This window comes from Molossus molossus, unplaced genomic scaffold, assembly GCF_014108415.1.
Source record: "Molossus molossus isolate mMolMol1 unplaced genomic scaffold, mMolMol1.p scaffold_m16_p_2, whole genome shotgun sequence".
Lineage (NCBI taxonomy): Eukaryota > Metazoa > Chordata > Mammalia > Chiroptera > Molossidae > Molossus > Molossus molossus.
Window position 1 is genome coordinate 138,701,637 of NW_023425355.1, and position 144,179 is coordinate 138,845,815.

General features: G+C 38.8%; 3 protein-coding genes and 1 pseudogene across 9 annotated transcripts; 1 reads left to right on the forward strand and 3 right to left on the reverse strand.

Annotated features, from left to right (window-relative positions):
• Window positions 1-4,503: 4,503 nt before the first annotated feature.
• AP1S2 (adaptor related protein complex 1 subunit sigma 2) lies at window positions 4,504-33,430 on the forward strand. 6 transcript variants are annotated; one of them, XM_036270236.1, is made up of 6 exons: window positions 4,506-4,613; window positions 6,757-6,935; window positions 14,219-14,327; window positions 14,901-15,038; window positions 31,078-31,086; window positions 31,913-33,430. In XM_036270236.1, exons 2-6 carry the CDS (start codon window positions 6,757-6,759, stop codon window positions 31,958-31,960), a joined length of 483 nt encoding a protein of 160 aa, XP_036126129.1. In that variant the 5' UTR covers window positions 4,506-4,613; the 3' UTR covers window positions 31,961-33,430. The 6 variants fall into 6 exon arrangements, with proteins under 6 accessions (XP_036126131.1, XP_036126129.1, XP_036126128.1 ...); XM_036270238.1 differs by lacking the exon at window positions 31,078-31,086 and having other exon boundaries at window positions 4,504-4,613; XM_036270235.1 differs by lacking the exons at window positions 31,078-31,086; window positions 31,913-33,430 and adding an exon at window positions 24,808-26,418 and having other exon boundaries at window positions 4,557-4,613.
• A 2,224-nt stretch (window positions 33,431-35,654) lies between these two features.
• On the reverse strand, window positions 35,655-61,094 carry ZRSR2 (zinc finger CCCH-type, RNA binding motif and serine/arginine rich 2). Its single transcript, XM_036270228.1, has 11 exons — window positions 61,027-61,094; window positions 60,558-60,637; window positions 55,520-55,601; window positions 50,419-50,527; window positions 50,125-50,211; window positions 47,259-47,297; window positions 46,550-46,668; window positions 41,871-42,084; window positions 39,065-39,120; window positions 38,210-38,319; window positions 35,655-36,199 (listed from the first exon to the last, which is right to left on the reverse strand). Exons 1-11 carry the CDS (start codon window positions 61,065-61,067, stop codon window positions 35,673-35,675), a joined length of 1,464 nt encoding a protein of 487 aa, XP_036126121.1. The 5' UTR covers window positions 61,068-61,094; the 3' UTR covers window positions 35,655-35,672.
• On the reverse strand, window positions 53,897-55,232 carry LOC118636025 (annotated as a pseudogene).
• Window positions 61,095-66,452: 5,358 nt separating the features above from the next.
• CA5B (carbonic anhydrase 5B) lies at window positions 66,453-97,242 on the reverse strand. Of its 2 annotated transcripts, XM_036270765.1 has the most exons (9): window positions 97,036-97,242; window positions 89,312-89,401; window positions 87,498-87,683; window positions 79,474-79,671; window positions 73,493-73,611; window positions 72,352-72,447; window positions 71,766-71,828; window positions 70,331-70,486; window positions 66,453-67,502 (listed from the first exon to the last, which is right to left on the reverse strand). In XM_036270765.1, the coding sequence occupies exons 3-9, from the start codon at window positions 87,628-87,630 to the stop codon at window positions 67,323-67,325; spliced, it is 945 nt and encodes a 314-aa protein (XP_036126658.1). In that variant the 5' UTR covers window positions 87,631-87,683; window positions 89,312-89,401; window positions 97,036-97,242; the 3' UTR covers window positions 66,453-67,322. The 2 variants fall into 2 exon arrangements, with proteins under 2 accessions (XP_036126658.1, XP_036126657.1); XM_036270764.1 differs by lacking the exon at window positions 89,312-89,401.
• Between the last annotated feature and the right edge of the window lie 46,937 nt (window positions 97,243-144,179).

Sequence of the window (144,179 nt, forward strand, 5' to 3'; positions counted from 1 at the left end):
ATCCATATGTTTGACTGGGGACTGCCTATGACCATCCAGGGTTTATCTCCAAAAGCCTTGGGATTCTGTGTCAGGAGAAATGATTTTGGAGCTTTAGGACAGAGTCAACATCTTACTTATATTTGTATCCCCATTACCTTCTAGAGTGCCCAAAATAGACACTTCTAGTAGATACAAAATAAACACTTGTGAAATGAATACATGAAGTAGTCATCTCATGAATTCAGGTTCTAAAGTAACTTCTACTAATATCTTGGGGTCACTTTGAAAAAAAATCCCATTTGAATAGTTTATTCTAGTTATTATTAAACAATACTGACTGCCTTATCTATGTGGCCAGTCTTTTCAGCAGTTGATTTTACTTATCAAATATTAAGAATAATGCCTCCAACTCCTCTAAGAGAGAAAAAAACTTATATGAAGATAGTGTGTTTCATTTCTTGAAATGTCCACAAAAGACTTCAGTTATTGCATGTTAACCTTTTCAGTGACTAACTCAGCATTTTGACATTTTGGACTAGATAACTCTGTGGCAGGAGCTGTCCTGTACATTTCAGCAGCATCACCAAGCTCCCCACTGTGACAACCAAAATGTCTCTAGATACTGCCAAGTGTTCCCTGGGGGTCGGGGTAAGGCAAAATCGCCCAGGTTGAGAATCACTGCTCTTGCCCAATATTAAAAGGGAAGAGTCATGTTCCTGCATTTTATTCAAAGCTATAGAAGCAGGCTTCAAGAAAGAGCATATGTTCCATATTTCTCTTTAGCTCATTGGTGAGAACTTTGGCAGTGACAGCTCTATCTCTTTGAAATGCTTTGGTTAACAAATCATTTTAGGCCACTTCTCTTAGAAACAACTTTATCTTTGGAGATCTTTTTTACACTTTATTGTGATCTTCTACACTGATTCAGCACTGAATTCCATTACAAGGCACTTTAATTTAATAATTTATAGACGATATAGCATAGACTAGCTGAAGGAACTCTGTATGAGTTCATAATACAGTATTAACACTAACAGAAGAGTTTTTAAATCTACCTTATTACAATGTTTAAGAAAATTAAGTAAAACCTGCAGTAAAATTAAATGCAATAATAATCCTTATTACATCCTACCTCAAGTTTCAGTCCCTGGAAAAAGAGTCATTATTGCTCCTGGAATTTACTGAAAACTCCATTTCTTGATTTATGTTAGATGTTATCTGTTTCCTTACTGTTACTGCATAAGGATTTAGCAATATTTCAACATCCCCTCACTTCTGCTTCTCCATTTCTTAATATACACATATTATAATTTTTACTTAAATTGCAGTGTTTAATGATGAGTGACAGTGTATCCTGACATCTTGTTGACATCCTCATGCTAATATCCCCTCTGTTATTGTCCTTGTTGATGCATAGTTTAAACATCTCTCTCTCTCTCTTTCATTTAATGGCATTTTGAGAGGGAGATGAGATAAAAGCATATGGCCATCACACATTTAACAGGAAACTAAAACTATTTTGAAAACTTAAAAAAGATTACATAAAAAGTCTTAACATTTTACTGTTAGAAGGTAGATTCCCTATTTCACCCTTAGCTCTTATATTTAGCATAAATGAAAGCTAGGCACTTTTAAAATTTAAGAAACAAATGATGATAGCTAAACTTATTGTGGTGATCATTTTGCTATACACACACACATACACATATCAAATCATTATGTTGTACGTCTGAAAGTAATATGCTACATGTCAATTATATCTCAATAAAAAATAAATAAATGAAAGGCAAGTTACCAGATATACTTCAATTCTTCTCCTTCTGTACATGTGGGACAAGGTTATCTTTCCTACTTAAGGATAAATCTTTTCCTCTCGCTTCTGACCTTGTTGAATTTTTTAAACCAGGGCTATCAGGTAGCCTTGCATCAAGAAATTACATGTTCTTGTTCCATGAAAAAAAAAATTGGTTTTGTAATAAATTTCTCTTGTACAAAAGAAAGGAACAAGCATAAAACCCAATTTTTAATTTTTCATAAAAAATAATTTTTGTACCATCATTAATAATCCAGAAATCAGGACCACCCAGATAAAAAGCAGAGGATTAAAAAAGATACCCTATTAACATGACAGATGACGAAGATATTAGGTGAGAAGAAACATGTATATAACAAAGCCCACAATGTAAAAATTGTGGGAATCAAAGTCAAGCGATTAATTACTAACAATGGCAGTAACAGAGCTTCTTTTCTTTCACAGTGAACAGACAATTAGCACTTAATACTAAGATTGAGGAAAAAACCATCTATAATCTACTGAAAAAGACCATCTGCTTCTATAAATTTTGTTCTTATACACTTGCCAAAAGAAGAGAACATTTTAACAAAATAATGGGCCCTGCACTGTTAATTGCTAGGTTGTTTGCATTTGTGCTGTTGCTATTAGAATTTAATAAGCCATTCCTTCTGCTAAATTAATAAGCAGCCAAGATTATGTAATAGGTGCTTTCAGCTGCTAATTATTTTTCCCATAATTCCTTTCCCCCCTACCTCCAACCCCCACCTTTCCTTGGCTAGGAGCACCAGAGACTGCCAATATGTCATAAGCAAGTCTCCCCTCCTCGTTTTCAGAACAACAGGCCAACATTAGGAGCATAACCAATGAGTTTAAACTTGGAGGTGGTTATCTGAGGAAACTTGAGGATATATGTGTTTTGTACTGAAAAAGAAAAAAAACAGTTTGGATTCAGAGGGCGAGTTTTCATGGCATCTGTTTGTGTAGTAAGGGATAAATGGGTCATTAACATGTGTCTTTGGGGCGTGATTAGTCAGGGAACAGAGAGAAATTTGCACAGGAGACCTAAAGACCTACAGAAAGCCAGCTCTGTGCTTTGGTGGACCATGTCTTTAATATTCCAGTGTAAATTAATCATTCATGTTAATAGAAAAATTTCCAAGCAACGTGTTTAAAAGAGGAGGAATTGTACACTTATATTTTGCCAAACAAGAGCATTTCAAAATACCCCCCAAATCCCTATTATATATAGTACCTTAAATACATAGAAATACAATCCTTAATAAAGAATTTCTTTAAATTGATTAAATTTATCTTCATGAAAAAATTAGCGTTTCTTTTCACTTTGGGCCATTAAAAAATTCTGGTGACTATGTTTGGGAACCTCCGCAAAAAGGGCATAGCTCAACAAAAGCAATTTTCCAGCTTCCTTTGTAAGAACCCAGGTGACGGGTAATGAATAGCATTCGACATGAGAATTTTGACATGAGAAATCCGTGTCTGCTCAAACAAGGTCACTTAATCCCCTGGGGCTCCTCTTCCCTCATCTGTAAAAGATGAGTCGGACTAGATGATTCATCCATTCTTTCACTCAAAAAAAAAAAAAAAAAATTATGGACATCCATTACGTGCAGGCACGATGCTCAGCACCACGGCTCTTAACAAATCTATCATTTTATAGTCTTTATTAGTCAGCTCACATTTATTAGTTGTGTTATATACCAGGCAGTGAACTAGGTTGGGATGAAAAATAGATTAAATTCAACCTGAGCTAAACAGAGGCTTAATGGGCATGTAATGTGGGTGAAGGAGGGATTCGTTGTTATACGGTTTGAGGGTGAGGCTTCCTAGGAGATGTGACATTTGAGAGGAAGGGCATGGCTGGCAGAGCATGTCGCCGGCAAAGCTAAACTGGAACCCAGGAGGCTGGGGGGAGAGGGGCGTCTCCGCATGAAGAAGGGGGATTTCAAAGATAAGGTGCTGTCTGGGCTGTTCAGCAGAGGACGGATAGTAAGTCATCAGGTCCACAGCACTGAGGATCAGCGAGGCAAGCCCAGAGCAGACACTTGTACAGCTTGGGGTGAAAGGCGTCTAGGGCTGTAGCAGTGCGATGGGAAGGAAGGGCCAGATTCCGCAGATTAGAGCCAGAAGAACTGCAAAAGGCCTTCTGAACGCGTGTATGAGCTCCGCCACAGTGCTGACTTGTTTTCCCGAGTTGCAGCATTGCCTCTCTCCCCACGTCATCATCACCGGCTGTCACGCCTCCCTGTCCCACCCTCTTGGGGCACGGGGAGTTATCCGGAGCTCCAACTATGCTCTTCGCGGTCCAGATCTTCCCTACCCCACACAGTGGGGTCCACAAAACACACCACGGAACCCTGTCTTCCCACCACCGAATAGCCGGGGCAGCCACCCGCGCGCGCGTCCCTAAGGCACACGCAGGAATGCGCAAGCGCAACAGTTTCAGCTGTGGCCGCTTCCGGGTCACGTGGCCTGGTTTCCGGTCCAGACCACCCCTCTCGGTAGAGACCTGGCCAATCGGCTTCCTGGGACTGTGCGGTCCGCTGGGCTGTCTCCGGTACTGTTGGCATCTGCCAAGCCGCTTCCGCGCGTGTCCCAGCCCGCCCCTCCGCTCGCCGCAGCCCCGGCTCCTCCCCCGTCCGGCCCCCGGGGCGGGGTCTGTCGGCTCGCCCTCCCCTAGCCGCCTAAGCCTTCCCTCCACTAACCGGGTCCCCTCCCCACAAGCAACACGGCTTCTCCTCAGCTCAGCGACAGGGGCTTCCCCTCGACCTCAGCCGCAGCCGGCCGAGCACCGCCGCGCCCGCGGCCCGCGGCCGCCGTAAGTCCCGGGGGACGAGCTGGGGCGCCGGGGACGAGGAGTGGGGTGGGAGGGTTGGGCGCGCCCCCAGCCGCCCCGCACGCGTCCCGACGACCCCACCCGGCGCCCGCCGGGTCTGCCACTGGGGCGCGACGCCCGGCAACTCACTTCTCTGCGTCCACGTCCCGGATTCTGGGGTCACAGCCCCGGAAACCACGGTGCCCCCGCGGCACCTGTGGTTCGGGAATCCCCTCAAGTTTTGTGGGGCATTCTCGGGAGGGGCCCGGGCCGGGGGCAGCGGCGGCCGAGGACCCTTGGCGCCTCCTGCGCCGTGGCGGATGCCATTGTCTGCCCCGCTCCTTGCCTGTCACCTCGCGGGGCTGGATCAGTGATGGAGTGCGGCTCCGTGGGGAGGCATCGGACACGGCTGGACGGAGGACCGCTGGCCCCGAGCCTGCTCCGCACTCGAGCCCGTTGTTTTTAATACCAGACTCGAGGAATTGAGGTGCCCCGTGATTGGCGGCAAAATCAAAGCATTGTTTTTTAACAAGAGGGAGAGAACACTCGTGCCTTGCTCTTCGTCCCGTATTAGCACATCATTTATTTTAAAGAGTGAATTATTTTTTCGTCCTAGAAAGTGGTAGGGAGAGAGATAGAGAACCCTGCTACAGACAGCCGTGTAGCCCACACTCCTTTAGAAAGCAAACCCCCACCCCACCTGGTCCCCAAGCTCCTGGGATACGGGTTTATTCTTTTCCAAGTTCTGGTGATGGGCTTGCATTAAACGTTGTCCAGTTGATGCTTTACTTGCTGTCCTCTTCGAATGCCGCTCTCTTAACAGGACTTGTGTGGGAGGCACTTCGATACCACAGATACTGTTCGTTAATTTTGTGCCAGTGAAGTGCTTTAAGTAAGGTGTAATAAGCCACTTCTAACTTTCATAAAGTTAAATTGCCGCATCGTAAATTTCTAAGTATCTTGCTGATGCCTGCGATTAGTAAAAAAAAAGCGACAATAATGTCTTAGCAAAATTTAGGGCCCATTTTATTCTAAATTGTTGTGCAAATTCTATACCCCATGTTCAAATTCAAGATGGTGTGCAGAATATTAAGAATCGGGCTGGGATCTTACTTGCAGTAACACTATTAAAGGAACTTTCAATAGTTAAAAGAAAAAATAATACCTGTCTGAATTCTACCTTTAAATTACCTCCGTAGAAACAATGCTCATTATCTCTTTGCACATATGGTCACTTGAATTACAAGAAGCTTTTCTTGAAAATTAAAATGTAGACTAATCAACAGATTTACAAATTCCAAATAAATAAATACAAAATAGTATAAGTGTAAAATACACTGGAATTCAGCCTCGACTCCTGCTGTAAGTGCTATTTTTTAAAGTTTTAAATGAAGTATTTTGTGTAATGTGTCTGAATGTGTGTAGCTCTTATTTTGGCTTTTTAAAGGTTTATTTTGTCTTTCATAATACATTACCACTTAATATTGTACATATTTATTTTGGAATTTTTAAAGAAAACTGTGCATTTATGGGATATTTTTGTTACTATTTTAGATCTTTTGCTTTATGTATATAAGCATAAAATAATGTTGAATATAAACTGTAATTGAAAAAATGTAAAATAAAATAAAATATGTAAGTATAAACTGAAGAAAGCATTCTAAGTGATTGCAGTCTGCCTACAAGTAATTCATCCCGGAACAAGAACAGCCTCAGGGTGAAAAATGGTAGGTCTCTGTTTCTTTCAAATGTACCTAAACCAGTTGATGTTAACAATTCTCTTTTGATGCATGTAGAGAGTGTGGAATGTATAGCACAGATAGACAATAGTTTCTTAAATTGCAAGAGTTGTCTTCTACGTCAAAATTTTCACTTCAACTTAATGCCAGATTTTCTTTTTGTTCTGCAGACTCCCAACTTATGTGGAACAGGATAGGGTGGGGAAATTTGCATCTGGTGGGAAGATCTTTCTACAAAAATGTCCTGCTATTTTAACTGGCATAGAAATATTGAAATGTTGATGGCTACTAATCATTTGTCAGTTAAATGCCCTTCCCCACAAAGCTTCTCTGTGAAACAAGTCAGCTTAATCTTAACTTTATTGAATCAGTATTGCATGTAATTTTGATTCTGTTTATCTTAACAGATGCAGTTTATGTTGCTTTTTAGTCGTCAGGGAAAGCTTCGACTGCAGAAATGGTATGTCCCACTATCAGACAAAGAGAAGAAAAAGATCACAAGAGAACTTGTTCAAACCGTTTTAGCACGGAAACCTAAAATGTGCAGCTTTCTTGAGTGGCGAGATCTGAAGATTGTTTACAAGAGGTATAATTTTTATTTTTTCAGAAAGGTGAACGAGAATAAAATGTTTGGTCATTTGTAATGTGGAAATTGCAGAGTTTTGAGAGATAGCATTTATGATTAACAAAGATTTAGATGAAAAAGATTTTAAGTTACAGCTTTGTATTTTTAAAATAACTGGTTTTGATTACCCAGGCTAACATGATAAAATCAGGGAAGTTGTTTTAAAACTGATTATGTTATTAAAGTCTTAATCATCTTTTTTAGAAAAATTTAATGAATTCATCTCTTTACAGGGGGAAATAAGATCAGTATTTTAAATTGTGTGAGTAATTCTATGAATTTATTTTTTATTTTATTTTTAAAATCTTCACCCAAGGATATTCTTCCATTGATTTTTTTAGATAGAGTGGGAAGGAGGGAGGAAGGGAGGGAGAGAGAGAGAGCTAGCAGCATCAGAAACATCAATGCACATCGATTGGTTGCCTCCCTAAGGACCTGACCTGGGCCAGGGATGGAACCTGCAACCCAGGTTTATGCCCTTGCCCAGGAATCTAACCCTAACCCTTTGGTCCTCGGGCTCATACTCTAACTACTGGGCCACACCAGCCAGGACTAATTTTCTGAATTTAGATAAGCATTTCCCCCTTCCCTCTTCTCCCTGAAAATCTATAAAGTAATGGCTGATAATTGACATGCCTTTCATCTGACTTTTAGAATCTTACTCACTTATAAACACCTTGAATACATAGACCACTCGAGTCAAATAAATGTTTAAAATTTTTGTGTAAATAAAGAATCTGTTAGCAGTGTTTATTAATTTGACATGCACTTGTTGCTGTGGTGGGGGTGTGATTAGATCTGATAGATAATTTTGCCAAGAATAGATTTTAAAAATTTTAACACTAAACTTTTAGAAAATGCATATATCTTTATATTAGTATCTGAAACTCTTTAATGCCTTAAAACTCTCAAGATTGTTTTAATCATGTTAAATATAATTACTTTGTTTTTTGCCCATTTCTCTACCCATAGGAATAATTTACTGTTTTTAAGATACGAGAGTTTCTACATGTGAAAAAAATTCTTCTGTGGGGGTTGTGTAGGGAACTAACTTATAGGCTACAAGGAGGGTTGAAGAGAAATCTGGGTTTTATCTCAGTTTTCCTGAAATAAATGGCAGAGGAAATAATGGAGATTATAGGACATAGAGAATTTTAAAAATACGGTAAACTCCTCTTTCCAATAAAATGAATTTAGTCATCTTTGTGTGATTTTGTATCCAGTATTTGGTTTAGCGCTTGTTGAGAAAAAGTATAGCATTTTAGAGCAGGGAGATACCTTAGAATATCTAGTTAAGTGACATTTTAAAATTGAGGTAAATTGGTATGTAACATTATATTAGTTTTTAAGTGGTTAAAAAAAAAGCCTTTGACCCCAAGGATAGAACCTTAAATGAAACAAGTGGAAGTGGAAGTGCTCTTGTGAAATAAAGACTAGGATCCTGTACCCCTGCTCCCTTGGCCTCTACCCTCTGCATAGGAGATGGGTCCTGAATTTGGAAACCACTGCTGTTGATCAAACTTCAATTTTATTTGTTTTTTAAATGAGAATTTGGGAGAAGTAACTGGTCCAAGGTCATATGCTAGTTAGTAGCTGACTTAGGGGCTACAGCTCAGATCTTAAGCATGCATGAAGGCAAAGAATTTGAACAGGGATGAAAAAAAGAGCAGATTTGCCTTTCTTAACAGATCCTTGTAATTCGAGAATGGGTGAGGAAAGAACTGAGACTGGAACCAGAGGGGGTTGGATCTGTTAGGAGACTGAATTATATTGAGTCTCTGAAGGAAGACCTCTTGCTGTGTACTCAGCAGGTGGAAAGCCCTAACCCTAACCCAGGTACATTTTTAAGACTTGGTTACTGCTAGAAGCGGGAGGGCAGCGAAAGAAGGGGGGGAATGGTGGGATTTCACATTTTTAGTTCTGGTGACTGACTGAATGGTGATGTGGTAGACAAGTTGACTTTGAGATGCCTGTGTGACTTCCATTTGGAGATGTGTCGTTTTCTTGCGGTGGGCATAGACATGGAAGTCTAGGGGGTAATTAGGCATAATGTGTTAGATCACCAACATATAAGCAGGAGGAAAGTGTATAGGGTCAGTAATGTGGGGAAGAGGAGAGAGTCACAAGTGCCAAATGTTGCATAAAGTTCAGTTAAAGTGAAGACTATTACAGTGAGCATTTGATAAAATAGCTTTTGTGGGAACATTTTCAGTGGATAGTAGAGACAGAGCTCTTGAAGAAATGGGGTGAAGAGCTGGAGACATTTAAACAGCAAATGTAGATTATTTGGGGAGCTTTGCTCTGAAGGACAGAAGAGTGGTAATCACCCATAGACATCGGAGTATAGCAGTGGGGGACAGGGTTAAAAATGGTGTGAGAAACTTAAGCTTATTTCTAGATAGGGGAAGGAGTCCCCCGTGTGGAGGAGGAAAATACCAGCAAGGCAATGAATCCCAGGAATGGAAATTCCTGCAGCGGAAGGAAATGGCCTGTTCAACGGAAGGATTGAAAGCGCTAGTTGGTGTTCCTAATACAGCATTCAGCCCACCCATGATGGGCCTCTGCTTTTTCTTTTAAAGACTATAAAGGGAAATGTAACCTGACTCTGATACTTGCATCAAGCTCCTATAAATAAAAGGTGCCCTTAAAAAAATGGCTTTATTGAGATAAAATGCACATACAAAAGTGATCTTTCTGTGCCTTCCTCAAGTTGTCTCATCCACTTACTCCCTCCTGAGCATTTTGCATAACAATTCCCCCTTCCCCTAGGGAGCCTTGGGAAGGGAATGAAAATAAAACTAGTATAGCTGAAAAATAGACTGAAAGTCTGGGGACTTGAGTTCTATTCCATTAGCTGGTTTTGTGACTTTGAACAAGTCATTTGGCCTTTGTTTTCTCATCTCTAAAATAAATGCTTTTGAGATCCTTTGAAGATAGAACACTGTATGCTTTTAATATTTTAATTCTATTTGGTGCAGCATGTTATGAAAGAGGCACTGGATTAAAGTCTTAAAATTAAAAAATACATGTATCTCCAAATACTAACTTGAGAATTTGTCCAAGAGTACTCTATTGATTTTCTTTACTAACAAAAGAATTTTTAATGACACCGTGGGTATTGAGACCAGTTTAGTTACATTCACCCACTGACAGCTGATATTTAGCTGACTGCGGAGAAGTCATGTGTTTTGAATATAAGAATAGGCACTTTCAGATGTTCTCTGAGTGCCAGGAATTAGAGTGAGCCTTAATCCACTCGCTAAAAATAACCAAACATACCTTTCTTCTTACTAGTCTATTATTAATTTTACTTCAGATTTAGACTTACAAATATGCACTAAGAGAACAAAATGAGCTCGTTATTCAATTTTTAAAAACCATTTATAAAAATAGGGTGTGCACTTCAGGTTCTCTTGGTAATCTTTTACCAAATCAGTATAACAATTTTTATCTCTCTTCAAAGCTGTTAAAATATTGCTTTGAATATGTTTTAATTTTTGTCAGGTGCAGGATTACTTTACTTAATACAGTTCCTGGCTGTAGTTTTTAATTATAAAACTTGGGCTCTGAAGTCAAATCACTGTTCCTGGAGAAGTTGCTCAATTAATCCTAGGTCTCCAAAATGCAAGTAGTAATGATATCTCTCCGGAAGGATTGTTGTGAGGATTAAAATGGTAAAATATTAGGACTCAATGAATGTTACGTGTTGTTATTATTATGCTTCTATTTCTCCCCTAAGCTTTCTGGAAAGAGGTACCTTCTTATAATCCTGATAACTAGATATTCACCTACAATGAGGAATTCATTTAATTTGGTGGCTCTTTTTACATTCTGAGTGAGAGCAAACATTTACATATGTTTAAATATTACTGGTTGGTGCTTAGACACAACAGTCTGGTGATATTTAAATTAATATTTTTGAATTACTCATAAAATTAAGGACCTTTGGCTAGTGTTAAAGTGCTGTTTATTTATAAATAAATAGAGGCAGTGCCATGGATAAGGAGCAAGGGCGGTACAAGCATTAGATTACTTAACAGTAACATTGAAAATATCTTTTCATTGAGTCCAATTGATGCAATGGATATATTGAAGCAAACAAGACAAAAGGAAGAAACAAAAATAACAAATGTGTATTCTTGAGACTTTCAACACCTTTTCAAACTACAGAATGTTTCAAAGATTGTACCTGTAAGTGGCTATATGATGACTTCATGGAAGACAGTCACATAGGGAGCTGGAGCTGTTTATTTTATTTGGAAATCATGACATGAAAAAGAACTAAGTTTGAAAAGCTCACATCCTTTCAACAGAAGGTAACTTCTTGTTTTGCGTGGACGAGGCAGATTATTTATTCTTAAATTGATACCATTAGTGCATTGTATACAACAGTGTCTGCTATTTTATTTACAACTGAATAAACTGAAAACTTCAGTTAATTATGGATTTGATCTGGATTTGTTTTGTTTTAAATTCCTCTCTGTTGTCAACATATTGGTGACTCTAGGGTATTACCAGATGAAATTTAATTTTAACAGTCCTTTTGGCCAAATACTTACATTTAATTTTTTTTTTTTATCCTCACTTGAGGACATTTTTTGTTGTTGTTGTTGTTCAGATAGAGAGGGAGGGAGAGAGAGAGAGAAACATCGAAGTGAAAGGGTCACATCGAAGTGGTCGCCACCCACATGACCCAACCAGGGCCAGGGACAAACTGCAACCGTGGCACGTGCCCTTAGTGGAACCGAACCCTGGTCTCCTCAGACCGCAGCCGACGCTCTAACCACTGAGCCAAACCGGCCAGGGCCAAATACTTACATTTTAAATTTAAATTTAATTATCCCACTTTCACTGTTGATTTTGCATCATCCTGATGGGGAGCAAAGAATGTATATATTTTTAAGCTTAGAAAGTAAATTAAACTGAATTAAGTGAAAAGAAAAAAGAAAAATCTTAAAATTAAAAAGTATTTTACTCGACTATTAGTAAATTCTTTCTAATGGAATCATTTTGCATTCTGTTCATGTTAGCTAGTTATGTTTTTTTATTTTAATTTTTTTCTTTATTGATTTTAGAGAGGAAGGGAGAGGGAGAGAGATTAAAAAAACATCAGTGAGAGAGAACATCAGTTGGCTGCCTCCTGCATGCCCCCCACTGGGGATCTGGCCCACAACCTGGGCATGTGCCCTGACCCAGGAATTGAACAGGCAACTTCCTGGTGCATGGGTCAATGTTCAACCACTGAGCCACACCAGCAGAGCTCATGTCTGGTTTTTAATCTGCCATTTTTAGTGTCAGTCCCTTTAATCTTTAGTTTTTCTAATTCAGGGCCTCTTAATGTGTCATTGTATCAATTTCCTTAAATTCAAAACTATTTGGTGAGCATGGATTTGGGAGGATGGAAAGTTGTAATATCCCATTGCCTTTTATTGTTTTTAATTTTTTTAAAATATGTTTTTATAGATTTTTATTTTTTTAGAGAGAGATAGAAACATCGATGTGAGATACATCGATTGACTGCCTCTTGCACACCCTCTACTGGGTATTAAGCCGGCAACCTGGGCATGTGCCCTGACTAGGAATCAAACCAGGACCTCTCAGTCCACTGGACAATGCTCAGTCCACTGAGCCACACTGGTGGGGCCCCATTGCCTTTTAAACAGATGAATAAAAACAGGTTAGTACTGGGAAAAAGAGGAAACTTCATTAAAGTTGGCCCTGTTACGTCCTTCATGATAATGCCTCCTCTCTAAGACTGCAGGAGACCCATCATTTTAAATAACTTACTAAATGTAGGTCAGGTAGAGTAAACATGGCAAAAAGTCATATTGTGTATGACAAGGGATGTTGGCGTGGTAGATGGAAGAGGGCCTGGGGTTAAGGTCTGGAGATCAGATTTCTTGTCCCAGTACAACAACAACTTAGTAGGCCCTGTACTCTTGAGGCTCTTTTTTTTTTTCCTTCTGTAATCAAGGATGGTGGTGCTTCTGTTGGAAAGATCAAATAAGATCATTTTTTTTATAATATTGAAATTAGTAGATTGTTATGTAAGTAGTAGCTATTCTCATACTGAAGAGCAGGAATTCATTGAATTGAGATTGTGCTCATTTATATATTATTTTACATTATGCTATGAGCAGTAATTGCCCATTGTTTTCTAAAAATCACTTAAATGCTCCTCAGTGAAAATTACAATCTCAACTGAAATTTGTTTAGACTGTCCTAGGTTTTTATGTATTTTATCAAAATCCTTAAATACACTTAAACCATTTGAAAATGCTCTTTTAATCCTCCTCAAAGGACTTTGTTATCATTTGCTATGCCTTGAAGGGTTGTATGTTAATGTTGGCTTTCTTGGGTTAAGTATAACCATGTGCTAAAATGCTAATTTGGAGTAGAGTATGAGTTTTCCAACCTTATCCCTTCTTTAAGGGTAAACAACCTAAACTTCGGTTCAACAGGGTAGAACTTGGAAAATTTGAGGAGAGGTCTCAGAGGTCTCAGTTTCCTCTGTTCTGTTTATCTAACTTCTGTAATAACTTGGAACTGTTATTCTTTTCTTGGTGTTTATTATGTAATCCTAGAAACTTCCTTTAAAAAATTTTATGCTGTTAGAAGTCAAGATAGTAATTACCCAGATGGGAAGTTGTGACCTAGAGAGGCTAGGAGAGGGGTTTCAGAGGTTCAGTAATCTGTTTCTTGATCGGGTTGCTGGTACACAGGCAGGTTTACTTTGGAAACTCATTGAGCTATACATTTATGACTTGTGTTCTTCTCTGTGTGTGTATTATACTTTAATAAAACACTGCAGAACATTGACTTCACGTTGACAATACCCTTCAATATCAATAAGTCCCTCAGTTGGAGAGTTTATTTACTTGTAGTTTGAATTAGTCATGCAGTGCATTTTGTGTTAATTAAGTAAACTTCAGAACAACCTGGGTCAGTTATGTTTTAGAATCTCTATAAAAAATAGCCTGAAAGGAAGAAGAGCAAAATTGTTACTCTTTGTAGATTGGGTGATTGAATGATTATTATTATTTTTTTTATTTGCTTGCTTATACTTTTCAAAATTTCTCTTAGATGTTTATTGCATTTGTAATCTAGGAGAAAAATAATCTGTACTGTTGTAAAAGAGGAAATAAGCTGTATAAACATAGGATCTTTCACAATAGGATATGAAAATACATTTAGGAACCATGATTATAGGGTAAAATTTTTTTCACATTTGTTTTTTGTTACAGATATGCTAGTCTGTATTTTTGCTGTGCTATTGAGGATCAGGACAATGAACTAATTACCCTGGAAATAATTCATCGTTACGTGGAATTACTTGACAAGTATTTTGGCAGTGTGAGTAGTATTTTGTTTTAGGAAATTGAATGGCGTAGTTTTGTAGTTTTGTTTTTTAAGACTTCTATAACAAATGTATTATTTGATTATCTTGGGGATTCTGACTATTTTGAAGTAACTGTGGGAGAGGGAAAGAATGACCATTTTTTGTCAGTGTGCCTAGTCAATCGGTTAACTGCCAAAATTGCTTGACTCCACAGACCTACTCATTTAATTATGGTGGTGACAATGAGGTTTAAAATAGTGAAATAGAAAGGAGTCCAACTGTATAGAATAATATATAGAAGTGCTTAGTGAAGAATTTAGATTTTGTTGGCAATTAGAATCACATTACCCAGGAAATTGGTACTTTAAATAAAAGATCAGTTTTAATGAGTAGAAAAGTTGCCCCTGTTGGGAGCTTGCAAAGTTGGATCTAACTTACTAAATCAGTGATGCTTAATTAGCAAGAGTGCCAGTCTTAGAAAGAATTTAGATGAATTCACCCTGGTCAGATTCTATTCACTACCTGATAGTGGATAAGTTTCTTGTGCTTTTTATTATTATTATTATTATTGCTTGTTTGTTTTTCAGGTGTGTGAACTTGATATCATCTTTAATTTTGAGAAGGCTTATTTTATTTTGGATGAGTTTCTTTTGGGAGGGGAAGTTCAGGAAACATCCAAGAAAAATGTCCTTAAAGCAATTGAGCAGGCTGATCTGCTGCAGGAGGTAAGCTTGCAGTTCTCTAGACACTAGCATGTTTTGCTCTTGTTAAGAAGTATCCGTTATCTTCCCTCATTCTTAGTTTCAGAAATTACTCTGAAGCATGCTTGGCATGTAGTGTCCATGTGCAGTTTGTTGACTGGAATATGTGTCAGTCACGTCAACTCCGTTATCTATGGGTCACTTACTTTGAAGATCATCTGTCCTATTGATGGCCCAGTTTGGACCCAAAAACAGTAATTTGAGAACCCTCCATCCATTGCTCTGAATTATTTTAGATAGCCCCTTTTCTCATTAATGTAGATAATTAGGAGTTGACTGAGATTATGGCATTTTCATTCCAAATTTCATATTTTCACCTCATGTCCATTAAGTACAAATGTATCCAAGCAGATGATGGTGTTAAAATTACACTTTTTGTAGAACTCTCTAGTTTTGTGTTAGGAAAACTAACTATAAAAAGTATTTGTACTTTTCTTTGCTCTTAGATAAGAAACCATGTTCTGTCAGGTGACTACATTCTTATCTTGCCTTGATAGCACCGGAGCCATTAATAAACCCCCTTCCCTTTCTAATTTCTACATTTATTCTGGGTTAATTGTATAGTTGATGCTTCTGTACTTTTGATTTCTGAAGTTTAAAATTTCATAGATAAGGCTACCTTTTTAAAAAGCTTATTGATACCTTAATTCAGGTGCTAAGTTGAATTATTCGTTAGTGATCATTGTGGTTTTAATCAAACAAAGTTTATAGCACAAGAAGAAAGGACTACTCAATATAACAAATGTAGTATATGTTTTCATTAAGGTAATTGCTTTTTCTTAATTAAAGGAAGCTTTAAATCCTTTTTAAAAATTTATTTTATTAAAAACTTTTTTTATTTTATTTCACCCATCCTTGCACTCTCCTCCCCTTTTGGCAACCATCAACTTGTTCTACATATGTGTGGGTCTTTTTGTTTTGTTTATTCGTATGTTTTGTTTAAATCCAATTTTTTAGTACTTCTGTTATAACAGAGATGTGATATACATTTAGTGATCTTGAGTTACCAAGACAATGGTTAAGGTATCTGCAAAAGTGAAGCATTTTGTTGGGTGCCCTGATGCCATTCGATACTCAGTAGTGAAATAAGCATAGCCCCTCTTTCACGTGTGTACAGTTTTTACTGCGGTGGCTTATTAATTGATTGCAAACATGTTATTGGGGAGAATTTTTTTAGCATCAGGTGTGCTGACTACAAGCTCATAGTCTGCTCTTGTAAAGTTGGTTTGAAAATTAGCTGCTCCTTATTTTGCTGTTCACTAATCAGACTTTTCTAAAAATTAGGTCGAAACTAGAATCAGAAATTGGGGGTTTTCCATATTTGTCCCTTCCCTTGATCACTTTTATATTTCATTATTATGGAACTAGAGCCTGTTCTTTCAGATCTTGGTATTTGCTCCAAGTTCATTTCCTAATTAATTTTATTTGCCTTAAACATTTCTGAAGTTATTGAAGTTCAACTTTTAATTTTAATGTTTTTTCTGGAGAGTTATGTTTAGGCTAGTGATACCTCCTTGTGTCTGGATTGTTTTTTTAAGCTCTACTGGGAAGGAAATTGCTAGACTTTACAGTATGAAAAATATGCTAAGTTTACTTTATAGCACATATTGTGAGTATTTAATGTACTAACAGATTAAAAAGTTATTACAGGTCCATATTTATTTGTGAGAGAGAGTGTGTGAGTGTGTGTCTCTCCCCTATTGAAGTATTATAATAGTAAGTAATGTCTCTCATTTTCTGCAGTAGTATTTTTATATCTTTAATTGGGGAAAGTAGGAATGGAGAGACATCATAGGATGTCTATGGTCCCATGTAAAATTCATCTTATTAATCTCACCCTACTTTAAAGAAATTAACTATTAATTATGATTCCTTGTCTTTAGAAGAGAGTTTTGGCCCTATTTCTCATCTGTGACTACCTTTACATTGTTTTATATATAAATAAAAGTGATAGTACATTAAGACATTTTCTATTCAGTGGTCTGAGTGAACCATTTTTCTTAATTTAGCCATTCAGTTCTTGGGAAGGCTGGTTCATTATGAATTTAGAGTGAGTTATAATACATTGCAGGTTAAGGCCATTATGAAACCAAGTTACAGTCTGTATGGGCAATAAGGTTTCAGGTTAACAGGTTAACCTGTTATTCAGGTTATTCATCAACATGCTATCACATGAAACCTGAGGTGACAAGACACTTGTTTCCTAAAATGGATTCATTATATGTTGATACATAATATATGTTTACATCTCTGGAAGAATATTTGAAAATATTTGATGGTGGAATAAGATGAGAAAAAGCATTCCACAAACTACTAAAAAAGTTTTATAAGAACACCATAACAACAAAAGAGAAGTATGATGATCTCTAATGCTTATTGAGCACTTAGATATCAGGCATCCTATGCAATTTCTCAGGGTGCCCTGAGTAAGTGTCATGAGAGCCTTTGTGACAAATGAACAGTGTCTGCTCCTAGGTAGCAGTTGGCAAAATGAGGATTCCAAACTCAGGTCTACTAGACTCCAGAGCTGTGTGAAATCTTAACCATTGTGTTCTTGTCATCCCACCCCCCATTTGTGTATTGTCATGGTATGTATATTTTAAACACTCTGTTTTAGATACCAATGTCTGGGTTTCTCTGTATTGAACAGTGTAGATTTCTGATGTCTTTTAATTTTTGGAATGGAAATTTTCATTTTCTAAATTTTTAGTAGTAGTTGGAAATTTTTCATTGGATATGTAGACATAAATAATATTTCAGATAATTTCTTGTTGCATTTCTCAAAACACTTAGATCTATGGTAGCTTTTTTGGTTTTATAATTTGGGGTATAGTATTCACTTAGTCTATAGCTATAAAGACACTTAACTAAATGCAGCCTTAAATTTGTAAAAGTCTTAGTTAATTGATTTTTTTTTCTTAACTGTGCAGGGTGACCTATATGCAGGTTTTTTGTTTTTTCTTCAGTAAATTTCTGTATTTTCAACTCTCCATTGGGAGTCCACGGATGTGGGGGGCTGACTCTATGTATTGATTTCTATCATTTTATATAGGGGACTTGACCATCCTCAGATTTTGGTATCCACAAGGGATCTTGGATACTGAGGGATAACTTAAGTTTTGGGGGAGTCAAAAGTTATACTTGGATTTTTGACTGCATGGTTTTAGTGACCCTAATACCACTCCCCCTATACACACACACATTGTGTTGTTCAGGGATCAACTGGATTGTGATTTTTCTATTTGGTGTCAAGTTTTTTACTTGAATTAATTATTTCTAAACACCAAAGATGGAATTTATAATGAAAATAAATGAAGATATATGCAAATCAGGAAAGGATTTTTATTTTAGTCCTTTTTAATTTGTGAAATATACATTTCTATCCTTAGAAATGTTTCTTTTCATTTTTTTTGGTATGTGCCCCTAGTGGGAACCGAACCCAGGACTCTCTGGTCCGCAGGCTGACGCTCCAACCGCTGAGCCAAACCGGACAGGGCAAAAATTGTTTATTTTCTTTCTTTCTTTCTTTTTTTTATCCTCATCCGAGGACATTTTTCCACTTTTTGTTCAGATAGAGTGGGAGGGGGAGAGAGAAAGAGAGAACCATCAAGGTGAAAGGAACACATGAAGTGGCTGCCACCTGCACGACCAACCAGGACCCAACCAGGACCGGGGACAAACTGCAACTGAGGTACATGCCTTAGCAGGAACCAATCCCAGGTTTCTCTGGACCGCAGGCCAACGCTCTAACCCCTGAGCCAAACTGGCCAGGGCAAAAAATGTTTATTTTCTTTTTTTTTTTTTTTTTTTTCTTTTTTTTATCCTCACCTGAGGACATTTTTCTATTTTTTGTTCAGGTAGAGTGGGAGGGGGAGAGAGGAAGAGAGAGAGAAACATCGATGTGAAAGGGACACATCGAGTGGCTGCCACCCGCACGACCAACCAGGGCCGGGGACAAACTGCAACCGAGGTACATGCCCTTAGCGGGAACCGAACCCGGGTCTCTCGGGACCGCAGGCCGACGCTCTAACTGCTGAGCCAAACCGGCCAGGGCTGTTTATTTTCTTTAGAACAATTTCTTTAGAGTTTTCCTTTTACCCAATTTGTATAAATGTCATGTAGTTTATTTAGGTAGTCCTTTGTTTTCTTAGGTAGTCCTTCATTTTATAGGCAAACAGGGCAGACAGTAGTGGATAAGGTAATTTTCTATTAACATGTTATAGTTAGTAATGGGAACTTAACATAAATGTGTACTCAATAATTGCTAAAATATGAGACGTGATTAAGTAATAAAGATACCTTTTTTATTTTACTTAATCACTAAGTAAACAAGGGTTTTAGTTTTAACATGTCTGGATTGAACTGTTTAATCCTTTTGGTATTCAGTTGAATGAATGCATAGATTTGAGAGTAGGGTAAAGCCCGAAAATTTTGTTCATTATCCCGTTTTTAATGTTTGACTGTTGGAATTTAAAACATGTTTTCTTAACATGCCAGTGATACTTAATTTGATTTTTAAAAAATTAAAGTGCAACATGCTGAGATTACTAAATTGACATTCTTTGCTGTACTTGAAACATTTCCCCCCTCACACACACCAATTAAATATCTATTTTAAGCTAGACTTTTTTTTTGGGGGGGTGAGGGGGGTGGTAGTATTGGATTTATTTGATAAATATACATATAACAAAGGAAATATAGAGTGCATTTCTTTGTAAAGTAAGGCACTTAACAGTTTTTCTTTACTCCTTAATTTTATAGAGCCAGAATGAAGAATGGGGAGGTTTGTCTGAGGATATCTTATGATAAAGAGCAGTCTAAGACTTTAGTCCTTTTGACCCCCAACTTATTTATTGGTAACTACTAAATTTACCATTTTTTGTGGCATGGATAAAATGGAGTGTTATGCAAAGACTGTTGCACGTGAGATGATATAAAATCCTTGCTTGATCGGTGAAGATCAAATAGTTAACTCCTGGGCATTGGGCTTTAACCCCCAGCCTTACATGCATGATGGTGTTGATCAGTGCTTTTTGAGATGTGTCAACCTTTCTTTTTTATACTAACAGCATCATTTTGAAATTTGTGGGGGTTTTCCTTTTGAGCTTTGTTTGCTGTTGGTATTGTTTCTCACTGAAGCAGTCTGAGAAATGAAAATGTGAGGTACCAAAAGCAAGCATTACACTCATGAATTTGCTTCTACTTTGAGATGAACCATTTTATGAATAGATATACTGGATTTGCAGTTGTTAATCTGCCTTGCCTAGAAAATAGTGTTCTATGGAAAATTAGTGCTGCTAAAATTGATTTCTTTTAGTGCTGGGGCCGCATGATATATCTTAGCACTATGCAATAACTTTGTGGAAGTAGTAATCAGTTGGACTGCATAAAAAAATGGAAAGGTAAGAGTCTTAGGAGAAAGAAATGATTTCTTTTTAAAAAAATCTTTTGTAATTTAAAATTATTTAAATAAGCACTTCATGAAGAACTTAATAACATTGTCTTTTAATACAAAGTTTTGAGATTTTTTAATTAAAATCTTATTAATTAAGAATATTTGGGCATGCTAGTAAAACTCAAGAATCTTACATTGTTTTAAAACAGATGCTTTCAAATATATACAATATTTAATAGGAAAAGCATTTTGATGTAAATTCTCTTAGACAAACTCCTATAATTCCTTTGTAGTTACCACTGTTTATGTTAAAATTTTTAAGCCTAAACCTTTTTCTCTTAAATTGGGTTAAAGGTTAGCCACACTGTAGTCTTATATGCCAGCATATTTTAATTTTCTTTTTTTTTTTTTATCCTCACCTGAGGACATTTTGTTTTGATATTTTGTTCAGATAGAGTGGGAGAGAGAGAGAGAGAGAGAGAGAGAGAGAGACATCGACGTGAAAGGGACACACTGAGCTGTTGCCACCCACATGACCTAACCAGGGCTAGGGACAAACTGCAACCGAGGCACGCGCCCCCAGAGGAAACCGAACCTGGGTCTCTCTGGACCTCTGGCCGACACTCCAACTGCTGAGCCAAACCAGCCAGGGCTAATTTTCTTTTTTAATCTTCACCCAAGGATATGTCTTTTATTGATTTCAGAGAGAAAGGGAGAGAAGGAGAGATAGAGAGAGAGAGGGAAACATTGATTAGTTGCTTCCTGCATGCACCTCGACCAGGAATTGAACCTGCAACCTTTTTTTATTTTTATATCCTCACCCTAGGACTTCTTTGTTTTTATCTTCAGATAGAGCAGGAGGGGGAGAGGAAGGAAGAAAGAGAGAAACATCTGTGTGAGAGAGACACATCGAGTGGTCGTCCCCCACACAACCCCAACGGGGGCCGGGGACAAACTGCAACCAAGGCACATGCCCTTAGCGGGAACCGAACCCGGGACTCTCCAGTCTGTGGGCCGACGCTCTAACCACAAAGCCAAACTGGCCAGGGTGAACCTGCAACCTTTTTGATGTATGGGATAACACTTCAGCAACCACACATATTTTAATTTTTTTATAGGTGAAATTCACTGGTTTTCAGGTTGTAACTATTTTGCTGTATGTTTATGTGTTTTTAAGTTCCTTTATTTTTCTGCTTTTCAGAATTTTGAGGCCCCCCTCTCCCTCACTGTTTGATTTTAACTTATTTCGAGCCAACTCTTGCTACTTTGGGCTATTTGTAATAATGAAAAGTTGTAATAATTTAAAATAGTAACTGTAAATCTGATTTTCAAAAAACTCACAGTAATAAGTACATTTTATATCACAATACATACAAATAAACCAAAAAAAGTATGTTAAATAATATAGTCTTATTTCTTGTTTTGCAATCTCACATTTTCTATTCTGTTATATTCTTCCTTTTTCCAGTGCTGATCCTGATTTGCTAAATTGATTGCATGAGCCCTAGGATTGGGGCCTGCAAAAGAACATATTACTGGCTGTTGATGATAACATTTTTCTTTAAAAAGTACTTTCTTAAATACTATAGGATTTGAGTTATTTTTTACTCCTACTAACACATTCTTTTTTATTTTCTTATATTGTTTCCTCTGTTGCTGTTTTTAAAAAATCCTTTTATAGGAAAATTAACAAATATAGGCAAGTGCAATAGAGCATAATCTTACCCACCAACCAGAGACAATGAAATTAAGTCGGGTGGCAGGGGCAATTGTGCCTACTTAGAGAACATTGGGCAACATCTGGACACATTTTTGATTATCACAACTGGCGGTGGGGTGCTACTGGCATCTAGTAGGTTAAGACCAAAGATGCTGCTAAGCATCCAACAGTGACAAGGACTGCACTTCTAGAACAAGGAATTATCCGGCCTTAAGTGTCAATAGTGCTGAGGTTGAGAAATCCTGGTTAATTTAACGCCATGGAATCTATAAAGATCCATTTATAGATTGCATTTACATTAAAGACTGCTACATCTTTTCAGTTGTACATATGGAAAATAATACAATGATTAATAATAACAATACAGGAATAAACTCTATTTTGTGTGCTCACAACTGTAAACCTACTTTTGCCCCACCCTGTATATAGTCCAGAGTATAAATGACTAGATGGAAATGAATCAAAGGATAGGAGGGGAAGAAAAGGAAAAAAAACCTTATATATTATGAAAGGAGGACAGATATCCTTAACACGAAAATTCCTGGAAAAATCACCTCTGTGATGCACCAACATTACTTTAACTCGATAAACAGTGCCTAGGGAGATAATCTATGGTTGACTCCAGCACATAACCCACAGGAAAGCTTGTGGGATATCACTGTATAATTTAATTTCCTCACCCACCACCAAATCTGTTAACATCTATTAAGGTAATTGAGTTTTTACCTAGAAACAGAATTGAATATACCCTCCAGGCAGTTAGAACACTTTTGAATTTTCTGCTCTATTTGTTAATTTCTTAAAGGAGGAATAGTTTAAATGATCAGAATTTGCGTATATGGACTTTTATTGTGTATAGACTTTGTTGGTTTTTTTTGGGGGGGGGCACCCAGTTAACCTTAAAGAATTTACTCTGTAAAGATATTTAGAGTTTGCATATTTGAAATTCAGTGATTTCAGGGAATCTTTTGTTTGGAAAATCCTGGTTAAATTTAGGGCATTTCAAGTTATGATCCAAATGAAAGATCAAGGCAAATATATAATTACCCTAAAATATGCATAAAACTTTGTAGTCTGTTATATTTGCTAAGTTAGTTATTTCTAAGTTAGTTATTTTATATTTTAAAAGTACAATTAACTGCCAGAGAAAGTAATTTATTACTAACAGGTTTTAGAACAGGGTTTATAGAGATGTAGTTAAGTTATCCCCATCATTTTTATGACAAAAATGAAGACAAATGTAATAGAAATAGATCAGAACAATGGAAAAAGACAGCAGTAGATATATGAATAAGTCATTCACAGATGAAAGAAGAAACAAATGGTCCTTTTACTAAGAGTATATAAATTAAAATATCAGTTAGACCTACACCAACATTACTTTATTTTTGTTCTGTTTCTTTTTGGATTGGCAGAGATGAAAGAGACCCTCTTGTTTGTTGCTTGTGAGCACTTAGACTTGTATTCCATTTTGTGGGCGTTACTTTAGTGATATCTGTAAATGGTTAAATGTGTACACTTTTTGACCCTTCAGTTACAGTTCAAGGAATTTTACCCAACAGATATATACAAATTCGCCAATCTATAAATGTACAAATGCATCAAGACACATGGTCAATATAATATTAAGCCATTGGAGTGTACACAAACACCCATCAATGGGGAATAGGTTAAGAAAGTTACAGTGTGGCCATACATTTGCCTTTCTGTAAAAGAAATGAGATCAGTTTCTATGTAATGTTATGAAAAAGATAATCAAGGTATATCAAGTTGGAAAAGATTTAGGAGCAGGACATTAACTTAATGGTATTAACTCTGAAAATGTTTGAGTCTCCCTTCTTTCCTAGAAGTATAAAATAGGCATGTATTATAAGTACTTTTAAATGACAAAATGCTGTGTGAATGGAAGAGTATACACAGTGTTGATCTATTAGGTCAAACGTAGAATAGACTTTGCTAAAAAAGAAGTTTCAGCATGTAAAGCGAAGCATTTGTGTATTCTTTTTACCATTTTAGACACCGTCTGGAACAATTATTGCTCTTGCCACTCATTACTAAATGTAAAAAAAAAAAAAAATCGCTTGACTTTCCTAATGCCTTACAGTTGGTTGTGAAATAACACTGATACCATGAGCCCTATAAGTCCTGTCTTCTAAAAGGTACTTAAAATGTGCTTTCAAGTCTTTTTTTTTATTCATTGCTGAACATAGATCTTAGTGAGTTTGGATATTCTCCGTCCCTTTGGCCCTTTGATCTTCAGCACAGGGAATAGGGTTCCAGAGTTGAGAGTAAGGACTTTGCCACATAATTTAATGAGAGGTAATCAAAAGGACCATTGTATTCTGAACATGAAGGACAAAGGATACTACTTTATAATGCAAGGAATAAATGAAGCCCCTTTGCACGAAAAAGTAGAGTAGAGCTGTAACTTCAAATTGCACTTACTTGTTTTACATTAAATGTAAATCATTTTCTCTGACTACATTGTGTACTAGAAAGAGAAAATCGGAGACTAGGTTTTCAATTTTGGATGTAATACCACTAGTTTACTTAAGCAGTTCTAATTTCAACAAGATTTAAGCTGTCAGATAATTGCTAGTTTACCGTTTTCATTGTAGTTTTCCCAGATTACTTTGCATCATCAGCCTTGTGAATGCCTGGGGAATCTTAAGGTAATGGCTTTGTCTTTTTTAAGGAACATGGGTGGTTTTGAGAACAGGTGTAACTTAATTCCTCTCAATGTTTGTGATCCTACACTTCCCATTCCACCTGGTCCTTTTTGTAGGGGGGTGAGAAAAAGATCATTCTGAGTATGGAGGAAAGTTGAACATATGTATATTAAGGAGAAGGATCGAATGTAAAGAGTGATGAAAAACAGTTATAGAATAAAGGGGAAAGTATATTGGAAGGGTGAATGGGAATGGAATCAGGCATTGGTCTTGGGAAAGTAGAGTTTTTCCTTCTTTCTTGAGGAAGGAGATAATGTGGGAAAGTTGGAGATTGTTTTTTTTTCTCATGAGTTGAGCGAGTGAAATTAAGAGTGTTGTCATTTTCTTGGCTTTGGGAAGAAACGTCAGCTAATGGAGAGCTGCTGGGGACTGAGAAGAAAGCAAAGGTAGAAAGCTTCAGGAAAATGTTGAGGGTTTGGAATAGACTTAATGGAGAGCAAATCAGTGATGAGCACAGGATTGAAGGCCCATTTCAGATTGAAAACGATGAATGCCTAGTCTTTATTCAAAAAATAGGTCCTCAGTAGTCTGTACTAAGGGCAACTTTGATTTGTATTTGTATAACAACAACTGGATTAAGTGTTTTCCTATAGAATTATTTCTATTTTCATTCTGGCCTATGTTCCTACCCAGTCTACATCACTGACATTTTAGTGTATTAAGAAACTCCATTTGCTGGGTAGTAGAGAAGACAGTTCTGCACAGGGCCCCTTATATGTTATGACAGTTTACTCTCACCCTCCAAGTATTCCATGACTCCTAAGAGGTACTGGTGGTACAAGGGCCCAGAATATTGGAGTTATGTTCAATCCTTGGTTAATTATGGGCGTATCTATCATTAAGTTAAAAATCAACCTTAAATGTTAAGTGGTTATTAATGCATTTGTTTATAGCGCAACATTTTCAGACCCTAGCCGTCTGAAATGGGAGGTTATTTAAAATATGTTCCAGCAACTTAAAAGTAAAGTCAAATAATACATTTCTTTTTAGGGTTTTTTCCTCCAAGGATGTTTTTCCAATAAACAGGGTTTTCTCTATGAAGACTATTCTTCACAGTTGATGAATGCTAATTTCTTATTCAAGTACAACATTCTGGATCATTGGCTGTAAAAAAACATTTTGGTTTATCACCAACCCTTTCCTAAAGGTAGTGAAAGATCTGTCACCTTTGAGAAATGTTCCTATAGAATTATTTGTTCTCTTTTATAGTAAGTCTCCTCTGGGGAGGAATGGTTGTGTGCTCAGCCCTATTTGGGAAACTTTTAATGGGCATAAGCTGTCCATGGTATAAAATTAAGAGAGACAACAAAAAGATTAAAAGCTATAATATATATGCTCAAAGAATTGGTATTATTTAGGTGAAAGGTTATTTGACAGACTTAAACTTTTCTTATTCTCTCTCCAGAAAACAGCATGAATGTGTATCACAGCGAGAGTTGCATGGGGTGTAAGAAAGCATACTAGAATACGTGCTGGAGTACTGACATGCATCAAAATGTAGTAGGATATATAATTCAGTTTGTAATAATAAGTTTTTAAAATTTGTTATTTATATTTTAGCATTATCTGAAAAGTCTAATTACATCAAACCCCAAGGGATAGTCCCAATTATTTTATTTAACTGATATTAGGGAATTTTGCTCTCGTAATTATCCATCATTTATTTATTTATTTATTTATGTTACACAGAGAATACTGAAAGAGGTTCATTGACAAAAAGTATTATTAAATACTATGACTCACCAATGCCATTGATACAAATATAGAATTACCCTTGCAAAATGAAACCTTCTAGAAGAAAATGAAGCAATTGGAGGTTTAATTTATTATTAATATTTTAACTTGCCACTTCATTCCACTATAATCTATTCTGAGTGGGGGGAAAGGGCAATTATCTCTTTAAACTGTTTAGGAATTATCTGAGGATTAAAATTTAACTGGCTTTTCTCTTCAGATACTTTTGTATTTAATGGTTATTTTATAAGGGATCTATTACATATTTTATTGGAGCACTTTACATGACTTTGTAACCTAACATTTCAAAGTGCCAAGTTGAATAAATATAAAAATGAGGATATTTTTTAAAGCACTCAAATAAGCAGTTTTAAACTTTTTTTTGAGTCACAAGTCTTTTGGTGTGGGTATAATCCCAAGGAGTCTGAAGGGCCATGGGTCCTCGTCTCAGGAAAATCTGCACATAATTTTGCCTCTAGTTCCAGGAGGTTCTTGGAGTCCCTAGAAATTCATCTCCGGACGCTCTAAGGTCAGTTTAAAACCACATCTCAGGTTACCTGTGAGAAACATCTTTTTACATACATTTGTAGGCATAGATATTTAAACAAATCTGTTTAAAGAGTTCATTAAAGAATTATTTCAAAAGTAATGTATTCTTAGCCTCAAAGGCCTAGTCTTTGGGTGTTTTTGTGTGTGTGTGTGTGTTTTAAGCTAAGTGAACCTCTATCGCTACTTAAAATACCAGATTGGGTGACGACTTTTCCACTTTTTCTTGGGAAAATTTTTCTTTAGGATCTGTAAAAGAGTTTATGGTCACCTTAGGATGTAATGATTTTCATTAAAGGATTAAATTCTTTGACTTAGTGTAATAAAATCCTGATGAATTTGAATGTACTGGTGGGAAAGAGTATTCTACTTGCATTTTCACTTAACTCAGCATTGACCAGGTGATTACACTGAAAATATTTTAGGATTCTTTAGGATGTAGGTCATTTTGATTATCATTATAGATATAGTAAAGTTAATAAAAGATGAATGTGAACTCTTGGACATTGTTTAGAAGTTAAATATTCAGTCATAAATCAAAGAACAAAATCAAAAATTTAAGTTTCAATTAAGTTTTCTTTACTGTGCACTAAACCTTCTAGAAATCTAATTGTGTCTGTCAGTTTATATACTGTGTGTAAGAACATATGCATTTCTTTTGTAGCCACGTCATGAATATTTTAATGTCCCAGTGTACTAATTGACTACTACGACGTATGCAGACTCTCACAGAGGAAATAGAGAGCTGATATACTTATGAAAGAAAATATCCTCAGCTTGGTCACCATCATATAATAATAGAACGTTTCAGAATCAATACCTTTACAATTGTAATTTTGTTCCTGTTCTTATTCCTTTTTTCTGTTTTATTTTCATTCTATATGTGATCTTAATATAGCTTATTCCTGCTTGCTGCTGGTTTAATTTCTTCTTGGAAAAATATGACCTATGAATGTTTTAGTGATATCTCAAACACATACATGTCATTTGTGAACCATTTGTGATTAATCTTGTAAGGGGAAAACCTAGCAATCATTACAATGTTTACCAAAGAAAATGCAACTGAAATGCTAGGTCTAAATAAGCAGTGCCATAATATAGAGTGTGGTTTGGTCTTCAAATGCTGGGGGAAAATATTGCAGCCTATATGAGCTAATGTGTTTTACTGTATCACATAAAAGTGTTTTTGGAAATACAAGAAAATAAAATCTGTACTATGCCATCATTTAAGGTAAAACACAGTTTTTAATAAATTTGTAATGCCACATTTACTGTCACATTTATGCAATATAATAATATCAAAGAGTCCCTTTAAGAACTACCAGCAAACTATGTCAGAAAATCTCATCTGCAATATGTATTTAATAGTAACCCTTTCAAGGTATTAATACTGAGTTTATATAGTCATATTTTACTGGTTATGGTTTTATATAGTCTCTATTTAAAATACTTAATAACTTTTAACTGATATTTCTGAATGTTAAAATCTTAAATATTGATCATTATTGTGTATACTTTTAATAAAACATGCAACATAGTTTTTTGTGAAAGGAAAGTACCAAATAATTCATTGTTTATACCTAGAGAGTTTAAAGCTTGAGTTAAGTAAGCTATCATTAAACAATAAATTCAAAAGATGCTCAAACTGGTCTACCACTGAAAGACCTTTGAAAATGTATCAGACAGGCAGTATCAGGCAGGCAAGCAGATCAGTTCTTACCATTCTTACTATGGCACCTGGATGGGCTATGAAATGAGAAATTAGCATCGTACATTGAAAGCATTAGGAAACATTGGTCTTTCATTTCCATTTCCCCCTCCATCCCCTCCCTCTGCCCTGCAATATATTATTTATCTGGTTTTAATGCTGCATAAATATGCATTGCCTCATGCCTGTTTGCTCTGGATGCTGTGTGCTGAGCTGTAACAAGATGCTGCTTCTTTTGTTATTTGTATACAGCTGCTTGCTTTAAATTAGTATATTCTGAAATAGCTTTCCTTGCATGTCTAAAATAAAAATATTGCATGTACTCTGTCTCATGTGAATGACTTTTTTCTTCTCCAGCTATTTATTTTTAATCGTGGTAAAAGAACACATAACAGAATTTACCATCTTAACCATAGTTAAGTGTACAAACATTCAGTAGTGTTAAGCATGTTCACATTGTTGTGAGAGCTCTCCAGAACTTTTTCATATTTCAGCACTGAAACTCTGTACCCATTAGACAACATCTCCCCATTTCCCTCTTCCTTCAGCCCTTGGTAACCACCATTCTATTTTTTATGTCTTTATGAATTTGACTCTTTGATAATAGTTTTCCTAGGTAATTTTGAGCCACAATTTCAGTGTGAACATGTGAAAATTACATTTTATATTCTAGACAATTTGAAAAAACTCTAATGTACTATCTGTACAAATATGAAAGGAATAAAATGTGTAAATAATTCTTTGAAACCAGGCCTTTTAAAAAGGACAGATATTTTAATAATGAATATTTGATAAGCAACATGGTGCTCATCGAGAAATGCTATATAAGATTGCAGGCAATGAGCACATAGGGGAAATCTGACCAGCTCCAGGGAGTAGGATGCGGGACAATTTTACATGGATAACTATAGAATTCAATGTAGGCACCCTTTTAATGAATACTTTAAAGGTTGAATGACATTTAAAAATATTTAATGTTAAATGAAAATGATTATTTTTAAATTGTTTTATTTTACTATTGTTCAGTGTATTCAATGTTTAAGGTTAGACATTAAAAATGAAAGAGATTGACTTGCATTGCTCTTGGGAGTGTTACATCATTTTCATTGGACTTTCTTTAAAAGTATATCAGGAAAACTGAGACATGCAAAGAGAATGGTACTAGGAACCCTCGTGTACACATTGCTCAGCTTCAGTAACCATCAGCTCAATACTCTAATTACTATACTTAATTTCATCAGCCACCACCACCCCATTTTGCCTTAGTATTTTAGAGCAAGCCCTAGACATCCTATCATTTCATCTTTGAAACTAAAATATGTATCCCTAAAAGATAAGTACCACACCTCATAAGATTAACAGTAATTCCTAATATCTTACTTATTCCTGGTTCAATTTTTCCTAATTGTCTGAAAAACAAACTGACTCCTTAACACAGCAGGTACTGTATCAGTCTCATTATCTGAAAAATTAATTTTTATAATTGGTTTGTTAGAACCAGATTCCAAACAAGGCTCGAATTGTTATCTAGCTGATGTCTCTTAAGTCTCTCTTAATTTTTAATAACTCCGCTTTCTTCCTCCTTGCCTTTTTCTTTCTTTTTTTTTGTTAACTGAGTCACCTGTGCTGTAAAGTTCCCTCCATTCTGTATTTGGCCAATTGTAATCTTGTGGTGATGTTTGACTTGTTTTCATCCATATCTAGCTCTGTAGTCTGGTTAGGTTGAGGTTCACTTTTGGGACCCAAGAATACTTCATAAAAAATCACCTTTTTCAGCAAAGCTGATTTTTACCCATTTTTTCATTAATATACAAACATACTAAAAGGTCATCATATGAACTTTAAATAGAGTTGGTATATAGTACTTCATTTGCTACTAAATGCTAAGTACCTTTATTTAGATTTCAACTGTGTAATGCTATCAGCTAACAGATTTTGAGCACTTTCTGTATGTCAGGCACTAAGCCATATCTCCCTTAATCTCTACACATGAAGGTAAGTTTTGTGATCCTTGTTTTCCCAATGAGGAAACACCATGGAGTTTTAAGTGTAATTTATTTAAATTATTCCATGTAATTATATGGAATATATATGCTTTACATGCAATCTAAAAATGGATTTATGGTTTAATATATATTTTTTTCTTTGTTTTTGTGCTGTACCACAATTAGGATGCAAAAGTAAGTTAATTTATTGGGTACTAAATATTACATTGTTTTCCTTCATTAAAATATACTATGCTTTTTAATTACAAAATTGTTGCTAATAATACCTGAAATTTGATCTACCTGGTCCCTTTTTATTTTGTGAAGTGCAAAATCAGCCACTTTGGGAAATTTGAAAATATTTTTTTCTAGATATGCCTGCTTTGTCTTCCTTTGATGTTTAAAAATGAGTATTATTTGTTACATAGGACAAAAATGTCTTTTATCCCAGAGCATTCTTTCTGTATGTTGCCTCCACCAAAGCCATTGATTGCCCTGGGGAGGTGAGTTTCTGAAGCTTTGTGGCTGGGGACAGTTAAGTAAAAAACTGGGTAAAAACTCAGAGAGGAAGACATTTCTATAAATACTTGTGACCCCCTTCCCCCACATACACACACTCAAAAGCATGGAAACCAAAATTATGTGAGGAATTGGCAGAACTTTTTCCCTGCTTTTTTTTTAGGGGAGGTTTTGAATTTTAACACTAGGATAACTTGCCTTTCCTGTAGATAGATACAGTAATTCAGTAGCAATGATTTCTTGAATTGCCAGTGGGTTTGACTGCTTTTTATGTTATAGCAAGTGTTTGGCACATTTGTCGGTAATCAAGATATTTAATGCATGCAGAAAATATCCTGTGGCTTCCAATGTATGGAGTACAGAACCACTGGCTCTCCGTAGTATGCCCATACTACTGAACTGCTTGCATTCTTCTCTGAAACTTGCAAGTCCTTCTGTGTCAGTTTCACATTCTCAAGCCACCCTGATCTGCTTACCAGAGTCTCACATTTTCCCTCCACAGGAAGCTGAAACCCCACGTAGTGTTCTTGAAGAGATTGGACTGACATAACTCTCCTCCCTTGTTGATGACTTCTTGTGGCATTTCACACACTGTAGATGGTCACTGCCTTCATGTCCATGTTAGCTAATGGTGTAAGATGATGTCTTGTCAGTATTACTGTTTTGCTAAGCTGCTTCATTCAGGCCTACACAATTTTTTTTAAAGGGAACTTTGGTTAATCAATTGATAACTTAAGGGACTTAAATATGAATTGGAGTGATAGAGAAAAAGAAAGTACCTAGGTATTTAAAGGTTTATAGGTCTGTTTCTCTTAATCTGATTATAGCTATGAAAATGACAATCAGGCATTATACACTTATTAATTACTGTCTTTGGCAAAGGAAACTTATGAAACCAAAGACCAGTGTACTTCAGTATACATGAGAATAAAGGGAATTGACCTGTCACGTATCAGGTGAATGAAAATTTAACTCTATGTTGAATCTTTATAAAAAAAAAACCAACCAAATTTATACCAAAGGCCCTTATTGGAAGCTACATACCTGAAAAAAAGGGAATATACATATGACTAAATTGGAATTATGCTGTTTTACAATAAAAAGTATTTCTTTGGCATTCCAAACCTGGGATGAAGAACAGAGATTGACTGTTTCATAATAGCAAGCATGTTATTTTTAAGGCCAAGGAATATTGGACTTCCGAAATAAATTTTTTGTGTGGTCATAATCATTTAGTCACTTAGTTGGATTGTTTTTGAAACCCCAAAATAAAGTGGAAATGTTGACTTACCAGGAATTCTTCATGACAGATTCTTACAGAAAATATGTTACTCTCTTCACAAAGTGTTGACTAAATCATTTAAAGCACTAATGTTCCTTCTGGGGTGCTTGTTGCAGCCAAATTCATTTTGCTCACCTCTATTGCTTCCCTCCACGTAGAAGTGCTGCAAATTTCAGGGCAGCTTTCTGCCCTTCCATGGCATTGTCTAGTTATGAGAAATCTTATAAAAATAAAAACACCACCTTTAATATAAAAATGAGAGCTGAATGAGGTAAAATGGCATTAGTGGGTCCTATATTTTTAAAAGCTGTTTCAATGTCACTTTTGTACATACGCCATATGTAAACATGTCTTAACAGTTTACACTTTCATGTGTATTTGCTGGGCTGGATTAAGCTTTATTGTGATTATGACCAGTATTCAGGCCACATGTGTATATTGTCACATCACACCGCCAATTAGTTGTAATAAATGTTCAATGTACACTCCTGTAGTGTGTTTTTATCTCTTTCCAAAACCTTGTCAAACTAGAGAGAGCTGCTGAAGAAAAAATTTTAAGGTTTTTTTTTTTTCAGTAACATGTTGAAAATTCACCTCCATTTGAATGTGGTGGTTGTTAAAAGCACACACAAGATAAATGGCAGATATAAGGAGTTTTCATATACCTAAGTTCATTAAAAAATAAAGTGGATTCCATGCTACTGAGAGCTAATCTGCACATTTATTTTCAATCAATAAATGCCGCTTTTAAAACCTGATGTACTTGACTTTTCTAGTCTTTCTGAATGAGCAACTCCGATTACTCCAGGTAATCAAAGGTATTCCAAAGCAACAAGACCCCCTCACCCCATGAACTGGAGATGATAGCACATTCACAGAACGGACTGATTTTGTCAACTACTGTCTCATAAACAGCAGATCAAAGCTTAGTTAAGGGACCTCCTATTAACTACAGACGAGAAGTGTTATGTATGAGAAAACTACCATCAAATCAACTTGTTAGTCTGCTAAAAAAAAAAGTTGTAGACTTAAAGAGCCTCCAGTACACTATTCACTGAAAATAGGCCTATGGGCTGCAGGCAATGTTGAACTTTTTGAATCATAGTAGTAATCAAGTTGTAAGTTTAAAAAACATTGATAAATTTAAGTTCAAGATGGACACTTATCAGGATAATGAACTAGTCTGTGGTTTAAAAACTGCTTCCTTCCTCTCCATGCCACACTGCCCATGAACACCTGGACGTCACCAATATCTCATAACCTTGATTGAGCACAAGCTGGTGTTTATCCTCCACAACATTTTCCCCTCCATGACCTGCTAAAGACTTCAGTTTGAATACCACCTTTAATTGTATGTGACTTGGCTGTATTTAGGAAAGTATTGAAAAATTGAATTCAGTGATAATTATTTGGTGTTAGTGAATCCTGTAAATAATTACAGAAAATTTACAATCATTTTTACAGTAAAGTGGGCATTTAAATCCTGGAACAAATCAATTTTTAAAGTAAAATGTATTCTGGACCATATACTTCCTTTTATAGACTACAGATTCAAGGACTCATTTTCAACAAATACCACTCAGAAATCCCATTCTTGAAATTTCTATTCCTCATTCTGCTAACTTCACTATTTTGTGTATCCTTAAGTCCTTATTTCCAAATTTCAAGGTGCCAAATGGCATATACTCTGAAATTCAAGATCCCCAGTGTGTCAGTGGAAAAGAGGTTACTAAGAAATTAAAAATTTATGAGGGAGTGTGAGCAATTTTTTTATGATCTGAAATCCAGAGAGCAGTATTTTACCTTAAGCTTTTAAAATAGAATGTTCTCTAATTACTCCCCGTTTTTTGAACCAGAATTGTGTGACACTAGGCATATTTAGTAGCAATGACCCCGATTTTCTTGAAAATGACTAAAAGTATCTGTATATAGAGAACTCTCCAATACACTATAAAAAAGAACACCCAGCCCAGCCGGTGTGGCTCAGTGGTTGAGCATCGACCCATGCCCGGGTTGTGGGCCCAATCCCCAGTGGGGGGCATGCAGGGGGCGGCCAACTGATGTTCTTTCTCATCGGTGTTTCTATCTCTCTTTCCCTCTCTAAATCAATAAAGAAAAAAAAAATTTTAAAGAACACCCTAAAGGGAAACCTGTAGCTGAGGAGGGACTGCAAATATGGGATATGTAAAAAATCCAACAGATTTTTAATAAAGGGCAAACAATCAAATTTAATGGCCCCTAAATACAGAAAAAAAAGTTTTTTACTTAGCCAATGCGTACAGAAACAAACAGTTAAACACATAAAGTTTACCAAATTGGCGAAAAGTAACATGGGGTGTGGGAAGAACAAAATTTATTACTGATAATTTGTGTAGTTTTTCTGGAGGGCAATTTGGAAATACTTCAGTATTCAAATCTCTTGATATAATTTATCCTAAGGAAATGATCAAAAATATATGAAAGTAAGGAAATCCACCACAGGATTATTTGTTTATAGCTGTTGATTCTTTAATAGTGTAAAAGTTAAAATAATTTAAAATTTAACAAGGGGGATATGGTTGAATAAATTGAGAGATCCACACTATGCAGTGAGTAGAAATACCATTAAGAATGGGGCTTGAGAAAATACGACAATATTTTGTGTGAGAAAAAGCACATTCAACTGCAGCCATCTATGATCTTTGAGTAAAAAAATGTGCACGTACCCATAAGCAGAGAAAGAAGACTGAAGTAATGCTCCAGTGTTAACTGGTTATCTTTAAGGGGTAGGATTACAACTAAAATTCATGTTATTAATACATTTAGGTTCTCTAAAGGAAGCACATAAATTATCAGAGAAAAAAGATGTATTTTTAAATAGAGTTCCATATGACATAGGGTTCTGCCAGACTTGCTAACGCATTTAAGCTCAGAGCCCTCTATTCAGGTATGGAGCAGCCATAATAAATAACATATGCAATCATTTAAAAACAAAATCGGTTTATTTGGATTTGGGACTATGAATAGTTCTGTCTCTACTATCTGACCTCCTCCCACCACGACTCCTGGACCTGGAGGGGCTGGGGCTCCTGGGGCTCCGACTCCGGCTTCGGCTCCGGCTTCGGCTCCAGCTCCGGCTTCGGCGGCTTCTGCTACGGCTGCCCCGGCCCCGGCTACGGTCCCTTTTTCTTTCTCTACTTCGTGAACGGTGCCTTTCACGACTTCTTGCCGAATGTCTGTGAGATTTCTTACTCTTGTAGCTACTTCTCCTTTTCCTCTCAGCTTCTCCATTCCTTTTGTAGGAACGGGTCAGACTGGGGCTTCTTCTCCTCCTGGGCCTGCCATAGTACTCATCATGGTGGCCCATCCTCTCTCTCCTCTCTGAGTTCTTACCAAAGGAAGAGCCAGACCGATCTGGAGACAGGTAGATGTCCCTATTAGCTTCCCAAAATTCATTGTTGGGATTTCTGAACACGTGAAGAAAGTTGCAGTGTTTTCCTCTTGGGCATTGCTGTATTTCATATAAACCTGCAATGGCACATTGAGGAAACAACATTTATTGCTGGTACTTTATCCTTCTTAGAAACTACATTTCTCATGTTGGATGTGACAGAATTGTTTTCTTCTTTGTATTATTTAAAAGGGGCTTACATAAATTGATGTTACGGTTTTGGTTCCCAGGACTTCAATATATTCAAGTGCTCTAACAAATGGCACTGTGAAAAGTAACAAATCAGAAGTCTTAATTAGCCAGGATACCCTGTCTTTCTACTGGATTATATGTGGAGTGCAACTGACAATGCAGATCCCTAATTAACACTTTAAGAAGATGGTAAATATTGGCCTAATGCTTTCAAATTTACCAAGTGCCTTTAATATGGAAGATTATTGTCAAAGGTGAAATCTATCTGAACAACTCAGAGATCTTTTTGGGGTTTTCAAAATTTTTTGAAAGCCGTAAATTTCCCAAATATATAAAACAGTTAAAAGTATAATACCTCCATACCACATACTATATACAAAAAGAAAGTCAAAATGGATCACGGTCCTGAATGAAAGACACAAAACTATGAAACTCTAAAGCAAACATACAAGTAAAATCTTCATGACATGGGGCAAAGCAACGGATTATTAGATATGACAGCAAAAGTAAAGCAAAAAAGAAAAAAAAAACAATAGATAAATGGGATTTCATCAAAATTAAAAACTTTTTTGCTTCAAAAAACACCATCAAAGTGAAAAGACAACCCACATAATGGGAAAAAATATTTGCAAATCATATGTGTGATATGGGACTTGTCTATAGAATAAATCATGACCTCTTACAACTCAGTAATAAAAAGACATATAACCTAATTAAAAATGGGCAAGGATCTGAACAGACATCTCTCCAAAGAAGATACACAAATGGCTAATAACAAGGACATAAAAAAAAATGCTCAAAAATAACCAAGCAGTTATTTTTTAAAAAAAGTGAAATTGTGTCCTGCTTTGGGGGAGTCAAAGTCACATTCAGAAGCAACTCACTGAAATCATACTGGATTGCCAGGAACTGACAAAAGTAACTGCCTTTACGGAGAACACAGTTCCATTTTTTTCAGCCTCCAATCCTTTAAACTTAAGGTATAATGGTTCTTCTGTTTTTCCAAAGCAAGGGAATTCCAAAATATTTTTTCTCTTCAATAAATGGTTTTTAAGTGACAGCATCCATTAAGATAAGGTTGCCAAAGATTCAAACTTCATAAATTATAGATTTTTAAATAAGAGGTGTTAAGCAGGCGAGTGTAAAGCAAAGAAAAGGGTCAGGGATGTGCTCTCCTAAGGCATGAATAGCTTCATCTCTTTGCTTCTGGGTACCTTAGCTATACAGTTTCACTAAGCCTATCCAAAAGAAATAAAAAAAGAACGAGGCCATCAAAACTGCTGGGTACTCATAGGACTGAATCATATCCTGATTCAGGGCCACTATCGATGAGTCAGTCTGACTGAATGTGCCCTCAACACATCCTACAGCTAGAATCAGTCTATTGCACAAAAGCATGTATTTCAAGTAAGGCAAGGGATGTTATAGGTAATGTTTTAGGTGGCAAAGATGACCAAGGATTCATTAGGGATAAAGATGGGGAAAACAACATAGCTCAAGTGAGGGGAGCCAATGAATAGCAAACACCTCTGAAACCGTGATAAGGAAGGGTGGCTTCCCATGGACACAACTTCTCAGGCTTTCTAAAGTGTCAGACACAGAGCTCCAGGACTGAGGACAAGAAGACCCAATTCTAGCCCAACTCTGTCACCAATACATTGTGACCTCAATCATGTCATGCACAGAGACCCAACAAGGTGTGTTACATATAGATCTAAAATGTGATGTCCTTTATCTAATCATCTCGGCTCATGTACTGCATGAGGTAAAAGCTATTTTTTATCCCTTTAAAAGATTATTATTATTAATAATATTAATATTATTATTAATTAGTAAGGATATCCCTTTATATAACAGTGGAACAACTGGGGAAAAATCATCACGTTATATTTTACCACAAATTGCCATTTTCCACCGGGTCACTGGGCAGAATTCACACTGAAGCTGTCGTCCTGCATACCATCGTCCATTAAACAGAGAAAGGGCCGCTTGGCATTCTTCTTCCCTTTAAACCACAAATTAAAAGACACTTTATAGTAATAATCTAATATATAGATTAACTCTGTTGTTAATTAACCCTTTTATTAGTTGACTGTAGGACCACTCAGCTTACTGCTTTTGAACTACTGAGAGAGTACACATTAGAACATTCCAGCTCCTGAAGCTCACAATTTATTCAGGAACTAATCCTCTGAGAGGTTCTGATGCATGGAAATTGGCTTGAGTCAAAGCTTCTTAAACCAAAAGATGGGACCATTAAAAATGCAGAAGTGTTTTCCTTTGTCAGAGATCATTGTTTCTTAGCTAAGATTGCTGTTCTTATTACAATGGTTAATGTAACCCATTAGCCACGGCGCGGCCCAGGCAAACAGCAAAATGAGCAGAAATGATACACTAACTGCACAATGAGATTACTTGGGGCTTCATTTCCTGGCTCTTTTGATTTATACTTTTCTATTCCCTATTCTAGTTATCCCTTTAGGTTTGTATTTTAATTATTAAAATTATGTAAGTAAAAATAATTATATTACAGAACATTCAAAACTATGTACTTATACAAAGAATGAAATTCAAATGTATTATTTTCAAATCCCTTCTATATTTCTATATCAGCTCTTACTATTTACATATTTTAAAATACCATGCATATAAAAGCTGTATTATTCAGTGGAAAGAATCCCAGACATCAACATAATCACAACACTGTACTGTGACAAAATGTGAAGACATTTTATGTTCAGAATACTTACGATTGGTACTGAACATACACATTTCCCCTCAGATGAGGTTCCAAGTTGCAGCTAACCTAAGGAGCAATGAAGAATTCTATCATTAAAATTTTTTTAAAAAACTAAGGAAAAGAATCCCTTTAGTCATCAACTGCACTTTGTTCAGGTCAATACTGCCAAAAGTAGTTATCAATTGAAGATTCCAAAATCAAGGTACTACCCCACTCTCAAGTCTATTTAAGGTATACTTCTACACATAGAAGGCTTGCAGGCCCCAATTATCTGACCCTGTTCATCCAGATCCTTTTTTTCCATAGATATGAAATGTTTCACATATGCACAGAAATACAGAGAACAGAAATCAGCCCATTGATACACCACCCAGATTTAACACTAACATTTTCTTTTTTGACTGAGAATTTTAAATATGTAAAACATTAAAGGCCCAGTTGAAGCTCTTCCATCCTATTCTCCCTCCTCCATCACATACATGAACACTATCCTTCACATTCCAAACATAAACACACACACACACACAGATATCATAGCCACACATACACAGGCACATACACATCAAATATATACATACATTATGTATAGACATCCACAGAAATGTATGTCTATTATGTATATATGGGTATACACATTTATGTATATGTATGCAAAGAAACATGTATATGTATTGACAATTTATAGCACTGCTTTGTACATATTAAAATTTTACATAAATAGTATTTATTCTACATTTTTTCAAGATGTAATCCCATAACCTTAATGACTAATTTTAACTACTGTATACTGGGTATATCAAATTATCAAATTAATTTGTCCACTTCTCTAACGACAGATATCTGAGGTGCTTATAATTTTTCAACAAACAGTGCAACAGTCAGAATCTGGAACGTGTGTCTGAGTGTAGGGATTTCTGCAGTGTGCATGACCACAAGTAGTGTGCAGATTTGTAGGTTTACAACTTCACTAGGTACTGAAAAACTACTCCCCTCTGAAGTGGTTTTACTAATTCACACATCCTTGCCCACTCTTGGTATTGAGATAATTTGTATTTTTTTACCTGATAGGTGTGAATAATCTCTCATTTTAATATGCACTGTTCCTATAATTAGTTAGGTTGAACATTTGATCATTTGCCTTTGAAAATGACATATCTCATTTGGTTATACTATTTTTTTATTTGGTTTTATATAATGGTATAAAAAGATCCTAAAATATTCATAGCCATATTTAGCTTTTATTTTTAAAATAAATGTTTAATTTTATAAATTTGTTCCAGAGTATTTTTATTAGTGCATAAAAAAAAAGGGCAGGATTCTTTTGGTAGGCCACGTCAGCTACTCCAGGGACCTTAGAGATCACTTAAGCCAGTGGTTCCCAAAGACCCATCATTAATTTTCCATTATAAATTTGATGTTTTGGAAATTTTCCTACTAAAATTTTACTAAACACACACATTTCCATTTATAACTTCCAATGTGATTAGCATGAGCTTGGCTGATAGAATTCTAAAGAAAAGAAAAAAAATACACCTGGTTAGTAGGTGGCCCATTGCAGGTAACGGTGTAATTTCCAATAACTGGTTCTGAAGTTCTGAAAGCAGCTCAACCACTAATTTAATGGAGCAGTACAATGTAGGGACCTCAGGAGGAAAACTGCTAATACTGTCCAAACCCCTCACTCTCGGGATGAGGAAAAGGCACGGAGAGGTAAGGTGACATGTTCCAGACTGCAGGACTAGTCCAACGGCACCATGTTGTGTGTGGCCATGCACTTCTACTTTAGTGTTTACTGGTAATGCTGAGAAGTAGTACGAAGATGGAAAGGCATACACGACAGAAATAAAAGACAAAGGGGAAATAATTTTTTTTTATTTTTAAAAATCTTGAAATTGGTAGGAAGAAGTACAGCTTCAAATTTCATGAGTGCTCCTGGTTAATAGTTGCTCTATTCTTGGCTGTTCTAACTGTCATTTCCAATAAACAGAAAAAAAAACACCAGCTTTACTCCTATCTTTATCTAAATTATGGGACATTTTCCTTACCTTAACAACAGAATCATTCAGAATTGCATCTAATTCATCACAAAGTTGGAGGCTTCACCATGGTAGGATTCAACTACTGGGTCCCGCAAGTGGTGGCTATTACATCTGACTTTACTCTTGCCTTAAGGAACGTGTTAGAATAATTCTGTGCAATCTGAATGCCTCTTTTTCATACCATATGCTGTACCACAAACCATGACTTTGGGAATGTTATGTTCAGTATTGAAATTATCCAATTGATAAAAACAATGTAAAAAAAGGAATCAAGATCTATATTCTAGGGTAGTTCCAGAAGAAAGAACATGTACCTGGGGTGGGACTGTCAATACAATGCAACAATGTGACAACAAACTCAATAAGTGGAGTGGTGTTACTTTGTGTATACTGAGGCTCTAGGCAAGACCCACTACCCATGGAGGGAGGGAGGGAGAGAAGATGATCTCCGTCATAGGTGGCCTCTAACTGAATGCTGGGATGGCTGTCTGTAAGGGCCTTCTGCCCAGGGTTCACTAGCTAGAAAAGTTAGATCACAGAGGTACTGAAGAGATGAAAGAGCCTTCCCCGGCTCCCAGGAACATTCATGCTAGTACATGAGTTCATGTAGTATCTCTACCGAGAGAAGGAAGTAACATTCACTGAGTGCCTGGGCGGTCGACACTGGGCCAGGCATTATGCCATCGCACATGCCCCTACCCTAGCTCTCTCGTCTCATCAGGTACTTCAGTGGGAAGTGAACCAATCCCCTCCTTCATGTGCACTGTACATGCTCACCTTAAACTGGATCACCTTCCCCACATTCTTGAACTCAGGGAGCACGTCCTCGTAGAAGTCCAGGAACTGCTGGTAGGTCTCCTCTTCGCTGTACTCCAGGCTGGCGTCGGGGTCATAGTCATCCCTTCTGCACTGCTCCATTCCAAACGTTGTAAACATGCTTCTAATAAGAAGGGTGGGACTCGATGTCGGGAAATTGTGTTTACGTGAACACCTGCATATGAAAGAAAAGTTTAAATTCAGTAATTCAATAGTTAGAAATTATACATAAAGAACTTGCTTTAAATTTGGAGATCAAGACTCAAGTAACTCGGCTATTTTGACTTAATTGTAAAATAATAAAACCCATTCAGACATCAAGTGTCAACACTTAAGAAAACTGTTCTAAGACTGACCAATATATTGACTCTCATCAAAATGTAAAGTTGGAAACTATTTCCAAGTTCATTTCCCATTCAGATGCCTTATGTGGGACTTAGGAGGAACATGAGAACAATACAATCCTGGTTCTATACAATCTTCATTAACCTGATGCTTAGAGAATAGGGTAATCTAAGAATTTCCAGCTAATGGAGTACTGCAATCTTATACATCTATTACATTTCAGTTTTCATGGCATTTTTACATTTTTCCCTCTGATCCTTGCAACCTATTAGCACAGCTGGGGCTATTATTTCTCCCTACTTTGTAAAGAAGGAAATTGAGGCCTAGAGAAGCAAAGTTACCCAAGTCAAATGACTAGTAGGTAAGAGAAGATCCAAGAGAGCTGAGTTAACCTACAGTCTACTATGGTGTGTTCATTATATAGCATGGTAAATGTAATTAAATTTTATTTAATTGAAGGAAGCACAATGTTCTTTTCATAGTATAAACTGAACCAGGCCACATCTGAGTAATTTTTAAAAAATCTTTTATATGAGTTTATTTTCTTTCTTACTTCCTTCTCCTAAAATAAAAGGGGGAGGGATGTGGTTCAGGATTCCAAATCATCAAAATTTTCCTGGTTAGATTTCTAGTTAAAAAGTTGATTAGGAAAAAAAATCCCCGCCCTGGCCAGTTTGGCTCAGCGGTTAGAGTGTCGGCCTGCGGTCCGGAGAGACCCGGGTTCGGTTCCCGCTAAGGGCACGTACTTCGGTTGCAGTTTGTCCCCGGCCCTGGTTGGTCGTGTGGGTGGCAGCCACTCGATGTGTCCCTTCACGTCGATGTTTCTTTCTCTCTCTCCCTTCCTCTCTCTCCCTCCCACTCTATCTGTACAAAAAATGGAAAAATATCCTCGGGTGAGGATAAAAAAAATAAATAAATAAATAAATCCCCAGAACTTAGGAAGAAAAAAAGTTAAAGAACTAGGCATGTGTTGGAAAAAATAATGTCCTAGAAATGACTAAATGTTTAATTCATACTCACTTTCCATGTCTGTAATATGTATCTGTACACCTAGTGAGATACTGCACACAGAATGCCCCACACACACTTTGCCCAGCTCGGAAATGTGCAATCAGTGGTCATCAATGTGAAATTGTCTATTTTCCAAAAGACCTTCCTAGATTATTCAGTTAGGGACCTTGTGATGTGATTCATCTTCTCAAGTACAGCTATGGACAGAATAAAGAGCAAGGAGGATTCAACCTGGCTGGTAGTGTTAACAGTGAATCAGAATTTTACAAGTATGAAACACATGCAGAATTAAATAAGAAACCAATTTAACAAGGTTAACATTCTGCTTGAGGACTTATTACATCTGAATAAACTTGGCTCTAGTTCCCAGGGTGTCAAATGAGCGTTTGTGAGTTCTGGAACAGAGCCAAAGTCCCCATCTAGGGAAAATGCCCCCTTGGCCTGTACAGCTCCTACTGAAAAGTCAGCTAAGACAAGAGAGATTTGGGGAGGCAGTCTAGTGCTATGGTGCCAAGCCTGTGTGATTCTAAGAATCACATGGGGAAAACAGATCCCTTAGGTCTAGCCAGACCATCTGTTCAGACCTCAAAGAGTGGGGGACTCATATTTTCAAATTAACTCCCCACCTGGTCCTGAAGGTCAGCCATGTTTGAGAACCCCTTGTTTAGAATGTTATTTACCCATTACTCAGATACTTGAATCAAGTAAGACTGGCATAAAATCACATACTTAAACATTACCTTACACCAAGGACAGCCAATAAATGGTGTGGGTCTCCAAATGACCCCTCTGGTAAAGCTAACTGACTGTGCCTCTTTTTCTTTTTTTAAGGGAACACTCCAGGTACCCACCACCATTGTCCATATATATATTGTAGTTAGGCTGCAATCATTTATCGAAGGTCTCTGTAAGAAACATTCTCATGAAAATTATGTATGTAACTGTTAACAAAACATCTATCAAAGTTATTGTTCACCTTCCTACTCAATGCCTTTATATAGCATTTCATGGGAGAAACATTTAGAATCTGATACCAGGAAAATTTCTGTCTTTCCAGAAATACCGCTCATTCTTCCTTTTTGGTAACAACTAGATAGCTTGTCTCTGCATGGGATGTATTCAAATCCAGGGCCAAATGCACAGCACTTTCACAACCCACTTTCTCCTCCTTTCTTTGATTTTGATTTATTTTATTTTATTAAACTTAGTGCAGGATACTGTGAACTTTCTTTAAATTGTTTCTGGAAAAGGGTGAGGTATAAATAACTATTCCGGTTAAGTTTTACTTTTCGTCAATAATTATGTTCTTTTAGGAGGAAAAAAATAAACCCCCTCAAAGCTCTGACTCCAAAAAATACCAAGTCTAGAAAGGTTCTAGAATTGAATTGTACTAATTATAAAAACAAAATCAAAGAAATGCTTAGGCTATGGAAGTGTTGTCTGATGCCATGACAAACCTCAACAGAAAAGAACAGTGTGTGATCCAGAGCAAGTCCCTATGACTTCCCGTAAAAGGGGCACAGTGTTTTTGTCTGAAGGGATGGTGCTAGATATTGTAACTGCTAATTTCTTAGAATCTGACTTCACAACTCATCACTTAAACAATATATCAAATCACTCTGCTACTTTTTAAAAATAGTTGTTATGGTGAAATTTCATATGCCTATCAAAATATTAAGAAATGTTCACAAAGTAATCTGACACTGTCAGTACTTCCTTGAAACGACTCTAGGGGGGTGAGTTTTGAGAGCCTCACAGGCCATTCCCCTTTCTGCAAGTAAGCACTGTCAACTGATTTCCTGAAACTGTTTAGGACATCTTCCCTTCTGTCTTAAGTCCAACAGAAGGAGAATCCAGAATCAGATGACCACAAGTATTAAAATTCAACGAGGAATCCTGAAGCTGGAAGGCCTTAAACGCAATCTGGTTCAACTACCCACACAGATGTGAACTCCTATTGAGTCTCAATTGTCTTTCAAAGGTAATACATTTTTTCCTTTGGTGGGGGGTGTTTTACATCAATCATTACTATTTCTTGATGAAACTGAGTATACATTTGAAAAACACTTGTAAAAGTATAAAGGGAAATAAAATTTCATTAGTTCCCAATTTCTCAAGAGGAAACTTTCATTATTGACCAGATCCTGTGAATCCTTTCACAGATCTTCTGGGTGTATATAACCCTACTATAAAATACAAAATGAGTTACACACCCTACATTAGGGACTCTCAAACCTGGGGCACATTATAATTGTAAATTTCAATCCAAAGGCTGCCCAATTCTCAGAGACTGTGATTTACTCAATCTAAATTAGGACATAATTTTTTACAGCTTTCTAGATGATTCTAATGTGCATCCAGGGTTGAGGACCACTGTTCTTTAAAAAATGTAAAATGCACCCTGGCCAGTGTGGCTCAGTTGGTTGGGCATCATCCTGGGCACTGAGGGGTTACTAGTTTGATTCCTGGTCAGGGCACATGCAGGAGGCAGCCAATGATGTTTTGCTCTCACACTGATGTTTCTCCCTCTCTCTCTCCTTCTTCCTTCCTCTCTAAAAATATCAATAAAAATCTCTTTTAAAAATGTAAAATTGTATTAAGGCTTAAATTTTAAAAGAAATACAACAGAAAGATAGAGAAAGTTCATATTTTCAAAGAAGGAAATGAACTTATGGCATGGATAATTTTATAAATAAGAAATATGAGAGACAACATACAGTTTTTCATTGAATACATATGAAATTGCCTATTCATATCCCTTTTTTGGAATTAATAGGACACTAAGATATGATTAGACCTTTTCATCTGCAGAATGCATAGTAATAATTAGATTTGGTCTCAGATGGATTCATTCACCATTATGAATGATTTACTTAATTTGAGTTATTAATTCATAAACAGGCCAAATTATAAAAATCACCATTGCCTGGCATATAGTAGGTATAAATGAATATTTGCTAAATGAATGAAGACATCAACACTTAATTTTCCACATGACTATCTTGTTTCAAAAACACTGATGCAAGAGGCAAGGAACAAGAGTATCTCACAGAATAAGGGCAACACTATTCTACCTGCTTTCCCTGTATTCACTCATTTCAGCCTCATTACCCCTTTATAAGCAGAGGACAGACAGCTGGGGAGCTGGAAAAGGAGCAAGTACACAGCAGATGCTTGACTGTGAACACCTCAAACTCAAGCCCGAGTCACCCCCTAAAACAGAACTCAAAAACCTCAAAATCTTGAGGCACTTAATTCTGACATGATAAAGCAAAATTAGTTACCTATCTCCAAATCTGCAAGCTCCTGTTTTACTGTAGAATGGACAATTAGCTCGATCTTTCTCCATTATTCTTAAGTCCATGGGTGGTTCTGGGTTTTGCCACGTGGTACTATTTTCCAACTGTTGAAAATAACCATGACTTTACTGGTGGTATAAAAATCTATTAAGAATTAAATGTTTAAAATGTATTCAAATATTTTGGTCAAAATAAAGATGAATTCTTTTAATAATATACACACTTAAGTTGTAACATGCAATTGAGACTTTACAAACAATTATGCTGAGGCACAAGCTGTACCCATTAGCAGGCATCACTATGGCAACCAGGAGCAGTCACCAAGGTTTCCTTTGCCCATCCATTCTGAAAATGGTCGAAGGACTTCTTAGGGAGCCACCACTGATAGAAATCAAGGTTCCTCTAAAGCCGGTTAAACGGTCCATTAGAGGGTAAGAGGGTGTGCTTGCTGTTTCTTATCTGTACATTAAGGACCATAAACAAGTACAGCCCACAGGGGTGATTTGATATCATTTGCTTTTTGTTCAGTGATAACTTTTGTGGTTCTTACTGCATAAATCAGAGCCACAAAAGTAATCCCAGATATTTCAGACGTGATCTAAAGAGCCAACTGAAAATTAACATTGCTGGAAGTATTATTTTTAAAGAAACACTCAATCAGTCTCAAATTCTTAATGAAAGGTTTTGAAAATACCTCATTTTCAGCTCGCTCCAGCATCTTCTGCACAGCCTCCTACAAATGGTGCAAACATAGGACTAATGAAAACCTGGAAGTCAGGTAAGTCACATCTGGTTTCTCTGGTTAAGAATCTCATGTGTAAAAATTTTTAACAACCTATACATACAAAAAACTTCAGTTTCTAGTTTACTTTCTACAGCACAGATCTTCTGAAAAGGTGTCAAAGGATATATACTTGAGTTTTTATTCAAACAGGACATTTAATGGCTCAGATTGCAAGTATATTTAAGCATATATATCATATTCTAGTTATTAACATGAGGTATTATGAATATTATAAAATACAACATTAGCAGAAACACCATAAATATTTAACAAATGCTAAAATATGACATGAACAGTAGTAATTAGGATTGATGGAAAATCTCAAACTTTCAGATAAGGCAAAGGAAGTCCTGCTATATGCCAGTAGATTTTACCTCATTGGCATCTTAACAAGTTTTGAAGTTATGGTCAACAGACTTCTCTTCCCTAGCCCCTTAAAGCATTACATAAAATACTTGTCTGTCTACCTGCTCACTTGATAACTCTACCTGGTTAGGTAAGGGTCCTCAGTAATTTAAATGCACAAACAAAAACTCTACTTTTTCTTTATCCCTCCCTTACCGCTCTAAATGCCCCATTTCTGTTCACACAAAAAACCTACAAGTGCATGACTTGAACTCCCCTCTATTTCTTTCCCCTCCTTGTACATTCGGTGTACCAGCTAGAGTCCTGTTAACTCTGCCTCAGCACACCCCAAATTTGTGTACTTATCTGTATTAAGCACTACCCTCATCCAAACCACCACCCATGTCCTATCTGAAACAGCTGCCTTCTAACTGGTCACCATATTTCCAATCTTGCCTCCTTGCTCACCATTCCCCACCCCCAACCCAACCCCCCTTCTTTATACAAAAGTTAGAATGATCTGTTAAAGGTAAAGATGTAAATTATATGAAGTCACTCCCTGCTTTAAAACCCTTCAGTGGCTTCCCATTACATTTAACATAAAATCCAAATTCCTCCTTCGAATCGAGGAGGCCTTAGGTAATCTGACCCTTTCTACCCTCCTGACGACCTCCCCTGCTGCTCTCTCCTTTGGTTTCTAGGATTAAGGCACCCTGACACTCTTTTGGCTCTATGCTCAGGCCTCTTCCCTTTGCCTGGACCCCTTTTCTCCCTGAGATTTCTGCACTCCGGTGTCAGCTCACACGTCAGCTCCTTGGAGAAGTCTTCCTTGACCAGGCAATCTAAAGTACTTCCCTACCACAGTCACTCTATCACTTGATTCTCTGCTTTATTTCTTTACAGCACTTAACATGATCTTATACCACTTAAAATGAGCTCTTTTGCTCATTTATCATCTGAACTCTCCACTCTAGAAAACTAATTCAATGAGAGCAGGGACTCTCTTTTTGGATGCTTTAGCTCTGTCTACTAGAGAAGTATCTAGCACAGAGCAAAAACACAAATTGCACATCCCTCTACATATGCTTAGAATATATTTCATTTTACTAGCTTCTCCTTAATGTTTCATCAGACTTCCTTTGAAACAAAAGCCTTAACTTTTGGAAAAGAAGCCTTAGCTTTAATCCAATGTCAGAAAGACCTCAATTGAAGAACATTCTATTAAAATGGGAATTGATTACTCTCTATTAAAAAATGACAAGCTGCAAACAATTGTCCTGTCCCTAAAAACCTAACATGGTCTTGCCTTATCTGAAAAGCAGTGCTCAAATAAAGGTGTTTAAAAAGTTGCACTGGACTTAACTAATAGCTTGAGACACAAAAAACAAAGGTCACAGAGGCTGCTTTTATCCCATCATGACTAGATGTAAATAAATGCATTTTTCCCCAGGATAAAGTGATTAACTACCCAAATCTATGCGATTCAAACCCAGCCATATTATAGAAAAGATACATCCTGATGAATGACTCAAGGAAAGATGAGCTGTGATATCTTTGAAATAAATACACTGTTAAGGAACAGCAACAAAATATACCAAATCAACTTTTAAAAAGAGTCCTGAAGATAGAGGAGATATAAACATATAACCTTAGAATTTTTTAAATGAGCAACTATGTGTTAGCTGCAATTGTATTATACCACTTAAAATTAGCTCTTTTGCTTATTTATCATCTGAACTCTCCACTCTAGAAAACTAATTCAAGTTGGAAAGAAAGTCAAGATTTAATAACAAAAAACTTTCCAAATTCCTCAATATTTGAGTTCCTGATTTCCTTCAATCAACTAATTCTTGCTGACATGTCATAAGCAGTTAACTCTCTTGTAAATTAATGTGGAAACTATACAAAATATTATTCTCTAAGTTAACCCATATACCACAGTACCTCAGAAAAACATTGCTCTAGAGTGGCACATAGTATAAATATTGTAAACAAAATAATAAAGTTTTATTGGAATGGAGCCACAACCATTCATTCATAGATTATCTATAGCTGCTTTCATGGTACACTGGCAAAGCTGGGTGTTTGCAACAGAGACCATATGGACCATAAAGCCTAAAATGTTTATGCCCCGGCCCTTTACAGAAACAGTTTGCCAATCCCTGGTATAAAGGGTAATATAGGTAAAGCTGAAGAAAAACCTTAAAGTATCCTCCACTGCACAGATGAAAATAAGAGCACCAGAAGGATACTTAGTGTATACTTTACTAAAAACTTAGTGTATACTTTACTAAAAACATGACTCTTTCTAAACAGAAAACTGGAGTCCAAGCCCTGCTATGCCTATACCTTATTCTTCAACCCCATCACTTGCCACATCTGCTCACTAAGAGGATACGCAGTGCGTTTATCCTCCTGTGACAGGAATCACCTCTCTTTCTCTCTTCTCCTGTAGCTTCTGTTCCTCCTCTTCTTTCTCTCTTCTCTGCTGTTCTTCCCATTCTTCCTTTAACTTTCTCTTTACAGGGGGAGAAAAAAAAAAGGAAAAGTAATACTTTTTCAGACTCACTTTTTAAAACATTTAACAAACAGGGCAAATAAATGAAAAACTTTTTTACAACTCTGGTAAAATGGATGATATCTATTTTTTTAAGTTCAAGATATATAACTCTTAATGAGTTTTGGTTAACTAATTAGTTAACTGGTTATCTGATTAATACTGTACCTCCTGTTCTTCCTGTCGTTTTCTAGCTGCTTCTTCTTTTTCCTTTTTTATTCTGAATTCTTCTTGTGCCTTCTGTTCCCGCAGCAACCACTCCTCATGTAATTTTTGCCTATCAATGTGATAATGTAATCAAATAAAAGAAATGGGCAATAATCTATAAATACACACACATACACAACCAAAGAGTAAAAATGACATGTTTGTAAATGATTAAACTATCATGGAAAACATTTTCTAGACAGCAGTTAAGTGGGAGTAAGAGGGTTAGAAGACATGAGTAAACAATCTTAGAAAAACACTATATTTAGAAAAGCACTACATTTCAGCAACTATCTTCCTAGAGAGTAATAGCTTAAAATCACTACTTCTACATTTCATATCTGTGACATCTTTTACATAAAATGATGACACAACTTTCCCTGTAGGTTGACCATTGTGATGTTTAAGTGCCAATAAAGTAAGTAACAAGTTTCAAAGCCACATTTAGATTTTCACATCCAGAAAGTGTTATCCTTCCTATTCTGTGCATTTTAAAAGTGGCAATTGCAAGACTGCAGTACTAGGAAAAACTGGCATCTTCTGCCATAAACCTTTGGACTGCTACTCTATACACTTAAGAGACTCCCGTGGTTTGCCTCAAGCACTGAAACTGCTGAAAGAAGAAAAATAAAACTACATCATGATCATGTCTTTAAAATGAAGAAAGCTACAGGCTTTAAGAAAAGATGACAAGGAGTTATAAAAATAAATTAGCAGGCATCTAGTTTAATTTTTAAAATGACCAATTACAAAGAGTAATGCTATCTTAAAATGGTACCTCGGACATCTAATACACAAGTTTCTAATTTAGAGACGGGTTATATTTCTAAAGTTTATTAGCCATCTGGGTGTTTAGAATCTAGATTGCATGTCCCCACTGAATCTGGAAATGGGAAATGAAATATGAGAAATTGTGCTATATGTCTTCAGTAACATTAGGAGTTAAATAAGGTTTTATGTTTAGCCTGGGGACCTAACCACAATTTCAAATACTCTATTGGGAAAATATATTCTGTTTCCAACTGCAGATTCTAGGAACACGTATTTTAGCCATGGTAGAGACTGGCATATTGCAAATGTCAAAAGTTATACATGGATTTTTGACTGTGCAGGAAGTCGGTGCTCCCAACCCTCACATTGTTCAAGGATCAACTATGTAACATCATAACAGAAATCTATAATAATAAGAACCAGAGTTATTTCACAACCTCCTATCTGCTAACACGATATTAAGCACTATGCACTTACCACCTCATCTAACTGCCCCAATTCTATGAGGTAGGTACTATGATTGACTTTATCTCCATATTTAAGGCAGGAAATTGAAGCTTAGAGAGATTAAGCAACTTGAACATAGCTAGTAAGTAGCAGGGCCAGGACTGGAATGCAGATCTGGCTGAATCCACTCCATGTTCCCAATAACTATTACATTTTTTTTCTTTTTGGCATTTTGATAATTTCACCTATTAATATATTTAGGTAGATAACAGGAATTAATTGTAAGAAAAGAAGCAACATTTCCAATGAACACACTAAATAACTAGAGAGTGTCTATCAAGTTTTTTTTCCTTTAAAAAATGTTTTTATTGTGGCAAAATATACCATAAAATCTACCATTTTAACCATTTGAAAGCATACAAGTGAGTAGCATTAAGTACATTCACATTGTTGTGTTTAACTTTAAAAAAAGCTACCCCTTGAAATGAAAAATACTGACAGAAAAAAAAATATTTTTGCCATCTTGGGATGAGGGAGGCCTTATTCAGTCAGACACCAAGGCCAGATACCATGATGAAAGTTGATAACATGAAAATCAAATTATGGTAATTAATGCTGTAAGCTAAGTAAGGACTGATGACGAATGAGAAAAAATATGTATCACACATATGCCAGATAAAGAATCAATATCCTTAATCAAGTAATAACACTGCTTACACAACAAGCTTAAAAAAAAAATACCAAAAGAGAAAGATGCAAGACTTAAGTAAGCAATCTACAAATAGGTAATAAAAGATATAAAAAGATACTCAACACTACTAATTAAGAAACGTACATTTGAAACAATGAAATACAATTTTTAACTATAGGAGTTTATAAAGTTGGTAATACCTAGTGTGAATGAAGGTATGGGGAGATGGGCACCTTGATTCACTGTTGGAGGGCCTGCAGACTGCCAACTGGGATGCCCTTCCTCCTACCTGCCCATCTACATTGTATGTGTATTATCCTTTGACCCCAACTATTTCATTTCCAGGCATTTTCCTATGGAAATAATAGGACAATTATCAAAGATATATATAGTCACTGCAACTTCTTTTTCAATCCTCACCAGAGGACATGTTTTTCATTGAGAGAGAGAGAGAAACACCAATATGTGAGAAACACTGATCGGTTGCCTCTATATGCACTCCAGCTGGGATCAAACCCACAACCTGGGTATGTGTCCTGACTGAGAATCAAACCTGCAACCTGTACATGGGATGATGCTCCAACCCACTGAACCAAGCCTTTTTAAAAATTTTTATTTAACAACTTTTTATTCCTTACCCAAGGACACTTTTCTATTTATCATCAGATAGAGTGGGAGGGAGGGAGAGAGAGAAAGACAGAGAGAAACATTGACATGATAGAGCCACTTCGACTGGTTGCCTCCTGCGCGATCCATCCAGGGCCAGGGACGAACCACAACCGAGGTCTGTGCTCTTGACCAGAATCAAACCCATGACTCATTGGTCTGCGGGCTGATGCTCTACTGAGCCAAACCAGCCAGGGCAGCAAGGCTTGTTTTTTTTTGTTTTTTGTTTTTTTTTTATCCTCACCTGAGGACATTTTTCCATTTTTTGTTCAGATAGAGTAGGAGGGAGAGAGAGAAAAAAAAACATCGACGTGAAAGGGACACATCGAGTGGCTGCCACCCGCACAACCAACCAGGGCCGGGGACAAACTGCAACCGAGGTATGTGCCCTTAGCGGGAACCGAACCCAGGTCTTTCTGGACTGCAGGCCAATGCACTATCCGCTGAGCCAAACCGGCCAGGGAGTGTTTTTAATGCAACTTTTTATAATGGTAAAAAAACATAAATGTAAATTAATGGTAAATTAATAGTACAAAGTAAGTAAATGTTATTTAATAGTAAATAACCGAACTGTCCATTAGTAAACTATAAATTATGAATGAATAATAAATTATGCTATATCTATACAATGAATACCATGTTATCATTGAATTGGTTGAGTTAGATCTCTGCATCAACACTAAATAAATGGCCTATATATTTAAAGAAAAAAGCAATTTATAGAAAAACTTGTTTAAATATCACCCAACTATAGAAATATACATGTACAACATCTATACTTTCTTTCTTACTTTTTTTTTTATTTGAAGAAGTCATAAACAGCATTTATTACCTTGGTGTATCACACTGGTCTTGCTGCTGTTCCTTCACATTTAATTAGTTTTCCGTCTTCCCTCCCTTTCCCACAGTCTGGCTACACAGTGCATCCTTGAACAGTTAGCTCACAGCAGCAAATAGGTTTATTCCACATCTCTGACACCATTCATTCACATGGTTCAAGTTCTGGTCCACATACCCTTTCCTGCAGGAAGGCTAATGCTTGTGGAAAGAATTTATAATAAACCAGGCCTCCCAGGATGGCTATCTCCAGTAAGATGACAATGGAAAGTAGCAGCTTATTGGTTGTCACTTTTCTGGACATTGACCAGAGAACTGGCTTTTGCTCATGTTTTCACTTGTATTTACTAGTCTATTCTTGTTATGTTCTAACTGGTTGTGTTGCTCTCCCAGCTCTTCTATTTCTAAGTCAATCTGGTCTGTGGCAATCGGATGAGAATGCTCAATACTCTGGGTGGCCTGGTTCAGGCTGTCAGGGCCTTGCAAAACCAATGCCCTCTGAGACTGTAGCCGATTCATATGCTCATTCTCTACAGTGTATGTGCCATATATCATGTCTCCTCGGCCCTTAGATAAGGCTGTCAAAGGTGTGCCTCTTACTTTCGGGTGAAGTTTGGCAAGATCCTTCTGGTAGGTTGGAAGCTCAGACATCATAGGGTTGGGTAAAGATAGGGGTGCATACTTACCTCCTCTTCCATCTCCGCCAGAGTTCCATTTGCTTACTGTTGCTTTTCATTAAAATCTCTGATCACTTTCTTCTTCTGTCCCTCCAGTCCCCAGGAGCCCCAAGCCTGCTCCTACCCCAGTGGTCAGCTGCCCAGCCCCGCAGGCATCACGGTGACCACCAGGACCCATGTCAGCCACCGCCTTGGACGAAGCACTCCCAGGGAAACTGGGTCCTCCCCAGCCTGAGCTAGCACTCTATTCTATCCAGGAGGAAATGCCCACACGAAAGCCTGAGAAATCAGGTGGCAGCGCTGCTGGTAAGAGCAGTGGGGCACTGTGCTAGCAGCAGTATGGGAGCTTTGGAAATATCCAGTGCTGGTTTGGGGAGAGTGCCACAGCAAAAGGGACTGTGGGGACCCGCTGGATGGCCACCACATTCTTTTTTTAATCTTTACCTAAGGATATGTGTTATTGTTTTTTTTTCAGTTGATTTTTAGAGAGAGAGGAGGGGGAGAGGGGAGAGAGAAACATCAGTGTGGTTGCCTCCTGTATGTGCCTGGACCAGGGATCAAACCCAAACCTGGGTATGTGCCCTGACCAGGAATTGAACCCATGACCTTTCTGTGCAGGGGAGGATGCTCCAACCAACTGAGCTACACCAGCCAGGGCTCTTTCTTACATTCTTAACAGTCACCATCTTTGGGTGTACTGAGTTCATTAAAGCCCTTTCACTTTTTATACTTCTTAATTATTTGGATTTTTTTTTCAAAATATTTATGAATTAGCAAAAACAGTAAAAAATACTTCCATTAAAAAATGATATCTAGTATTGTCCTGTCAACTAGGAATTTAAATAAATTATCCAAGGTATTTTATAAGACTTATTTTGGATAAAGGTTTCATAAAGACCCACATTCGTTAGTAAAGATATAATATTCAAATGAAATAAATGACTTCACAAGAGGTGCTTCAATCAGTGCTGACCTCTCTATCTCCAACAGCTTCTCTTCTTGTTGTTGTTCAATAAAAACTTCCTCCTCTTCCTCATCCTTCTTCTGTGAGAATCCTGAGGGAATTTAAATGTTTTATTAAACTATCTGAGTATTAGAAAACCTTAGTCAATAATTCAGAAAAAAACTTTCGAATAATAAGTCTCCAACTGCCCAAATTTGGTACAATCTGAGCATCAAAAAGAACAATATTGGTAGTTGATAACACATTAAATTTAGAAAGTTAATCAGTGGTTCCACAGTGATACTCAAAAAGGTGGTGGGGATGTGGGAGGAAACATCCATCTTTGCAGAAGAGTCGTGACTAAGAAATATAGAAAGACTTAATTAGAAAAGCCATCACTTTTTTTTTTTTTTTAATCCTCTCCCGAGGATATTTTTCCATTATTTGTACAGATAGAGTGGGAGGGAGAGAGAGGGAGAGAGAGAGAGAGAGAGAGAGAGAGAGAAACATCAATGTGAAGGGACACATCGAGTGGCTGCCACCCGCACGACCAACCAGGGCCGGGGACAAACTGCAACCGAAGTACGTGCCCTTAGAGGGAACTGAACCCGGGTCTCTCCGGACCGCAGGCCGACGCTCTAACCACTGAGCCAAACTGGCCAGGGCAGAAAAGCCATCACTTTTGCAACCCCCAGTGTAAGAACTAATTTAGATAAAGATGTAAAAACACTGGATAAAAGCTTGCTAGGAAAAGAATATTTATTTACACCATCTCAAAATATCAGCCCACAAATGAGTACTAATTATAAGAGGGAAACCCTCTTTACAATGGAGCCATCTGATTGGCAACAATGGAAGCATCAGGAGAAGACAGACTAATCCAGAATGCAGGGTATTTCAAAATAATCACATCTTGGTTTGAGAAAGTTTAATGGCCTATACATCATATCTTTGAATTTTTGTTCCTTTACTTGAGTGCAAGTTTAGTGTTGTTGTCTTCATATTTTTGAGATGTAGGCTGAAGTATTTAGGGGTGAGAGGTCATGATATCTGCAAATGACATGCAAAGGGTTCAGAAAAAATGTGTATGTATGTATCTAATGTTAACAACAGGCAAATCTAGGTGAAGGGTTCATGGATATTTATGGTAGTATTTTTTCAACTTTCTGTACATTGGGACATTCTCAAAATAAAAGCATGGGAAAACAAATTTTAATATAATAAACACATATCCTGTCCTGGCCAGTGTGGCTCAGTGATTAGAGTGTCAGCCCATGGACCAAAGGGTGACGGGTTCAATTCCCAGTCAAGGGCACATGCTTGGGTTGCAGGTTGGGATCCCCAACTCTGGTCCGAGTGCATGTGGGAGGCAACCAATCGATGTGTCTCTCTCAAGACACATCAATGTTTCTCTTTCCCACCTACCCCCTTCCACTTTCGCTAAAAATCAATGGAAAAAAATATCCTCGAGTGAGAATAAAACAACAACAACAACAACAACAAAACACATATCCTTTCCTCTTCAGAATTAAATTTGAGGGGAAAAAATGAGAACTAAAGTGATCTTAAAGATATGTAACAGGAGAGCTCAGGCTTAAAGGAAAAATATTTTGTGTTTGTCACATATATTGAGTTTAGGTCTAACCAAGGTTCACCGCATCTTAGATAATTTACTTTTCTTAAGCAAGTAAATTTTATTTTTTCAACACCTGAAATTAAAAGAAAATTAGTAAAAGAAAAAAATTAGGTTAAGTTCTTTTTTTATTTTTATTTTTATCCTCACCTGAGGACTTTTTTTTTTTTTTTTTTTGCATTTATCTTCAGATAGAGTGGGAGGGAGAGAGGGAAGAAGAGAGAGAAACATCGATGTGAGAGAGACACATCGACTGGCTGCCACCCACATGACCACAACATGGGCTGGGGACAAACTGCAACCAAGGTACATGCCCTTAGCAGGAACTGAACCCTGGACTCTCTGGTCCACAGGCCGACGCTCTAACCACTGAGCCAAACCAGCCAGGGCTAGGTTAAGTTCTAACTCACATAGAATAATATCTAATGATTCAGCCAGGCCAGTATGGCTCAGTGGTTGAGCGTCAACCCATGCACCAAGAGGTCACCAGTTCAATTCCTGGTCAGGGCACATGCCCAGGTTGTGGGCCCGATTCCCAGAGGGGGGCATGCAGGAGGTGGCCAATCAATGTTCTCTCTCATCGATGTCTCTATCTCTCTCTCCCTCTCCCTTCCACTCTCTCTCTAAAAATCAATTTAAAAAGTTAAAGAAATATCTAATAATTCAGATAATTAAATGAGCTAATGTAAATAAAGGGCTTTCCAGATAATCTGATAGAGGCTATGATTGACTGACTTACAGAGGTATGTTTAGGCTAGACATTGCCTGGACACAGCCAATACACAAAAACATATAGCCTGATTCATTCAATCCCCCATCATGTCTCAAACAAGCTCACACACTCCACAGAGGTGATCACTAACAGTTTTGGGTGTAGCATTTTCTCTACATATATGCATCCTTGCATACATTTGATCATACATGTGCAATATATCTAATTGTATTATAAATGTAACTATATATGGAATCACGCCAGTTTTACAACTGGCTGACAAGGCAGCTCATTTCAGGTTAACTAGAACTGGGAGCTAAAGAGGCTACTTGTAACTGAGAGGTTGACATTCCAGAAATTTCTACCAATCATTTGTCAATACACTCTTATAGCAATTCTTTAGAATATCTCTATATTCTAGCCTTCTGGATAATGTTTACCCATCCAATGTGTGCTACAAGGACCAGCAGTATATGGTAGGACATAGTATTCATGAAGAAACACTAAATAAAGAATTGTGAGTTGGAGTGGACAAAAGTAGGAGCAGTAATCCAGAGACAAGTATTTAAGTCTTAGATCTGCCTTTAGCCATATAATCCTGAACAGACATGTGACCTGTATCCTTCAACTGACTAAACTGCCAAAGGATATTATGCCTGTCTCTCTACAAAGGCTCACTCTGAACACACTTTCCAACATCAAGGGCGGGGGGTTAGGGGGGGATCAATGCAATGCAAACAACAGCTATAGGGTTTAAAATGGAAAATACGAGACATTTAAAAAAAAATGTTAGAAGGAAACAGGTTAATGAACAAAGGTAAAGGTAGCTGAGAACTTTAAGGGAGTGGGGAATCCCTAAGAGCATCAATAATTCCAACCTATGCTGTTTTCCCTTTTATCCCTGATGCTTTATCCTGTCTCTGTGGACTAGTTTTGAATGAATAAAAAAAGGAGGTGCTAACAAAGGTTGCAGTTAAATACACTGCTGTTTCCATTCTAAATATTCCAAGCATTGCCACTAAAATGATTACTAGGCAACTCCAATGGTAAATAAAACTTGTATGGCTATGTTTCTCAAGGTCCAAGAATCCTGGTTACTTAAGGCCATGGTCTGTGAACTGCAAGAATTGTTAGGATAAGTTAATAAGCATATTCTGGATAATCTGGATGGCAATCATTATAGCCTAGTACTCCAGTGTGATTTCAGTGCTTCCAACTGCATTTATAACTACTATATAATTTTATAACTAAGTAGTACAGTGATACCTCGGTTCTCGAACGCCTTGACTTTCGACCAAATCAGTATTCGACCAGGAGATTCAAGAAACTTTTGTCTTGGAATCCGAACAAATATTTGGAACTCGAACTTCCGAGATGAGCCGAGTTGAGCCGAATGGCGTTCATTCGGCCCAGCGCGCCTTGCTTGCGTCATCAGTGTGAGTGCAGAGAGAGAGTCACGCTTTGTGGAGAGAGTCACGCTTTACACTGAATTTAACCCTTAGACATACTGTACACTTTTATTTCTTGTTGAGACTTATGTTTTTCTACATATTATATACAAATTAGGCCAGTAAATAGGCATTTTCTGGGGCTTGGAACGAATTAATCCAGTTTCCATTATTTCCTATTGGTTTCATTGCTTCGGTTCTCGAACAATTTGGTTCTCGACCGTCCTCCTGGAACGAATTATGTTCGAGAACCGAGGTATCACTGTACTAATTTTATTATATTAATATATTTATATACATTTAATATATAAACGTTAGATTCTGACATATGAAGGACACATGACACCATAGCCAGTACAAGTGAATGTCCTACAGTATTTTAACAGGAAAAAAAATAGTAAATAACCACAGGGCAATAGTATTAGTAGCATCATTTCAAACTCCAATCAGTGCCATATTCATGTTGTGAGTATCTGTCTCCCGTCATCCATAACATCATATTAATGTAGATGTGACTTTTTGTTGTTGTTGTTAATCCTCACCAGAGGATATTTTTCCATTGATATTTAGACAGAGTGGAAGGGAGGGAGAGGGAGATAGAGAAACATCGATGTGAGAGAGACACATCCATTGGTTGCCTCCTGCACGAACCTGACGGGGGCCAGGGATCGAACCTGCAACCCAGGTATGTGCCCTAGACCAGGAATCAAAACCCTTTGGTCCGTGGTCGATGCTCAAACCACTGAGCCAAACTAGCCAGGGCTAGATGTGATTTTTACTGGATGTGTAATGTCACTTGGTTTTGTAATGTGTATATATGTTGCTTTATAGTTAAATAAGAGTTTTGTAACTAGTTTTATGCTTATATATTTCAATAATGTATTAATAATAACTTGAGTCAACAAAGGGTCTCTTACATTACTCAAGTTTGAGAGAAACTTGCAAAATATCTAAAATCCTGAACTCCTGCTGGTTTTGCGAAGAAAAACATTCACCAAATACTTACTCTGTGCAAGGGCTGGGTGCTTCTGTAATAGGAGATAGTTCATAAATACTTACACATAATCAGTGGATGATGATTTGCCATGACTTCTTGCCCAGCTCTGAGTACCGTTACATTGTTTCTGATATGGGTCTAACATAACTTTACATGGGAGGCAGTAGCCGCCACAAGCAAGTCTTACCAGATACAGTTATTGTCATCCTTCCGATACTGTGTCAAGTTAGGGCGGAAGTGGCGAGAACAACACAGAATACAGATGAGGAGTCGGTTACCTGAGTCTCTCAACCGAGCGAGTTCCTGCCGACGTTTCTTTCGTTTCTCCTTCTTCAGGGCGGCCCGGTACTTTTTGTGGCTGGAAACAGGAGACAAGCACCCTCCAGCGTCAGTGGCGGCACCTGCCGCGCTGCCCGCCTGAGCTCCCCTCCCCTCCGCGCCCAGGGACAGGAAATCGCTCGGGTTTCCTGGACCGAAATTTTGCTTCCCGTGTTTTGATTACACAACACCCACGCGCAGACATCAGGTCTTCTTCACTCCCGCCACCTGTTTCCCTCCACGGTCCCCTGACCCCGCACACGTTCGTGACAGTTTGGATCGCGCCACGGGGAGGGCTCGAGCTGCCGCGGCGGCGCGCTTGCGGGGCCCACCTCCCCCCTTTTTGTTCCTGTTTAGACATCCTCCAAGCCCAGACTCGGCCCGCTCCATCCCCTCTCTGGTCAGCTCATCTCCATCAGTCCACCTTACCTCAGTTTGTCCGGAAGCATCACTGCTTGAGGCGCTGCCATTTTACCAGCGCCACCACGCCCACAAGAACCTGCCGGAAAAGGCGGTTTTAGGAGACTGCGCAGCCGCGCGTGGGACCACGTGGCCTACAGTCTCTCCGAAAGGGGTGGGGCGTGCCTCTGCCCGGGCGGCCCAAAGCCAGAAAACGGGAGGTGCGTCCTCGGGAACCCTGCACAAATAAATGTCTTCTCTAAAATTCCTATTCCACCCTGCAAGTATTTCTTCCGTCCTACCGTTCTCCACACCACAGTCTAATGGCTTGTGGCCAGGAGGTTAAAGTCACCCTTCTCCCTCCTTTCTCCTCATCCACTCACGAAGCCTCACTCTACCCACAGCAGTTTCGCAGTCCGACTTCCCCAGGCACCTCCCCATCCCGCGGTTCCACCTATCAGAGCCTCAGACAAAGCTCCAGACTCACCCCCTTCCATTCCCACCTGCCGGCACCAGAGGAGCATTTAGCTCCCTGGCCTCCCCCATCCCCCACGCTCTCCTCCAAATCAAAATTACTGGGCTACCCGATTTCTAAACGTCCCCGGCTCCCCCTAGTTCCTCCTTGAATCATTCAACAGAAGCCCAAACTCAAATAAAGCCTGTCCTTACTCCCTCTTAGAAAGACACCTGGAATAATACACCTCCAAATTGATCTTCTCCAGCTCAGTGCATCAGTAACCAGAGACATAGGCTATGGAGTTGGATGGACTAAGAAACTCAAGCCTTGGCTCTCTGATTTTGAGTAAATTCCTTAATGTCTAGTCCTCAGTTTTCTCATTTGTAAAAATCGAAATGGTAATAGTAGTTTCCAAAGCTTTGCTACATGTTGGCATAGTGCTTGGCAATAGTTACTGTCCCTGATAGATTTGTTGCAACCATCCGTGTGAAAACTTCCCGACTGCCTCAAAAGTGCGTTAGGTATTTGCCCTGCTTGCACTCCCAGCAGTTATTTCACCTTTCCTAACATCTATAACACTATATTGCAATTTGTTGCTTTCACAAGTCTGCTGGTTGCACTGAATCTTAAACTCCTTGAAGGTAGAGACTTGGCAGTTTTATTCCCAAATTAGAGAATGCCCTGAGTGAGGCAGAATGTAGATATGCAAATCACCATTTTGCCATTTCCTTTGACCAGGACTTATGCTATGCTAAGAATCACTGCCATTCTGAAGGTATCAGTATATGGGTTGCTGTAACATTTCTTATAAATTGCACCAGACTTTTAGGTAATAACAATAAGAAAAAATGTCTGCTAGGAAGATACTCCTAATATAAAAAGCCAATTCCTTTTTTGAATGATAGTTATCATTTAAATTGGTAAATCACAAGATAAAAATAAGGTAATTTAATGCAAAGATACATTCATTCTATGTTTATTTATTTCTTTAAAATTTTTTTTTCCTTTTATTGATTTTAGAGAGAGAGGAAGGAAGAGGGAGATAGAAACATCAATGACCGAGAGTATCGATTGGCTACCTCCTGCATGCCCCCCACTGGAGATGTGGCCCACAACCTGAGCATGTGCCCTGACCAGAATCAAACCAGCGACCTCCCGGTGCATGGGTCGATGCTCAACCAGTAAGCCACACTGGTTGGGCTGTTTATTTATTTCAATAAATAAAACAAGGTTATCTTTATTCTGCAATATAACATATATTTCCTATTTTTCTTGGTGTCTGAAATACATGTACTTATTCTCCTTATTCTCAAATATGTATATGTATATTTCGGTTTATCCCCCTTCTATGGGAAGATACCTACATTTATATTGTATATTATCAGTAGAAAATAGCTGATTATGTAAAAAAGAAAATATTTTACTTATGTAAATGATGTAGTAGATAATGCTATTACTGAATATGAGTGTTAGTTATTATAAAGTGACCAAAGGATAATCCATAAATGTATTTTTGTTGTTTTTTTCTGAAAGCATAAAAGGATAGCAAGAAAAAAATGTCTGCTCTCTGAATGCCAGGTTTGGACTCTTTCAATTAGTTTTTATTTTTCTTGCTCTAGTAGGACAATGGTATTAGGATTCACTCAATGGTCAATGCAGAAATCTTCAGGAAAGAAAATTTCATTCTTTACCAACTATTAATTTCAGTATTAGATTTATTCAAGGACATACAGTGGGGTCTCAAGTCTCTCCAACCCTCATTGCTATGCCACGGGCCTTATATACATTCCAGATTACAGTTATAATTTAAAATAGCAAGATAAAATACTTATGAATTCATATTAATATGAAAATGCTGATTTGTAAGAACTGATTAAAAACTTTTGTTGGAGGAGAGAACTATCTGTTGATTCTTTTGTCTAGTGACAAGGTCAAAGCAACACAACTGCTGGTGATTTCAGAACAAATGGTGGCAGAGCTGATCTCCCCACCTAGAACCCAAACCAAAGTACTACCATTTCTGACAATTGGTTGAATTTAAAATACAGGAATAAAAATGTACATATACTGACAAATGTCTTAGTCAGTTCTGGCTGCCATAACAATACCAGAGACTGGGTGGCTTAAAATAACCACAATTTATTTCTCACAGTTCTAGAGGCTGGAAAATCTATGATCAAGGTGCCAACACATTCGGTGTCTGCTAAGTGCTTCCTTACTGACTCATAGACAGCCATCTTCTCACTATGTTCTCACATGGTGGAAGGAGTGAGAAAACTCTCTGGGGTTTCTTTATAAAAGCACTAACCTCATCATGAGGGTCCTGCCCTCATGATCTAATCACCTCCCAAAGGCTCTACCTCTGAATACCATCACTTTGGGGGTAAGGATTTCAACATATGAATTTTGGATGGGGGCAAGGGGGACACAAACAGTCCATAAATACAACAAATTACTATTTATCTGTAAAGTAGCAGGTATTGTTTATATGTATTAATTATATGGTAAATTAGAGCTTATTCACTTAAATGAACTATATCCACTTTGGTCAATAACATTTTACATGAAAGAACTTAACAAACAGAGTTGAATTAAAAAGACATCAAAAGATTACATAGCGTAAGTATCAAGTAAATCATGTTGCTTCTTCTAGTGACAAAGAAAAATACCTAAAATGATTACGATACTGTATTTTTGCTATAGCATGCCAAATAATGTGTCTCCCAGAAAGATATCTCCTAAACTTTTTCGAGGTGGATGACTGGTTTTAGAATAACCAACATTACCCTAACCCATGTAGCCCTGGGAAAGGAGAAAGGGACTGGCAGCTGCCCTAAAACTAATGTCAGCAAAGCTGACATTATGTCCTGGTTTCACAGAAAGAGATGAGCTGAGAAGGAGCAGGTGGTTCTTTCCATTCCTGCTTGTCTAGTAAATTCCTTGAGTTTTCCAGTCACTTTCTGATCCACATGTTAAGGATGTCTCGCTAATTTTACAGACATCTTCCACACTCAAAACAACTAATAGGAAGAAAACTTCATTCAACAAATATTAATATTATTAAGATACAGTTTTATTAATCTAGCATTATTTAATGAAGATGAGCAGCAATTTAAATACAAAATTCTTTTTCAAGCCCTTTGACAGATCTCAGGCCCATTTTTCCCCTTCAGGTCTAGGAAAGTACCAGCAAAACACTTTTGGAGGCATAAAAGTCATAAAACTTTTCCTGCTGGGGTATATCAGTAGCCAGGGAATCTCTATTATTCCTTTGGGGGGCAGAATGCATGCATGAAACCACACCCCCAAGGCAGTTTCCATAACCTCTGCAGGGAAGGTGACCAAGAATTTATTATGCAAACCAGGGCATGGTTGAGCGTGAAAGAGGGTGCTGTTAATAATTACACCAGAACACGAGGTGTAAGTAAAACTGAGAAAAACCCTATAAATACAAGATGGGACAAAATTATGTTTACAGTTGTGAGTATACGAAACAGTTTATTCTTGTATTTATATTTATTAATTAATTGTATTCTTTTCTATACAAACCACTGTAAACCTACATTTGCCTCACCCTGTACATTGTTAACTCTTCAGCAATGTGGGATTGGGGCACCAACATCGTTGCACAGTCACAACTCTGTGTATAACTTTTGACTCTCCCCCCAAATTTAACTACTAATAACCTAATGTTGACTACAAGCTTAGCTGATAACATATATTGTTGATTAATACATATTTTGTATATTAGGTACTGTATTCTTACAATAAAGCTAAGAAAATGTTAAGAAATCATAAGGAAGAGAAAACACATTTATAGTACTGTACATATTTATTGAAAAAAATTCACTTACAAATGGAACCACACATTTCAAACACTGTCATTCATTCAACTGTATATCCTTTGTACCTCTAAGATGTAAGGGTAAGCGGGTGTTCTGTACATTGTTTCTTGCTCCAATTTGGAAGACTCACCACAGTCGAATTTTGCATTAAGAGTTTGCAAGAGGCCTCAGCCAGTGTGGCTCAGTGGTTGGAGTGTTGGCCCATGCACTAAAGGGTCACGGGTTCAATTCCTGGTTAAGGGCATACACCTGGGTTGCAGGTTCAATCCCTGGCCCCCAGTGGGGGTGCGTATGGGAGGCAATAAGTTGCTGTTTCTCTCTCCTCCCCTCTCTCCATTCCTCCCTTCCACTCTCTCTAAAAAAACAATAGAAAAAATATATTCAGGTAAGGATTAATAAAAAGAAAAGACTTTGCAAGAGACCTAGGAGTGAAGACTGCGTGAGAGGAATAATGCATATATTGTGTGTTTAAGCTTTTAAAGGTAACTATGGTTTGAAACAGATCAATTAAGTTAACATAACCCCTCCCCATTTATCATTTTAAGAATATCATTAATTTCCCAGGATATACTATTTCCCTTTTCCCAAAAAGGCATGTACCCTAGAAAGAAATGCCTTCACCCCCCCCACCCCCTTCCAACCTTCTTTAGAGCCGAGATATCTCCCCAAACTTACACATACAATTCCAACTCTACATTTTCTTCCCACTGAATTATTATTTATTTTTAATTGTGGTAAAATAAAATTTACCATCTTCACCTTTTTCAGTATACAGTTCAGTAGTGTTAAGTACATTTATCCAACTCTATCTTGCAGACCCTATGATTGGCCTATTAATGAAAGAAATACTACTAGTTAATGTAATATTGAGTCTGAACACAGGCTTACTGGCAATTAGAGACATTCTAAGATATTTACAAGCAAGAGCTACAATGGCATGGTTTCCGCAGAATATGCAGAATTATCTTGATTTTAGCCTGCCTGAAAAGATTCTCCCCCTATTACTATAGCAAAAATCTTCTAAGTCACTGTATAAATTGGGAGATTTATTTTGATCACTTGCCTTGCATGGAACCTCAACAAAGGAAATGAATAAAGTTCAGACAGTTTTATTTTTTGTTTTATTTTTTATTTTATTTTTAAGTTCAGACAGTTTTAAAGGGAAGCCAAGATAGTTTTGTTATTGTGGAAAATATTATCATAGTTATGAAACAGTGTACAAATAATGCAAAATAATATTATAAACTACAGATTATTATATTACTAGTCATTTGAAAAATACTTCTGTAAATATATCATGAAATAATGTTCAGTTCTAGGCAATTCAAGCATTTTCTTTAAAAATGTTCTGTCCTGCATATGCTTTCCATATGATCAAGCCTTTAAGTAAACTACCTGATCTTCAGAAATACAAAAGGATTTCCAGCTATCAATAAATCCTTGTTTTCCTAGGATTACAAAATATTTTTTTCTGTATCACAAATGGATAGTAAGTAAGCAATCATATCATGTACTAGTATGATAACTAAAGGTCAGGGCAAATATGCAAATTGAGAGGGCCTTATGAAAGAAAACTCATCTGCGTTTTGAAATAAAATGTACATAAAATCAAGGCCAGTGTCCAGCCAGAAAGTACCAGTCTGGGCCCTGTGGCTGTTTCTGAAAGGTCTGCATTCTGGATAGTCAGCTATGCCTTCCCAGTGGTTAAATATTTTGATTACCTACTTACATCTTTATATCTACTTATATAACCACTAACTGATAAACATACAAAGACAGTTAAAAAATGTCAGACATAAAAAGATATTATAATAGCTGACAGGTTGTTCTAAGAGCAACTTGTGTCTCTTGCTACTATTTCAGTGATAAACATCATTATCAATAAAAGACTGAAGGAGCACTGCCAGACCAAGAAATGTACATCTATAATCGGTATTAAATGCAGGTGTTTAGAATAGTCTTAGTTAACACTTTTTAAAAACCTATTATGTATTAAAGCAAAACACCACGTAGGTATGGGCGTCTTAGGGGCTTGCTTGGCTGGTCGACGGCTTGGATTTCGATTGTATATTAAGGACATAATCATGACGGAAGGATGAGCGGACAGTGCGATTCATGAGGGGCTGGAGGGGGCGGAAGTTGTCCACCATTCTTTTTTCTTTCTCCCCCTCAGAAGTGAAAAGCAGGGTACGAAATTGCTCAAGCTAGAAATAGAAACAGGAAGCATAAATAATTTCAGTGGAAAAACATCCTTACTGCATGAATACATTACTTTCATTTTTTTCAATTCTGAAACATTCCTCTAAAATTGGACACAGGAGAACTTATTTCCAGGTAGGAATGTCATCACCCCTGGACAGGGAGGAAGATGTCATTGTGTGGGGAGGAGAGCACTGGGAGGTGATGAAACCAGTTGGGCACTTGGGATCCAAGGACTGGGGGGGTCAAAGACCTTGTATGTCCCCCCAACATTAACCATTTGCCAAGAACAAGTTACTTTACCTTTCATTCCAGGAACCTCATCTTGAAATGGGCAAAACAGCAGCCCACAGAATGAAAAAGGAAAGGCCTGGTGCATAGAGTTACAGTGCCAAAAATGTTTTGTTTTGTTTTTCAGATTGTAACTGAATTGTTAACACAATGTATTCCTGATTGCTGACCGTACATGGACACTGTAGGCAAAGCGATGCATGTGGATATCTTAACAGGCAGTGTCCAAAGGAACTTTCTGAAATGATGGCAAGGTCCTCTGCAGTTCATTAGGGTAGCCACAAGCCATATATAGCTACTGAGTGCTTGAATGGTGGCCACTGTGACTAGTGAAGTTTTAATTTAAATTTCATTTTAATGTATTTATATTTAAATGGCCACATGGCACTAGTGGCCAATGTCTTAAACACAGCAGCTCAGTACAAAAGGAGCAACCCCAAACCAAGAATTCATTACTGTGGCAATAGCATCAATCAATAGCATCTTGGCTTTGGACACTAGACTTCAAGCCAGCCAGAAAACCTGTTCACAACCTTTCTCATTATTCAGTCAGGGGCACTAAAGTTTGGAAGACAACCTGAGGCACAGTAGGCAAGCCTGTGAAGATTTTTTTGAATCAAAGAATTCAGACCAAGTAGAGCTACAGAGGCAGGACTGGGACCAGAGGCAAGCACCAGTTACCATATTTTTAAATTACATGTATATTCTCATTGATTAGGAATGTGTCCAAGTAACTATGTTTACTTTTATTTGACAAGTTGCAAAAATTAGAAATAACCCAAACACCAATGAATTGCATTCAATCTATAAAATGGACTAGTACATAGCCATTAAAAATGATGATGATAATGTTTATTATCTATAAAATGTTTTAATACCATTAATAATCTGGTTATTATTTTTAACAGGAAAGGGGTGAAGGGGAGACTAAGTAATATAGGCATGCCATTTATACAGCTTTGTCAGAAAACTGAAGTTAACATTCTCCAAGTCTATACCCCACTAATTGATGGGGGAAGGGTTGGGACAAAGGCAGTTTAGACACATGCCTAGTCAGGTCTGAGTGACGTGGGAAGGTGCTTACCTGTCTGTCACACCTGGAAACAAGTCAGTGGCCAAAACAGGTGTAGCCACTGCAGGGGCATGAACTCTGAATATTTAAGCAACTGAACAAAAGAAGTTCACTTTCTTGGTGCTTGGCCCTTTGATGTATATTGGTATTAGTTATCCTGTCTTCATAAAACATATTTTGGAAGCTTCTGTTCTTGTGAAAATGATACTGTTGTAATCAGCTAGTTATTAATAACAGGAAAGGAGCAAAAGGAAAGCTAGACATTATAGGCATGTCATTTGGGCAACTTCACCAGAAGCTGTGACTTTACACTGCCCAGGGAACCACCAGTCCATTCCCTGAAGATTACTGGGGGAAGGGACTGGACAAAAGGAAAGATGGGCACATGCTCAGTAAAGTTGGGGTGATGTAGGGAAAGTGCCGGTCAGTGAAACCTGGGAACGAGATCATTGGCTAGAGGAGGCAGGGCCACTGCAAGTCTGAAAATGTGGGTATCCATAACCCCCTAGACAAAGGAACTTGCTCTCTTGGCTCTTGTGTGATTCTTGCATTTACCCATGTTCCCTCCATGCAGATGCTACACACAATGGACTAATGGACTGCAGCTGGAAACACAAACTAAGCTATCCTGATGCTGGACTGGAATACTGCTCCAATATGGAATGAAAACTCTGGGCCACGGCTTTAATCCTAGCTCTGTTGAAGCCACAGATATACTTCTTCTTTGATGGGATGAAGGGAAATGGGACCTTGGAAACTCAGGGGTATAATTAAGCTTTCTACAATATCTTATCCTCCTGAGTGAGTCTCAGAATATTCTTTTTCTCATGATATTGCAAGAAGCCTACTCCCACCAGCAAGTGATGGAGACAAAGAGAGCTCCCCACCAATAACAAAAATGTTTCATAATTAGTAAAAATCCCAAAGAGCAAGCATAAGGAGATATTATTGTAGTTTACGTATATTATTAATTAAACGGGTTTGTGTATTGACATAATAAGCACCATTTAAACTTTGTTTGTAAGAAAAAATTAAATTCCAAATTCAGAACAACTGACTTAAAATAGAATTTTTAGACAGACATTATTGAATTATGTCTTTCTCCTGATATTCCAAAGCAAAATTACCTTAAGAAAATTAGAAGGTTTCAAGTACATCCAATCTAGCTTTCATTCCTTCCTTTAAAAGGGTCTTGTTTAAATAGACATTCATATTTACATATAAAATATACAATGCATAAAACACACGTCATTGTCAAGAATGAAAGCATAAAGTTTATGTTCCACGTTTTAATACCTCCCTCTGGTTAGCTGAAACATTTCCTAATGTATATCCAAATCAGAAGAGAAGTTAGCACATTTTAATAAAAATGCATAAGCATTATAAGATGTTAAAAACTGATCCTAAAGTGTGATCCGAGCCTTGTTTTGAAGGGACAGACTAGAATTTCCTCGTACGGAAAGAACGTACCTGATCATGATCAACCTCTACAGGCTGCTTCTTAATGATCCAGGTGACAGACTCAGAGAGTGGTGGGGTAGTCAGGGATCCCGAGTAGGTCCAGTAATCCGGGCAGGTGGGCATCAAGCAGGCAGGGTCGAATGACCCAAATTCCACTAGGGTGTCCTGCCCAAGAGAAGGGATCACTGAGCTATCATCATTTTATGGTGACAACCACTCAGGAATCGGTTGACATGGCAATGATTCTAGGAGTGTACGGGGACCAGCAGTGGCCAAGAGGAGCTCCTAAGGCCCCCTGGGCACCTGAGGACTGAATCACGCCCATGCCTTGTTTCTGCAGTTTACTGTGTATTTCTGACACTCCTCAATGGGAACACAGCAGAACCCATTTTCTCTCTCCATTCTACTGAGTTTCCAGCGGGCGGTCTCCTCTAAACTCTTGGGAGGCATTAGGTGGTGGCTGGTGCATAAATAAGGAGGCTTCCTTTTTCAACAGACTTACTGCATCTTCCTTTCTGAACGCAATGTAGCCCTGGCTGGTGTGGCTCAGTGGTTAGAGTGTGGGCCTGTGCACCAAAGAGTTGTGACTTTGATTTCCGGTCAAAAGCATGTACCTGGGTTGCAGGTTCGATCCCTGGCCCTGGTCAGAGCCCATGTAGGAGGTCTCTTTCATGTTGATGTTTCTCTTATTCTCTCCCCTTTCCTCCCTCTCTCCCTCCCTCCCTTGCTCCCACTCTCTAAAAATCAGTGGAAAAAATATCCTCAGGAGAGGATTAAAACAAACAAACAAATAAGTAAAATGCAATGCAAATTAGGAGGAGCCAGGGTCCTGGACTCAAAGGGGAATGAGAGAGAAGAGGGGAGGAAAAAGAGGGAGATGCAGAGGGAGGGAGAGGGAATGAGATGGAGAGTATATGGACTTCCAGGGAGCGGCCCCTTTGGGATTCTGAATATTGAATGACTGATCTTGGGGCTGGACAAAGGTATCCATCCTGAAGGATATGGGTAACTGTTCTTTAAAGATGGACAAGCCAAGTTTCTGTCTAACTTTTCTGTGCTTCCTGCCAGAGGGAAGGTAGCTAGAGTCAAGAAGGCTGCTCTGAGTGTTTCCACAAGGACTGAGAAGGAGCAGGTGTCAGGAGCAGAGGAGGGGACCCCACTATATTCCTGAGTCCTCAAGTGCTCAGTGGCATGGCAGCAAAATCAGAGTGGTCAGTGCCCACCAACAGAATCCCTTTTGTCCCCTAAAATGTGTCCCAGGGCTAAGGGTGCTCTCAACACATAAGCATCATAAATGCCAAGTTGTCATCTAGGGAACTTTCAAAGAGAACCTGAATTACACTGAGATGAATGACATTTCCCAATGCAAAGGGCCTTGTTAGTGTTTCCATTCTGAGACTGAAACATAAAATATATTTCATGTGCTTTTGGAAGAAAATATTACCTTATGCTTAATTGATGGGAATGTATCCACCAATTTCTGTAGCTCTTTATGATTTCTCCCTAGCTAAAGGAGAAACAATGAGAAAATATTCAAAACAATTGACATCTCACTTTTGAAATTATAACAGAATGTGAATTAAAATTAACCACCTGGTGATTACATAAAAACAAACCAACCATACTACTTAAACTACACTTAAACTGGTAATTTAGAATGCTATAAACATCACTGAATTAAATTAGACACAGAACAAAATGAGCAGGCTTTTTGCTGACAGGGTCAGCTTGCCTACAGGGAAGCATGACCCTCCATCTAACTATAAAGTTTTTAAATTTAAATTTAAATTCATTAAAATAAAGAATTGTTCCACAAAGTGACCATATTTCAAGTCCTCAATTGCCACATGTGACTTGTGAGTACTCTATTGAACCATGCATTTTACACCATTTAAAATATATTCACAATAAGCTTGTATTTTAATCATTGTTCATTTTTATCCCAATATTTTTAGAACTTAGTATTACAATGTTCTGTCTTTTCATCCTAGAATACTGCACATTAATTAAAGTTTGTAACTTTTTTTTACCTTTAAAAATACTCCTATCACAGCTAACCCATTTTCTTCCAGTGCTGCATCCTCAAAGCTTTCAAATTTGACTGCATTCCAGTGTACCAGGTGCAGCTGAAACACCATTAAAAGAAGGTTTGACATATGACCACATAGGATCACTAAAAAATAGGCAGCTTTATTCAACATATGATATTTTAACATGTTTCCTCACCCAAAATCAAGCCACTGGGAAAAGCTTTTGACAATGTGGTGCAAAATGAGATCAAAATCAAGAAAAAGAAGAAATTAATATTACTTTGGAAAAGAGATACTTATTTGGGGAGAAAATATATATAGAGAGAGTGAGTAACATTTCAGTGAAGGAACATTTGTCCATTCCCACCCTGATTTGCATGAAACACTCATATTCCAAATGTATTTGCATATAAAGGAGAAATATTTATCTTGAGAGAAATAGATTCTCAGTATGTGAATGAATTAGATGGGAGTTGAAGACAGATTTCTTTGAGGGAGAACCAGTTAAAATGTGTTTCTTTTCAAGGTAACACTTAAAACTAAATTAGGGTAAAAGTTGTTAGAAGAAATTCTATGTGCTCCCCATATTTCATCCCTCATCCATCATTCATGAATGCTTCCCCAGCCTCCCAAGTGAGACCCTCCCCTCCCCTCCCCTCCCTTCCCCTCCCCTCCCCTCCCCTCCCTTCCCCTCCCCTCCCCTCCCCTCCCTCAAGAGGACCCTGCCTCATGTCCTGTTGCTCTTATTTCAGAAATACTTGTTAAATATCACCCTGTTTCTCTATTTCTATGGATGCAGCCTTCACTTAAGTTCCCACCATCTCTCACTTGGATTGATTGGACCTGGTGGCCCTGTACTGGTGCCTGGATTTTCACTTTAGCCTATGATTTGAACTTAGCTTAGAATTCTGAAAGAATTTCATTTTGGACTCTTAAGGTTCATTTCTGCTATATATTTTTTTGAGATGAGGGCAGTTATCATTTTACATGTAATAACTAGGAATCATCTAATATGTTCCTGAGAGAGCTATTTAGATTTGTAGGAATCACCTGATGCTTCCAGGTAATTTCTTCGAACTAGAAACTCAGAACTATTCTTACTTCTTTGCAGTTGTCACTATTCCCGAGCTTCTCAACATACCTCTGCTGGGTAACATTTGCTGTCCACAGTATGCTCGGAGCCCCAGGCATCGATAGCCCCCCAGTGAAAATGGAACTGCTTCAATCGGTAGTTATGTTCCAGGGGTCCTCCCGTGATCACTGTAATGGCACATCCAATAATTTAGGGGACAGTTTTTCACACCGTAAAAGATGGGGGGAAAGGCCAAGTCTGTGGGTGAACCTTCTATATAAACTGTCTTAAATGGAGCACACTGTATTGTATACAAGTGTTTAAAAATGTGATTTCCACAGTTAATACATGTCTAAGGGGAAAACCTGTACTCTGAATGACACTGAGACATAACTACACTCCAAGCTACATACAATTGTTAAAGGTCAATTCTTGACTTATTTCTATATTCTACCTTTACTGTGCCCAGTTTTTTGTGGGTACAGTAAAATGCATTTTTCTCTTAGCATATTTATCCAACCCAATCTCATTAAACTGAAATATGGGGCAAAAGATACTCTATTTTTTATGCACTGACACTTTGTTTTTCAATTTTCATAGACACTAGATTTTCCTTTCCTTTCATTGAAATGGAATAGGAAATGTGCAGGTTAAAAATTATCACCCATCTCCCTTAGGACAGAGTGAACAATGTGAGTCATCCACACACTTCACCACTAGTTTCATTGTGTAGGATAATACATACCTTTTGTCTAGACTAAAGTTTTCTGAAACTAGTGAAATCAACACATTACAGTATAGACAAAATATTTGGATGTGAGCTTTTCAAGTCATCCTTCCTCAGATTTTGGGCGATGCTAATTTTTTTTTTTTGCTTGAATTTGCAAAAGCATTTTAGTTCCTCATTTCTTCCATCTAATCAGACCCTGATGAATCTGTCCATGGTTAAACCAAAACAACAGAAAAACATTGGTCTCGTCTATCTTAATGATCTTTAGCGTTTATTGCATCATTCATTGAATCTTATGTACACGAATGATTGAGGACAACAATCCCAAGGACCGAATACACTGGATATGTAATACAATGGTCTGCTATGTATTGTACTGGCTTTTGAAAATATTTTACCTAACTTTCACTTTAAAAACGTGGAGTTTTGTAAGAGGTGAGCAAAGACATTAATGGGTACTTTTCTTTGGGGGCAGGGGAGGTGCAGAGAACAATATCAGATGATTCACTAAATTAATAGGACAATGGTACTAAAGTGTAGTGATATAAAAATAAAATGTCTCCTCCAAATTTTTATTTTTCTATGCCAACTCTATGTTGTGATCACGACTTTGGCAAATATTCAATCTAATGTGTTGAATTCGATTGAAGTTCTGGTCCTAAGTTAAGTGACCAGGGCAGAGGAGAGAGTCAGCTTTTCTCTTCTATCCCCAGAAACACACTGGCAATATTCCCTGGACACTTACTGTGTGTCTCCTCCAAAGATTATGAGCAAGGCAGAGAGGAGATGTTACCAATGGCTGGTTTCAAGGGAGTGGGGCAGAACTGATCTTCAGGTGTGTTTGGATTCACCCACGTAAAACTAAAGACATTTTTGCATTCATTGCCAACATTTAAATCTGGATGATTTTACATAAAAATCCACACTTCCAACTTAACTTGGAAATGAGATGCCTTGACCATGTTGGGCACACACTTCCACTGGGTGACAATAGGCTGGACAGGAGAAATGGTCGCCCCCTTTAGATGGTCCCGCCAGTTCTGTCTCCCCACCACACTGTAAGCTCCTTAAAGGCAAAACTATCCCTTCTTCTTCTTTGTATTCTGAGCACCTAGCACGGTGGAGATCTTCGATGAAATAAGGAACTAAAAAATAGACTGTAAAGTGTTTGTTGGGTTTTTTTAGTTGAAATATCACTGGTAACCTCATCAAGAGCAAGGGAAAGGGTGGGGTCAGGCAGGGCAGATTCATGGATGAGAAAGGCAAGTACAGTTAGCAAAAAAATGGGGCAGAGAAAGGAGACAGAAGATAGTGAACTAGAAAGCAGACCAGTCATAGATATACCAAATAATTATATACTTATTTATTTGAGGTTGTTGACATTTTGTTCTTTCTGAGTTCTAAGATGAGAAGAGATTAAACTTACAAAAAATTAGATAACAAATATAAAACACCCAGCATAGTGTCAGTTGAGCAGCCTATGTAATGTTCACTCCCTGTTTTGGTTTTTAAAGTGGTGATGAGGGAACTAGCAGAAAAAGGAATGGTGAAGGAAAAGGTAATACACAGCCCCATACAAATGAAAGGAAATGCAGGAATGAGAATGAAACTTTTGGGGATGATGAAAACACTCTAAAATCGGATAGTAATGATGGCTGCACCACTCTGTAAATATACTAAAAATCATTACATTGTTTTTTCAAAAAAAGTAGATGTAGGACCAAAAATAGGAAAGGAGACCTTAAAACGTTTGTGAAAGCATTCTTAGTAGGTTCATTGGTGATGCTCCTAAAAGTGTCAAGTAAGTGAAGCCAGATGGGGCAGGAAGCATCCTTAGGAGAACAGGACTCATCTATCCTCTTTAAAGCTTGATGGTACTGCTGAGGAGAGTAATTTCAGAGGAGGTGATAATTTACAGGAATCATTTGTGGGACTCAGCCCAGATATAATTCAGTGCCCTTTTCTACAATATTTTGCATCCCTCATATGTACTCATTAAATAACTGTGTCCTATTCAGGGGAGCCTAACAACACAACACTACCCAGCAGAAGACAGTGATAGGAGATGCTCCCATACCTTCTCTTATCTTTTTAATTTCTGTGAGGCTTGTTGTGATGTCCCCTCTTTCATTCCTGATTTTAATATTTTGAACCTTTTGTTATTTTTTCCTCTTGGTCTACCTAGCTAAACATTTGTCAATTTTGCTGATCTTTACAAAAAACCAACTTTTACTAATTTCGGCTCTTTATTATGACATTCTTTCTGTTTGCTTCGGGTTTAGTTTGCTCTTCTCTTTCTAGTCTCTTAAGGTAGAAGCCTAGGTTATTGATTTGAGAAATTTCTTCTTTAATACAGGCATTTTTTTCTATAAGTTTCCCTCTAAGCACTGCTTTTGCTGCATCCCATAAGGTTTGGTACGTTTTGTTTTTATCACATACTTTTCCCAGCTCATTCCCTTGCACACTTTATCCTCAGTTCTTTATAAAGCACACTGTAACAGCATTTCCTACTTTTTGAGGTGAAATTTATGAACATTGATATTTATTAGATCTTTTCTTTTCTAGAATTAGAGTTGTTTCTTGCCTCCCTTTCTAGGATGTCTTTGCTTTCTTTTATTTATCATGTTCATTCATTCTTTCTTCCTCTTTGAATGCTATTGATTATTTTGAAATGGCATGAAGAAATAGCAGTGAAGAATAAGCAGGAGATAGGAGGCAGTCACTGAAATATGAAAAAAGAAAGAGATAGAGAATTAGGTACTTATTAAAGATTAATGGTATTTTAAAGAAAATAAAGCATACTGAAAAGGAGTTACCTATTTTGGTCCTTCCTGACAAAACAAATGGAGAATAAGCAAACTCTCTACAATTTTTCTTGCATTTTATAAAAAAGTGTGGGACTGGCTTACCTAGGGAAGGTAAAATTAAGGAATGATTTAGTGTTTTTTGTTTGTTTGTTTGTTTGTTTGTTTTTTTAATGTTTGGAGGTATCTAGAGAGCAATTATAAGGAAAAGGTTGGTCACTTGTTTTTTCATATGAGATTGCCCATGCAAATTGGTGGATGAAAATTCTTGGATCTATCATTGAAATGAGAAAGGCATGACTAAAAAATAAAACAAAAAGCTATTTGCCTTGAACGATCATGCTATTAACTCACTAGATTAATAAACCTATTAAACAACTTCCTAAGGTTTTTAGCTCAATAAAGCAATAATATATTGGCAAAAATCCCTAGACTATCTAGGTTATTAGAAGGCTGATCACCATTTAGGATCGCCATGTTACTATTGTAACTAACTAGTTTATTAATATTAATAATAGGAAGAAAGCAAAGAAAAGGCCAGACATTATAAGCCTTGTCATCTAGGCAGCTTCACCAGGAAGCTGCAACTTCACACTTCCCAGGGAGCCACTGGTCCATTCCCTGCAAATCACTGGGGGAAGGGGCCCAACAAAGGGGAAGATGGATTCATGCACCTTGAAGTCAGGGTGACATAGGGAAGGTGCTTGCCTGTCAGTCTAACCTGAGAATGAATATAACTGGATCCACTGCAAGCACGTGAAATCTTGGAAGTGTAAAATCCCACAGACAAATAATTCTCTCTTGTTCCTCTTGTTGCTTGCACTCCTGTTTTTTTGTTTGCTTTGTGACCCACACTCGCCATGTGCCCCCATAGCCATGTGGACCCCACAAGCAATGAACTGCAACTGGGAACACAGCTAACATAGCCAGATGTTGGACTGGATTGTGCAAATATAGAGCAGAAACTCTGGGCAATGGCTTTGATCTTAGCCCTGCTGAAGACAAAATGGGACTTTTTCCATGGCAAGATGGAGAGAGGTGGGATCTTGGAATAGAAACCTCTTAATATTATCTCATCAATAAAGTTCCCACAATACCTCATTCTGCCCTGGGGCCTTCAGGAAATTTTTATTCCCATAGCACCCTTCCACCAGTGACATGTGGGGATACACAGAACACTCCACCAATAACACTCAGAAGAAAGAAAAGATGGTTGCCAAGGACCTAGCTGGGACTGATACTAATTAATTGAGAGAATTGCTATGCATCCAGAGTGAATGTATTAGAGCAGGTGTCCTGTAGATTGGGTCTATCCATTACTCCAGCTCTGGCAGAGGTAATGGTAGAGCTCTAAGGTAGACAAGCAGAGCTCACCACAGTGCAATATGGTCATCTGGAACACAGGACATTAGCTTGCTGTTTTGAAAATTTCTGGAATCCTTATACAAAAATGTAATAGTATAGACTTCCAGTTGAGCTGGGGGCACTCTCTGGGGTTTAGAAAAATTATGAAAGACACTGATGAATCTGGAGAGAAAAAAAGTAATTTCTAGTTTGAGAAATGTAAATATGATGCTTAGGGTTTTGGGACCACGTAATACCATGGAAGAGAAAGAATTAAATGGAGGACAACATAGACACTTACGCCCTTAAGGATAGGCTCAAATATGTCCTGAATCACAGCAGAGAAGTATGTCAGAGGGAAGAGAACCAGAGAGAGATGAACCCATTACAGGATCAGTCTGTTTGCACTTGTGTCAGAAGGCCATGTCTAGGTATCAGAGCATCACTAGGAAAATGCGAGGAAAACCAAGATATGGTTGAGAATCCTAGAGCCAGGATAAACACAGGAGTGAACACCTATATTTATGTTTTTAAGTTATACTCTTATTTCATTTATGAACACTTTCAGATTAGTTTACACCTAGCTAAGAGGGAAAAAAAAAGATTAAAAAGCAATATGTTTGAATTTTAAAATCTTTTAAAATTGTGTTTCTTTTAAACTAGATAACATTGTTTAATTAACAAAATTAACAGAAGGGGAGTTTCCATTTTTCTAATATACTACTAAGTCTTAACTAGTTGTTAAGACTAAAACCTCATGCATACATGAATATTCTTTTCACTATTTCAAAGGTATTGAAATCTGATCAGTTAAATCTGATTAAACAGTATTACTATCTAACATAAAAGTGTCTTGTAAGGTCATCAAGCAGAGAAAATTAGTACATATTCATAAACACATACAAAATAAATTTTGGACACAGCTTTAATTTCACACCCTATCTTCCATATCAATTATGAATCTACTCACAGATAAGCTTATTTAGTAATAAAAATACTACCTAAATTAGAAGAAAATATCCATAAAAACCAGAAGGGACTATTTTCATACATTAAAAAGTAAATCCAACGTGTCCCATCATTGCTAACAAAAGAGGTCCATGCTTACATGGACACAGTGTGATGTGGCCTGTGCCTTTAATTCCAAATGAGACTACCAGTCTGGCTCTCACCTGATTTATCTGTAGAATCTTCAAATTCCACAAGGAAAGAGTATCCGTTATTCCAGATGTGTAGGCAGGTGGTCGGGTCATAAGAGATGATGAGCGGTTTTAAGTCAGGATCATAGACACTGTCCCTCCACCGGATGTTGATGGGAGACTGGCGCTCACCCCCTGGGACCAGGTCCATTCTCTCCCAGAGTGGGTGCACTAGGAGAAAGTACATTAGAACTGCCATCAGGATGTCCCTTATCTGGGATCACACATCAGGCAGCTCTATTTGAGGAAAGCCTGTTGAGGCTAATGGAAACTAGAAGTCTCAGGACTTAGCTGCTTAGAGACTTCATGGACTGACTAAAGCAGAGGACACGGACATGGGCAGGTTAGAGAGCCCTTTGGAGAGCAGCAGCCTTTGATGTCTTGTCAAACTGAAGCCTCTCAGTTGACCTTCTAATTTCACCTAAAGTGCAACCCAGTCCTATGATAACAGAAAAAATGCAAGGAGATTAGGATTGATAATTTCTTGGGACCCACCTGCTAAACTAGTTCTTCTGAGAAGAAGACATGACCATTTTATTTTTATGCTTTTCTCAATTTTATTGAATTTATTGGGGTGACATTGGTTAATAAAATTATTTAGGTTTCAAGTGTACAATTCTATAATACATCACATCATCTGTATATTGTATTATATGTCCACCACCCCAAGTCTAGTCTCCTTCCATCACCATCTATACCCCCTTTATCCTTTATTACCTCCCCCACCCCTCTTTCCCTTTGATAATCACCATACCTTGTCTGCATCTATGAGGGTTTTTTTGTTTGTTTTCTTACAAAATAAAAACAGACTCACAGATACAGAGAACAAACTGCTAAACTAGTTTTAAACACAGGGATGTTTTAATGAAATTTTCAATAATGCAGGTATTTTCAACAAAGTAAATGGGGAAAGAAGAGAAAGAATTTTTGGAAAGTAAATGTTCAACCAATCATTAAAGTTTTAATTGGTTGGCTAGTAGAAATGAAGGCTTGCATCCTATAATTTTGCTTGCTGTTTTGAAGATTTCTGGGTTCCTTACACACAATGTTATATTATAGGCTTCCAGTTGAGCTTGGAGCATACCCTAGGGTTTTTAAATAATTAAGAAAGATACTGATGAATCTAGGAAGAAAAGGAGTAATTTCTTCTTCTTCTTTTTACTTTACTTGTTTATTATTTTTCCATCATCATTTATCCCCTCTATGCTGTCTTCAACCTCCATCCAACCTCTCCCCTCAATCACCACACTATTATCCATGTCCATGAGTTCTGATTCTTTTTTTTTCCTTTTTTGCTCAATACTTCCACCCTCCCCAACATTGTTACCACCTCCAGAGCTATTGGAGTAATTTCTTCTCAGTTTCAGATATAAGATGTTCAGGTTTTGGGGTCCTTGTTGATGGAAAGGAGAGTGAGTCACCCTAATATCTCTTTGGCATCAGGATTATTTTAGGCTGATTATTTTTAAGAAACAGCTGACACATGAGAAGCTCTGAAAACTGAGTAGAAGTTACCCTTTTGTAAGAAACATTTATTTGTAAGGGTGTCTCCCTCTCTGTATTAGAAAAAAGACTAAATCTGTAGAAAATCTCATCAATGGAGAAGGCACTGACCTAAATATACATAACAAGGCTACCTTTGTTTACTGTTCTTTTCCTGATAACCTCCCATACTGGACCCCTGCCCCAACATCTTCTTTTGTGTTTAGCTGAAGATTGTATTTAAGGTGGCGGCTTGGGCCATTTGGGGGAGTTATTCAATATTCTTGAGTCTCTTCCGTGAATAGAGGAGGTATCCATATTATTAAACTTCTGTTTACCTGGCCCTGGCCAATTTGGCTCAGCAGTTGAGTGTTGGCCTGTGGACCAGAGAGTCCGGGTTTGGTTCCTGCTAGGGGCACGTACCACAAAAACAAACAAATAAGTAAATAAATAAATAAAATAAACTTCTGTCTACCTGTCTTTTATTATGGGAGGGGGGTGGGTCTGAGTCCAGGACCTAAAAGTGTAGAGTAAAAATTATTTTTCCTCTCCTACCATGTCATATAAAAGAAAGAGGAAAATGGGGGACATAGAGACACTTTAACCCTTAAGGACAGACTCAAATAGTTCTTGAATCACAGTAAACAAGTATGTCAGAGCAAAAAGAACCACAGAGAGGTAAATCCCATTGGAGGAATTATATGGTCCTATTTAAGTGTGTATGCTGAGTTCACCTCTTATGTAAGCAAGCTTTGAGGATTAAGTAGCCATTCTGTAAAACCTGGGTAGAATATTACCATTGCTAAGGTTCTTAGAGTTCTGTTTGTAACACAAATAACTATGGACATTATATATTAAGGTACGTGCACAGTTTGTCCCACGTGAGCACTGATAACATCACTAATGCTGATTTTTGTACCAAAGATTCAAGCACCAGATCTTATAACTGGACAGGAACTTCATTTCTTTGATAAAACTTTTTCCTTAATTCAAGCTAGCTTTGTCCAGTCTAATAGCACCGTGACATATTGCACGTCCACTTCCTTAATCATTAAGCCCTTAGAACATCAGGTTTTGGGTAGCATCATATTCTCTTAGGAATAAAACCTCAGGTCCTTTGATCATGGGAACAGTTTTAAACTGAAGATAATATCTTGACCTCAGTTGTGTGTCAGCCTCAGGCCCTTGAAAGCATAATGTTCCTACTGACCATACCCTCACAAAACTGGACAGAATGACACCATGGCTGACATCAGGACCTGATACAATGATCACTATTCCCTATCCTGGTCCCAACTGATCAGTCGAACCCACCATCCTAAATCCTTTAGTCACCACGATTAATAATTTTTTTTTCCGTATATAATCTGTCCTCATGCAGGCCATCGGAAAGCCAGGTCTTTGAGCATTAGCTCACTTGTGTCTCCAGGCTTGGTGCCATTTCCTTAAATAAACATTTACTTTCTTTGCTGCAAACTCCTGTTTGTGTTTTGTTGGGCTTTGATGTATATAGGCAAATAAACCCCTTCAGTTTGGTAAAAGTCTTTGTGGCAAGTCCCTGATAAATCTCAGCAGACTTCCTGATAATAGACAGACTTGTTTAAACACCCATGCATGATGAATGGAACCTACGTAAATAATTTTGAGTGTTACAGTTCTCTGCCTTATAGAGGAACCATGGGTGGGTAGAACCAAGACCAACAGGAAAACTAGAAGAAATATGAATTGAGAGAAATCATTACTAATGACACTCTGCACTTCACCCCACTGCTAAGAAAGAGTCTAAGGATTTGAGAAAGTGACAAGGCAGCTGCTATCCTGTCAAATCTCCCTGTGTATGGCAGGGTCCATGACACTTCTCTTTTCATGAAAAAACCATACAACAAAAAACAGAAATTTGCCTCTGGTTTACTCTTCCAGAGGAAACATTCTTCCTTCTGAGGTAGCTGCCCAAAGGCGGAAGTACAAGATCGTAACCTTGTCTTCTTGGGTAAAAGTGACCCAGCAGTACAGACATAAAGCTCTCCTGGCAGTTGCTAGGCCAGTACTTCTCAACAGAAGGATTCTGCCCTTAGGGGACATTTGGCACTGTCTAGAGACGTTTTTTTTGGTTGTTACAACTGTAGGAGGGCGCTACTGACATCTAGTGGGTGGAGGCCAGGGATGTAGCTAAACATTTTACAATGCATAGATTATCTGGCCTCAGATGTCAACAACACCAAAGTGGAGAAATCTTGGTCTAGAGCTAGAAGTAAAGGCAAACTCAGAGTATTCTTTTTTTTTTTTCTTTCTATTTTTTTCATAAGTTCAGTACTCTCATCTCTAGAGAGGTCTGAAACCAATGTTTTGGGTCTTCTCCCTTAGTATAAAAGAACTTGTGAAGAACAAGAACTTTGTTTCAGAAATCTAAAATGGAAAATGTATATGAGTTGGTATAATACAGTCATGTTATAATTGGATTAGACTGCAAAACCTTGCAGGCAGGAGCCATATATTTCTTCTTTCTTGTTGTCTTAAAGTGCCTTACTTTAATTTATGCCCTTTAATTTGAGTATTGAATTGCTATTTGGAGGATAAAAAGCTGTATTTGATCGTGTGATGTTTTTAAACTTCTAGAAACACCACTGAGATATTCAGACTTGTGGCTGAGGACTTGAGAATTCACATTTGTTGTGTATCAGTTTGACATGATCTAAAATCTACTTGTTTATGACAAAAATTGAAGTTTTTAAGAGTGAAGTTGTTTTGATATGAGTGATGTAAACTGTGTCAGGATGTTATCTCATTTGTTCTCATTGATAACCAGTAGCCTCAGCTGCCGAGGAACACCACAGCGGCTTATCCACAGGAGCCTATGAAGAAACAGCTATGGCATGGGGATATTTAGACTACAAATACTCAGAGTTTGTGAGGGCTACCAAAGCTGTTTGGTCTTGGTAAGGTGGTGCTTTGGGCCATTTTGGGAAGTTACTCAGTTTTTCTGGGTCTCTCCTATATACATAGGAGGAATCCACTTTATTTTATTTTTTTTTAGAAAATATTTTTTAAATATTTTATCTTATCTTTGCATTTATAACATAATTCACTTCAACAATCGCGGAATCTTTTTTTTTTTTTTTTTTTTCCAATGTCACAATCTGTATGACAAATGAAACTGGTACTGCTGGTTATCAAAATATACAAGACAATTGATGTTTTATATGAAACCACTTTATATGTTAACTTATTCCCAAACTCCCCCCACCCTTTTTTTTTTTCTTTTTTGGCCTGGTATCCAAGTTATTAGAAGTCTGTTTTCTTTGATTAGTCTGTCTTTTATTATGGGGACGTAGGGCTCAGCCAAGAATTCAGAAGGGTAGATTGAAAATAATTTGTCCTCCCCTACACATATATGTGTAATTATCTGCCTATCTTGCTGCTCTGCAAACCAGAACTGAATTGGCTTTCAATCACTTGTGGATTGAATGAATAATAAAGAACATCACTGGGAAGGTTTCATGCTCCTTTTATCTTTATTTAATATTGGCCTACTGACCACATTATTTTTTCTTTAAAATCTTTCAGGGTTAGCCCTGGTCAGTTTGGCTCAGCGGTTAGAGCATCTGCCCATGGACCAAAGGATCGTGGGTTCGATTCCCAGTCAAGGGCACATACCAGGGTTGCAGGTTCAATCCCAGGCCTTGGTCAGGGTTGTGCGGGAGACAACCAATTGATGTCTCTCTATCTCTGTCTCTCCCTTCCTCCATCCCTTCCACTCTATCTAAAAACCAATAGAAAAATATCCTCAGGTGAGGATTAACAACAACAAAAAAATCTTTCATGTTTATCTGTTTCTTGCATTGCCTACAAGCAACAGTCTAGTTCAGGTCTTTACAGCCCAGATTTCATACTATACCTCCTGGCTGCTTTGAGTCCTGTCTCACTCCCCTCTATTCCATCCTCCCAAACTCCAGTCTTGACATTTTCTGCAATCACTCTGACCTTCTGCTAAACTCATACTGCATTCACTCTCACACCATTTAGCACCTAACCATGTCTCATGCAATGTGCTTTTACTTTATCTGCTCAAGGGGCCTGTGTCAATTCTAAGCCCTAGGGCCTGAGTTCTTTACTTTTTCTACAGACCTAGGGCTGAACTTGGTACCAGGCAAAAAGGAGGCACTTAATGCTTATTTTACTGATAGAGAAAACCAAACAAGTTGACACCAAGGCTCTCTAAACTTACCTCTCACCCATAGTCTCTCCAACCAGACAAGCAGGTGTACCAGGAACACTTCCTGCATTTACATGATCACACCTGCATGTTTCTTTCTCATTTCTGGAAATCCTACCAGCTCTCGAGGTCAGTTCAAGCCCCTTCCCTGACAGCCCCACATTACATTGAGTGTCCTCTCATCTCTTATCACTCCTAGACCACTGTACCTGCACTGTCTAACATAGTGACCACTCGCCCACTGCAACCAGTTTAAATTGAAATGTGCTGCAAAGTAAAACACTGAGGGACCTTGAAGACAGTATAAAACAAAGAAAGTGAAATATTTCATTCATAATTCTTTTTTTTTTATCCTCACCTGAGGACACTTTTCAATATTTTGTTCAGATAGAGTGGGAGGAAGAGAGAGAGAGAGAAACATCGACGTGAAAGGGACACATGAAGTGGCTGCCACCCGCACGACCCAACCAGGGCCGGGGACAAACTGCAACTGAGGTACATGCCCTTAGCGGGAACCAAACCCGGGTCTCTCTGGACCACAGGCTCCAACAGCTGAGCCAAACTGGCTAGGGCTCATTCATAATTCTTACATTCATCTTACTTTAAAGTGATAATATCTTGGATATATTAGATTAAATAAAAAATATATTAGTAAAATTAATTTCACCTATATACTATATTTCACCTATATTTTCTATATAAGTAGAATTGATTTCACAAATGAACAAAATATTTCCCCCCAGTTTTATTGACATGTATTTGACAATTTGTTCATTTTTAAATGTGATTATAAGAAAATATATAATTGCCTAAACAGCTTGTTTTTGTGGCTCACATTACTTAACTACTAGAAGTGTTAGGACTTACACCATTCAACATTCTCTTACAAAATGAAAACTTTATTAACTAAATAAATAACTATTTTTTCCACTCTAAGCCTCAAAGTGCCAGTGTTGAGAATAAGTCAGTCTGGGTAGGATGTGGGCCTGCTGGTAGGAAGCCACACCCAGCAACCAGAAATGCATTACAACTCTGGGCAGGTCATTCTAATGAGAACATGGTCAATGTGGGAGGAAACAAAATACACTCTCGATAAAAACATATTTACGGAGCAGTTTTAAGTCCTTGGGTTTAGCTAAATTAGCTTTCCTAATTTAGCTAAAGAAATCAAGCATTCCTTTCTTATTTTTTTTTATTATGTACAAACAGGGTCAAAAGAGACTAAACCCAAAGAGAAAAAGTAGAGAATCCTAGGCCTAGAAGCAAGCCAACATTTAAAAACTCTGAGTCAACCCCTTTAATATAATGGAAAATGTGAAAAATTCCTCTTCAACCAGTCCATTTCATTTCTCCACAAACTCAAACCCATCTCTCCACAAATACACAGGTTATCCTCTTCTATTACGGCAACGGTTCATAACCAGGGGCAGTTTTGTCCCCCAGAGCTCATTTGGTAATGTGTGCAGACATTTTTGGTTGTCACACTGGGTGAGGATATTGCAAGCATCTAGTGGATAGAGGTTGGGATGCCATCCAACAACCTACAGTGCACAGGACAGTTCCCGACAACACAGAGTGACCCACCCCCGTGTCAGTGGTGCAGCAGCAGAGACTCCCTGCCCCATAGAGACAAGGGTGGCAACTGGTCTTTCAGCCGCGGGATGAGATGTGAGAGGTTTCAGCAAAGACAATCTGCTGCCTCACTTGATCTGCGGTGTTTACAGCAGAACACACACTTGACAAGCTGGTCAGCTAGAGTAACTGCAATGTATAACTCGGGAAAGAGTATTCCAGAGTGTGACACAACTGTTCTGACTGCTGGCCAGCATTAATATGCATCTTCCAGAATGTTCAAATTCACAGAAATCATTTGCAGTCTGTGGATCAAAGTTAATAAAAAGACAATTGACAACAAGAAACAACAACAACAACAAAAACAGGTTTCAACGTATTTGGAACTGGGATACATCCCTTGTCCTATTTATGCATGACATCATTTTAACATGTTAAAAGTGGTCAAGAAAAGGACTTTCCAAACTTGACTGTGGTAAACATTTTGCAATATACACATGTATCAGATCACCCTGTGGTAGGTACACCTTAGATGGACACATGTTCTGTGTCAATTATATCTCAGCAAGGCTGGGGGAAAAAGAACTTCCCACACTTCTTTTACAGCACAGATAGAGAAACAAGTAGTTAATTCTCACAGCAACTAACATCCTATCCACAAATCTGAAACATGCATGACTGTCGTGAAACAACAAGCTTCCTGCTCTCCTTAAGGCAGCAGTGTACTCACAGGCTCGGTTCCGGGTTTTGTAAGTGCAGGTGTAGAGGCTGCAGGGCCTTACTGGCATGGTCCTGGGAATCTGGAATCTTCTCCATGGAGGGTTGCATAAAGAGGCTTGGAGAATGACCCTTAGGCTATTCATCACCACAGTCTTTGGCCCCAAGTCTTCTCAGTTTGCAAAGAACTTGCAGGAACCTAATGACCCAGAGGCAGGAGGACAGAAGAGGAAAAGCTGTAAACAGTAGAGACTGAGGATCATGTGGAATCCTCTATAAGACCACAACATTCAGACTATCAGTACACACCGTGGGGATGAGGGAGGCCTAAATGAGAGTCAGTAGTTTATCCACTCTTGTTCCTCAAAGTCTTTGATCACCTCATTGGCAGGGTCTGGATGATTGACTCAGGTGCCCTGCCTTCCCTTGGGGTCAGCAAATATTAGAGGTCCAGAGAAAAGATCCTCTTTAACCACAAGAATGAATAGAATGTTTACAGTCAGTGTCTTAAAATTAAAAAAGATATTCACTCCCTGAAACCCAAATTGTCCAGCATGATATTTGCATATAAGAAGTAACCAAAGAGCTCCCTCCAGGCAGCTAGAATTAAAAAAAAAAATCATTCTGCATCTTGATTGCTTTAAAAACAACCATATCGTGCCAAAATGGTCATGGGTGGTTTTGAAATCTAAGCTTGAATATAATCTGTGACTCTGCCAATTTTAGGTGTAACACTATTTCCCTTGGTTAATGGGGGAAATGCATAAGGTTAATCCTGAACTAATCTACAAGTAAATTCAATTTGAATATTCATTTATGACTGCACTGATGACCTCTCTTCCCCTCACATGTTTACATTGGGGAGTCTCACAACAAGATGCTCTCCAAGGCATTCACTATAGTGTTCTGAAATTATGGTAATGTTAACTTTGAATGCTTTGTCCCCAGTCCCCACCCAATATTGCTTCATCCACTTTTCCTGAAAACTCCTATCCCTGTACCAAGTAAGGAAACAAGCTCAAAAATTAAAAAGAAAAACACTATTTTTCTTGATTATACATTCACTCCACTATAGATTTCAATGTATTCAGTGATTACTTGAGATGCTTTCAGACAACAGTTCAGAACATTTGAGCAACAATGCGTATGGTTTGGCCGCACAACCGAGGGCTTTAGCTCTGCTGACCTCTAACCCTTATGTCCAATTCACACTCTTGTCCTGCACACCAGCCACAAGGACTTGGTTCTGCCAACTCCTGATGCTCCCTCTAGTCTCAGGGTTTATGCAGGTGCTCCTCCTTCCCTGAACTACTCTCACTCTCTCTGGGTCTGCTTAACCCTATTCACCCTCCCATGACCACATCCAACATCACATCCTAGAAGTCTCCTCTAACTGTGGCCTCTCAGTGAGCCCAGGGCCTTCTTCTTGGTCACAGTGCTCATCACAGTTGAATTAAATACCTCATCAGGAATGTAATGTAGGACTCCATCTCCCCAGTATCTAAGCCCCACGGTGCTAGGGACTATCTCTGTGTCAGTCACAGCTGCATCTCTCAGGGACATGGTCTGGCACATGATGGCTACTTGAAATCTGATCCTAATTTCAAGAATTGAGAACAGTGAAGTGACTGCTAGTGTGTTCTCGGTATTAATGGTTCTTCCTTTTCCTACATGTCACCATCACCCCTTTGTAGGTTTATTTATACACTGGAAAGACTTTTAATGTTTGTATTTTAAGAGGTGGATGTCATATCCCTTCCCATAACATCTAAAGTATCCCCGAAGTTCTGCCTGATCTGAAAGAACCTAACCAAATATGAACCTAACCTGGTCTCACAGTGCTGGGAATTCTGTCAGTAATCGTTTTCATTTAAACATATATTTTCATTCTGTTTGCTCCAGGCACTGTGTTGGGTGCTGAAATGAAAGATGAACAAGGTTATAAAAAGAAATCACGTCCTGATACATGCTTCAATGCTGATGAATCTCAAAAACATGGTGCCAAGTGAAAAAAGTCAGACTCAAAAGGTCAACTATGGTATGATTCCACTCATGTGAATACTTAAAAAAGGGAAATCTAGGAGATAGAAAGTAGTTTGGTGGTTGCCAGGGGTTGGGGGAGGGAAATGAGGAGTAATTGATTGACAAGTATAAGGTTTTCTTTTGGGGTGATGTAATTTGTTTTGGATCCAGAAAGAGATGGTGGTTGAACAACACTGTGACTGTACTAAATGTTTCTAAATTATCCACATTAAATAGATTAACTTTATGTTACACGAATAATAAAATAATGCAAATATTATGGGAAGGGAAACACATGCCAATCCAGTTCTCAGCAGGTGTTAGTGCCCCCTCAGATTCTGCCTTTGGCCTACTGAGGCTGGGCAGCAGTTTGTCACTGTCGGGGGAGGGCAGCTGCCAAAAGGCTCAAAAAGAGCAACTGACAGGCCATTAAAGACACATGTCACTTACAAACTTGAATTTCATCGTTCATACTGTCCTTCCAAGAAGAGTGTAAGATATAAAAAGTATCTTCGGATCCCCAGGGATGCAGAGAAAGGAGGCACCCATTCTAATTTCACCCTCCCTTCCCTCTTTTTTTAAATCCTCACCAAAGGATATTTTTCCTTTTTTTTTTTTTATCATCACATAGGGCAGGAGGGAGAGAAGGAAGAAGAGAGAAAACATCAATGTGACAGAGACACATCAATTGGTTGCCTCCCACATGACCCCAGGCTGGCATGGAACAAATCACAACCAAGGAACGTGCCTTTGGCCAGAATCCAACCCAAGACTCTTTGGTCTGTGGATTGATGCTCTAACCCGCTGAGCCAAACTGGCCAGGGCTCCCCTCTCCTCCTGTACTTCACTGCCATGAGCTGGCGGGGAACTAGCTCTTTCACCCTTGCCTCTGCCAGACCTGAGCAAGAAGGCAGAAGGCTCGACCCAAAGGAAAGGTGATGTGTCCAGTGAAGGCAGGAAGCAGTTACTTCCTATTGCCACTCTGAAAGGAACAACGGAGGGCTCCAAGCAGCTATTGGTCCATGTGCGGGACAAGGATCGTATGTGCTGTGCGCTGCTGTCCTCCACACTTTGCCAATGGACGCACTGACCTCAGGGAGCAGAGATGCACATCACCATATGCAAGGGGACTGGTAGGAAGTTCTTCAACCCCACAGAGGCTCCTCACCTGCAGGCCTGACTCCCTGCCTGGGGTCCTTATGGCAGTGACACCCATAGTATGTCTTCATCCACATAAGAAGCTGCGAATTCTCAAATCAAGTGCAAATCACTTTTGTTCATAGTAGTTTCATGCGTGTGTTTGTATATACACATTTTTGGAGGGAGCAGGCATGTCAAAACGTACCTTAATTCTGTTATTCTTTGTACAGACTTCTATATCTGAATTGAAACAATAATGAGGAACTATCTCATCCAAAGCACTGTGCTGGGTAAAGATTAAAAAGTCGTTTTCTCACCATTCCCAGAAGCTTGCAATCTACAAGGAAAAACTATTTAAACAAACAATGTCTGGTGTTTTTAGTTACTTTGTTTTTATTGTGGTAAAACATACATAATATTTACCATTTTCATTAAAATGTTTTTTTCGTTATTGATTTTAGAGAGAGAGGAATGGAGAGGGAGGGAGAGATGGAAATATTGATGAGAGAGAACATCGATTGGCTGCCTCCTGCATGCCCCCCAATGGGGATCACACCCACAACCTGGGCATATGCCATGACTGGGAATCGAACCAGCGACCTCTTGGTGCATGGTCGACACACGACCACTAAACCACACCATCTGGACTACCATTGTCATTTTTAAAGTGGCATTAAATACATTTACAATGGTATGCACCCATCACCAGTATCAATACCCATAACCTTTCATCATTCTCTATATAAACTTTACTCATTAAAAGATAACTCCCCATCCCTTCTGATGCCCCAAACCACAGTAACCTCTTTTCTACTTTCTGTCTCTACGTATTTGCCTATTCTACACACTTTATATAAGTGGAATTATATATTTTTCCTCCGAGTGTGGTTTATTTCACTTAATGTAATTAAACAAATACTTCTTACTCAAAGCCACATGTGATGACAGCCCTGACTTAATTCAATGAGAACAGAAGGCAGAGGCTCTACGTTTTAGAAGGAGGTGACATTTGAAACACGTGTCGTAAGAGACTATTTTAATGGAGGCACAAAGATAGAGAGATGGACAGGGGCTATATCAGCAATGATGAAGACATCCTGGGGGAGGCAGAGGTGCTTGGGAGCCAAGGCCAGAGAGGACAACTGAGGTTGAAGAAGGTAGAACCTTGGGTTTATTCAGTAATCGATCCCAGTGTGAGGGGGAGGTGAGCAAACATGTGAGAAAGGACTCCTTTCTTGCTTACAATCTAGATAGAAAAAAAGAGACTTTGTATGTTCTGGGAACACAATGCCTAGTACAAGATATACTCAACAGAAGAGACCTGCTGGTCTGTCCTTCAAAGAGAATGCTGTGATAAGACAAGGCTAACAGGATGCCTGACCAGGGAGGGCGTTGCACAAATGAGTGAGCATGCTCTTGGCCCGGCACCAGAGGCCACGTGAGGGTTGAGACCTGTCACCATTGTACCCAGAGCCATCAGGAAAGCCCTAAGGCAAGGCTGAGCTGACCTCCAGGGCTGTGCCTTGGGGACTGCTCTGCATTCTGCAACCAAGCTGTCTGTGCACAACGCCAAGGCTGGCACCTTACCACACCTCGGCCAGAGGAAGTGTCTCTTGCCTACTGCCACACTGGCTCTCTAGGACTAGGAGGACACAAGAGCTCCAGAGGGCCTGACGCCAGCCAACCCTACCTTCTAGGTCATCCTCCTCCACAAAGCCCACCCAGTCGTGGGCTGCGCTTAGTGGTCTGGAGGGCTGAACTTCTGTTTGCCTCCTAAGAATACTGCTGATCTCACTGCAGGGGACAATGACTCTGAAGATGATCTTGTGCTTTTGGACAAAAACAAAATCCTGTTTTTTTGCAAGGAAGTCAAATGTATCTGAACTTCCCATAACCGCAAGTCTGCTATAAATATTTGTTAAGGTACTGTCCAAGGAGGTGCCCAGGGGACACAGTGGAAGGTAGGGAAGGATGGGGATTTGAGATTAATTCAGAGAATATAAATTTCCAAGAGACTGAAAGGCTTTCAGATATTATTCCATGTGTTCGAGAGGGAGCACTGATGGTTCCTGATGACTGTCAGCACAATGCAGGATGGATGGGAGTGGAGTCAGGAAAGTTAGTGAGGAGGTGTTTCTTCCACCACCCTTCATTCAATCCCATCAATCTCTCATTCTTTCATTCATCAAGACATCGATCAAAAATACCTAAATGCTAAACACTTTTCTGGGATCCACAGGGTAATAAAACGAAGTCTCCGCCCCTGTGGAACTTACACTCTAGTGGGGGGAAACAGACAGTCAACACCAATTTAATACATAAGTCAGTTGTAGAGAGAATTAAATTAAAATATGTTCAGTGAAAAGTAGAGCAGAATTGGGTGAATTTGGAGTGCCACTTGGAAGGGAGTGTTGTACTTTAAAGAAATTGGTCAGGGGAGGACTTATTGAAACGATGAACTTGAGCAAAGGATTGAAGGAGGTGAAGGAATTCATTATTTGGCTATCAGCAGGAAGCACAGTCCAGGCAGAGGGAACTGCCTATGTAAAGACCCTGAGGTGGGAGTGTGTCTGGCCAACACAAGGGATGATGAGACGAAAAGGACAGGAGCGGAGTGAACCAGGAGGAGGGTAGTAGGAGATGAGGTTGAGAGGTAATGGACACCAGATCCAATAGATGTCTAGGCCCTTGTAAAGGTTCTTTCTCTAACAGGTTTCTCAACCTGTCTATGATTGACCAGATAACACTGGGGTGGGGTTGGTGTGGCTGTCCTATACACTGTAGGGCCTTTAGCAGCTTTCCTGGTCTCTACCCACTAGAAGCCAGTGGCATCTTCCCTCCAACTCTGACAATCAGAAACGTTTCCAGACATTGCAGATGTCCCTTGGAGATGGGAGAATCACCTCTCACTAGGAACTACTATTCTGAGTGAAATGAGAACATGATGAGGTTTTGGAGCAGAGGAAAGACACAATCTGATTTATATTTTCAAGAGATCATTCAGGATGCCCTCTTGGGAACTGACTGGGATAGAAGGCAGGAAAGAAGTAGGGAGATCATTCAGGATGATCCAGGGGCTGAGACTAAGAATGTCACCATGGAGGTGGTGAGAAGGGCTTGGGTGCTGGCTGTAGCTTGGAAATTCAGTTCGTAAGGTGTGCAAGAGAGGAGCCAAGGATGACTGGAAGACTCTTGGTCTAAGTCAACTGGAAGAATGGAGTTGCCATGATCTGAGATGATGCCAATAGCATATGGATTTGGGTGGAAATCCATAGCTCAGAGTTGGGCATGTGCAGTCTGAAATGAAATTCCAATAATTCAAGTGGAGAATATGAAGCGCTGAACTGGACAGTGGCAGTGGAGAGGAACAAGGCACTTTCATTCAATAGATTGCTATTTTGGTGTAAAAAAACCACATAGGATTTGCACTCAACTGTAGGAGAGAAAAGGGAAGAAGCTGAAAAAGTCATTGTGATTTTACAGTTGGTTGATGTTGGCGCCAGAATGAGGATAAATCCCTGATTAGACAAACAGAACCTGGCACAAGGTGCGGGTGGGAAGGCAAAGATGGAGTTCCTCATCTGAATTATATATTGGATTTGAGGTCCAAGGTAGAGCTGAGAGGAAAGGTCTAGGAGAATTGCCAATGCGGCTCTGGCGTTCTAGAGAGTCTATGAGGCCAGACAGCAAAGGAACACCCGCTCCCCAAAGGAGCAACAGGTGTAGAGGGAGACTGAAAAAAATGGAATGATTATGGAGGCCAAGAGATGGAGAAGGAACAGTTCAAGGCCACCAAGGAAGCAATGGAGCATGGACGGTCAGGGGCGAGGAGGGTTCCTGGAAAATCCAAATAAACAGAAATTTTGTTTAGTTAATTCTGGCTGGGCTACAATACCTGTAGGAATACATAAGATTATTTATACTCAAGCCTAAAGCAAATCTCCTCTGTTAGATTAAAAGTTATAGAGGTGGTTATTTAAACTAGCCCAAGATCTCATAAAACCCAAGCTTGAGAAACCGCAAATAATGTTTAGTTTTCAAACATAATACATAAGAATGAATTACTACCATACATTACTAGACTTAACAGGAAAGTTGTCCTAACTTAAGTTTGTTGTTAAAGATGAGAGTGTTAGCATAGAAATGAAAGGTTAAAGTGAGGGGCAACAAGCGTTCATTTGACATTCAATAGAACTAGTCTGGAAGCTGATTCAGGCAGAAACCCAAATAGTGTTCTGATTAGGAGGTGAAGGCAGGGAGGTTTTAAGAGAAAGGAAAGGGGAATAAGTGCAGGAACAAAAGGAATTCTTATGAGTGTTAAGCTAAGGAAGGAATTTCTATAGTTGCAGATAAGCTAACATAGTGGTGCTAATTTTAAATAATGTCTTTCATTTCAGTCATTAGTCATTCCTATTAGCTTTTCAAACAGTTGTTTGAGATTCAATGCCACAGGACCTTTCCAAAGGTTATTTCCCCATTTTTAACAATACAAACGTTTCAGGAGTGAGCCGGACAAGGCCTTTCCTTTGGGATGACAGCTCCGACTCCATTTTAAAGTGGCTATGTTCACATTAATTTTTATAGAACCGTGGGTTGGAAGGGGCCCAGGAGGGCTAAGTTTTCTGTACTGTATTATTTTGCAATCACTATTTATATATGTCTTTGGATTTTACTAACATGTCCCTTATCTGCTGTTTTTCAGACTTCGAAATGTGTGAAAAAGTAAAGATTCTGAAAGCCTTGAAAGAATACTTCATAAATTACGTATTTATTAAATGACAAATAATTTGAACTCTGCTTGATTAAGCCATCTGTACATATGCAAAACAGACAGCCAAAAAGTAACCTACTAAAGGTAATTACTATATTGGAAAAATTCCTTTATTCTTATCAGACTGACCTTGATTTTCTTACCTCCTGATTTAGAAGGGAAGACAGCTTACAATTCTCTGAATTTAAATTAGAGGTTATGTTTCCATGTCAGCTTCCTCCTCTCACCCACTTATTTTCTGAGAGAATGCTTCTAATCTGGGGCTGCCAAAGGTTTCAAAATACATTTCTAGTAACTGCTTCGTGTGCTGCAACGAACTGCCCAAATGTGGCCTATCCTCCTACAATCAGATTTCTAAAATATTCATGTTCACTCATTCACTCATAATTCAGTCAGTCTTGGCTGGGTTCCAACTGTGAGCCTTCACAGCCTCTCCCCTGGCTCCAGGAAGGTGAGCACAGGCACAAAGAATGGTGCCCTTGCTGCTCTTGATCTTTCAGTGAATTTCAATCCTGGCACTGATGTAAAAGTTACCTGAGGAAAGGAGGACAGCCCTACATAGCTGAAAGGTTTCCCATTTCCAACATATCCGAGAACAGTGCCGGTTCTAAGGGATGTACAGGTAGGTTCTGAGGCAGCTTCCCTCACCAGAGAAATCTGGCTACTCCTTTCCACATTCCAGCAAGACTTTAAATAGTAGAATAAAGATGACCAGATTATCAGTAAAGGAAGTAGGGGAAGCAGAAAGCAATGTGGTTTTCAGTAGCTGGGAGAGAACAAGTTCTATCCAAATTAAGGTGTACACATTAACTTCTTGTGCCTCTCAAACTTTCCCAGTTAAAATCTATGGGAGGGGAGGGCATTTACATAAATATTAACCAGTTGCCATTGGCCTCAAGGCAGTAGCATTTAACACTGAATGCCACAAAGACTCAGAGCCATCAACATTTGGCATTCGGAGGTTCTCCAAGTCTGGGGCGCGGCACAAAACAAAAAGGCCAGAAGGAATTGCGGAATGCAGAAGTCTGAGATTTATCCCCAACACACAACTGTGATGCTGACCCCCTGCCTTAGGGTGGGGGCCAGGGTGGCTGTGCCTCAGTCCACAAACCCTGGCATAGTCAGGGGAGAGATGAAATACAATGCTGACCCAAGTCAGTCCCAGTTTACCGGCGCCTCGGCTTGTGGAACCGCAATCTCAGATTTGTAGTACTTACCTCTGTGCCTAGCAATTTCACCGCAGGTTGGACTTTCTTGATTATTCACATGCAACCAGTCCTGACAACTCCCTCCAAAGGAACTGTCCTCACACCCCTCACAAATTCCCTGGGACAGCTGTTTTCCCGTCAAGTACAAATAACCCTAAAGGAAGTGCAGCCATCTGGGTGGTGACACCCACAGAAGAAGAGGGGTGCGGAAGAGAGGCGGGAACGGTGATGCCCTACCAGCCAACCCAGTCCACCCGATCCCCCGCGGGGACCCTGGCAATACACTCAAAAGCTCCAAGTTCTGGCTCCAAGACCCGGCGGGGCGGTGCTGGGGTACGAGGAAGATCCAGCCCTCCCCGAATGGGTCAGCCCCTGCTGTATCCCCTTTCCACTTGGCCACTGGCCCTTACCTGAGCGTTTTCCCAAAAGCACGAACCTTAGTCCCAGGACCCCTGCTCGCAAACTTGGCCATCGTAGCCACACCTCCTAGTCATATTCCACGACCAGGGCCACGCCCCTCGCCTCTAGGCCATGCCCCACTCTACCTCCACGTTCTCACTTGCTACTCTGGCCATGCCACCCCAGACAGTGCCCCTCTCTGCCTTCCTGCCTGGCCAGCCCCGCTAACGCCAGAGCCACGCCCCTCTACTCGGGCCACGCCCCTGAGCTCGACCTGGGCCCGCTCCTCCCCCTTGGTTTCGCCTCCGCTCCCCGGCTCTGCCGCTCCAGCCCCGCCCAGTTCCAGGCCCTCCCTCCCCCCCGGGCGGAACTTGATCGCAGGAATTCGTAGTCGAGTGGGTGGCCTACAAACTTGTCTCTAAAGAAACCCTCCCGGGCCCGGGAACTGAGTGCTGGCGTCATTTTGTCGGGTGAAGTCAGACTGCAAGCTGAAGAGCCTAGTCTAAAAAATGGCTTTCCTCGGGTTTTTCCCGTTTCCAAACATCAATACGACATACTGAGAGCAGGTGGCTCAGGAGGGAAATGTGAACACTGGACAGGTCATGCAGCCATGTTCCTTCCTGCTACTTTTCATGTCCACTTCACCCGAGTTTCTTTGAACCAGTTTTCACATTCTATGAACTCGACTTGTGAACCAGTGTTCTTTCTAGTCCTTCAGGCAGATGAGTGGAGTAAATGAACTCCTGTATTTCCTGATGTCTTCTCCAGATGAAGTTTCCTCAGCATCCAGTGAGCTCCTGCTGTTGTGGGTCTTCTGAGGCATCACACAGACTGAAACTCTGGTTGCAGGTCTGCGGGTGCTCAAAGATTACTCTGCTTGCTTTACTCTCTCCATTAACAACTCTGGACCCACAGGAAAAGTGTGACTAGGTTATGACCAGCTTTTCTACCCCTGTACAGAAATCTCTGATTCAGCCATTCAAATCATATTATTAATTACATGCTCCCCTGACAAGACAAGCCTCAAGGAGCTTACAGTATAAAGTTGTCCCAACATGGGTTTAGATGTGACAATTATGACAAGAACATTAGAAAAGATATGGCAAAGGGTTGATAAGTAAAAAAGGATTTGGCAATCACAGGTCTTGAATTGATTAGTTGGAATGCTTTTGGGTAGCAAACAAGAAGCCACTTTTATAGGATTTAGTACACTTCTTTAAGCAATAAATTCTCAGTAAATCTTCATTAACTATTTGCCCTTTTCACATGTGTAGGAAGATAACATTATAACATTTCCCCCCTTCCTGGCAGTAAGATTTTCTACTTTTATTTCTTCATATGTCAACAATAAAACTTTTATAATAGCATATTTAGTTACTCTTTTTCTTCCCACCCTTCATTGCACTTCTGGTTTAAAGACAGTGGGAATATTCAAAATGTTGCGCTAGAAGGAACACAGAGAAAAGATTAAGTTTCACTAGAACACCCTGACGCTGACAACTCTGACTCATTTATAAAATGTTTCAACCGTCAGTCATTTTTGTCTGAGAAATTAACTCACAGAAATGAATCCAAATACAACCAATATAAATTACTGAGTTGATTATGATACAGTTAGTTCTACCTCATATTCTTCCACAAATTATTTGAGTCAGCTTACAAAATATAGACATTACTAGATAAAAGAAATAATTGAAGGAGCCAAGGAAAGGGGGACTTAATGGAAGGAGCAAAATGCAGCCAATGACCAGATTAACATTTACATATTCTGGCCATCAGATCCAAAAAGAATTGCTTAAGGTGGGCCAGAGATTTTTAAAACTTTTCCAATATAAGTTGACATACAATAATATATTAGTTCAAGGTATACAGCATAGTGATTAGACATTTATATAATTTATGAAGTGATCATCCCAATAAGTCTAGTACCCATGCTATCCTTACTTCCTCTATTTACAATTCTGGGTCCAGAAGGAAAAAAAAATGGAAGAGGTTATAACCAGCTTTCTTTCCTGTCCAGAAATATCTAAATGGACACTTCTGGGGGAAGGGCTCTCTCCATTAGCCATTCAGTCACCAAATTAAGTCAAAACATCTTTATCAAGTACTATATTCCAGTGACAACTAAGACAAATCTCACAGAGCTTATAGCCTGAAGTTGCTCCAACTTGGATTTTGATACAATAAGAAATGACTAGAAGGAAGGTGTGTAAAGGTGGTTGATAGATGGAAAGGACTTGGTAATGTTACAGTTCATTTTTATGTCAGGACCCACAAAATGGAGCCACCCCAGTGACCCAGCCCATGACACAAATCTAAACCTAAGTCATCCTGCACTTACGGGACACACTTTATAAGGAAACCCAACACACACCTATCATAATTGTCCAAGTCAACTCAGCTATTTTACCATACCCTAGAAAATAAGAACTGCTTTGTTCTATAAGGAAATCTCCGACCTCCTAGCCCATCCTGCCCTGTTTCCATGTTGCCTCTTCTAACATTCTATAAAACTCGATCTTGCCCAAAAATCCCTCGGGAAGAGCCCTTCTCTTCTTGTGAGGCACTGCACTACCCTAATACATGGGTTGTATTCCCTTGAATAAAGGACATCAAACTCATTACTACATTGTTTTGTCATTTGACAGTAACAACAGGTCTTCTTGATCTGATCAGTAGGAATATCTTTGGCCAGAAAACATAGGAAGCCACTTGTATAGTATTTACTACAGCCCCTTACACAATAAATTATCAATAAACCGTCATTGAATGTATGCCCCTTTAACTCATGTAGACTGCTACATTTTCCCCTCCACAGATTAGCTACATATAACTAACTCTTCATATGCCAGCAATAAAAAATTTAAGATCACATATTAGTTTCCTTCTCTTCCCTTCCCACCTCCACCCCATTTCTACCTTGAAGACAGTAGGAATATTGACAAATGTTGCTCGAAGGAACACTGAAAAAAGAATAACGTTTCATCAGAACTCTTTCATCACACTCACTCTGACCCTAAGAACTTTGCTTCATTTATATAAAGTGTTTTAAATATCATTCATTTCTTGCCTTAAAAAATAACAGGAAATGGGACCAAATACAGACTGTGCAAGTTACTGTGTTAATTTTTAGAAAGTTGTCAATAGCTTACTTCTTCACAAATGATTTGATGCAACTTATGAAAATATAGGCAATACTAGATGAAAGACATAGTTGAAGGAATCAAGGAAAGGGGAATTTGAAAAAAGAGAGAATAATTCAGCTAATGATAATATAAACAAGTAGGCAAGCCACTGGATAATTGAGCTTTTTCTTGTGAGCACAGAGAAAAATGTCCTTGTTAAGGGGGGGGGGGGGCAGAGATTTGACTGTAAACTTCTGAATGCCCATCAAGAAAGAGAATGACAATCATTTTAAGGCTTTCCTGTGTTCATAAGATATAAAAGCTAGGGTTTTTGTTTGATATATTTTTAGTACAGTTTTTCTTGATTTTTAGTACCAAGAGAAATCCTGATCCTTCATAAAGGTTATGTGAGCTACCTGGGAAATAAGTTTCATAAGGAATTAATTACACAGTTCCCCTCAATGGAAACCATTGCTACAATGACAAAGCACAGTGCTTTAAATCAATGCTATGTACTATCCAAACTCTCCTGTCAGCTGAGTAAAGTACACAAGTCCTGGATGGTCTGGCCGAATCCAGGGTAGCATTTAGATTATTGCTACTCAGATGGTAAGTAGATTTCAACTTGCATTTAAACTCTGATTCATTCATAGAAGCTGCCTGAATAACTGTGCTGGGAAGTTTTGTGGCTGAATCCACACTCTGAAGAAAAAGGTTTTGTGATTAATATTACAGGATGGGTGAGTGGCTGAGAGCAACAACCTATCTGGCATCTCCGATTTGTAGGAATAGGATTCTTGCATGCAGATCTTTTACAGCCCTCCAAAAGTGACATTTCTCATTATAGGATGTTGAGAATTATCCTATGTGGTAGAGAATACAAGTTCATTGTCACTGGCCAAAACTTCAGGGCAGAAACTTTGAGATATTGATTCATTCATATGCTTTGAGGAAGAAGGTAGTTTAAAGTTCTGTTATGAAAATGAGAGCATCTAACCAAAATGATCCAATGCCACCGTCACCTCTTTATAAAGGCTGGCAGAAGAAGTACATATGGGAAAGGCTAAACACTTGTGTGTAAACCCCAACAGGCAGCCTATTAGGCAATTAAAGAACAAAAAGTCCTACTAGGACTTAGTGTGTGAGAGAGTGTGACTGGATGTGAAGGTGGACGACCAAATCCGGGCAGTGCAGAGACGCGGAGCAGAAGACTCCTGTGCTGTGGACTGGAGCAGCCGGCTACTGCAGTAAGTGGCTCTTCAGGGAGCTTCTCCCTGTGCCACCATTTTGGAAGATCCCAGGTCTTCCCTGGGAGGAGGCAGTAGAAGCGGCTAGGGCCCAGCAACCTGAGCTCACCAGTGCACCTAGCACCATCGGAACAGTGGACACCCTGTGTCAACACAGACCAGTGCACAGTAGTGGAGTTGCCAAGGCGCCGGTTGCAGAAGCCGAAAATGGCCGAGAGCCCAGCACCATCCCCCACAGTTGCAGCCCAATTAGAGGATCAGAGTCGAGATATACCCCCAGCAACAGAAGCTGGGGAGCAGACATCCATCCCCAAGCAACAGAAGCACAGACCAGCAGCTGAGACCCATCCCTAAAAACTACAGCAAAGGCTGAGCAGGAGCTGAGTCCCACTGGGCAGCAGCACTCCCCAGCCACCAGCAGCAGGACCTGGGGCTCCACAGAGGCCTATGCGACCCAGCAGCCCACAAGAGTGGTGGGAAGCCGGGGCTTGAGAGGACCCGGTGTGATCCAGCTGACTGTGGGACCTGTGGGGTGCTGGGGCACCAGAGAGGCCTGTACGACCCAGCAGCCCACAAGAGCAGTTGAAAGCCAGAGCCTGAGAGGGACTGCAGTGATCCAGCTGCCCGCCTGCAGGACCTGCAGGGTGCGGGGGCACCAGAGAGGCCTGTGCGACCCAGCATCCCACCAGATAGGCATAGAGCCAGGGCTCCAAAGGGACTATGCAATCCAGTGAGCCATGGGACCTGCAGGGTGCTGAGGCATCAGAGAGGCCGGTGCGACCCAGGTACCCACAAGATAGGTGTAGAGCCAGGTCTCCAAAAGGACTGTGCGATCCAGCTGTCCACAGTATGGGCAGGCAGTGTGGCTCCAACAGGGCCTGAGCTATACAGCTACAGGCAGCACCAGCTACCAGCTGCGAACACAGCTCCAGAGGGGCCCACGTGATCCAGCAGCAGTACCTACCGGGACACACCAATACCAGCCCCCAGTAGTCAGTCCTCCAGGATCCACAGCAGGCTGGAGGTGAGACACAACAAAACAGTCTGGGAGGCACAGTAGCCTTATTTGATATACATTGAGGTGCATACACATCCAAACATCCCTCAGCGGGTATAGAGCTACCAGACAGCTAAAATGGGGAGACAAAGAAACAACATCCAAAGGAAAGAAAAAGAGGAATCACCAAAAAAGGAACTACAGGAAATGGAAGACAGCAACTTGTCAGGTAAAGAATTCAAAGCAATGATTTTAAGGGTGCTCAAACAATTTGGTGAGAACTATAAGCAACTTAATAAGAATTATGAAGCGCTCACAGGGAACTACTTCAGCTTAAAAAAGAGGTAGAAGCTATGCATAAAAATCAAGAGGAAATAAAGAATGACATAGCTGTTATGAAAAATACCTTAGAAGGGTTTACTAGTAGATTAGAAGAAGCTGAAGACCGAATCAGCGACTTAGAAGATAAGGTAGAGAAAAACATTCAAATAGAGCAGTAAATGGAAAAAAAAAAATTAAAAAGCAGGAGGAAAGTTTAAGGGAGCTGTAGGACAATACAAAATGTAAAAACATTCGCATTATAGGGATACTGGAAGGAGAAGAATCGGAGAAAGGAATAGAGAACCTGTTTGAAGAAATAATGACAGAAAACTTACCTAAACTAGTAAAGTAAAAAGTCCAGGAAACACAGAGAGTCCCAAGCAAGATGAACCCCAGAACACCCGCAGCTAGACACATCATAATAAAAATGGCAAAGAAAGAATCTTCAAGGAAGCAAGAGAGAGAGAGAGAGACAGAAAGTTACCTACAAGGGAGCAACCATTAGACTGTCAGCTGATTTCTCAATAGAAACGATGCAGGCCAGAAGGGTGTGGCATGAAGTGTACAAAGTAATGCAAGGCAAGGATCTGTATCCAAGACTACTCTATCCAGCAAGGCTATCATTCAAAATTGAAGGAGAAATAAAGAGCTTCATGGATAAAAAAAAGCTAAAGGAATTTACCACCACCAAACCAGCACTGCAAGAAATGCTAAAGGGACTGTTGTAAGCAGAAGAAACAGAGAAAGGGGGGCGAGCACAGGCATACAATTAAAATGATAACTAATAACTATCTATCAATAATTACCTTAAATGTAAATGGCTTAAATGCTCCAATCAAAAGACATAGGGTAGCTGATTGGATAAGAAAACACGACCCATATATATGTTGTCTACAAGAGACTCACCTCACAACAAAAGCGTCACACAGGATGAAAGTGAAGGGATGGAAAAAAATGTTCCAAGCAAATGGAAATGAAAAAAAAGCTGGTGTAGCAATACTCATATCTGACAAGAGAGCCTTCAAAACAAGGGCCCTAATAAGAGACGGAGAAGGTTACTACATAATATTAAAAGGATCAATCCAACAAGAGGATATAACCCTGGTAAACATATACGCACCAAATACGGGAGCACCAAAATATATTAAAAAATTTCTGGAGGACTTCAAGGGAGAGATCAATAGCAACATGATCATAGTGAGTGACTCTAACACACCACTGACACCACTTAATAGAACTTCTAGACAAAAAATCAACAAGGACATAGAGTTCTTACAAGACAAACTAGATCAGTTGGACTTCATTGATATTTACAGAACATTTCACCCCAAAGCTGCAGAATATACATTCTTCTCAAGTGCACACAGGTCATTCTCAAAGATAGACCACAAGCTAGGACACAAAGCAAATCTCTACAAATTCAAGAAAATCGAAGTCATATCAAGCATCTTCTCAGATCACAGTGGCATGAAACTAGAACTCAATTACAATAAAAACACACAAAAACATTAAAACACTTGGGGGCTAAATAGCATGTTATTAAACAACGAATAGGTTACTAACAAGATCAAGGAAGAAATTAAAAACTTCCTGGAAACCAATGAAAATGAACACACAACAACACAAAATCTATGGGACACAGCGAAAGCAGTCCTGAGAGGGAAGTTCTTAGCACTACAGGCCTACCTCAAGAAACAAGAAAAATTCCTAATTGAGTTTCTAACCGTACAACTTAAAGAACTAGAAAGTAAACAAAAAGAAAAACCCAAACCTAGTAGGAGGAAGGATATAGTAAAGGTCAGAGCAGAAATAAATGACATAGAGACTAAAAAAACAATTCAAAAGATCAATGAAACAAAAAGTGGTTCTTTGAAAAGATAAACAAGATTGATAAACCTTTAACCAGATTCACCAAGAAACAAAAAGAGAGAAACCAAATAAACAAAATCAGAAATGAGAGAAGTAACAACTGACACCACAAAAATACAAAGGATCATCGAAACATACTATGAACACTTATACACCAACAAATTGGACAATCTAGGAGAAATGGACACATTTCTAGAAGCACACAGCATTTCAAAACCCAACCAGGAAGAGATAGAAAACATGAACAGACCAATAACAACAAAGGACATTGAAGATGTAATCAAGACTCTCCCAGCAAACAAAAGCCCAGGCCCAAATGGCTTCATGGGGGAGTTTTACCGAACACTCAAAGAAGAACTAACACCCATTCTCCTCAAACTATTCAAAAAAATCCAAGAAGACCAAACACTTCCAAACTCATTTTATGAGGCCAGAATAATCCTAATTCCAAAACTAGATAAAGACACTACAAAGAAAGAAAACTACAGGCCAATATCCCTGATGAACACAGATGCCAAAATCCTTAACAAAATATTAACAAATCAGATCCAGCAATACATCAAAAAAATTATTCATCATGACCAAGTGGGTTTCATCCCAGGCATTCAAGAATAGTACAATATTCACAAATCAATAAATGTGATACACCACATAAACAAAAGAAAAAATAAAAACCATATGATCATATCAATAGATGCTGAAAAAGAATTCAACAAAATCCAGCACCCATTTTTTATAAAAACGCTCAGCAATGTGAGAATAGAGGGATAATATCTCAACATAGTAAAGGCCATATATGAAAAACCTACAGCCAACATCATACTCAATGGAACAAAACTAAAAGCATTCCCCTTAAGAACGGGAACACGACAAGGATGCCCACTTTTGCCACTCTTATTTAACATAGTACTGGAAGTCTTAGACATGAAGAAAAAATACAGGGGATCCAAATAGGAATGGAGGAAGTGAAACTGTTATTATTTGCATATGACATAATGTTGTACATAGAAAACCCTAAAGACTCCATCAAAAATCTACTAGACTTAATAAATGAATTTGGCAAAGTAGCAGGATAAAAAATTAATGTCAAGAAGTCGACAGCATTCTTATACACCAATGATGAACTCACAGAAAGAGAAACTAAAAAGACAATCCCATTTACCATTGCAACAACAAAAAAAATTAAGATACATAGGAATAAACTTAACAAAAGAAGTAAAGGACCTCTTTACAGAAAACTACAGGTCACTGAAAAAAGAAATAGAGGAAGATATAAAAAAGTAGAAGCACATACCTTGTTCATGGATTGGAAGAATTAACACCATTAAAATATTCATACTACCCAAAGCAATCTATAGATTCAATGCAAACTCCATCAAAATACCAACGATATACTTCACAGAACTAGAACAAACACTCCAAAAGTTTATATGAAACCAAAAAAGACCCCGAATAGCCACAGCAATCTTGAAAAAGAAGAACAAAGTAGGAGGGATCACATTACCAGATTTCAGGTTATACTACAAAGTCACTGTAATTGAAACAACCTGGTACTGGCAAAGAACAGGCTGGTAGATCAAGGGAACAGAACAGAGAACCCAGAAATTGACCCAAGACAATATGCTCAGTTAATATTTGACAAAGCCGGCAAGAGCATACAGTGGAGTCAAGACAGTCTCTTCAATAAATGGTGTTGGCCCTAGCCAGTTTGGCTCAGTGGTTAGAGCATCGGCCTTAGGTCCAGAGAGACCCGGGTTTGGTTTCCGATAAGGGCACGTACATCTGTTGCAGTTTGTCTCTGGCCCTGGTTGGGTCATGCGGGAGGCAACCACTCGATGTGTCCCTTTCACGTTGATATCTCTCTCTCTCTCTCTCTCTCTCTCTCTCCCTCTCCCTCTCCCTCTCCCTCTCCCTCTCCCTCTCCCTCTCCCTCTCCCTCTCCCTCTCCCTCTCCCTCTCCCTCTCCCTCCCACTCTATCTGAACAAAAAAGAAAAAAATTGTCCTCGGGTGAGTATAAGAACAAACAAATAAACAAACAAACAAAAACAAATAAACGGTGTTGAAAAAATTGGACAGCTACCTGCAAAAAAATGAAACTAGAACACCAACTTACACCATACACAAGAATAAACTCAAAATGGATAAAAGACTTAAATGTAACTCATGAATCCATAAAAATTCTAGAAGAAATGTAGGCAACCAAATTTCAGACATCATACGCAGCAGAATTTTCACTGATACATCACCTAAGGCAACAGAAACAAAGGAGAAAATGAACACATGGGACTACATAAAATTCAAAAGCTTCTGCACGGCAAAAGAAACAACCACCAAAATGGAAAGGGAGAGCATAATAGCCAATGATATATCAGATAAGGGGTTAATTTCCAAAATAAATAGAGTGCTCATACAACTCAACAAAAGGAAGACAAAAGACCCAATTAAAAAATGGGCAAAGGACTTAATTAGACATCTCTCCAAACAAATGGTCAAGAGACATATGAAGAAATGCTCAACATCACTAATCATCAGAGTGATGCAAATTAAAACAACAATAAGGTATCACCTCACACCTGTCAGAACAAATCATCAAACAAGTGTTGGCGAGGGTGTGGAGAAAAGGGGACTCTAATACACTGCTGGTGGGAATGCAGACTGGTGCAGTCACTGTGGAAAACATGGTGTTACCTCAAAAAGTTAAAAATTGAACTGCCATTTGACCCTACTTCTAGGAATATACCTAAGAAACCTGAAACATCAATCAGAAAGAATATATGTACCCCTATGTTCATAGCAGCACTATTTACAATAGCTAAGACCTGGAAACAACCCAAATGTCCATCAGTAGATGAGTGGATTAAAAAGCTTTGGTACATGTACACAATGGAATACTATGCAGCTGTAAGAAATAAAGATCTCTTATCCTTTGAGATGGCATGGAAGGACCTGGACAGTATTGTGCTAAGTAAAACAAGCTAAGCAGAGAAAGATAAATATCATGTGATCTCACTTATTTGTGGAATATAATGAACTAAACAAACTGCTTAACAAAATTAACCCAGGGACATGGAGGTGGGGTACAGACTGACAAGCCTCAGAGGAGAGGGTTTTGTGGGGGAAGAGATAAACCACAGAACTTACATGCATGTATGCATGACCAATGGACATAGACAACAAAGCTGGGGATGGGGCCAGGAGGAATGGGAGGTGGGTGTCAATGGGGGAAAAACGAGAAACATCTGTAACAAAAACAAATTAATAAAAAAGAAGTCCTACTAGATTTTTCTAGCTGCAAGGATTTTAGCTTAGAATAATAAACATTGTGTGCTAAGAGCATGAAAAAACTTTCAATGTAACATCCACGAAGCATTGTAAATATTTAAACATCTACAAGGAAATATCAGAAGACTCAGTGTGAGTCTTGCTTTTACTACATGAAAGTCATTATAATTTGTCTTCATTCCCAGGATGAGACACACAGAGAATACACACGCATTCCATTTAAGTAACTGCTCTTTAAATTCCCACTTTAGGAAATAATGCTGGCAAAATCACACTCATTCAGTTTGTCTAATTTTTGTTTCCAAGCAATAGTGATTAACTTTCACTGAAGTAAAAAAGTGTTAGCTTGTAAAAAATAAGCCAAAGTTAATGGTTATGGGTGTTAATTAACCTACACAATTTGATGAGCTGTTTGAATACCCTAGTTTTATCAGATTTTCTCATCCTAAAATAGAGCATAAAATATCAGGATGAAGACAAAACTATTCCAAAGCCTTGCTTATGACAGATTCTGAAAGTGTTTTTTTTTTTTTGTTTTTTTTTTTCTTTCAGTTTAGGAATGAGAAAAAATTCAGTGTTCCTCAAGACACTTCAGTCCCAACAGTTTCAGCCTTCCTTGAAATCCACTTTATGTTTATGATTAGTCAATTCAGTTATAGTCAACAATCCAATACTGAAGGCCATGAGAAATGCAACCTTTATATAATTAAGAATTTTTAAATGCTATAACCAATTATTTTTACTTTCCAGCTAGAGTTTTTGGAACCACGTAATACATCTAAAGCTACAAAAACTCCAATTTTCCATCAAAAATCTGTAACTTAACAGCTTTGGTCAGGGTGTGTATGGGAGGCAACCAATTGATGTGTCTTTCTCACATCCATATTTCTCTCTCTCCCCCTCCCTTCCACTCTCTCTAAAAATAAATGGAAGAATACCAGCACTATTCACAATAGCTAAGATCTGGAAACAGCCCAAATGTCCATCAGTAGAATGGATAAAAAAGCAGTGGTACATATACACAATGGAGTACTATGCAGCTATAAGAAAGAAAGATCTCTTATCCTTTGAGACGACATGGAGGGACCTGGAAAGTATTATTCTAAGTGAAACAAGCCAAACAGAGAAAGACAAGTATCATATGATCTCACTTATTTGTGGAATAGAATGAACATAACAGTCAGAGGAATGGGGTAGTCCCAGAGATGTGGAAGTGGGATTCAAACTGACAATCCCCAGAAGAGGGGGTGGTGAGGGAGAGATAAACCACAGAACTTATATGCATGTGTGCATGAACAATGGACAGGGACAACAAAGCTGGGGACAGGGTGGGGAGGGAGGGCGAGGGGGGAATCAGTGGGGGAAAAAGGAAAACATCTATAACAAAAATAAATAAATTAATTAAATGTAATAAATAAATAAAAATAAAAAATATTAAAGCACAAAAAAAGAAATAAATAGAAAAATAAAAGCAAAAAATAAAAAATAAAAATAAATGGAAGAATATTCTTGGGTGAGGATTAACAACAATAAAAAAGAAGGAAGGAAGGAAGGAAGGAAAGAGGGAGGGAGGGAGGAAGGGAGGGAGGGAGGGAGGGAGGGAAGGGAAATGAAGGAAGGAAGGAAGGAAGGAAGGAAGGAAGGAAGGAAGGAAGGAAGGAAGGAAGGAGAAAGAGAGAGAAAGAAAGAAAGAGAGAAAGAAATGTAAAGGGGAAAAATCTGAGTACAAAAATTAAAAAAATTAAACCAAGATTTTTTCTATGATTTAAACAGAAAAACAAAATAAAATTTTGATTAGGCAAGTCAGATAAAGTAGATGAGGGAGGGTAAAATTAATCACTTATGGTAATAGTGATCTTGAGTTTTAATTAGAAATAAGAATAGGTTTGATTATTCTATATAATTAGCCATCTTAATAAGATAAATGAACTTACTGTATATTTTTTAACCCTCACCCGAGGATACTTTTGCATTTATCTTCAGATAGAGTGGAAAGGAGAGAGGGAGGAAGAGAGAGAGAAACATCAACGTGAGAGAGACACATCGAGCGGCCGCCACCCACACGACCCCAACCCTGGCTGGGGCCAAACTGCAGTCGAGGTACATGCCCTTAGCAGGAACCGAACCCAGGACTCTCTGGTCCACGGGCCGATGCTCTAACTGCTGAGCCAAACCGGCAAGGGCTAAATGAACTTATTGTAATAGTAAATTCAGAATATAGAGTAAATGATAAATTATAAGCTTATATGTGTGGTAAAAATTATGTTATATATATTAGACTGATCTGTCATTTAACTGGTATCCCATAAGTTTATTAAATGGTAATCTTTAGAGAAACATTAGTTAGGCCTTTAACTGGTCCTTTCTTTCTACTTATTGTGTTAGTGGAAATAACCCCAAATAAGAATGGGAGTTAATAAAGAGAAACAACTATTGATGAAATTTAAAAATTGATAAGTTATGCTGGTGGTGGCAATGTGGAGAGAAAATTTTATAAATATAGAGCTTTGAACAGCCAAAATGCTGTAGTCACCATAGGGAAAACAATTTTAAAAGAGAAGAGACTTGGGTCAAAGTCAAACTTCACTTCCACAAGCAGTGTAAAAAGTTAATTAAAAGCAAACTCGTTGCATTTTTTCAATATAATACTGGTGTGTCTAAATTGAGAACTCTCCAAGGTAAACTGTGCACTCTTAAGTAGCTTGTACCCAGCAGTCAAGACTGAACCCAATCATTGGTACCTAAGTAGGTAATGAGAAAACTCACTGCACCTACAGCTAGGAGGTATTCCTGAGAATATGACATATAGCTTATTTATTTATACATGTGAACAATAAAAGTAATGATGCCAATTTACCAAGTGTCAGCACCTAGATTCTAGGTTGTTGTTTCTGATATTGGGAAACTAGAAAGGAACACGTTGTTCCTTACCCAAAAGCATCTGCACAATGAAAGTGGCACCATTCATTACCTTAAAACAGGGTTCCTCAGACTTGGTGCTATTGACATCTGGGGCTGGATAACACTTTGCTGTGGGGGCTGTCCTGTGCATCATAGGATGTTTAGTAGCATCCCTGGTCTCCACCTACCCATTAGATGACATAGAACACCCAGCCCCCTGAAGTGCCACCAACTGAAAGTGTCTTCAAACAATATAGTATGTTGAGAAGCAAGAATCCTAGAATGTAGCTTTGTTTTTCATCTATTTTATTGAGATTTCCATCCAGCTATTTCCAAAAGGTCTTTGAGGGCAAAACTGCCTGATTGAGAACCACTGGGTTAAAATAAAATAGGTTTGCACCTGAGGCAAAAATCTTTTATCCCCATATGTATCTTAACCTGATGATAGCTTAGAGAGTAGAATAATTTGTTATCGCTCTAATTATTCTGAAAATATTGGGGTAATTATTATAAACCTCTTGAAATTATTTATTATATATCAACTTCATTCCAAATAATTGGTGAAGGATCACATATGATTAAAACTCTACCACTTCTGCCCTGGTGGGTTTGGCTCAGTGGTTGGAGCATTGGCCTATAGACCAGAGAGTCCTGGGTTCGGTTCCCGCTAGGGGCACGTACCAAAAAAAAACAAAAAACAAAACAAACAAAAAAAATCTCTACCTCTTTCACTCTAGAAAATTAGTGAGCGGTAATAAATAATTGTAGTAGATGCTAGTTTTAAAAGTGCAGGTTTTTAAAAATCTTATAAAATTTTCTGTATTCAGTGACTAAAGGTTTTATTTTATTTCTTTTAATGTGTCACAGCCAGATATATTTCCCCAAACCTAAAAATGTACAAAGTAACATCATATTTTCAATGGTTTCACAGTTTACTCTAGTAGATTTAGGTGCTTTAGCTTTAGTAAATTTCTGTTTGTGATAATCAGGGTAAAAATCAAAAGCAATATCAGTTCTTACTACCTCTTGTTTTATTCCAGGTTAATGAAGCATACATATGCCCACATGCTTTTAAAATTCTGAGAAAGTTTAAAAGGCAACTCAAATGAGTAAAAAGAATGACTCACATGTTTCCTTTTTGTCTGATCTCATATTTAATTTTCCTTCCCGAGCAGATCAATGGTTATGTGCTGAGAAACTGCTTTTTAATAGTGTTATGGAGTATGAAAAAAAAAATGGAGAAATCAATTTCTTTTTCCTGTCTCAGGAGACTTGGTGCTTTTCATAATGCTCATGGTAAACAGTAATCTCAGCTTCTTATCTGTGTTCTCTAAACTTGGAACATTGGAAGTCAATAGTAACATATTCAGAATAATTGAAACTACTTTACTAGCCATCATTACTACTGTTACTAATAAGTTATTAGGCTCTTATATGTGGAATTGCTGAAATGAACATTGTATGAAGCAAATTACAAGGATACAAATCCTGTGGACATTCACTACTTAAAACTAGTACATCAAAACAAACACTAAATTTGTGCAAGACTTTGAAAAGTATAAGAAAGTAAAGACAGTATGTTGAGAAGCAAGAATCCTAGAATGTAGCTTTGTTTTCATCTATTTTATCGAGATTTCCATCAAGCTATTTAACAATTAATTCATTTTTAGTACTTTCTATGTGATATGTGATGTGTGGTGTCTTTGGATTTGACAGTTATTGACAGTGTCTCATATTTGTCACTTGAAGTTTTGTCTTTCTATTCACCTGACAGAACCTATAAAAGTAGATATTTTGAATCATGCCATGTTGGACCACACATCTGAGAATTTCTTTTGTTGCTGTCAAACAAATCCAAACATAAGCACATCAGCCCATCATCAGGAATTTGCTTTACCCTGATATCAAAATCTTACTACCCTGAGAAATTTTCCATTTCATAGCTCTTTAATATTATGATTGATCTACTTTAAGACAATATGGAATAGTCACAGATAATGCTTTTATAATTATAATTACAGAAAATTTAACAGTATAATGTTCATTCATGATTCCTTTAAAATAATAATATTAGATGTTTATTTTTAAAATAAAACATATTTGGAGATAATGGGGAAATTCTACAGACTTCCTCTTATAAATTCTAAGATTAAAAACATTAATGCATTTGAGACTAATAAGAATACTATTTAAAATATAATATATACATATATTTATAGTTAAATCTGAAAAGTACTTTGAAATTTAGAAAACACTTTCCTATGTAATTACTGGGTCATTGAAAAAAATGAACACTGTAATTACAATAATTCTGAGAATTTATAATAATGAGATCACTGTACTTCTAGACTTCTTATGTCATGTGGCCAGACCACCAGAACTCAGAGGAAAATTAATAGCCACAGATGCTTTCATTATTAGCTAAGACTAAAAAAAAAAAAAAAAATGAGCTTATTGGTCAACTCAAGAGTTATTAAAAGGATAGCAAAACAAGTTTAACAACTGGAGGGGGGACTCAATAAATGTAAATAAGATGGATAAATCAGAAAACAGAAAGAATAGGAATGAAAATTAATCCAAGAATGTGTTATTTGAAAATACATCAACAAAAATAGCAAGACTTCTGGCAAATCTAATGAAAAATTAGAAAAAAAACATTAATGCATTCAGTCCTGGCCAGTGTGGCTCAGTTGGTTGTGTGTTGTCCCATGCACTGATAGGTCACTGGTTTGATTCTCGGTCAGGGCACACGCCTGGTCTGCAGGCTCAATCCCCAGTGCGGGGCATGCAGGAGGCAGCTGATCGATGTTTCTCCCTCTCCCTTCCTCTCTCTTTGAGATGATATGAATTAAATAATTTTATTAGAAATTATAAGAAGGCTAAATGGATTTTAAAAGAAGTGTAAATGTCCGGCCAGTGTGGCTCACTGGTTGAGCGTTGTCCCATGCACCAAGAGGTCGCTGGTTCGATTCCTGGTCAGGACACATGCCCAGGTTGTGGGCCCGATCCCCAGTGAGGGGCATGCAGGAGGCGGCCAATCCATATTCTCTCTCATTGATGTTTTTATATCTCTCTCCCTCTCACTTCCTCTCTCTCTAAAATCAATAAAGAAAAAAAATAAAAGAAGTGTAAGTACTGAAATGACTAAAAATGGAAAAATTTCAGGGAACTCCTTGTCCCAAATATGCAAAGTCCAGATCATTTACCTGTAAAGTTTTTATTTCTCATGCTTTTTAAAGTATTTCTCCATATAGAAAATGATGGAACTATTTTTATCCAATTTTTAAGATGGTAATGTAATGATTTAAAATACAATCATCAAGAATTAGCACCTGAAAAAAAAACCCATGTGTTATTCTTTTTATAAAATTAGATCTAAGAATTCAAGAGAAAAAAGTACCAAATAAGTTAAGTAGCATGTTGAATATCATCAAAATGAGTTTTTCTAAGGGCTGGATAAACATAAAGACATTTATTAGTATAATGCACCAAATGGTTAAAAACCCAGTGATCATACTACTATACACTAAAAATGCAGTTGATAAAATTCAGTATCAATTATTGATAGAAAGAAGTTTTAGTAAACTAGGAATAAAAGATACTTTAATCTCAAGACACATTATATTGAAAATGACTCACCAGATCCTGTGGAAGATTAACATTCTCATTAGAGTAAGGAAGGTAACAAGGCTCCATGCTATTCTCACCATTATGTTGTACCTATTCTGATAGAGCCATTACAATGAGGCAGAACAACAAAAACATCGAGAGTTAAGTATTACTGTTGAAAAGCAGGAGATAAAATTAAAATGATGTGTAAATGGCATGAAATATAGGATTGCTTACCAGGAAAATGCAAGAGAATAATCATATCAAATTAAAAGGGGAAACTAATAACTGACAAAGAATGTCTGCAACACACACATTGGTACAGAAAATTTGAGAAAAAAAAAATGAACACTTTGGCAGGAAAAAAAGGAAAAAGCATTAATAAGCAATTTACCAAAAAAAATAATAATAATAAGAAGAAGAAAGACAAATGACCATTTCATATACAATATTCAGCTTTACATGAAACAAAAAATTGCAAGTCAAAACAGTATTTATACATTGCTGTACCATTTCTCTCACCAAGAGTTTTAAGGACATCGGAAAATGAACACATATATAATGCAAAAGAAAATATGTACACAGACATAAAACTTTTGAAAAGAATCTTACATTTTTGCATACCATTTGATGCAAGACACTGGAAAATAAACACATATGGTGCAAAATATATATATACACAGAAATAACACTTTATAAGATTCTTTGAAAAGAATCTTATACTTTGCATATTATTTGTCTCCAAAATTTAATTTTAAGAGTTTATACTAGATATATTATTACAAATGAGCAAAAAATTGTTAGCATCCAGAATATTTATTACAGCAGTTTTGTTATAGTAAAAAAGAAAATAAGAAATTAGATTTAAAGGCATCCGATTCATTAAAACTGCATCATAGAGGAATACTTACTGATGTGGAAATACATGGAAAATACATTCTGTTCAAGAAAGAAGGTGACAAAGTTTTATAATAGTATAATTTCAAGTTTTTGAATGAGATGTCATAGAAACAACATGGTATAAGTTTAAGGTGCACAATGTGTTGACTTGATGCATTTATATATTGCAATATGCTTACTACCATAGTGTTAGCTAATAACTCTATCATATCACATAATTCTCACTTTTTTTTGTGGTGAGAACAATTAAGATCTAGTCTCTTAGAAACTTTGGAATGTATAGTACAGTATTGTTGTTGATTATCACTGTGCTGTGCCTTAGATCCCTAGGACTTATCTACTGGTTGCAAATTTCTACCCTTAAACACCACCCCAATTCCAAGTTTGGAGAGAGATAGAGATAGAGATAGAGAAAGAGAGAGATAGAGAGAGATAGAGAGATAGAGAGATAGAGAGATAGAGAGATAGAGAGAGAGAGAGAGAGAGAGAGAGAGAGAGAGAGAGAGAGAGACTCAAGGCTAAGAAAGATATGTGCCAAATATTTGGGCAACATTAACAATTGATGCTGATGGAATCACAGGTGATTTCTACTTTTCTCTTTTGGCTTCTCTGTTATTGTCTACAAAGAACTTGCTTTTTCTTCTACCTTTGAAAAATGATGCAACAGCCCTGGCTGGTTTGGCTCAGCAGTTAGAGCTTTGGCCTGTGGACCAAAGCGTCCCGGGTTTGATTCCAGCCAAGGGTACTCACTTCCATTGCAGTTTGTGTCTCGCTCACAACTCACATCGATGTTTTTTTCTCTCTCTCTCCCTCCCACTCTGTCTTAAGATAAATGTAAAAATATCCTCAGGCGAGGATTAAAAAAAATGATGCAATAAACTTTGGGAAATCATAATTCAAAAGAGAAGAGATTTTCTTGTTTCAAATGAATGACTTAGACTACAATTCAGCATTTCACTGTCTTCAATCCTACTTACAGAGATGATTAAGTAAAAGCAAAAGAGAGACATGTGATACTTTTGTAAAATTTAAGGCTAAAGGAAAGCTGAATCGGATTTCTGTCTCAAACATGGCTTTGTTCCTTGATGCCAGTTATCAGTTTTGTTACAATCTCTATCTATTGGCTTTTCCTTCCCATGATAACTTTACCTGGTCTAATATTTGCCAAGATAAATTTATCTAGTCTGACTTTGTTTGTAGTTATGTGAGCTCTTCCTTGTAGGAAATTTCCATTTAACCTAATAGTGACATTTCTAGAATGACTGGGCTCACTTTTGGCTGCCTCTCCCTCTAGTACAACTTCTGACTCTGTGCACTGGCGACCAGGCTGGAGGAAGGGCGAAAGGCTTCCTCAGGTGGAGTTAGTGAACACAAATGGGTCATCTATGATAAAAGACCACCGTAACTAGGAGGGGAAATGATGTGACTCTCAAAGTGTTGACATTTTTCTCATTGTTGCTTTAAAAATCCAAACTTTGTGTTTAACATCAGTCACCCAACCTATTTTTTCCACTCATGGTTTTCAAACAATAAGGTGGAACTGGGGGACCCAGTTCATAAAGGGGCAATGTGGTAGAGAGGAAAGCCCTGACATCGGCCCTCTGCGGGGGCTTCTAGTGGCCTCTGCAGAGTGCCCACTAGGGAAAGATTATTTTCCTCTGTTTCTGTTACTCAGAGCATCTCTGAGGCTTTGCTGCAATTTCAGTTTTTACCAACGATGACTGGAGATGCGATGTGGTTCAGTGTGGTGGAGAGAGGGTTCGAGTGACACCTAGTCCACCCCTCCCATTGCCACCAATGCCTGGGACACCAGAGCCTTGATTTCCTCATTGTAAGATAATTATAACAACAGCACCGGTGAGGTGCTCTTTGGAGGATCAAGGAAAGAACCCAGAAGACCTAGGTCATGGTAGATTGCTCTTAATTGCTGCTCTATAGCTTCACTGACCAATGTACTCACTAGTCACATGTGGCTACTTAAATTATTCCAAAATTCCACTTCACAGCAGCACTAGCCCCCTTTCAGGTGCACACCAGGCACCCATGCCTACTGGCCACCACCTCGTATAGTACAGCTATAGAACATTTCCATCATCACAGAAGCGTCCATGGGACAGCCCTGCTCTGTGTCATCAGCTGTGGTTTTGCACAACTGCCACACCTCAGGACTGACCACAATCATTCCCTTTGAATTGGAAGCTCTGCTAGGATGTTTACCTGCAGAAGTGTGAGTCGGGTAAGGCCATTCTTGCAAGGCCTTTGTTCACCAGAGATAGAAAGGAGTGATATTAGCTTCCCAAGTGAAGATAGCTTATCTGTCAACCAGATCCTTTAGGCCTGAAAAGATGGAAAGTTCATGCCAAGGGAAACCTCCAGAGAAGACTCAGTTCTTCCACCCTGCACTTAACCAAACAACAGAGTGATGGGGGTGGGGGTGGGAGGGGGGTGGAGAGGGATTCTGACTTTGTGTCAGCAGAGGAAACATTCTTTCAAGGTAGAGTTTGCAAATGACAGTTAACCTGTTTTCCAAACAGGTTTTTGTAAATAACTGACAGGAGATGGGCTGCTTCTATCAAAGTATTAACCCAAGTGATGGGGGTTAATCATTAAACCTTGTAGCTGGTGGCTTGCTTGTTTCTCTGATACTCTAATCTGAGTCACAGAATGGCTAAGGCAGCTTTAAGTGGAGGGTGGATTATTTTCCCTTGGTTTGTCTTGTGTTTTCCTCTCTGAAAGAATGTTGTGGCTGTTCTTTTTTTCTGGTCACTGCTATTTATGCTGAACTCTGTCAACCAGGTATGTCACCATAAAACAAAAATAGATTAAACTCTGTTGTCTGATTGGCAAGTCTTTGACTTAAAGAAGTAGCCATTTTTCTAAATTTGCAGCTATGAAGCCTTGAAAGTTGAGCCTGTTTTATAAATTTGGATAAAACTATTAAATCATCTATGATGATTGAAGTTAACCTTTTAGGAATATTTGGGGCCAAACATTTGTAGATGTGTTTTCTGGTCACTCCTGTTCTATTAACTATTAGGATTTAGCAGGCTCTGTTTGGCATATTTCATCATCATATGTTACTCTTTCAAGTGCTCAATATCCACCTATGTCTAGTGTCTGCCATATTGGACAGCACAGATAGAGAACATTTCCATCATTTCAGACAGGTTCATTGGACATTGTCTATATTATTAGCTTTGGTTTTATACAACTACCAGACCTTAGCATTGACCAAAACCATTCCTTCTGCAAGAAAATGATTTTAAAGTGAGCTTAGTATCAGACCAGCTTGGGGGATAAAGCAGTAAGTGGAGCATCTGTGTGTTCCTTTTTTTAAAAATTTTTCTTTTTGATTTTTAGAGAGGAAAGGAGAGGGAGAGAGAGATAGAAACATCGATGAGAGAGAACATCAATTGGCTGCCTCCTGCATGACCCCTACTGGGGATCAGGCCCACAACCTGGGCATGTGCCCTGACTGGGAATCTAAAGTAATAATGGATTCAAATGGAAGTTGTTAATAAAATTGTTTTGCTTAAAGCATTTATGCTAGATATCCAAACTGATATATAAATATATGCAACTAGTATGTGTTACTTGATTTGTGAAGCCACATGTGAGAGATAAAGATGTGTTCCACTTAATTTCACACATTCATTGAGCACCTATTATGTGTCAAGTATATACACAGCAGACAGCTAAGTTGCTATGAACATTCTTGTCCGTGTTTCAATATGCTTTCTTTTTCTTGGGTATAAAATTGCAGGTCATAGAGTATATATAAGTTTAGCTTTACTAACTCTTTTGTTAGCCTCTATTAAAATGTATATTTCCATTCCCTTTATGCATGGAGACTATCTCTTTGAAATGTTTTGAATTCTCTAGTAGAAAAGTGTTACATCCAACTTTTCGATCCTTTAACACTTACCGAAGATAAATTGTTCCATTGGCAGGATTCTTAATCTAGAACTATGACAATCCTGTTCTAATCTAAATAGTATGAGGCTTTGGTTCTGTGAACAAAACTCAACTCCTGCCCATCACCAGGCAGTTTATGCTCCTAGAATTAAGAGGAAGCAATGAAAGAACAGAATATCAGGTAAAATGATCCCCAACATCTGAAAAACAACTTAATCTCATGCTCTAGGTAGGTTTGGCTAGCATCTTCATTTACATCTGCAGCATTGAGCATATCATTCTCATCTTCACTTGAGCAGGCTTATCCCCATCTCAGCATTCTGTTAATAAGCCTTTCCTGTATGAATAGTGTCTGTATTGATGCCTGACCAACAATGGTCTTTTTTTTCATTTTTAAGTTTGTAGACATGAAATCTTTCCACACTTCAGCTCTTTAAGCAGGTAAGGGGAACCAAGGGGGGAATGAAACTCAAACTCATTTTTCCTTATATTTATGAAAGTCACTTTGAGGAAAGAGGATCTTAAAATTATTCACTAAAATGAAGATTTAGATTTTATTTGTAATTCAGCAAGTCATTCTTTTTCTGTCTGAATTTATTTATTTATTTTTTAATCTTCACCAGAGAATATTTTTCCACTGATTTTTAGATAGAGTGGAAGGAAGAGAGAGAGAGAGAAACATCGATGTGAGAGAGACATATCTACTGATTGCCTCCTGCATAACCCCAACCTGGATGGGGATCGAATCTGCAATCCAGGTACATGTCCTTGACTGGGAATCGAACCCATGACTCTATGGTCCACAGAGTGACAATCTAACCACTGAGCAAACTGGCCAGGGTTCTGTGTGAATTTATTATAGGTAGTAAAAAAGAGCCTATCTAAACACAGTCCTCCTTCATGCTCAGAGAGTTGTTTTATCCCTGGCCGGTTTGGCTCAGCGGTTAGAGTGTTGGCCTGCGGTCTGGAGAGAGTTGTTTCACAGCAGTGTAAATTAGTTTTTAAAATCCATCCTCTGAGCAAAATAGCCATTACCAATAGACATATGAGACAGCCCTTCTGGTTTCCAGTCAATAACAATGCCTCAGACACAATGGTGGCTTCAGATTTTGTCTATTGATGGGTAAAGTGGGGAGGCTATGAGGGACTTATGCTGAAATTATAGACGAGCTCCCCTTTCACTGAAATCTCCCATTTATATAGACTGTCTATGAGAAAGGTGCTGATGGAAATTGCCATAGGTTAAATTTCCCCCAGATCCTCCCATGGGACCACTACTGTCTACATATTTACTCCTTTACTTGTGTTAAGTTGTACACACACACAAAAGGAGTAATAAAAATGTAACACAGATGACAGCTGTTGCTACATGTATGGTACACAAAATTTTCTAGACCCAAATTGGACAACATGGTTGACTACAATGAATGTCTTTAGGAAATGTTCATCATCTCTGTAGACAACTGGAGAGATTGGTGGTGAACATGTGTTATGAAGGAAGAGAACTGACTACTTTGAAAATAATAAGGTGGGGTGAGGGCTGCTTTATGTTGAGTGATTAGGGGTAGACCTCTCTGAAGAGATGCGATTTAAACTGAAACTGGATTAAGAAGAAGGAGCCTGTAAGGGGAGTAATGTCCCAGGCAGGAGAAGCTGGCTCTTAGCAGGATACCCTGGAGGAGGGAGTAGATGATCTTGCTGCCAGGCCTATGAGTACCAGCAACACTGCTGTTGAGGCTGAGTGACAAGTCTGCCTAATGAATCAAGATGTGTTTAAAATATAATTCAAAGTGTTGGATCAACTTCTACACATGCTGTCATAAAGGAGGCTTCATATTTACACAAACAGGCTTCATCTATGGGAAAGGGCTCCACAGAATGCTAGATGGGGTTGAAAACAACTTTGCAGAGAGGCAGCGATATCCAGTGTGGTGGGTAGATGGAAGACACACTTGGCAAATGGGTCAGGTTTGAAACCTTTTGCCTTTCAGAGGTATTTTGGTGCCAATGTGGGGCAGAATAAATTCTGGAGTGTAGCTGTTATGGAATGAATTGTGTCCTCTCAAAATTCATATGTTGAAATCCTAGTCCCCAGTACCTCAGAATATGATTGTATTTAGAGACACAGTCTTTAAAGAGGTAGTTAATGTAAAATGAGGTCTTATAGGTGGGTCCAAATCTAATACAAATGATGTCTTAAAGAAGAGGAAATTAGGACACAGGTACAGAGGAAAGACTGTGTGAAGAGAGGAGAGGAAAGCCATTGACAAGCCAAAGAAAGAGTCCTCAGAAGAAATCTACACTGTCCACACCATGATCTTGTACTTCTAGCCTCTAGAATTGTGAGAAAATAAATGTTTGCTGTTTAAGCTATCCAGTCTGCAGTATTTATCACCGTAGCCGTAACAAACACAGTTGCAGATATCCATTTCTAGGATGGCTTCAGGGATTCAAATCTTGAACATTTGCTGTCTATTAATTATTTCATCCACCCTATAATTGCTTATTCTAGGAATATTACAGAAAACTTGAAGAGCCCAGCCAGTGTGGCTCAGTGGTTGAGTGTTGACCCACGGACCGAAAGGTTGCCAGTTCGAGTCCCAGTCAGGGCACATGCCTGGATTGTGGGCTCAATCCTCAGTGAGGGCATGCAGGAGGCAGTCGATTGATGTGTCTCTCTCACCAATGTTTCTATCTCTCTCTCCATCTCCCTTCCTCTGTCTCAAAAAATCAATAAAAACATTTATTTATTTTTTATTTTTATTTTCTAAATTAATTAATTTATTTTTGTTACAGATGTTTCTCCCCTCCCGATTCCTCCCTCCCCCTCCCTCCCCACCCTGTCCCCAGCTTTGTTGTCCATGTCCATTGTTCATGCATACATGCATATAAGTTCTGTGGTTTATCCCTCATATTGAAAAAAGAAAACTTGAAGGTACTGAGATGCACTGAATTGAAAATGTAGAGTAATGCACTAAAGATAGTCTAGAAATACACAGAACAATGAATATTCTAATTTTATTCCTACCTTTTGCCTGGTCCTTACTATAGTATCTTTTATATCAATTCACTCACCTCCAGTGACACAGCTCAGTATCTCCTGAGGATGTCCTGGTACATTTGGAAACCTATAATTGGCATATTCTTGATCCAGTATAACTGTGACTGGCTATGAAAGAGAATTTCCTTTCTAAAGAGAGGCCCTGGCTGCATCCATGCAGGACATGCTGAGAGCTAAACTGGTCCAGTCACCATCACACCAAGCAGGCAGTGGAAGAGAAGGCTAGAAGGTCAGAAAGGCAGAGGGTGCTCTCAAATTTATGGTGGGAATACTTAAGACCTAGTTGTTCACAAGTTTGATGTTTACAATATAGTATTGTTGTCAATCATCACTATATTGTGCGTTAGATCTCTAGGACTTATTAATCTACTAGTTGCAAGTCACAGGGATATTATAACGTTGAAAGTAGTTTCTACAAAAAAAATATAATCTAAGAGACTATTTCCCAAGTTTACTCAAATGTTTTTTTAGAATAATTTATTTTTTACAATAGAAGTAAAAGTCTAATTCAGGCATAGTATTCTCTGAATTAAATGGTGTAGGGCATGGAATGAGTTTCCTCCTCTGCCTACTTATTCAAGGAACAATGTGCTGCTGTATCCATGGTAAGGGGATTAACAGTCTTGTGCTTGTAAGACAGCAGCCCAGCTCCTATTTAGTCCTTTTGATTTCCAGAAACAAGAGCCTGATTCTTACCATCCCTTGGATGCAGTTGGCCCTGTCTGGCGCCATTGATGAGAAATCGCAGTGTGGCCAACTCTTAGAGAATCACCTTCTGTCCAGGGCTCCCCACACTTGTGAAAAGGCAGTGGACACTTTTACCTTTTGAGTGATTTGCTGAAAGAAGCCACTTGTGTATGGTTAAAATCATTTCTTGGTAAAAACAATTGATCAAAATGATCATTGAAGTAAACTTAAAGAATCCCATCAGACCCACCTATATGTATAGCCTGAAAATGTGTATGTTCTGTTTAGCTGTGCTAATGGCATTTCAGTTTATTATATTAAAATATACCTTAAAAAGCATATTTAGCTCAATAAGTACTTGTTGGTTAATTTTTCAATTTTTGCATACCTTAGAGGAACTTGAATGTGGTCCCATTTGGATGAAAGAACATGGAAGAAGTCACCCTATTTGCACACAATCTATAAATGGAAGGAATATGTGTCCCTTGGTTGCTAGATTAACCACTAAAGTATTTACAATCAGGGTTCATGTTACTTCTATTTTAGCACCAAATTTCCTCACATATACACTTCCTCTTGGCTACTCCTATCTACACTATATTCGGGAATCTTCTTACACTAGAAAGTAATCTGTGTTAGTGTGTTGTCTGGATATCTCTGAGTGGGTAAATGAAGTTCTGTGGAATTAATCTCCCTCCTTTCCTTTCCCCCTTTTTTATTTTCGCAGTCCTGACCCAATTTACTTTCCATTTGTCCCTCTTAGAATAAAGCACAGTGAGTAGAAACAAGGGAGTTTATTACTCCATTCTATAATTCATTCATCTATCCATTCATTTCACAGTCACTAAGTGCTCACATGGGCCATATGTCAGGAATACAGGGGCTCACAGGGTAGGACAGATCTGGGCCTTGACCTCATGTCCCAGGGCCCAGAGAAGTCATGTGTGGCAGATAACAACATCTTTAATAATCTCCCTGGTGACTCTCAGCTAATAAATTTTAAAGGGATGGTCTTTGCTTGGAGACAATGAAGTTCCAGTCTGGGCAGGGATGGGAGATCCTTCTGACAATGACGATGTACAAGCCACCTGAAATTTAGAAGCCCTTTGCCCTCCCCACTGTCCTGGGTCTACTCTAAGATGGGGAATGGAGTCTTGTGTGCAGATTCTGGCATCTCAGGTCTTATTGGCTTCCACTTTGGTTTCTAATCTTCTGGTGGCCTCAGGACATTGTGATCTTGGCCTTCAAAAGTCTTAGTAGCACTAAACTCCTGCACCTGCCACTTATGGGCAGGGTCATGGAATCTAAATGTCCTTGCAGTATGAACTCTTTTCCTAACCATCCCTAACCATATTGCCTTATCAATGTTAGTCTTCAGTAAACATTTGTAAGTTAATGAAGCATGCTTAACATCCTGACTCTTAAACCAGGGGCCTGTCTTTTGGGGCACAGTGGACACAGACAAACAGTGAGTCACTCACCTATTTCTCCTTCTTCCACCTGGTCCCCCGGGAGGATACTCCCGTGGTAGATATGGTGAAAAAGGTCATAGTTGAAGTAGCTCCCCACTGTCTGGGTTTTTTCTCTTGTTGGGCCTCAGTACCTTACTCTTGGGAGAGACAAGACATCAGTTGATTTCTCAATGCATCATGCAAACCAGGAGGAAGCCCCAGTCCATGTGTTTCCCCATCTTCGTCTATGACCTTTGCCTTGCAGCTCCCTCCAGAAACAGTGGTTTGCTTCCCCTGGTCCCTCCCCCCACCTAGCTACTTTAGGAGGTGGGCTTACTCACTACTAGTTCAACAACCTGTATCTGACCAACATATGAACACATCTCTGCAATTATATTTCTATGGTTGGTATTTGTTGAACACAAGTTGACTTTTTTGTTGTTTAACGTCTTATGCTAAGTTTTCTTGGTGGAAGCATCATGCAGGAGGGATACTTAGCATTTTGTTGAAGAAGACCCTAAGCAGCCTAAAAGCATTGCCCTTTTTTGCTAATGTCAGTCTTGGGTAAATGATAGAAATGGGACTTCCTAAGACACTAATACAGTGGGAGGTATCCTAATAAATACTTGATACAGTTGAATATGTAACACAAGAAAAATTTTAAAATTTTATCTCAGTATTTAGACCACCCTTATGCTGATGAATGCCAATATCTTGCATTTATATGTAGCTCTGTTTTATTTTCTAATAAATGTGTATCTGTTACATAGTTATCAATGATGAAAATGAGAATTCTTATTAATGTATTGACTGCTTTCTGTTTTGTCATATCTATGTTCATTATGTAGTACCCAGACAACTTTTTCACTTACTCTTTATCTCTTGCAAAAATATATCTATATATTAATTTATGTGTATGTGTATATATATATGCACATATATGTTTGTGTGTACACACACACACACACACACATGTTTTATTTGAAATAATTTTAGATTTCAAAATGAGCTGTACAAATACAGAGAATGTCTGTCTAATAATGGTTCTGAACCCGGGACAACTTTGTACCCCAGACTCATCCTAGGATATCTGAAAATATATTAGGACATTGCTGGTTTTAAAACTGGGGTGGGTGGACAGCCTCTCTAATAAATGGTGTTGGGAAAATTGGACAGCTACATGCCAAAAAATGAAACTAGACCATCAACTTACACCCTACACAAGAATAAACTCAAAATGGATAAAAGACTTAAATGTGACTCGTGAATCCATAAAAATCCTAGAAGAAACTGTAGGCAACAAAATTTCAGACATCATACGCAGCAGAATTTTCACTGATACATCACCTAAGGCAAAAGAAACAAAGGAGAAAATGAACACATGGGACTACATCAAACTCAAAAGCTTCTGCACAGCAAAAGGTACAATCATCAAAATGGAAAGGCTACCCACTGTATGGGAGAGCATAATTGCCAATGATATATCAGAGAAGGGGTTAATTTCCAAAATATATAGAGTGCTCATACAACTCCACAAAAGGAAGACAAAGAACCCAATTAAATAATGGGCAGAGGAACTAAATAGACACCTCTCCAAACAGGTCATACAAATGGCTAAGAGACATATGAAGAAATGCTCAACATCACTAATCATCAGAGAGATGAAAATTAAAACAACAATGAGGTATCACCTCACACCTGTCAGAATGGGCACCATCAACAAATCATCAAACAACAAGTGTTGGCGAGGGTGTGGAGAAAAGGGGACTCTAGTACACTGCTGATGGGAATGCAGACTGGTGCAGCCACTTTGGAAAACAATATGGGGTTACCTCAAAAAATTAAAAATTGAACTTCCATTTGACCCAGTGATCCCGCTTCTAGGAATATACCCTAAGAAGCCTGAAACACCAATCAGAAAGAATATATATACCCCCATGTTTGTAGCAGCACTATTTATAATAGCTAAGATCTGGAAACAGCCCAAGTGTCCATCAGTAGACGAATGGATAAAAAGGCATTGGTACATATACACAATGGAGTACTATGCAGCTGTAAGAAAGAAAGATCTCTTATCTTTTGAGACTACATGGAGGGACCTGGAAAGTATTATCCTAAGCAAAATAAGCCAAACAGAGAAAGACAAGTATCATATGATCTCACTTATTTGTGGAGTAAGTATAATGAACATAACAGTTTGAGAAATGGGGTAGTCCCAGAGATGTGGAAGTGGGGTACAGACTGACAATCCCCAGAAGAGAGGGAGGTGGGGGAGAGATAAACCACAGAACTTATATGTATGTATGCATGAACAATGGACATGGACAACAAAGCTGGGGACAGGGCAGGGAGGGAGGGGGAGGGGGAATCACTGTGGGGAAAAGGAGAAACATCTGTAACAAAAATTAATTAATAAAAAAATAAATAAATGGAAATTAAAATGAAAAAAAAAATAAACCTGGGGTGGGTAAGGTGGTATGGTGAAAGAGAGGTGGTATTGTAATGTAGTTAGCAGAGGCCAGGGATGATCAAAACTTTCTACAAGGCCCAGGACAGCCCCTAACACAAGGACTTGCTTCAAATGTCAAAGTTCTGAGGTTGAGAAGCCCTACTCTGGACCCATCTTCCCCTAATGTTATTATCTTACCTAACCAATGCATTCATCAAAACTAAGAAATTAATGCTAGGTCAATATAATTGACTTCAGACTTCACAATTTGATATTGTCTGATGGTTTCTCATGGTTTACCAGAGAATAAGGATGTTTGGAGAAGAGAATCACAGAGGTAAAGGAGCTGCTTACACATCTGGTGTCAGGGGTGCACCATGTTCACATCACATCACTGGTTGATGTTAACCTTGATGCTTTGAATTAGGTAGCATCTGACCAGCTTCCCTTTTCAACCTGTATATATTAGAAGCAAGTCTCTAAGTTCACTGAGTTGTGTCCCAATAGGAACATTAAATACAATTAAACAATTTCAGTTCATAGTAAAGGACAGTGTAGTTCCACTGTGAGGGGGACAGAGGGAAGCATTTGTGGCCACCGTTGTGTTGGTGGAATATATGTATTCCTCTTCCTCTTTTATTTTTCTTTATACTACTTCTCCCCAACTGGCAGCATGTGTATTTATTTATTTGGTTAGCTTCTGTCTCCACCCCTTTAGAAATCAAGCTCCAAGAAGGAAGGGATTTTTTTTTTTTTTTGGTTTGTTTACAGCATATTCTCTGACTATCTAAAGAAAAATACCATGAAATTCATGTTTGAGCATTATTTAAAGAGACTTTAGATGGAAAGGAAAATAGGCAAGTGTCCAAATGTCCTCTCACCTGGCTCCTGGCCCCCTCTCTTATGCCTGCAGTGTTACTTTGTATTTGTTTAATTTGTATAAATGTCATGTGCTACACATAACATTACACCTGCCACCTTTTCCATTCACTAGCGTAAGTTTGAGATGTAGCCTTTTATTTAAAAATGTGTAGCTCTAGTTCAGTAGCTTCCCTCTAGGGGTGACTTTTGTGCTTCAGGGGATATTTGGCAGTGCCTGGAGACATTTTTGATTGTCACTACTGGAGGTGGCCTAATGACAACTGCTCCATAGAGGCCAGGTTTGCTGCTAAACATCCTGCAATGCACAGCACAGCCGTCCAACACAGAATTGTGTGGCTCAGTAGTCCAGACGCCCTGGGCTCTTTGTTCCCTTGAATCTGTGGACTAGTGCTTGTTTGACAGCACATACCAGATTTGCTTGATCCGTTCCCCTACTGGTGGACATTGAGGCTGTTCCAATTCTCAGCTCTGACAAAGTTCAGCAAAGAACATCCTCACTGATCTCTCTCTCTCTCTGTGCCCACCTCCCAACCCCCAGATTTGCTGGTATCTGCACAGTGTTCTAGGAGACACTTCCAGAATGGCTGAACCCACTGACACCCAAAGCACTGCCTGAAATTACAATTCTCTGCATCTTTACCAGCATTTGTTGCTATTTTACTTTTTAACTTTTGCCAACCTGAAGAGTTTACATGAGTAACCCATTTTTAAAAAAACCTTTGCACTGTCTCATTATTAATAAGGGCAAAACCATGAATAATTCACATGCTACAGCATTCTATAAGATTGGGGGAAATATTTTTGCCAGGCACGCACCACTTCATTTTGTTCATCTCTGTAACTTTGATATACTGTAAAATCACACATTTTGGGAGACCAAGCTTGACTGTTTCTGCCAGTAGAGGTCACTGTCCCTCAGTGGTTTTCCACCAGTGTGACTCTCTCTCTCTCTCTCTCTCTCCCCCCCCACAAGCCTCCAAGCCTCCCCCCTCCTCCCCTTTCCCCTGGAATATTTGGCAATAACATTATTTTCACAATGTAGGTATGGTGCTGGCACCTAGAGGGTAGAGACTAGGGATTCTGCTAAAACCCTACAATGCAGAGGACAGCATCCAACAAACAACAAAGTATCTGGCCCCAGATGTTAACAGTGCCAAGGTGGAGAAAGTGGGTGTGAAGAAATCCTATCTTATGAATCTGTGCTTAGGTACCTTCCCAGTTAGCTGCTCAAGTAGCTGCCCATGATTGTGGGGCAGCAGGGTTGGCATCGTCCAGGGGGGATTTGGCTCCCAGACATTTCTGCTGTTTAGAGATTCTAAGTGGGTAGGGCTAGGCTGACGGTTGGTATGAGGGTGCAAGGACAGTGGGTGGGGTGTTGACCTGTGGGATCCTTCTGTGCACCAGGTCCTGCGCGTACCAGGCCAGCACCCCACACACACTGCAACCTCACAGAATGCCCCCTGCTCTCTGAGGCCAAGGAAGCCTGCAGCCTCCCACTGCTGGCCCCAGGCGCTTGGCTCTAGGTAGAGGGGCAGGGGAGGCCTTGACTTCTGTATTTGACATTAAAAGGGAGAAAATATAACAATTTCTACTGGCTTCTGAAATGTACAGAAAATTGATAGAAGGGCACTTTCTTTCATTATGGTAAAAATGAACATCATATACTTGTATGCTATTTGAAGGAAAAACAATGGATCTACTTTTAGTACAAAGGGGGTGTTTTATTCTTCTAGAATGGTTGCTAATGTCACTTTCTGCAATTTTGCTCTTAAGGAAGTGGTGAGAGCCATTCCAGATCTTAATATTTAGCACTGACATTGCTTTCATGTGGACTCACACAATTTTCTGTCTTCATCCATTCATAGGTAGGTTGGTTGTTTGTGAACACCAATGCCATTCCTCTCCTTTCATTTCTACTGGTTGCTGGCATAAAGTGAGGCATGTTTTCCACTATTGTTGGAAATGTCCAAGTTAAAAAACAAAGCATCCAAAGGCTCTGGGGAACTGATTATAGTGCTTAGCTTTGGCGGTTGCTTCAAAGTGGTGTGAATCAATCTCTTTTTGTGAAAAATTTCCTCAAAAGCTCATGCAAAAACATCACAATGCCGGGATGGGAGATAGACAGAAAGTAAAAGCCTGCAATCAATCAAATCCAAGAGTGGGCAACAGATTCTATCCAGCTCTGAGAGGTGGACAGCTGAAGGTGAGGACACTAAATAGACCTTAATGAGGGAGAACCAGATGGTTTCTGAGGTCCAAGATAAGCTAATCATCTTGGGACATATGGGTGTGGCCAGCTGGTGGGCACTAGGGAATGAGATTCCTAACACTCTCCCCTCACTGATTATTATTATTATTATTATTATTACTATTATTATTTTTGCTACTTTTTTATTTAAGGAATGATCCCCAGGTGTATAATTTTGAAAACAGAAAAATTCTTATGGTATAATTTTCTTAAGACATTTTACATGGTAGAATGACTGTAGGTATCTAACATATCTCTTAAGGTGGTAATAGCATCAGACTGAATGGTCTAACACCACTGGGTGTGGATTTCTTATAATGTATTTTTCCAATGTCTGCAGAATTTCCCACATCTTATCTGCAATATAACCCAGTGGGTGTTGTTCTGGTTTGAGGCTAATGACCCTCTGACAAACCAGTCTTCTGCTGGTAAGCTACAGGCATAAATGAATCATCCATATGCTTTTTCTGGTAAGTCAACATGTTAATTAGTTAAAACTCATTTTCACTGCCATTGAAGATGTCTGCTATGACAATGATTCTAGGAGTGTCTGGGGACCAGCAGTGGCCAAGAGGAGCTCCTTAGGCCCTCTGGGCACCTGAGGACTGAATCACGCCCATGCCTTGTTTCTGCAGTTTACTGTGTATTTCTGACACTCCTCAATGGGAACACAGCAGAACCCATTTTCTCTCTCCATTCTACTGAGTTTCCAGCGAGCGGTCTCCTCTAAACTCTTGGGAGGCATTAGGTGGTGGCTGGTGCATAAATAAGGAGGCTTCCTTTTTCAACAGGCTAACTGCATCTTCCTTTCTAAAATGCAGTGCAATTTAGGAGGAGTCAAGATCCTGGACTCAAAGGGGAGTGAGAGAGAAGAGGCAAGGAAAAAGAGGGAGATGCAGAGGGAGGGAGAGGGAATGAGATGGAGAGTATATGGACTTCCAGGGAGCGGCCCCTTTGGGATTCTGAATATTGAATGACTGATCTTGGGGATGGACAAAGGTATCCATCCTGAAGGATATGGGTAACTGTTCTTTAAAGATGGTCAAGCCAAGTTTCTGTTCAACTTTTCTGTGCTTCCTGCCAGAGGGAAGGTAGCTAGAGTCAAGAAGGCTGCTCTGAGTGTTTCCACAAGGACTGAGAAGGAGCAGGTGTCAGGAGCAGAGGAGGGGACCCCACTATATTCCTGAGTCCTCAAGTGCTCAGTGGCATGGCAGAAAAATCAGAGTGGCCAGTGCCCACCAACAGAAGCCACTCAGGTGAATTGCATCTCCCAATACAAAGGGAGTTAGTGTCTCTAGTCTGAGATTGAAACAGAAAATATATTTCAAGTAATTTACAAAAAATATTACCTTATTGATGGCACCGTATCTACCAATTTTTGCAACTCTTTGTGATATTTGTGTAGCCAAAAGAACAATAAATGAGAAAACGTTGAAACAACTGACATATCACTGTCATACAACTGTAATAGAATGTGAATTAAAAGCAGACACCTGATGACTACCTAAAAAACACTCCCAAGTACTAACATTGCACTTAAACTGACAATTTAGAATGTTATCAACATTGATGAAAATAAATAGAAAACAAATGAGCAGGCTGTTTGCTGACAGGCCGCAGCCCATAGTCTGCAGGGAAAAGTGTCACCTTCTTCTTTAGCTCCCCACTCTGAGCCTCACTGGCACTTGGCCCACAGAAGCTCCAAAGGCTGAAGCTGTCAGTCAAGCCAGAGTACGGTAAGGCCCAGGTTTCATTTCAGCTCAGGCCCTTGAATCCTCAAGAACTCTTTCCAGGAGCCTCAGTGTAATAACCACATTTTCCAGTTTCTGTATTTGATGCTTAGATATCTAAAGTCTTGGTGAACTAGAGGGGTTGCCCCTTCCAAGTTTAGCTAATTCCTAGACAGACCAAACAACTGGGAGCATACCAACCAATCCAGAGTCCAGATCCCAATCGCCGCCTTTATAGGGTTCTTAAACTCTGGGCCACTATTCCTCTGCCCTAATCAACCCAGGGCCAGGTCCCAGACAACTATGGACAGCCTCTCTGCCCCAGAACCCATTGAAATTATTCAAAGCACCCAACCCTAAACCTGCTTATGCGGCCTCTCCCAGTCCTTCCCATGGAATCCACAATAAAGGCTCTGTCCATGTCTTCTTTTTCTCCCTCTGCTTCCTGACCATTCCTGGTGCTGTGCCTCCTGTTTTCAGGGATCTGTGAGTATAATAAAAATTTTCCTTCATGAGAGTCATTTCCATGTCTGTGTGTCTTATCATATCTGATTAAACCAAATCCTGGGTCCCCTTAAAACACTCAGTCTCCAGAGTGGACCAAAGCAGGGAGCTTGCAGGAGGCCTGTAGCTCTGGAAGCTACAGGAGTTCAGAGAGCCTGTGCAGAGTGTAGTCCCCAGATTTTCAATCCAGTTCTCCAGTTTCTAGTTGTGTGACCTGGCAGAAAAACACTTAACCTCCTTGAGCTTCACGTTCTTCATCTGAAAAACAGAGATGACAGTATTGCCATCAGAGACCTCTTGGAGAAACATAAACAAAGCACTTAGCAAGCATATGGTCACACAACACTCATACATATTACTTCTTTTCATGTTTATTTCCCATAGTTGTTTGCTTTTATTTTTTTATTGCATTTAAAATATATTCTTAACTAATCTCACATTTTAAGCATTATTTATTTTGGGTTATTTGCTTTTATCCTTTTACACTAGTGCTTAAAAACAGAAATGTAATGCCAACCACAGAGGTAATTCTAAAGTATCTAGGAGTCACATTTTAAAACCTTTTTTAAAAAGTAAAATTAATTAAATTTTTTTTCTTTATTGATTGTAGAGAGAGAGGCAGGGAGAGAGATAGAGATGAGAGAGAACATTGATTGGTGGCCTCCGGCATGCCCTCCACAGGGGATCTGGCCCACAACCTGGGCATGTGCCCTGACTGCCTGTGAACTCTTGGTGCATGGGTTGATGCTCAACCACTGAGCCACACCGGATTGGGTGAAATTAATTTTCATAACATTTTATTTCACCAAATACTTTGAAAAATGTTGTCATTTGAACATGTAATCAATATGAAAGATTACTGAGGCAGTTTACAATTTTTTCCATACTTCTTGAAAATCTGTTCTTTTTTAGAATGAAATTAATTAATTACTTTTGTTACAGATGTTTCTCCATTTTCCCCTATTGATTCCTCTCTCCTTCTCCCTTCCCGCCCTATCCCCAGCTTTGTTGTCCATGTGCATTGTTCCTGAATACATGCATATAAGTTCTGTGGTTTATCTCTCCCATACCACCCCCTATTCTGGAGATTGTCAGTCTGTGCCCCACTTCCACGTTTCTGGGACTACCCCATTCCTCAGACTGTTATGTTCATTATATTCCACAGATAAGTGAGATAATATGATACTTTTCTTTCTCGGTTTGGCTTCTTTCACTTAGGATGATACTTTCCAAGTCCCTCCATGTCATCTCAAAAGATAAGAGAGCTTTCTTTCTTACAGCTGCATAGTACTTCAATGTGTATATGTACCACTGCATTTTTATTCATTCATCTACTGGTGGACATTTGGGCTGTTTCCAGATCTTAGCTAATGTAAATAGTGCTGCTACAAACATGGGGGTACACATATTCTTTCTGATTGGTGTTTCAGGTTTCTTAGGGTATATTCCTAGAAGTGGGATCACTGGATCAAATGGCAGTTCAATTTTTAATTTTTCTTGTTTCTTGAGGTAGGCCTGTAGTGCTATGAACTTCCCTCTCAGAACTGCTTTTGCTGCATCCCATAGATTTTGTGTTGTTGTGTCTTCATTTTCATTGGTTTCCATGAAGTTTTTAATTTCTTCCTTGATCTCCTCAGTAACCCATTCATTGTTTAATAACATGCTATTTAGCTTCCATGTGTTCAAATGTCTTTGCATGTTCTTGTTGCAATTGATTTCTAGTTTCATGCCATTGTGATCTGAGAAGATGCTTGATATGATTTCAATCTTCTTGAACTTGTAGAGAATTAGTTTGTGTCCAAACATGTGGTCTATCTTTGAGAATGTCCCATGTGCACTTGAGAAGAATGTGAATTCTGTAGTTTTGGGGGTTAATTCTCTCTAGATATCTATTAAATCCATTTGGTCTAGTGCTTCATTTAGAGTCTCTGTTTCCTTGCTAATTTTTTGTTTAGAGAATCTATCCAGTGATGTCAGTGGGGTGTTGAAGTCCCCTGCTATGATTGTATTGCTATCGATTTCTCCTTTGAAGTCCTCCAGAAGATTTTTAATATATTTTGGTGCTCCTATATTGGGTGCATATATGTTTATCAAGGTTATATCTTCCTGTTGGATAGATCCTTTCAATATTATGTAGTGGCCTTCTTTGTCTCTAGTTATGGCCTTCATTTTGAAATCTATTTTATCAGATATGAGTATTGCTACCCCAGCTTTTTTTCCCTTTCTGTTTGCTTGGAACATTTTTTTCCATCCCTTCACTTTCAACCTCTGTGAGTCTTTTGTTGTGAGATGGGTCTCTTGTAAACAACATATAGATGAGTCATGCTTTCTTATCCAATCAGCTACTCTGAGTCTTTTTATTCAAACCATTTACATGTAAGGTGATTATTCATATGTACTTATTTATTGCCATTTTTGTTTAGTGTGGTTACATTTTTCTTCCTATTTCTCCTGCTAATTACAGCAGTCCTTTTAACATTTCTTGCAGTGCTGGTTTGGTGCTAATGTATTCCCTTAGCCTTTTGTGTGTGTGTGTGTGTGTGTGTCTGAGAAGCTCTTTATTTGACCTATTTTGAATGATAGCCTTGCTGGGTAGAGTAGTCTTGGATTCAGATCCTGGTTTTTCATGAGCTTGATTACCCAATGCCACTCCCTTCTGGCCTGCAGTGTTGCTGTTGAGAAGTCAGCTGAGAGCCTTATGTGGTTTCCTTTGTCTGTAACCTATTGCTTCTCTCTTGCTGCTTTTAGGATTCTCTCTTTGTCTTGAATTTTTGGCATTTTGATTACTATTTGTCTTTGTGTGGGCCTGTTTGGGTTCTTCTTACTTGGGGATCTCTGTACTTCTTGAACTTGAATGTCTTCTTTCTTCACCAAATTAGGGAAGTTTTCTGTCACTATTTCTTTAAATATATTCTCTAACCCTTGCTCATTTTCTTCTTCTTCGGGGACTCCTAGATGTGAATATTATTATGTTTCCAGTTGTCCCACAGTTCTCTTAAGCTGTCTTCCTGTTTTTTAATTGTTTTTTTTCCTTTTGGTTTTCTGATTGGTTGATTTTTTCTACCCTGTCTTCTGATTCACTGATCCGGTCCTCAGCTTCCTCTACTCTGCTGTTTAGACCTTCCAATGTGTTCTTTATTTCTGATATGTCATTTTTCATTCTTGGTGGTTTTTGATTTCCAACTGGTTGAATTTCAACCTTTCTATGTTTTTACTCATGGTCCTCATGTCCTTACACATGCTGTTGAGCTTCCTCAAGATCATGGCTCTGAATTCTAGTTCTGTTAACTTGATTAACTGCACCTCATTTAGCTCATCTTTGGTAGAGGTCTCTTGTTCTTTCATTTGGCTTTTGTTTCTGTGTTTCACCATTTTGGCTATCACAGTGGGCTTTTGAGCCTGCCAAAATTTTTCTGTGGGTGTTGGTGTTCTGCTGTTTGTGGCTCCCTCTCCTGGGTTTGCATGAGGGAAAGAGGACCCACTTTAAACACCACTCTCAAGTCTTACTTTCCTGATTAGAGTTGCTAGCCCAGGAATGGTACAGTTATCCTCTAGCTTTTTGCCTGGAGGCTATCAGCAGCAGTTACTTGAAGAGCCTTTGCTTCTCAGTTGATTGAAAAACTCCCTCAGGTGATCTGCATAAGGGGATTTTCCGAGGGTAGGGCAGATGCTGGTTATTAATGAGCCTCAATTTGTATTTCAATGGCCACCAGGTGGGATTGAATCTCTGAGGGAGGGGCCACTGCCTCTCCCCAGAGCCCTGGGAAGGAGTAAAATGACCACTGTTCTGTGTGGCCGCAACTAAGCAAAAGCTCTGAGCACCCTCCAAATCCTGAGTGTCCCCACACAGTTCTATTCCAGTCCACCCTCCCTCTGCTGGAGCCCAAGGTGAGTGGCTGTGGCTATTTTAGCCTCTGTTGCAGCTCTGCACTGTGGAGCCGCTTGTGAGTTTAATCCGAGGGCACTGCTCACAGCTAAAGCCGCTGTCTGTGGGCTCCCAGCCCCCCTCTCGTGCCTTCGCAATCCTACCAGGATAGATCCGTGTCCCTGGTTATATGGTCCTCCAAGCTGCTTTTTTGTTGCTTTTTCCTGACAATTTGTCTTTAGTTTTGTTGTAATTCCAGTTTGGACCTGGGAGACGGTCTGTGTAGCTTCCATTCCCTCTGCTGCCATTTTGGAAATTTCCGAAAATATGTTATCTTACATGTACAGTATATATAAATTTTGATGCTAAATTTTCATCAGAAAAATTTGATTTGTATATAGATTTCTATGTAGGTCAATGTATATCCTTTATTTATTTATTTTTAATCTTCACCTGATGATATACTTTTATTGAAGAGAGAGAGAGAGAAACATTGATTGGCTGCCTCCCATACATGCCCTGACCAGGGATCAAACTTGAAACCTGTGTATGTGCCCTGATCAGGAATCGAGCCCATGACCCTTTTGTGCATGGTATGACGTTCCAACCAACTGAGCCCCACTGGCCAGGGCTCACATTAATCTTTTGGAGAGCATTGCTCTAAACCAGTAGTTCTCAATCTTCCTAATGCTGCAACCCTTTAATATAGTTCCTCATGTTATGGTGACACCCAACCATAACATTATTTTCATTGCTACTTCATAACTGTAATTTTGCTACTGTTACATCTTAGGTGACCCCTGTGAAAGGATCGTTTGACCCCCAAAGGGGTCACGACCCACAGGTTAAGAACCTGTTAGTAAACACTTGTTAGCTTTTTTTCCCTGTGCCTTGCCCTGCACTGTCCTTTAACATGAGATGTGCTATTTCCTCATCTAACTGAAGACCACCCTTGTAGGCCTAGAGCTTAGTGCAGTGACTGGGTATACAGGGACCCTCCATGTGACTTTGTGAGGATGATCATACTAAATTCCCTCATTAGAGCACCAGGGCTGTAAAAGGCACTTTGATGCTGAACCCAAAACCACAGCACATGCATGCAGTTATCAGCACAGTAGACTCAAGCCTACATATCCCAGTGGTCAGTTCAGCCCTATTTGTTCGTTTCCTGTAGCTGTAGATAACCCCTGAGATTGTTACTATAATCCCAAGGGGCTCCTAACCAGCCCACTGTTTCTCAAGACTACTTGAAAGTTAATGAAAGACAACACAGGCTGGATGTTCTGGCCTATATTATCTGGAGATTGACAGAATTCTTTGTGAAGAAGACATTGCAAAAAAAGCGTGTTAATAAAGTTAAGTCCTCAACACAGTTCTTGGAAACTGAGACTTTAAACAAAATGACCTATACGAAAACCAATTTTACCACAGGCTCATTGATATACAGAAATATACCACAGAAACTTAACTCTTATTTACTATGTCAATGTGCCTATGGTAAAATTGGTTAGTCACAGTTTAAAAGAACCCATCCATGATGTTAGGTGAGGATTTACTGTACTATTGTTTTCCAGGCTTCATTTGTGTTCTTCACAATTAAATGGAGAAAATAGAACAACTTACCAACACAGTTCAGTTATAATACAGACCAGTCCTGTCAAACAGAACTTTCTCTGACAATGGATATTTTCAATATGGTAAGTGCTAGCCACATGTGGCCATAAATTTTTAATAAATTTATATTTACATATAAATACACACATGAGACTAGTAGCTACATATATATAGTGCCACTCTATTCCAAGTTGTCCTAAAAAGAAATGTTTCTCTTCTTTCTAAAAGTAAGTAGATCATGACGTTAAGAATCACTGGAATAATGACAACTCTGTGCTACTTCCATTGTAGATGAGTCTTTGTATTTCATTAAATTAAGAATTAACGTAATTAAATTTATTTTCATGTAGGCTAAGGTCTCATGCCTAAATTTCTTTAATGTGACAATCAGTCTAAATTTCACGGGATGATACACTAAGTGAAACTGATTTTATTTTCATCTCGGGTAATAGGTGCAAGGCTTTTATCTTTATTTTATTATGCTACCAGTCCCCACAGTTAAAACTGTCAACATTTACTGTCTGCTACTTGAGATAACAGCAAACAGCAATTTGAGTTTACAGCCACTGATTAGCTGGGGGATGGTGGGCAGTGAAGTTAAAGCAGGGAGCAGTGGGCTGTAATGAAATGCTGCCGTCTGAATTTGCAATATCTTCCTCCTTCAGTGCCAGCTTAATCTGCTTCACCTCATCCTAAATATGGTCAGACTGAAACACTCGAGGGAGGCACTGAGCCTATGATGATGAGAAAGGTGGTGATAGGGATAACAATCCCCAGACCAGAATAGCTGCCAGCAGGGAGTTCTTTGTGTGGCAGGCATAGCTAAGGACTTGCCAATTATCATGGCTAACCCCTCAACACTCTTGGGTCACTCATCCTTGGTCACAAGTGAACACTGGGCCTTCTGCTGGGGTATTGAGCTGCCAGAAACAATGAGTATTATCTTTACATCTGGAGATCAGAACAAGACATGCTCACTGGCCCAGGGCAGCAGAGACCAAAATATTCTCCTGAGTGAAAACAGGGAGGGCTGGTGTCATATGACAAAAGAAAAATAAAATAGTGATTGTCACCTGTTTTTCTTAGCAACTTACCCAAAAGAAAATCTGATGTGGGAATTTAATCTAGGTAAACTATCCCAAGCCACCACTATATATTTTTTGTCATCAGAAAAGAAGCAAAATTATCCTAAAACTATGAGCATATTGGATTTAGACTTATACCTTTCAACTTTCTGTTTAAAAAGTTAAAATTTATTGATTAAATAAATATGACTATTTTTTTCCATTCTAAGCCTCAAAGTGCCAGTGTTGAGAATAAGTCAGTCTGGGTAGGATGTGGGCCTGCTGGTAAGAAGCCACATCCAGCAACCGGAAATGCATTACAACTCTGGGCAGGTCATTTTAATGAGAACATGGTCAATGTGGGAGGAAACAAAATACACTCTCGATAAAAACATATTTACAGACCAGTTTCAAGTCCTTGGGTTTAGCTAGATTAGCATTCCTAATTTACCTATTTTTTTAATTATGTGCAAATGAGGTCAAAAGAGACTAAACCCAAAGAGAAAAAGTAGAGAATTCAAGGCCTAGAAGCAAGCCAACATTTGAAAACTCTGAGTCAACCCCTTTAATATAATGGAAAATGTGAAAAATTCCTCTTCATCAACATACCATTTCATTTCTCCACAAACTCAAACCCATCTCTCCACAAATACACAGGTTATCCTCTTCTATTATGGCAACGGTTCATAACCAGGGGCAGTTTTGTCCCCCAGAGCTCATTTGGTAATGTGTGCAGACATTTTTGGTTGTCACACTGAGTGAGGATATTGCAAGCATCTAGTGGATAGAGGTTGGGATGTCATCCAACAACCTACAGTGCACAGGACAGTTCCCGACAACACAGAGTGACCCACCCCTGTGTCAGTGGTGCAGCAGCAGAGACTCCCTGCCCCATAGAGACAAGGGTGGCAACTGGTCTTTCAGCCGCGGGATGAGATGTGAGAGGTTTCAGCAAAAACAATCTGCTGCCTCACTTGATCTGCGGTGTTTACAGCAGAACACACACTTGACAAGCTGGTCAGCTAGAAGTAACTGCAATGTATAACTCGGGAAAGAGTATTCTAGAGTGTGACACAACTGTTCTGACTGCTGGCCAACATTAATATGCATTTTCCAGAATGTTCAGATTCACAGAAATCATTTGCAGTCTGTGGATCAAAGTTAATAAAAAGACAATTGACAAGAAACAACAACAACAAAAACAGGTTCCAATGTATTTGGAACTGTGACACGACCCCTGTCCTATTTCTGCAAGACATCATTTTAACCTCTTCAAAGCGGTCAAGAAAAGGAATTTCCTGCCCTGGCCAGTTTGGCTCAGAGGTTAGAACATCAGTCCACAGACCAGAGTCTCAGGTTTGATTCTGGTCAAGGGCACATGCCTTGGTTGCAGTTTGGTCCTCAGCCCTGGTCGGGGTTAGGAGGGAACCAATTCTCATGTCAATGTTATTTTTTCTCTCCCTCTCCCCCTCTCTCTCACTCTGACTGAAGATAAATGAAAAAAATATCCTTGGATGAGGATTAAAAAAGAAAAATGGACTTTTCAATTTTTACTGTGGTAATCATTTTGCAATATACACATGTATCAAATCACCATGTGGTAGATACACCTTAGACTTACACATGTTCTGTGTCAATCATATCTCAGCAAAGCTGGGGGAAAAAGAACTTCCCACATTTCTTTTACAGCACAGATAGAGAAACAAGTAGTTAATTCTCACAGCTCTTAAGGCATATAAATTCACTCTGGAACTCCACTGACATCCTATCCACAAATCTTATGGGAAGGGAAACACATACGACTCCAGTTCTCAGGAGGTGTTAGTGCCCCCTCAGATTCTGCCTTTGGCCTACTGAGGCTGCTCAGCAGTTTGTCACTGTCAGGGGAGGGCAGTTGCCAAAAGGCTCAAAAAGAGCAACTGACAGGCCATTAAAGACACATGTCACTTACAAACTTGAATTTCATCATTCATACTGTCCTTCCAAGAAGAGTGTAAGATATAAAAAGTATCTTCGGATCCCCAGGGATGCAGAGAAAGGAGGCACCCATTCTAATTTCACCCTCCCTTCCCTCTTTTTAAAAAATCCTCACCCAAGGATATTTTTCCATTTTTTATCATCATATAGGGCAGGAGGGAGAGAAGGAAGAAGAGAGAAAATATCGATGTGAGAGAGACACATCAATTGGTTGCCTCCCACATGACCCCAGGCTGGCATGGAACAAATTACAACCAAGGAACGTGCCTTTGGCCAGAATCCAACCCAAGACTCTTTGGTCTGTGGATTAATGCTCTAACCTGCTGAGCCAAACTGGCCAGGGCTCCCCTCTCCTCCTGTACTTCACTGCCACGAGCTGGCGGGGAACTAGCTCTTTCACCGTTGCCTCTGCCAGACCTGAGCAAGAAGGCAGAAGGCTTGACCCAAAGGAAAGGTGATGTGTCCAGTGAAGGCAGGAAGCAGTTACTTCCTATTGCCACTCTGAAAGGAACAACGGAGGGCTCCAAGCAGCTATTGGTCCATGTGCGGGATAAGGATCGTATGTGCTGTGCGCTGCTGTCCTCCACACTTTGCCAATGGATGCAATGAACTCGGGGAGCAGAGATGCACGTCGCCATATGCAAGGGGACTGGTAGGAAGTTCTTCAACCCCACAGAGGCTCCTCACCTGCAGGCCTGACTCCCTGCCTGGGGTCCTTATGGCAGTGACACCCATAGTATGTCTTCATCCACATAAGAAGCTGCGAATTCTCAAATCAAGTGCAAATCACTTTTGTTCATAGTAGTTTCATGCGTGTGTTTGTACATACACATTTTTGGAGGGAGCAGGCATGTCAAAATGTATCTTAATTCTGTTATTCTTTGTACAGACTTCTATATCTGAATTGAAACAATAATGAGGAACTATCTCATCCAAAGCACTGTGTTGGGTAAAGATTAAAAAGTCATGTTTTCTCACCATTCCCAGAAGCTTGCAATCTACAAGGAAAAACTATTTAAACAAACAATGTCTGGTGTTTTTAGTTACTTTGTTTTTATTGTGGTAAAACATACATAATATTTACCATTTTCATTAAAATGTTTTTTTCTTTATTGATTTTAGAGAGAGAGGAATGGAGAGGGAGGGAGAGATGGAAATATTGATGAGAGAGAACATCGATTGGCCGCCTCCTGCATGCCCCCCACTGGGGATCACACCCACAACCTGGGCATATGCCATGACTGGGAATCGAACCAGCGACCTCTTGGTGCATGGTCGACACACAACCACTAAACCACACCATCTGGACTACCATTGTCATTTTTAAAGTGGCATTAAATACATTTACAATGGTATGCACCCATCACCAGTATCAATACCCATAACCTTTCATCATTCTCTATATCAACTTTACTCATTAAAAGATAACTCCCTATCCCTTCTGATGCCCCAAACCCCAGTAACCTCTTTTCTACTTTCTGTCTCTACGTATTTGCCTATTCTACACACTTTATATAAGGGGAATTATATATTTTTCCTCCGAGTGTGGTTTATTACACTTAACGTAATTAAACAAATACTTCTTACTCAAAGCCACATGTGATGACAGCCCTGACTTAATTCAATGAGAACAGAAGGCAGAGGCCCTACATTTTAGAAGGAGGTGACATTTGAACCACGTGTCGTAAGAGACTATTTTAAAGGAGGCACAAAGATAGAGAGATGGACAGGGGCTATATCAGCAATAATGAAGACATCCTGGGGGAGGCAGAGGTGCTTGGGAGCCAAGGCCAGAGAGGACAACTGAGGTTGAAGAAGGTAGAACCTTGGGTTTATTCAGTAATCGATCCCAGTGTGAGGGGGAGGTGAGCAAACATGTGAGAAAGGACTCCTTTCTTGCTTACAATCTAGATAGAAAAAAAGAGACTTTGTATGTTCTGGGAACACAATGCCTAGTACAAGATATACTCAACAGAAGAGACCTGCTGGTCTGTCCTTCAAAGAGAAGGCTGTGATAAGACAAGGCTAACAGGATGCCTGACCAGGGAGGGCGTTGCACAAATGAGTGAGCATGCTCTTGGCCCGGCACCAGAGGCCACGTGAGGGTTGAGACCTGTCACCATTGTACCCAGAGCCGTCTGGGTTACTGATCCTGGTCCAGCTCCAGAGCCATCAGGAAAGCCCTAAGGCAAGGCTGAGCTGACCTCCAGGGCTGTGCCTTGGGGACTGCTCTGCATTCTGCAACCAAGCTGTCTGTGCACAACGCCAAGGCTGGCACCTTACCACACCTCGGCCAGAGGAAGTGTCTCTTGCCTACTGCCACACTGGCTCTCTAGGACTAGGAGGACACAAGAGCTCCAGAGGGCCTGACGCCAGCCAACCCTACCTTCTAGGTCATCCTCCTCCACAAAGCCCACCCAGTCGTGGGCTGCGCATAGTGGTCTGGACGTCTGAACTTCTGTTTGCCTCCTAAGAATACTGCTGATCTCACTGCAGGGGACAATGACTCTGAAGATGATCTTGTGCTTTTGGACAAAAACAAAATCCTGTTTTTTTGCAAGGAAGTCAAATGTATCTGAACTTCCCATAACCGCAAGTCTGCTATAAATATTTGTTAAGGTACTGTCCAAGGAGGTGCCCAGGGGACACAGTGGAAGGTAGGGAAGGATGGGGATTTGAGATTAATTCAGAGAATATAAATTTCCAAGAGACTGAAAGGCTTTCAGATATTATTCCATGTGTTCGAGAGGGAGCACTGATGGTTCCTGATGACTGTCAGCACAATGCAGGATGGATGGGAGTGGAGTCAGGAAAGTTAGTGAGGAGGTGTTTCTTCCACCACCCTTCATTCAATCCCATCAATCTCTCATTCTTTCATTCATCAAGACATCAATCAAAAATACCTAAATGCTAAACACTTTTCTGGGATCCACAGGGTAATAAAACGAAGTCTCCGCCCCTGTGGAGCTTACACTCTAGTGGGGGGAAACAGACAGTCAACACCAATTTAATACATAAGTCAGTTGTAGAGAGAATTAAATTAAAATATGTTCAGTGAAAAGTAGAGCAGAATTGGGTGAATTTGGAGTGCCACTTGGAAGGGAGTGTTGTACTTTAAAGAAATTGGTCAGGGGAGGACTTATTGAAACGATGAACTTGAGCAAAGGATTGAAGGAGGTGAAGGAATTCATTATTTGGCTATCAGCAGGAAGCACAGTCCAGGCAGAGGGAACTGCCTATGTAAAGACCCTGAGGTGGGAGTGTGTCTGGCCAACACAAGGGATGATGAGACGAAAAGGACAGGAGCGGAGTGAACCAGGAGGAGGGTAGTAGGAGATGAGGTTGAGAGGTAATGGACACCAGATCCAATAGATGTCTAGGCCCTTGGAAAGGTTCTTTCTCTAACAGGTTTCTCAACCTGTCTATGATTGACCAGATAACACTGGGGTGGGGTTG

Bases quoted from the DNA above. Each gene is read 5' to 3' on its own strand.
- AP1S2 (XM_036270234.1), top strand. The intron at 6,936-14,218 runs GTATAATTTTTA...TTTTTGTTACAG, and splicing joins CTGAAGATTGTTTACAAGAG to ATATGCTAGTCTGTATTTTT. The intron at 15,039-24,807 runs GTAAGCTTGCAG...TTTTCATTGTAG, and splicing joins AGGCTGATCTGCTGCAGGAG to TTTTCCCAGATTACTTTGCA.
- ZRSR2 (XM_036270228.1), bottom strand. From the start codon at position 61,067: ATGGCAGCGCCTCAAGCAGTGATGCTTCCGGACAAACTGAG. The intron at 50,212-50,418 runs GTACAGTATTAA...CCCCCTGTAAAG, and splicing joins AACGACAGGAAGAACAGGAG to AGAAAGTTAAAGGAAGAATG. The intron at 36,200-38,209 runs GTAAAATATAAC...GTGCCATTGCAG, and splicing joins GTGGAAAATGGCAATTTGTG to GTTTATATGAAATACAGCAA.
- CA5B (XM_036270764.1), bottom strand. From the start codon at position 87,630: ATGAATAGCCTAAGGGTCATTCTCCAAGCCTCTTTATGCAACCCTCCA. The intron at 73,612-79,473 runs GTGAGAGCCAGA...GTGCCATTACAG, and splicing joins AGATTCTACAGATAAATCAG to TGATCACGGGAGGACCCCTG. The intron at 72,448-73,492 runs GTATGTTGAGAA...ATGGTGTTTCAG, and splicing joins GCAAATGTTACCCAGCAGAG to CTGCACCTGGTACACTGGAA.